The 144179-nt window shown below is 45.2% G+C and overlaps 1 protein-coding gene across 1 annotated transcript; it reads right to left on the bottom strand.

Moving 5' to 3' along the window:
* Positions 1–69691: 69691 nt before the first annotated feature.
* On the bottom strand, positions 69692–139561 carry WNT10A (Wnt family member 10A). Its single transcript, XM_072122328.1, has 4 exons — positions 139073–139561; positions 120784–121046; positions 91801–92174; positions 69692–76159 (listed from the first exon to the last, which is right to left on the bottom strand). The coding sequence occupies exons 1-4, from the start codon at positions 139135–139137 to the stop codon at positions 75683–75685; spliced, it is 1179 nt and encodes a 392-aa protein (XP_071978429.1). The 5' UTR covers positions 139138–139561; the 3' UTR covers positions 69692–75682.
* Positions 139562–144179: the final 4618 nt, after the last annotated feature.

Here is a 144179-nt window from a genome sequence, read left to right as displayed (position 1 = left end):
AGGAGGCAGTATTATAGTAGTTATATTCTTGTACATAGCGGGCAGTATTATAGTAGTTATATTCCTGTACATAGGGGGCAGTATTATAGTAGTTATATTCCTGTACATAGGGGCAGTATTATAGTAGTTATATTCTTGTACATAGGGGGCAGTATTATAGTAGTTATATTCTTGTACATAGGGGGCAGTATTATAGTAGTTATATTCTTGTACATAGGGGGCAGTATTATAGTAGTTATATTCTTGCACATAGGGGGCAGTATTATAGTAGTTATATTCCTGTACATAGGGGCAGTATTATAGTAGTTATATTCTTGTACATAGGGGGCAGTATTATAGTAGTTATATTCCTGTACATAGGGGGCAGTATTATAGTAGTTATATTCCTGTACATAGGGGCAGTATTATATGGTTATATTCTTGTACATAGGGGGCAGTATTATAATAGTTATATTCCTGTACATAGGGGGCAGTATTATAGTAGTTATATTCCTGTACATAGGGGGCAGTATTATAGCAGTTATATTCTTGTATATATGGGGGCAGTATTATAGTAGGTATATTCTTGTACATAGGGGGCAGTATTATAGTAGTTATATTCCTGTACATAGGGGGCAGTATTATAGTAGTTATATCCCTGTACATAGGGGGCAGTATTATAGTAGTTATATTCTTGTACATAGGGGGCAGTATTATAGTAGTTATATTCTTGTACATAGGGGGCAGTATTATAGTAGTTATATTCCTGTACATAGGGGGCAGTATTATAGTAGTTATATTCCTGTACATAGGGGGTAGTATTATAGTAGTTATATTCCTGTACATAGGGGCAGTATTATAGTAGTTATATTCTTGTACATAGGGGGCAGTATTATAGTAGTTATATTCCTGTACATACGGGGCAGTATTATAGTAGTTATATTCCTGTACATAGGGAGCAGTATTATAGTAGTTATATTCCTGTACATAGGGAGCAGTATTATAGTAGTTATATTCCTGTACATAGGGGGCAGTATTATAGTAGTTATATTACTGTACATAGGGGGCAGTATTATAGTAGTTATAGTCTTGTACATAGGGGGCAGTATTATAGTAGTTATATTCTTGTACATAGGGGGCAGTATTATAGTAGTTATATTCCTGTACATAGGGGGCAGTATTATAGCAGTTATATTCTTGTATATATGGGGGCAGTATTATAGTAGGTATATTCTTGTACATAGGGGGCAGTATTATAGTAGTTATATTCCTGTACATAGGGGGCAGTATTATAGTAGTTATATTCCTGTACATAGGGGCAGTATTATAGTAGTTATATTCTTGTACATAGGGGGCAGTATTATAGTAGTTATATTCTTGTACATAGGGGGCAGTATTATAGTAGTTATATTCTTGTACATAGGGGGCAGTATTATAGTAGTTATATTCCTGTACATAGGGGGCCGTATTATAGTAGTTATATTCTTGTACATAGGGGGCAGTATTATAGTAGTTATATTCCTGTACATAGGGGGCCGTATTATAGTAGTTATATTCTTGTACATAGGGGGCAGTATTATAGTAGTTATATTCCTGTACATAGGGGGCAGTATTATAGTAGTTATATTCTTGTACATAGGGGGCAGTATTATAGTAGTTATATTCCTGTACATAGGGGGCAGAATTATAGTAGTTATATTCCTGTACATAGGGGGCAGTATTATAGTAGTTATATTCCTGTACATAGGGAGCAGTAATATAGTAGTTATATTCCTGTACATAGGGGCAGTATTATAGTAGTTATATTCCTGTACATAGGGGGCAGTATTATAGTAGTTGTATTCTTGTACATAGGGGGCAGTATTATAGTAGTTATATTCCTGTACATAGGGGGCAGTATTATAGTAGTTATATTCCTGTACATAGGGGGGCAGTATTATAGTAGTTATATTCTTGTACATAGTGGGCAGTATTATAGTAGTTATATTCTTGTACATAGGGGCAGTATTATAGTAGTTATATTCTTGTACATAGGGGGCAGTATTATAGTAGTTATATTCTTGTACATAGGGGCAGTATTATAGTAGTTATATTCTTGTACATAGGGGCAGTATTATAGTAGTTATATTCTTGTACATAGGGGGCAGTATTATAGTAGTTATATTCTTGTACATAGGGGCAGTATTATAGTAGTTATATTCCTGTACATAGGGGGCAGTATTATAGTAGTTATATTCCTGTACATAGGGGGCAGTATTATAGTAGTTATATTCTTGTACATAGGGGGCAGTATTATAGTAGTTATATTCTTGTACATAGAGGGCAGTATTATAGTAGTTATATTCTTCTACATAGGGGCAGTATTATAGTAGTTATATTCTTGTACATAGGAGGCAGTATTATAGTAGTTATATTCTTGTACATAGAGGCAGTATTATAGTAGTTATATTCCTGTACATAGGGGGCAGTATTATAGTAGTTATATTCCTGTACATAGGGGGCAGTATTATAGTAGTTATATTCCTGTACATAGGGGGCAGTATTATTGTAGTTATATTCCTGTACATAGGGGGCAGTATTATAGTAATTATATTCCTGTACATAGGGGCAGTATTATAGTAGTTATATTCTTGTACATAGGTGGCGGTATTATAGTAGTAATATTCCTGTACATAGGGGGCAGTATTATAGTAGTTATATTCTTGTACATAGGGGGCGGTATTATAGTAGTAATATTCCTGTACATAGGGGGCAGTATTATAGTAGTTATATTCTTGTACATAGGGGCAGTATTATAGTAGTTATATTCTTGTACATAGGGGGCAGTATTATAGTAGTTATATTCCTGTACATAGGGGGCAGTATTATAGTAGTTATATTCTTGTTCATAGGGGGCAGTATTATAGTAGTTATATTCTTGTTCATAGGGGGCAGTATTATAGTAGTTATATTCCTGTACATAGGGGGCAGTATTATAGTAGTTATATTCTTGTACATAGGGGGCAGTATTATAGTAGTTATATTCTTGTACATAGGGGCAGTATTATAGTAGTTATATTCTTGTACATAGGGGGCAGTATTATAGTAGTAATATTCCTGTACATAGGGGGCAGTATTATAGTAGTTATATTCTTGTACATAGGGGGCAGTATTATAGTAGTTATATTCTTGTACATAGGGGGCAGTATTATAGTAGTTATATTCCTGTACATAGGGGGCAGTATTATAGTAGTTATATTCTTGTACATAGGGGGCAGTATTATAGTAGTTATATTCTTGTACATAGGAGGCAGTATTATAGTAGTTATATTCTTGTACATAGGGGGCGGTATTATAGAAGTTATATTCCTGTACATAGGGGGTAGTATTATAGTAGTTATATTCCTGTACACAGGGGGCAGTATTATAGTAGTTATATTCCTGTACATAGGGGGCAGTATTATAGTAGTTATATTCTTGTACATAGGGGGCAGTATTATAGTAATTATATTCTTGTACATAGGGGGCAGTATTATAGTAGTTATATTCCTGTACATAGGGGGCAGTATTATAGTAGTTATATTCTTGTACATAGGGGGCAGTATTATAGTAGTTATATTCTTGTACATAGGAGGCAGTATTATAGTAGTTATATTCTTGTACATAGGGGGCGGTATTATAGAAGTTATATTCCTGTACATAGGGGGTAGTATTATAGTAGTTATATTCCTGTACACAGGGGGCAGTATTATAGTAGTTATATTCCTGTACATAGGGGGCAGTATTATAGTAGTTATATTCTTGTACATAGGGGGCAGTATTATAGTAGTAATATTCCTGTACATAGGGGCAGTATTATAGTAGTTATATTCCTGTACATAGGGGGCAGTATTATAGTAGTTATATTCTTGTACATAGGGGGCAGTATTATAGTAGTTATATTCTTGTACATAGGAGGCAGTATTATAGTAGTTATATTCTTGTACATAGGGGGCGGTATTATAGAAGTTATATTCCTGTACATAGGGGGTAGTATTATAGTAGTTATATTCTTGTACATAGGTGGCGGTATTATAGTAGTAATATTCCTGTACATAGGGGGCAGTATTATAGTAGTTATATTCTTGTACATAGGGGGCGGTATTATAGTAGTAATATTCCTGTACATAGGGGCAGTATTATAGTAGTTATATTCTTGTACATAGGGGGCAGTATTATAGTAGTAATATTCCTGTACATAGGGGGCAGTATTATAGTAGTTATATTCTTGTACATAGGGGGCAGTATTATAGTAGTTATATTCTTGTACATAGGGGGCAGTATTATAGTAGTTATATTCCTGTACATAGGGGGCAGTATTATAGTAGTTATATTCTTGTACATAGGGGGCAGTATTATAGTAGTTATATTCTTGTACATAGGAGGCAGTATTATAGTAGTTATATTCTTGTACATAGGGGGCGGTATTATAGAAGTTATATTCCTGTACATAGGGGGTAGTATTATAGTAGTTATATTCCTGTACACAGGGGGCAGTATTATAGTAGTTATATTCCTGTACATAGGGGGCAGTATTATAGTAGTTATATTCTTGTACATAGGGGGCAGTATTATAGTAATTATATTCTTGTACATAGGGGGCAGTATTATAGTAGTTATATTCCTGTACATAGGGGGCAGTATTATAGTAGTTATATTCTTGTACATAGGGGGCAGTATTATAGTAGTTATATTCTTGTACATAGGGGCAGAGATTATCTCTTTCCTCAGATGATCACAGGGAACATTACATCACAGCTCTGCGCCGTCTCCTCACATCCTGATTTAATGACAAGGCGTTTGGCTGAACAGCTTGTTCTTTGCAGACGTTAGAGTGAATTGTGACTCTCAGCTTCTTCTTGCTCTTAGTTATTAGGGACGCGGCATGTAGTGTATTTTCTTGCACTGCTGCCTCTTTATACAGCAGCATGTGTAACAGAAATGTGAAGGGTTCCCAACAATCAGCAAATCTACATTGTATCATTTGTTTTTTTGGATAACGTATGCATCAAAAACATGACATGGGCTCCTTCATGGATTACTTCTCTGCTAGATTTTTCGGTGTATATTTATTCCAACCGGATTTTAAAAATCCATTTACTTGTTACCATATCAGCCCCACATTTACTGCATTTGAGGGCTGTTTCAGATGGCAGTGGCCAGAGTTTATGGACCAGCCACAGTTTCAGGTACAGGACTCTAAGCATCACATTAATATATGATGCAAGGATTCCCTGCTTCCCTATGGAACAGTGCTGTACTAAAACCATGATGACAGTGTCCTCGCTTCTGTTCTGGGGGAAGCCAGATCTGAGAGTCGGTAAAATCTCAGATTCCAACTCCTCAATTTCTCGAACTCCCACTCTAGCTCCACCAAAATCGTCACCGACTCAGTCTCCACAGTCCTGTTTTCTAGACACTCTAGCAGCGCCGAGAAAAGTGCAGCCATTCCTTCCCAGTACCTGATTCCTCTGATCTATAGCAGAGGAGCTTCACCACTGAGCATGTACATAAAGTGCAGCCACACTCATCTCAAGTAAAAGGGAGATCAGGGGTGCACAAGCTGTGCCAACAGGACACATGCAGCGTGCCAAGCCTCCGGAGCCAAGAAAGCTGAGGATTTATTTTTCTCTATACTCTGGTGGTCTCCAATATAATTAGTTTCTAAGGGGTCTCCAGTATTATTGTCTGCTCTGACGAACTTCAGTATCAGTATTTGTTTTCCTTCACGATCTCCAGTATTGTAGTCTGCTCTGGGGGTGTCCGGTGTAGGTCTGCTCTGGGGGTGTCCAGTATATGTCTGCTCTGGGGGTGTCCAGTATTAGTCCGCTCTGGGGGTGTCCGGTATTTGTCCGCTCTGGGGGTGTCCGGTATTTGTCTGCTCTGGGGGTGTCCGGTATTTGTCCGCTCTGGGGGTGTCCGGTATTTGTCCGCTCTGGGTGTGTCCGGTATTTGTCTGCTCTGGGGGTGTCCGGTATTTGTCCGCTCTGGGGGTGTCCGGTATTTGTCTGCTCTGGGGGTGTCCGGTATTTGTCTGCTCTGGGGGTGTCCGGTATTTGTCCGCTCTGGGGGTGTCCGGTATTTGTCTGCTCTGGGGGTGTCCGGTATTTGTCCGCTCTGGGGGTGTCCGGTATTGTTAGTCTGCTCTGGGGGTGTCCGGTATTTGTCTGCTCTGGGGGTGTCCGGTATTTGTCCGCTCTGGGGGTGTCCGGTATTGTTAGTCTGCTCTGGGGGTGTCCGGTATTTGTCTGCTCTGGGGGTGTCCATTATTTGTCTGCTCTGGGGGTGTCCGGTATTTGTCCGCTCTGGGGGTGTCCGGTATTTGTCTGCTCTGGGGGTGTCCGGTATTTGTCTGCTCTGGGGGTGTCCGGTATTTGTCTGCTCTGGGGGTGTCCAGTATTTGTCTGCTCTGGGGGTGTCCGGTATATGTCTGCTCTGGGGGAGTCTGGTATTAGTCTGCTCTGGGGGTGTCCGGTATTTGTCTGCTCTGGGGGTGTCCGGTATTTGTCTGCTCTGGGGTTGTCCAGTCTTTGTCTGCTCTGGGGGTGTCCGGTATTTGTCTGCTCTGGGGGTGTCCGGTATTTGTCTGCTCTCAGTATTGTTAGTCTGCTCTGGGGGTGTCCAGTATATGTCTGCTCTGGGGGTCTCCAGTATATGTCTGCTCTGGGGGTGTCCAGTATTTGTCTGCTCCGGGGGTGTCCAGTATTTGTCTGCTCTGGGGGTGTCCAGTATTAGTCTGCTCTGGGGGTGTCCGGTATTTGTCCGCTCTGGGGGTGTCCGGTATTTGTCTGCTCTGGGGGTGTCCGGTATTTGTCTGCTCTGGGGGTGTCCAGTATTTGTCTGCTCTGGGGGTGTCCGGTATTTGTCTGCTCTGGGGGTGTCCGGTATTTGTCTGCTCTGGGGGTGTCCGGTATTTGTCTGCTCTGGGGGTGTCCGGTATTTGTCCGCTCTGGGGGTGTCCGGTATTAGTCTGCTCTGGGGGTGTCCGGTATATGTCTGCTCTGGGGGTGTCCGGTATTAGTCTGCTCTGGGGGTGTCCGGTATATGTCTGCTCTGGGGGTGTCCGGTATTAGTCTGCTCTGGGGGTGTCCGGTATTTGTCTGCTCTGGGGGTGTCCGGTATTTGTCCGCTCTGGGGGTGTCCGGTATTTGTCTGCTCTGGGGGTGTCCGGTATTTGTCTGCTCTGGGGGTGTCCGGTATTTGTCTGCTCTGGGGGTGTCCGGTATATGTCTGCTCTGGGGGAGTCCGGTATTTGTCTGCTCTGGGGGTGTCCGGTATATGTCTGCTCTGGGGGTGTCCGGTATTTGTCTGCTCTGGGGGTGTCCGGTATTTGTCTGCTCTGGGGGTGTCCGGTATTTGTCTGCTCTGGGGGTGTCCGGTATTTGTCTGCTCTGGGGGTGTCCGGTATATGTCTGCTCTGGGGGTGTCCGGTATTTGTCTGCTCTGGGGGTGTCCGGTATTTGTCTGCTCTGGGGGTGTCCGGTATTTGTCTGCTCTGGGGGTGTCCGGTATTTGTCTGCTCTGGGGGTGTCCGGTCTTTGTCCGCTCTGGGGGTGTCCGGTATTGTTAGTCTGCTCTGGGGGTGTCCGGTTTTTGTCTGCTCTGGGGGTGTCCGGTTTTTGTCTGCTCTGGGGGTGTCCATTATTTGTCTGCTCTGGGGGTGTCCGGTATTTGTCTGCTCTGGGGGTGTCCGGTATTTGTCTGCTCTCAGTATTGTTAGTCTGCTCTGGGGGTGTCCGGTATTTGTCTGCTCTGGGGGTGTCCGGTATTGTTAGTCTGCTCTGGGGGTGTCCGGTATTTGTCTGCTCTGGGGGTGTCCGGTATTTGTCTGCTCTCAGTATTGTTAGTCTGCTCTGGGGGTGTCCGGTATTTGTCTGCTCTGGGGGTGTCCGGTATTGTTAGTCTGCTCTGGGGGTGTCCGGTATTTGTCCGCTCTGGGGGTGTCCAGTATTGTTAGTCTGCTCTGGGGGTGTCCGGTATTTGTCTGCTCTGGGGGTGTCCAGTATTGTTAGTCTGCTTTGGGGGTGTCCGGTATTTGTCCGCTCTGGGGGTGTCCGGTATTTGTCTGCTCTGGGGGTGTCCAGTATTGTTAGTCCGCTCTGGGGGTGTCCGGTATTTGTCTGCTCTGGGGGTGTCCGGTATTTGTCTGCTCTGGGGGTGTCCAGTATTGTTAGTCTGCTTTGGGGGGCTGCACTATTGTTATCTGCAGGTTTACAATATGTGTCTGCTCTGGGGGTGTCTAGTATCAGTAGTTTTATGCTCTGGGGTCTGTGCTATTATTGTCTGCTCTGAATTCAGTATTTGGTTTCTAGGGGGGTATTTATTGCTGTATTATGGTAATTTCTGGGGAAGTGCTGATGTGGCCCCTAAAGTCGAGCAGTCTGACAATATGGCCCTTGGACCAATAAATGTTCCTCGCCGTTGGCCTAAATCCTTAGATCAGGAATAGGACAGACATTTTGAAGTTTGTATATTTTATTAATGTATTAATTTAACCATTACTCTGACGCCACAGCCCTGGGGGAAGCAGCGACGCCTTGGATCCTACATCATGTGGTTGATCTGTGACTGGATGTGGCTACTGCAGGTCTGTGGTTCACTAATCAAAGACGGACGGTCTCCTGTAACAGCCCTTAAACAAGACTGTTACTATTTAGTAGTTTTTCTTTCTTTCTTTCATTTCTTCAGATGAGATGAGTAAATAGAGATATTTCCCAGCTGCAGGATAGGTAAGTGTTTTTAGCTCTGAGTTCTAGGTGCTGTATGATGTGCTATTATGTAGCGGCATCCTTGTGAATCAGCCTCACGGCTCCATTTACTACTCCATGAAATTGCAGAAGATAGCCGAATACAACCAAGGCCATCTCTGGCAGCCCTGTAGAGAATGAATGGAACCGCAATGTGCGCGCCTCATTCACCTGTTACCCTCAGTGATTGATCAGTAATTTAATTTGTAGTTTGCATCATGCAGTTATAAGCCTTGACCAGCAGGGGGCGCTCTCGCAGCACACATTGGGGCAGATTTACTTACCCGGTCCATTCGCGATCCAGCGGCGCGTTCTCTGTGGTGGATTCGGGTCCGGACGGGATTTATTAAGGCAGTTCCTCCGACGTCCACCAGGTGGCGCTGCTGCGCTAAAGTTCCCCGGAATGCACTGAAATACACCGGCCTATTCCTAGTGAAGGTGAGTGCAAGCTCCGCGACACTTTTTTTTTTTTTAAATGCGGCGGTTTTTCCGAATCCGTCGGGTTTTCGTTTTGCCACGCCCCCGATTTCCGTCTCGTGCATGCCAGCGCCGATGCGCCACAATCCGATCGCGTGCGCCAAAAACCCAGAGCAATACAGGGAAAACCGGCGCAAAATGGAAATATTCGGGTAACACGTCGGGAAAACGCGAATCGGGCCCTTAGTAAATGACCCCCATTATCTCAGCTGTCACCATATGCTGCAGGTCTGCTGTCACTTCCATGTGAACAGCTCCTGCTGACACTAAGACCTCACAGGGCAGATCACCGACTGAGAGGAGGTTTTGTGTTGGATGTTTTACTGTGATTGTCTTGTGCAATGGTCAGAGTCCATTCTTTTAATGTCTCTTTTGATCAAAAGTATGGCTGAAATGTAACAAAAAGTTAAAGTTGTAGCAGTGTTGGAGCCTTGGATCCTGTATCTGATGTGGTGTTAGCTGTTATTTAATGTAATGCACTTCACATTATGGGCACCAGGGGGCACCATTGCACTGGTTTTCTGCAGGTGAAGCCTGTGCTGTAAGTGAACAGATGTGTCAGGCTCACCCAGTGTAATGGGATTCATCTCCTGGGTGACAGCTCCTTCATGATTGGTCTTTTTTTTGGACCATGGTGCCATGTGTTACAATGACAAATTGCCAATCTGTCTCTGATGGTCTGGGCTGCTATTGATGGTCATTAGATACGTAGGAGATAGATATGAGATGGGGGGGTATATACTGATAGTTGGATATATAGAGAAATAAGAGATAAATTGATACAAGATCTAAATAGATAAAGATGGACAAATAGATATGATATAGATGGATGGAACGATAGGTATGAGATTGATAGGAAAGGTTGATTGATATGAGACAGAAGATGGACAGATGTATATGATAGATATGATGTAGATAGAAGATGGAAAGATGGAGAGATATAAATAAGATAAGATATGAGATGATAGGAGAGTTAGATACATTGGGGGTCATTTACTAAGGGCCCGATTCGCGTTTTTCCGACGTGTTACCCGAATATTTCCGATTTGCGCCGATTTCCCCTGTATTGCCCCGGGATTTTGGCGCACGCGATCGGATTGTGGCGCATCGGCGCCGGCATGCACGCGACGGAAATCGGGGGGGGGGGGGGCGTGGCCGAACAAATACCCGATGTATTCGGGAAAACCGTGCATTTAAAACAAAAAAAGGGTCGCAGAGCTTGCACTTACCTTCACCAGGAATAGGCCGGTGAACTTGAGCGCATTCCGATGCTTTTCAGCGCAGCAGCGCCACCTGGTGGACGTCGGAGGAACTACCTTAATGAATCCCGGCCGGACCCAAATCCACTGCAGAGAACGCGCCGCTGGATCGCGAATGGACCGGGTAAGTAAATCTGCCCCATTATATCCTTACATGTAAATCTGTTGTGTTGCCTTAAAGTTGTCCCATTGTATCCCACGGCCTGTGGATGGGTTGTGGCTGTTTCTGTAGACGTGGGACCATGTACTTATGACTTGTAAGGAGCAGTTCTCTCTCGTGATCCGGTTTTGCTCATTTCTAGTGACCTGTTACAATTTGCAATTTTAAGGGTAAAAATACTTTGAGTTGTGCTATTTCAGGTGCAGTGATAAACCGTCTCCTTCTATGGGTCCCACTAGTTGTTTTTAATTTTTAGGATGACCCTGTGTGAACAAAGGCTGGTTGTTCCCTGTGTGTTATCGGTGGTTCTGCCATCTCCTTCAGCAGGGGCTTTACCTCTGTGCGGTGCAGCTGCAGGTGGGAGGGGGACGCAGGGGCACAACGCCAGGGCAGCTGTGCAGTCACTGAGATAAGAGGTGCCTGGGAAAACCCATCCCCAATGTACAGACCACAAGGATTAACACATTCTAACCAAGGCAATGGAGGCCGACATGTTACATGTCACTGAATGGAGGGTTAGGGATTCTCTTCATTGCCTATAATTGTTACATAAATGTGGTGATTTTTTCCTATTCTGTACAACAGTTCTACTGCGACTATTGCACATTATTCTATAGAAAAGGTAATCAGGAGATACACACTATATTATCCGCTTCATAGTGATAATACACATTATTGTGCTAAATTGTGGCATCACTGTGTATTATCCCTGTACTGTGACATCACTGTGTGTATTATCCCTGTACTGTGACATCACTGTGTGTATTATCCCTGTACTGTGACATCACTGTGTGTATTATCCCTGTACTGTGACATCGCTGTGTGTATTACCCCTGTACTGTGACATCACTGTGTGTATTATCCCTGTACTGTGACATCACTGTGTGTATTATCCCTGTACTGTGACATCACTGTGTGTATTACCCCTGTACTGTGACATCGCTGTGTGTATTATCCCTGTACTGTGACATCACTGTGTGTATTATCCCTGTACTGTGACATCGCTGTGTGTATTATCTCTGTACTGTGACATCGCTGTGTGTATTATCCCTGTACTGTGACATCACTGTGTGTATTATCTCTATACTGTGACATCACTGTGTGTATTATCCCTGTACTGTGACATCGCTGTGTGTATTATCCCTGTACTGTGACATCGCTGTGTGTATTATCTCTGTACTGTGACATCACTGTGTGTATTATCCCTGTACTGTGACATCACTGTGTGTATTATCCCTGTACTGTGACATCGCTGTGTGTATTATCCCTGTACTGTGACATCGCTGTGTGTATTATCCCTGTACTGTGACATCACTGTGTGTATTATCCTGTACTGTGACATCACTGTGTGTATTATCCCTGTACTGTGACATCACTGTGTGTATTATCTCTGTACTGTGACATCACTGTGTGTATAATCTCCGTACTGTGACATCACTGTGTGTATTATCCCTGTACTGTGACATCGCTGTGTGTATTATCCCTGTACTGTGACATCGCTGTGTGTATTATCCCTGTACTGTGACATCGCTGTGTGTATTATCTCTGTACTGTGACATCACTGTGTGTATTATCCCTGTACTGTGACATCGCTGTGTGTATTATCCCTGTACTGTGACATCACTGTGTGTATTATCCCTGTACTGTGACATCGCTGTGTGTATTATCCCTGTACTGTGACATCACTGTGTGTATTATCTCTGTACTGTGACATCGCTGTGTGTATTATCCCTGTACTGTGACATCACTGTGTGTATTATCCTGTACTGTGACATCGCTGTGTGTATTATCCCTGTACTGTGACATCGCTGTGTGTATTATCCCTGTACTGTGACATCACTGTGTGTATTATCTCTGTACTGTGACATCGCTGTGTGTTTTATCCCTGTACTGTGACATCGCTGTGTGTATTATCCCTGTACTGTGACATCACTGTGTGTATTATCCCTGTACTGTGACATCACTGTGTGTATTATCCCTGTACTGTGACATCACTGTGTGTATTATCCCTGTACTGTGACATCACTGTGTGTATTATCTCTGTACTGTGACATCACTGTGTGTATTATCTCTGTACTGTGACATCACTGTGTGTATTATCCCTGTACTGTGATATCGCTGTGTGTGTTATCCCCTGTACTGTGACATCACTGTGTGTGTTATCCCCTGTACTGTGACATCGCTGTGTGTGTTATCCCCTGTACTGTGACATCGCTGTGTGTGTTATCCCTGTACTGTGACATCACTGTGTGTATTATCTGTACTGTGACATCGCTGTGTGTATTATCCCTGTACTGTGACATCGCTGTGTGTGTTATCCCTGTACTGTGACATCACTGTGTGTATTATCTCTGTACTGTGACATCACTGTGTGTATTATCTGTACTGTGACATCGCTGTGTGTATTATCCCTGTACTGTGACATCGCTGTGTGTGTTATCTCTGTACTGTGACATCACTGTGTGTATTATCTCTGTACTGTGACATCACTGTGTGTATTATCCCTGTACTGTGACATCACTGTGTGTATTATCTCTGTACTGTGACATCGCTGTGTGTGTTATCCCCTGTACTGTGACATCGCTGTGTGTATTATCTCTGTACTGTGACATCGCTGTGTGTATTATCCCTGTACTGTAACATCACTGTGTGTATTATCCCTGTACTGTGACATCGCTGTGTGTATTATCCCTGTACTGTGACATCACTGTGTGTATTATCCCCTGTACTGTGACATCGCTGTGTGTATTATCCCTGTACTGTGACATCGCTGTGTGTATTATCCCTGTACTGTGACATCGCTGTGTGTATTATCCCTGTACTGTGACATCGCTGTGTGTATTATCTCTGTACTGTGACATCACTGTGTGTATTATCCCCTGTACTGTGACATCGCTGTGTGTATTATCCCTGTACTGTGACAAAACTGTGTGTATTATCCCTGTCCTGTGACATCACTGTGTGTATTACCCCCTGTACTGTGACATCGCTGTGTGTAGTATCCCTGTACTGTGACAAAACTGTGTGTATTATCCCTGTCCTGTGACATCACTGTGTGTATGATCCCTGTACTGTGACATCAGTGTGTGTATTATCCCTGTACTGTGACATCACTGTGTGTATTATCCCTGTCCTGTGACATCACTGTGTGTATGATCCCTGTACTGTGACATCAGTGTGTGTATTATCTCTGTACTGTGACATCGCTGTGTGTATTATCCCCTGTACTGTGACATCGCTGTGTGTAGTATCCCTGTACTGTGACAAAACTGTGTGTATTATCCCTGTCCTGTGACATCACTGTGTGTATGATCCCTGTACTGTGACATCAGTGTGTGTATTATCCCTGTACTGTGACATCACTGTGTGTATTATCTCTGTACTGTGACATCACTGTGTGTATTATCCCTGTCCTGTGACATCGCTGTGTGTATTATCCCTGTACTGTGACATCACTGTGTGTATTATCCCTGTACTGTGACATCACTGTGTGTATTATCCCTGTACTGTGACATCACTGTGTGTATTATCCCTGTACTGTGACATCACTGTGTGTATGATCCCTGTACTGTGACATCACTGTGTGTATTATCTCTGTACTGTGACATCACTGTGTGTATTATCCCTGTCCTGTGACATCACTGTGTGTATTATCCCTGTACTGTGACATCGCTGTGTGTATTATCCCTGTACTGTGACATCGCTGTGTGTATTATCTCTGTGCTGTGACATCACTGTGTGTATTATCCCTGTACTGTGACATCACTGTGTGTATTATCCCTGTACTGTGACATCACTGTGTGTATTATCCCTGTACTGTGACATCGCTGTGTGTATTATCCCTGTACTGTGACATCACTGCGTGTATTATCCCTGTACTGTGACATCACTGTGTGTATTATCCCTGTACTGTGACAGCACTGTGTGTATTATCCCTGTACTGTGACAGCACTGTGTGTATTATCCCTGTACTGTGACATCACTGCGTGTATTATCCCTGTACTGTGACATCACTGTGTGTATTCTCTGTACTGTGACATCACTTTATCTATTGATACATAGTGTTATTGATAATGATGTTATATGATGGGTGATGTAGTAGCTGAGATCTTCCTATAGTCCTGTGTTTGTGTCCCCCTCTTATAACCCCGCAGCACTAGTGGTCCGTACACTATAAGAGCTATACATACAGAGGTTCCCCGGCACTTCGCCTCCTGTCTCTGTAATTAATGATATTTTGGGGGTTTGATTTATGGGTCCCCTCTGCACCCCTGCATTCTTGTCCAGGACCGGTCCCGGTAGAAGTAATATGTGCAGGTGATTGATAACGCAGAATTCCTGGCTCCCGCAGACAGGCGCGCCATTGTTATATTAAAAATCACCCTTATTATTTCCAGAGGCTGCGCTCGGCTGCTCCGCGCCCGGGCGAGATGAAATTGCCAACGTAATTGTTTAAGACAAATAGAAAATACACTTATCCTCCAAACCCCATGCAAGGAATTTTAATAAGATTTTGCTGTGGTAAGTCAGACATCTTTAACCCTTTCACCCCTAGGCTGTGACAGTCGTGATCATTTCAGGCTGTTGCGGAGCCTTTAGGCAAAGTCATCGAATCCCGGACGTCAATTTGTAACATTTATCTTAGGGATTTCCTTCAACAGTTAAACCTTTATTGGGTCTTGGAGGAATTTCTCTCTCCTGAGGTCATCTGCGGCTGAAAAAATACGGTGCCTTCAATGATGTGAGTGGCCACTGGGGGGCGCTAGTGCTCCAGGTACACGGGGAGGCTCACGCTATTCTTGGTATTGAAAAGGTGAATTCATTTTTTCTTTGTCTTTCCAATAACAAATGTATCCGTACACACACAGCTCTGCTACATCTACAGATTCCACCTGTGCACGAGTTGCTTAGATTGGATGCAAAGGTAGCAAACCTTCAGCTGTGAGAAAAATTAGGTTGATACAGCTTTTTGGCCTCCAGATACCGTATATACTCGAGTATAAGCCGACCCAAGTATAAGCCGAGGCCCCTAATTTTACCACAAAAACCTGGTAAAACCTACATTTTTTTTTACTCGAGTATAAGCCGAGTTTGGGGTTTCAGCACATCTTTTTGTGCTGAAAAACTAGGCTTATACTCGAGAATATATGGTAATTAAGTCTTTGGGTCTAATTATTTAGATATCTTGTCTCATATGTTAAGGGTTTGGTCTGATAAGATAGTGGGTCTGGGGTTTATTGATCTACAATTTCTTGTGTGTTTTTTCTGAGGCCTGATAAAAAAAAGGTCTGATTATAAAGGGACACAGTCTATGATCCAATAATATAAGGTTGCGTTCGCATTGCGTTTAGAAACTCAATGCAAATACAAGTGGGCGGGGCTCATGTAATCGGTTAACTTCACCCGTTAAACTGCAGTACGTTAAAAAACGCATCAGTTTTTTGAAAACGCATCCATTTTCGACAGGTTTTACCAATTATCTTAATTAAAAATGGTAAAAAAAACCCCATGCGTTTGTAACGGACTGCTTAAAAACGGACCAAAAACGGGTTCAAAACGCCACGTGTGGCATCACCCTTAGTCTTTAGTCTGATCACTTGGCGATCTGGTCTGAAAATTAAAGGATCCAGTCTACAACACAATAATGTAAGGGTCTGCCAGTATAGTTTATAGTCTGACAATTTAGAAATTTTGGGGTACGAAAATTTAGGAGTCCGGTATGGGGTCTGAAAATTAAGGGATCCAGTCTAGAATCAAGAAAGGGGAAGTAGTGTATTCTAATGTAGGTGGTTTGGGCAGTAGCATGGGGCCCAGGCCTTTTAGGGGGCCCATTACAACCTAAACCAACCTGCAAATTTTATACTGACAAGAGACTTCACCCTTGAACTTCTCGTAAATATGTTCCTGCTCTGTACACATGTACACAAGAGCCATTTCAGGACCTATGAAGGTCCTCCAAAGGTCATGAAACCGTAGATTGAAAGCCGACAGAAGAGGTATGTAGACAATGTACATTTTTGGGGTGAGATAATTTAGGAGTTCGGCCTGGAGCCTGAATATTAAGGGATCCAGTCTAGAATCCAGTAAGGTCATAGGGCATCATAGTTCAGGGGTATAGTTAGACAATGTAGAAGTTTGGGGTCAGATCATTTATCGGTCTAATAATTTAGACACGTAGCCTCGGGTTTTGGGCTATGGCTGGGCTTTCACATTACGCTTGAATTGCGGCCTGAGCTCTGATAATGAAGGAATCCAGTCTTGGATTGTAGATTTATGGGGTTTTATAGTTGAGGGCTCCGGGGCCTGATAATGGAGGAGTCTGGTCTGGGATCCGTCATGTATGTGCATTACATACACCCATCAGGAGGAGTTGGGTTAGGACTATGGGCGAGCCGGAGGGTAATACATCAGCGGCGTAGGCAGGTATGTAGTCACAGTGATGAGAGCGCTCGCTGGTGTGTGGGTGAGTGACGCAGCTTCACCTGTGAGTTATAGCCCCATTGTGTGTATGATGGTAAGGAGGAGGGGGCAGTACATGGCAGTGGCCGTCCTCAGACACAATGTCTGCACATCTCTGCGGGGGGTGCTGTGTAGCCGACCATGCTTCCCACATCTATCCTCCACTGTCAGGTGCATGGGGGAAGGGGCGACAGATACAGAATACACTGTATACAGGGGCGTAGCTTCAGGGGGCTGCAGACCTAGGCCTTGATGCCTAAAGGGTCCCAAAAGTGGCACAGCCTCGGCATACTATGCAGACCCCCCGCCTGATGCCTCGAGAAATGGGACAAAAACCACTGGGTGTTCAGAAGATTTAGGACACTGAAGGGGTTTTCCTACTAAATCCTCATCTAATAAAAAGCTCAGCAAATTTCTTATGCACATTCTAAGAGATTTATACAGCAAAATACCTAAAATTGAGACTCAATGAGCCCTAGAAAACGTCCCCCCAGGGCCCATGTCACATTAACTGTGTCCTCTGGATGCATTTTGCCCCTCTTTTTTTGTCCATTTTTGAGCCCATAACAAGGGCGTGGCTTAGAAAAGGGGTGTGGTTTGATTCCCATAAACGGGTGTGGCTAAAACAGGGGCTTGTGGAGCGTCCAAATTGTGACAAAATCTTGCTGCAAAATATTTTTGTCCAACGCATCCAGTAAGATTTGCCAAATTGTGTTGGTCCACGGCCATAAGTTTGGGGGCCTGTTCTGTGTTCTTAATCTAGTAATAAGCCCTCCCTAAAAACATACATTGATGTATGCTTGTTGTCAGTGAATAGAAAAATGTATTAATCTTTTTCTAGAGGTTTTTCTTAAAGGAAATGTAACATCAAAATCCAGCAGCATAAACCATTACTCATAGATCCAGGCACCGGGACTGTGGTAATCTTCTTATATCTGTTATCCATGGTCTCCTTCCTTCTAAAATCAACTTTTAAAACTATGCTAATGACCCTGAAGGTTTCCAGGGGGGGTTGTGTTACCAGAGCTCCTCTAAGCTGTAGCTTCACAGGCTCCTGCACAGTGTAACAGCCTTCCTGTCATTCTATGATAATAAAATGTAGGGGCAGAAGGAGGAGGCGGCATCAGACTACACATTGCTTGTTTGTAGTCTGTAACTATGGAGACACATAGGTTCTGCATAGGAGCGGTATACAGCAAGCTGTGGGACAATGAAAATCTAGTCTTGGAAACAAACTGTGCACCTGCTATATGGCCCTCAGAAGAAGTTTATTTCCGGTCTCCTTTGGTTCTGTGGGTGAAATCCTTTGCAGTGGTCCCCGCTGTATTATTGTGGGGCCCCATGTTTTATTTCGCTCTGTGTTGTGTATGGCAGATTTAAGGGGTTGCCCCTCCCCCCCCAGTTACTTTACTTATTGATAGTTGATCAATATGAGATCACCTGGAGGCTGAACACATCAGCTATAGCTGGAGGCTCTTGTATGGTGGACAGTTTTATGGGTCCAGGTGTCAGACCCCCCACCCCAAACATTACATGATCTGTAAGGAAAGTCTCTGGGGTCCGGGCAACCCCTCTACGCTGCGTCTCAGGGCTGTGGGTATGTAATATGTCGTGGCTTTGGTCTTGAATTTTTTTGGTGCATTTCACTGTTTTGTATGACAATGAAGCATGGGTGCGTGTGGGGGGGGGGGGGGGGGGTGAGTGGGGTCCCCAAATATAAAACCCTATTTTAGAGAGTGCACCAAGGTCATAGTGTGGATGGATGTGATGACCCGGCTTACTACATCACAGAGACTGATGGCTGTCTGACGCTTATTCCTATACTATGGATAGTTGTAGGAAATCCCCTTTAAGCATTTAACCCTTCGGGGGATGCCCGGCTTCTTCCTTGCCTTGTCAGGAGCTTCCCTTGTCCTTTATCACTTTGAGGCGATTACATCTCCCTTTTGTTCCTGATGTGTCTCTCCATGTAATGAAAGATTAATTTCCCCATTGATGGAGCCGGCTCCCGGAATCCAGGGGCTCGTCTCAATAAATCAAAGAGGTGATTAGGGCTTCATCAGAGGGTGCGCATCCTTTTTATGTCCTGCCTGACCTAGTGCAACCATTGCATCAAAGCCCAGGCATCTCTAATAGAGCAGCCTGAAGGGGACACATTGCCTTTAACCATTCGGCTGCCGTGGGGCGTCTCTATGGCTCCTGGTGCAGGTATTTTCTACCTTTCCAGCAAGTAGCAGGTTAAGTGGAGTGTCCTGAGCTGCCTGTGGCAAAGATCTGTCACCACTGAGTAAGATGTGACTCATGGGAATGGTGTTTAAATCTCCCTGATGTACTTATGGAGCCGCCCATCACACACAGGCCTGGGGGCACAAAAATGCTTAGCTGCCTCCCCATGTCACGAGCCGGGCATGTTACAGCAGGGATAGCACTCCAGGCTGGCTGCACTTCTTCACCCGTGACTGGATTTCTGTGCCTACATGACATTAGCTGCAGCCGGGCAAGGTCAGTAACAGGCACTGCAGGTACAAGCATCAAGGATGTCCAGCAGAAAGCAACGCACATGTCTGACATGGACAGGGATTGCTGCAGGCCCTTTACTAAGCATGATCTCATGATATCTTGTCAGCATTTCAATCATAAACCATTATTTAGTCTTTTATGGATAAACAAGACTACAATAATATGAGAATATAACATATAATATATTATAATAATACTGCCCCCTATGTACAGGAATATAACTACTATAATACTGCCCCCTATGTACAAGAATATAACTACTATAATACTGCCCCCTATGTACAGGAATATAACTACTATAATACTGCCCCCTATGTACAGGAATATAACTACTATAATACTGCACCCTATGTACAGGAATATAACTACTATAATACTGCCTCCTATGTACAGGAATATAACTACTATAATACTGCCCCTATGTACAAGAATATACCTACTATAATACTGCCCCCTATGTACAGGAATATAACTACTATAATACCGCCCCCTATGTACAAGAATATAACTACTATAATACTGCCCCCTATGTACAGGAATATAACTACTATAATACTGCCCTCTATGTACAAGAATATAACTACTATAATACTGCCCCCTATGTATAGGAATATAACTACTATAATACTGCCCCCTATGTACAGGAATATAACTACTATAATACTGCCCCCTATGTACAAGAATATAACTACTATAATACCGCCCCCTATGTACAAGAATATAACTACTATAATACCGCCCCCTATGTATAGGAATATAACTACTATAATACTGCCCCCTATGTACAGGAATATAACTACTATAATACTGCCCCCTATGTACAAGAATATAACTACTATAATACTGCCCCCTATGTACTGGAATATAACTACTATAATACTCCCCCTATGTACAAGAATATAGCTACTATAATACTGCCCCCTATGTACAAGAATATAACTACTATAATACTGCCCCCTATGTACAAGAATATAACTACTATAATACTGCCCCCTATGTACAGGAATATAACTACTATAATACTGCCCCCTATGTACAGGAATATAACTACTATAATACTGCCCCCTATGTACAGGAATATAACTACTATAATACTGCCCCCTATGTACAAGAATATAACTACTATAATACTGCCCCCTATGTACAAGAATATAACTACTATAATATGGCTCCCTATGTACAGGAATATAACTACTATAATACTGCCCCCTATGTACAGGAATATAACTACTATAATACTGCCCCCTATGTACAGGAATATAACTACTATAATACTGCCCCCTATGTACAAGGATATAACTACTATAATACTGCCCCCTATGTACAAGGATATAACTACTATAATACTGCCCCCTATGTACAAGAATATAACTACTATAATACTGCCTCCCATGTACAAGAATATAACTACTATAATACTGCCCCCTATGTACAGGAATATAACTACTATAATACTGCCCCCTATGTACAAGAATATAACTACTATAATACTGCCCCCTATGTACAGGAATATAACTACTATAATACTGTCCCCTATGTACAGGAATATAACTACTATAATACTGCCCCCTATGTACAAGAATATAACTACTATAATACTGCCTCCTATGTACAAGAATATAACTAGTATAATACTGCCCCCTATGTACAAGAATATAACTACTATAACACTGCTCCCTATGTACAAGAATATAACTACTATAACACTGCTCCCTATGTACAAGAATATAACTACTATAATACTGCCCCCTATGTACAAGAATATAACTACTATAATACTGCCTCCTATGTACAAGAATATAACTACTATAATACTGCCTCCTATGTACAGGAATATAACTACTATAACACTGCTCCCTATGTACAAGAATATAACTACTATAATACTGCCCCCTATGTACAGGAATATAACTACTATAACACTGCTCCCTATGTACAAGAATATAACTACTATAATACTGCCTCCTATGTACAGGAATATAACTACTATAACACTGCTCCCTATGTACAAGAATATAACTACTATAATACTGCCCCCTATGTACAAGAATATAACTACTATAATACTGCCTCCTATGTACAAGAATATAACTACTATAATACTGCCTCCTATGTACAAGAATATAACTACTATAATACTGCCCCCTATGTACAGGAATATAACTACTATAATACTGCCCCCTATGTACAAGAATATAACTACTATAATACTGCTCCCTATGTACAGGAATATAACTACTATAATACTGCCCCCTATGTACAGGAATATAACTACTATAATACTGCCTCCTATGTACAAGAATATAACTACTATAATACTGCCCCCTATGTACAAGAATATAACTACTATAATACTGCCCCCTATGTACAAGAATATAACTACTATAATACTGCCCCTATGTACAGGAATATAACTACTATAATACTGCCCCTATGTACAGGAATATAACTACTATAATACTGCCCCTATGTACAGGAATATAACTACTATAATACTGCCCCTATGTACAGGAATATAACTACTATAATACTGCCCCCTATGTACAAGAATATAACTACTATAATACTGCCTCCTATGTACAAGAATATAACTACTATAATACTGCCCCCTATGTACAGGCGTATAACTACTATAATACTGCCCCTATGTACAGGAATATAACTACTATAATACTGTCCCTATGTACAGGAATATATCTACTATAATACTGCCCTCTATGTACAAGAATATATCTACTATAATACTGCCCTCTATGTACAAGAATATATCTACTATAATACTGCCCTCTATGTACAAGAATATAACTACTATAATACTGCCCCCTATGTACAAGAATATATCTACTATAATACTGCCCTCTATGTACAAGAATATAACTACTATAATACTGCCTCCTATGTACAAGAATATAACTACTATAATACTGCCCCTATGTACAGGAATATAACTACTATAATACTGTCCCTATGTACAGGAATATAGCTACTATAATACTGCCTCCTATGTACAGGAATATAACTACTATAATACTGCCCCTTATGTACAAGAATATAACTACTATAATACTGCCCCCTATGTACAGGAATATAACTACTATAATACTGCCCCCTATGTACAAGAATATAACTACTATAATACTGCCCCCTATGTACAAGAATATATCTACTATAATACTGCCCTCTATGTACAAGAATATAACTACTATAATACTGCCTCCTATGTACAAGAATATAACTACTATAATACTGCCCCTATGTACAGGAATATAACTACTATAATACTGTCCCTATGTACAGGAATATAGCTACTATAATACTGCCTCCTATGTACAGGAATATAACTACTATAATACTGCCCCTTATGTACAAGAATATAACTACTATAATACTGCCCCCTATGTACAGGAATATAACTACTATAATACTGCCCCCTATGTACAGGAATATAACTACTATAATACTGCCCCCTATGTACAGGAATATAACTACTATAATACTGCCCCCTATGTACAAGAATATAACTACTATAATACTGCCCCCTATGTACAAGAATATAACTACTATAATACTGCCCCCTATGTACAGGGATATAACTACTATAATACTGCCCCCTATGTACAAGAATATAACTACTATAATACTGCCCCCTATGTACAGGAATATAACTACTATAATACTGCCCCCTATGTACAAGAATATAACTACTATAATACTGCCCCCTATGTACAGGAATATAACTACTATAATACTGCCCCCTATGTACAGGAATATAACTACTATAATACTGCCCCCTATGTACAAGAATATAACTACTATAATACTGCCCCCTATGTACAGGAACATTACTATAATAATCTTTATTTATTTAGCACCATCATATTCCATAGAGCTTTACAAATCATAGGGGACATATGCAAATAAAATACTACATTACAGAGTACAGACAGGTATATGCAACAATCGGAGTGAGGGTGCTGCTCGCGAGAGCTTACAGTCTATTAGGATTAGGGGTTGGTATAAGAGCTTGTATAATGGTCCAGCCATTAATGAATAATTTAATGAAGAAAAATGCTGCTGCTTGAACCAGCCATCAGCCGCCATCTTATATACAAAGTCAATGGGACTGCAGAGAAGGCAGGAGCTTGGTATCTATCTGGTATTTGCCAGATAGACGATGTGTATTCATGCAGTCAGCGAGTGTGATAGGCTGCCTACAGAGATGGGTTTTAAGAGCACGTTTGAAAGGTTTGGAGGTTTGGTATTAGTCTGAGGGAAGGGCATTCAAGAGAACTGGTGCAGCTCGGGAGAAGTCCTGAAGACGTGCATGAGAGGTTCGACTTAATCAAATATCACTGGCAGATTGAAGATCATGGATTGGGCGATAGACTGCGGGGGAGGTGCGGCATTATACAGAGCTTTGTGGATGAGGGTGATTATTTTAAACTGAATTCCTAAGGAGACGGGCAGCCAGTGCAGTGATTGACACTAACTGGAGGCATCCGTGTAGCATTTGGTCTAAAAGATAAGTCTGGCTGCTGCATTAAGAATAGATTGGAGAGGAAAGAATTTAGTGAGTGTAATACCGATTAGTAGGGAGTAACAGCAACATTTAGAATTTTAGGGTTTTCTTTTGATCAGATTCTGGAGATGTTTCTGAGATGCATCCGGCAAGAGCGAGCAAGAGATTGAATATGTGGTGCAAAAGAGACGTCTGAGATCAGCACAATCCCAAGACAGCGCCCTGTGCCTCGGTGCTATAGTGATCCCACAGACCGAGATGGAGAAGTCAGGGTTGGGTAAGTTAGTAGATGGTGGAAAGACAAGAAGTTCAGTCATCGAAAGATTAAGTTTCAAGAAGAGAGAGGACATGATGGTAGAGACAGCAGAGAGACAGTCACTAGTGTTCTGGAGTAAGGCCGGGGTGATGTTACGTGCAGAAGTATATAGCTGGGGGTCATCAGCAGAGAGATGACCAAAACTTGCATAGGCATTGTGGAAGATGGGAAAGTGAGAGAGGGTATTTCCATTCACTTTGCTCACCTTTAACCCTGACCCTTGTCTCCGTTATGGTACGACTGAGAATATGGATCAGAACTGGCACTATAATGTTACTATGTGTCTGCAGTTCCTCTCTCTATATCTACTATCTAAGTGTTTGCAGTGTCCAGTCCGGGCTGGATTGTGTGCATGGCCGATGGGTGCCCACGTTGCTGGTTGGTAATGTGTTATTATCTGCTGGTAGTGGATGCGCGATGTCTCGCCGCTGTAGACTGTGTGTGTGCGGCTAATGGCTATAATTATACCAAAATGATCACTCAGACCCTCCACCTTTTCTCCACGGTGTAAACACCATTGTTCTCTGGGTCTGGATACAATATGAGCTACGAGCAGCCTGGAATATGGATAACTGTCCTTCTATTCAATTCCGTCAATTCTTCACTGTAATATGGATACTACTCGGGCTAATGAGGGAAAACAATTTCTTCCCATTTCTAAGGACGGCAGAATATAGTCCCTAGAATCTAGTTCCTATAACATGATATTATACAGTAAAGTATGCATTCAGCCCCTCCTGAACCTGTAGAATGTATCATCATAAAGAAATACATAGGCCCTAGGGGCACGTGGGGTAGTTTTCCAGGTTTCGAAGGGGTCCCAATGGTCAGACATGTAGTGACATCTCATTTTAGTGATACACCATCACTGTACAAGGTGGGAGTAGCCTTTAAAGGAAACCTATCATGTGATGTGATGCATTATGAAGGAAACCCCTTGAGATTGCTGTAGCTACACTGCTTCAGGATCATATCTTGGTTAATCCCTGAGCTGAGTGGTTTTGCTGATAAAACAGATATAACATTATGATAATGAAGCTCCGTTGCTTCTATGGCTGGTTCAGTGCTTGATTCTGCGCTTCTCCTAGCCTGTGAGGTTTTCTCTGCAGGAGATGATGATGCAATCACTTTTTCCCTGCCAGACAGAATAATCAATTGCTGCACCATCCCCCAGCTGCTGTGTACGAGTGATCCAGCTCAGGTTGATTAGTCATGCTTGACTATCCACCATTTGTAATTCCAAGCTCCTGTGTGTAATGTGTTGATGGAGGCAGCCATGCTGACCCAGATTTCCCAAGGTCCTGAATGTTTTAATTGTTTTTTTCAGCAAAACCACTCAGCTCAGGGATCAATCAAGATGTAATCCTGGATCAGTGTAGTTACAGCATTCTCAGGGTATGTTTGCTTCATAATGCATCAAAACAAATGGTAGATTTCCTTTAATACATAGCTAAGTGCACTTCCCATGCACACAAGTAGATGGCGCTGTGCATTGTTGTGTACATACAATGTGATAGATCATATCTTACAGCTTCCCAGTATAGTTAGGGGATGACCGCAAGTAGAAATGTTATACAATGGATCTCCTGAGCAGGAAAACCCAGTAGCAGAATCTACATTGGACAAAAGTTACACCTTCGGATATGCAACAGATTCAGGATACACAAGTCAGGAAAAATGACTGCTCACAGCTTAGGGACCGCCGCAGTGTATCCTCATAATACAGCACTATACATTCCTAGACGGTTTTCTGCATTGTATTACTGAAAACTTTATCTCTTGAGTCTGAAACGGCACTCAACCAAAGTTAAATGATATCTACCACCAGGATGAAGGGTTGTAAACCAAGCATACAGACATACTGGTGTGTGCCCCCCTGCAGGATCCACCTTTCTTTAAGCTTCTTATGCCCTTCTTTTTAAGAAGCCCAGAGCCGCTCAGGCTCATTTTCGTAATTTTAAAGTTCTTTTTTTGTAAAAACCAGGGAATAAGAAACTAAAAGAAGAGTGGATCCTGGTAGAGTGGCATACACTAGCAAGTTACTGTGCTTGGTTTACAATAATAATAATAATTAAACATTTCTTTATTTATATAGTGCACACAGATTATGCAGCACTCGTCACATCAGTCCCTGTCCCCATTGGGGCTCACAATCTAATCAACCTACCAGTATGTTTTGGAGTGTGGGAGGAAACTGGAGGACCCAGAGGAAACCCACACAAACATGGAGAGAACATACAAACTCTTTGCAGATGTTGGCCCTGGGACTTGAACCCAGATCCCCAGCGCTGCAAGGCTGTAATGATAACAACTGAGTCACCGTGCTGCCCCTTCATCCTGGTGGTAGTTTAAAGAGAAATAGACACATGGTAATAAACCTTCATCGGTGACATATAGTAGGTATGTAACAGTGTCCATTGAGAATTCAGAGATCGTGAACATATGGAAGGATTGACACACAATTATACCTTCTGGACCAAGGCCCTTCTGCTACTCACTTGTTTAGCTCCTTGTGATTGTTTAAACCAAATACATTGTTGCAAATGGGTTCAAATCCTATAAATGTAAAAACAAGATCTTGAAAACAATAATTAATGAAAGGGGTTTCCCACAAAACAAGTTAGGCCCTATCCACAGGTTAGGGCCTATCTTGCTGATCAATGGGGGTCTCGGTGAGGGGACCACCACAGATTACGAGAACCGGGGTCTGATGTACCCCAGTCGGACCCCTCGACGCTCCCCGAGTTGACCGGAGCAACCGGTCGCGTATTGTTGGACTGCAACATCCATCTCTGTGAGGCTGACAGAGATTGCACAGCACGGCATCTGTGGTAACACCCCCAGAATTAGCATAATTTTGAAAGTAGATTTAAGAAGGGAGGAGGCCAAAGATAACAAATATGAGAAGCTACCACAGTCACGGTGCCCGGACCAGTAAGTGTCCCTGGTTTATCATGATGGATTTTTGATGTTAGATTTCCTTTGAATTAAACTTTATTTACATTACTGTATTATATCTATAGCAATAAAAGATGCCACCTATGGAGTATCATCTATAGAGAGATTTTGTCACAGTGGGGCAGATGTACGTACCCGGCCCATTCGCGATCCAGCGGCACGTTCTCTGTGGTGGATCTGGCCGGGATTCACTAAGGCAGTTCCTCCGACGTCCACCAGGTGTCGCTGCTGCGCTGAAGTTCCCCAAGGTCCGCCGGAGTGCACGATCCTATACTTGGTGAAGGTAAGCGCGTGTCCCACGACACTTTTTTTTAAAAAATGCGGCGGCGAATCCATCGGTTATCGTTCGGCCACACCCCCCCATTTCCGTCGCGTGCATGCCGGTGCCGATGCGCCACAATCCGATCGCGCAAATTGGAAATATTCGGGTAACACGTCGAGAAAACGGGAAACGGGCCCTTAGTAAATGACCCCCATTGTGTTGGAGAATTTTTGAACTTTACTTTTCTGCCAGCAGTTACTCTATCCACCAGCAGATGGAGCCAAAGTGTGCTCAGCCAGCGTGTAGGTGGTGGGGATTGCAGTATTTGCAGGGGTGGGGGGCTCTTATTGCTTGGGTCCTGTACCCTGTTATTAGCTTCCTGGAAAATTGTTGGTGTAACATTTACTTTCTGGTTAGCAGGTTTGGCAGGTACAACCACTGCTACAGCCATCCTGAAAATAGAATTTCAGCTCTGGTCTGCGCCAGCTGAGAAATCTGCTAAACTTTATCTGTAAACAGTGCATGCAGGGCTTTCTTATAATAAAGGACCTAGAGGAAGAACCGTCACTAAGGAGTCCTATAGCAAACAGCTCTGCTTGCTTTCAGTGACTGGTACCTATTGAAAACCCATCCTAAGGCTGCATTCACACTGCCGTATGGGGGACGTATAAACAGCAAACATATATACGGCCCATATATGTCCCCCCATAGACAGCAATGGGCGCACAGCACCCTACAGGAGCGATACGGTGCATGACAAGTGCGGCACTGTACCGTTCTGTACCCCGAGAAAAGATGGGACATTTCCTTTCTTTTTTCGGAATTCTGTGCCGTGCACCATGTTCCTATATGGAGAGCGCTGCTCACTCCCTCCCCCTCTCCCGGGCGCCGCCGTGTGCCCACCATGCTGCGGTACGGACACAGGTCACAGCTGAGGGTTTGCTGCAATTGTATTCAATCCAAAGAAAAACTATTTGTTGTCCTGATGGTTGTTACAATGTATCAATGCAAGTAAAACATTTCAGCTTAATGTCCAGGCTGTTCTAAAGATTCTATAGGCTGGTACTATGTAGGAAGTATTAGGTCTATGCTGTTCAAAAAATCCAAAATACTGCATAGTACCAATGTATGTTGTTAGTAGCAGCAGGACTGTGAAATATGGATTTATAATTCAGGATTGTAGCTTCTCCAAGTGCACTGGGGGAAACACCTGCTACCTGTAAAGGACAATCCTTGGTCTGCTCTATTAAAAATGTATTGGCAGTGCATTGGTTAATCATGTTGGTAACGGCGCAGGTTGGCATTAGTGCAGTGAGCTCACAGAACAAGCAAATTGTGCCCATTACTGTTTGTAGACAGAGCACTGATTACAGTTAGGGCATTGTCAGCGATAACAGGTCTGATTTATTCCCGAGCACTTAAGTGTAAGATTGACTTCATCATCTGCCAACATGTGTGCCAGGAGGTCAGAGGCGTCTCCCTGAACCAGTACACAAATACTATTACCCGATGACATTTTAATACTCTCTGACATTAACCCAGGAAGCTTAAGCTTAAACTTGTATCATCTCCTAATCGGAAGCTGCACTCACTATTCTGCTGCTGGTGCAGTCACTGTGTACATACATGACATTACTTATCCTGTACTGATCCTGAGTTACATCCTATATTATACCCCAGACCTGCACTCACTATCTGCTGCTGGTGCAGTCACTGTGTACATACATGACATTACTTATCCTGTACTGATCCTGAGTTACATCCTGTATTATACTCCAGAGCTGCACTCACTATTCTGCTGCTGGTGCAGTCACTGTACATACATGACATTACTTATCCTGTACTGATCCTGAGTTACATCCTGTATTATACTCCAGAGCTGCACTCACTATTCTGCTGCTGGTGCAGTCACTGTGTACATACATGACATTACTTATCCTGTACTGATCCTGAGTTACATCCTGTATTATACCCCAGAGCTGCACTCACTATTCTGCTGCTGGTGCAGTCACTGTGTACATACATGACATTACTTATCCTGTACTGATCCTGAGTTACATCCTGTAAATCTTTTATTTTATATAAAAGTAAAAAACATAACAATAATAAACATAAATAAAGCCATAACTTCTGGCAAAAGAATTACAAAAGAACAAATATAAACGAAAATAAACTTACAAAACCTCCTGGCCCAGCCACACACACACCACACACTCAGCATGAAAACAAACAAAACCCTCACCCATTCCCACCACCTAATAATTTTTTTTTTTTTTTTTTTTTTTTTTTTTTTATATCGAAATACACAGCAAACTACACATAAATAAATAAATAAACAAGAAATAACAATGAATATAACGGAAATAACATTAATAACATTAAATAACATAAAATATAACTAACTAAATCCCACGCCCATCACCCTCCCCCCAGACACTGGTCTAACGTCCAAAGTTTGCGCTATATAGTCCAGACCAGTGCCCGGGATCATATTGTCCAAATCCCGTCCACCCCCCTCCCAACCTAACACCCTAACACCAACACCCCAAAACCAACCAAGCTATATACACACAAGAACTATAACTACATATAACTATATACACAATGTACACAAAATACAAACACATTAAACATATCAACATATAACAAACCAACCACATAAAGCCCAGGTTCGGCGCCTGCAAGCCCCTACATCTCTATAACCTCAGATACAAAACAAAAATCTACAGTGTCAGCTTCAGCCCAACACCAGGAGTGGAGACGACAGACTAAGGGACACTAAAGGAGAACCCCCTCCAAAGGAGAGAGGCCCTCCCCGTGCCCAGCCTCTCATACTCCAGAGAGCGCACCTTCACCAGGTCACCCAGAATGTTCCTAACCACCTCATCCACCGGGAGGATTTTACGCTGCGTCGATACTAAGCACCGTGCGTTCCACGTGTGGTACCTGACCACTACACTAACTAGGAATAACGTGCAGCGGTCCCGGCCACCCAGGCCTCTGAATGCTCCATAGGCCCACTCCGCATAGGAGAGACCGGCCAACCCGGGCCAATGGATGGAAGCGCCCACCCGGTTGTACACCTCTGTGTTAAAGGGGCACTGAAGCAGGAAGTGGTCCATGCTCTCCAGCAGGCCACCGCACTCCTCCCGGGGACAACCCCTTTCCTCAGAGCTCCTACACTTCAGATTGTCCCTCACACACAGCTTTCCATGGAAGCAGCGCCAAGTCAAGTCCCAAAACTTCAAGGGGATCCTGATGGAATTCAAAAGACCTAAACCCACCCCCAGATCCCGACTTGGGCAATCCCTGAGGGCCAGAGGCTTCTGGAAATGGGTCAACAGAACCCTTTTGTCAAGGAGTTTCCTCGACATGGTCCTGATCTCCCACATTCCCAGACCCCACCGGCGAATCACCTTCAGAACCGGGGTAGCGTAAGCCGGAAGATGCCCATGCGGTGTACGGAGATCCTTCACTTGTCCTCCTGTCTCCCATTCCTGGAAGAAAGGCCGAAACCATCCCCTGCAGGAGTATACCCACGGAGGAGCCCTCTCTTTCCAGAGGTTTGCTACATTGATCTTAAGAAAGGTATTCACTAGGAACACCACAGGGTTGACCATACACAACCCTCCTTGTCTCCTCGTGCGGTAAGTAACCTCCCTCTTGATAAGGTTCAGCCTATTCCCCCATAACAGCTGGAAGAACAGACTGTAGACCCGAGTCCAGAGGGGTTCTGGCAACATGCACACACTGCCCAGATATATCAGCAATGGGAGCAGGTAAGTTTTAATCAAGTTCACCCTTTCCCTGAGGGTCAAAGACCAACCCTTCCACTGGTCCACCCTCTGAGCGGCGATCTTAAGCCTGCCGTCCCAGTTTTGCATGGGGTAATCCCCCTGGCCAAATTCGATGCCGAGAACTTTGGCAGAGTCTTGGGGCCCTGGAAGAGTGTCCGGGAGATCAAAGCCTGGATCCCCCTCTCCCAGCCAGAGACTCTCACACTTATCCCGGTTGATCTTGGACCCAGAAGCCTCTGAGTAGCGGTCAACCTCTGACATCACCCATTGCGCCTCCCCTCTCGAGGACACAAAAACAGTGACATCATCAGCGTACGCTACCACCCTTAGAGTGGCTTCCGGTGCCGCCTGGTCCATCCCGACTCCCACCAACGGCCCACGATCAACCCTCCTAAGGAATGGGTCAATCGCGAACACGTATAAAAGTGGGCTCAGAGGACAACCCTGGCGAACACCAGACCCGACCTCAAAAGAGCGGCCAATCCAACCGTTCACAAGCGGGAAACTCTCTGCCCCTGCGTACAAAACCTTTAGCCAATTGACAAACTCCCCCGGCAGGCCATACCTCAGAAGGACAGACCAGAGGTACTCGTGGTTAACCCGATCAAACGCTTTTGCCTGATCCAAGGACAGCAAGTACCCCTTCCAGTTACCAGCCCTGCCCTGCTCCACTGCCTCCCGGACACAAAGCACAGCACTAAATGTACTGCGGCCTGGAACAGAGCAGTGCTGGGTCCCCGAAAGGAGCCGGGGTGCAAACTGCACCAGCCGATTAAACAGCACCTTTGCCAAAACCTTTCTGTCCGTATTGAGAAGCGCTATGGGACGCCAGTTCTCAATACGAGATCGGTCCTTACCCTTTGACAGAATGATCAGGGCAGACCTCCTCATTGACTTCGGCAGAGCGCCCGAGGAAAGACACTCATTGAATACCTCAGTCAAGAGGGGAACCAAGGCGTCCTTAAAGGTCTTATAAAACTCAGATGTTAAGCCATCCGGACCCGGCGATTTCTTGAGGGCGAGCCCTTCAATCGCCCGGCTGACTTCCTCTTCCCTGATCATCTCTGTCAAAACATCAAGAGAGGGGTCTACTCCTGGCTCAGGGACAGTTTCAGCCAGAAAAGCCGATATCACATCCCGATCTAGATCCTTCCTGCCCAAGAGGTGCGAGTAGAAGGATCTGACGACCTCCAGAATCCCTGATCTGGACCTTTTCAGGGATCCCGTACTGTCAACCAGTCCTGTGACAACTTTACCATTCACTGACATCTTGCAGTTTCTGTAAGGGTCGGGCGAGCGGTATTTCCCGTAATCCCTCTCAAAAACCAAAGATGCGTGTCTATCGTACTGACACCTCTTCAGCAAGGATTTCACTCTGGAGATGTCCTCACGACTACCCCCAGTCGAGACGAGATGCTCGAGTTTCCTCCTCAGGCCCTGATACAGGCGGTACCTGTCCAGGCTCCTGAGGCTCGAGAGCTGGCGGAAGAATCTCGCCACCCTTTTCTTGAGCATCTCCCACCACTCTGACTTACTGCTACAAAGGCCCAGCAATGGTACCTGGCTCTGAAGAAAGTCCTCAAAGGATTGTCTTATCTCTGCTTCTTCCAGGAGAGACGAATTGAGCTTCCAGTAGCCTCTTCCCATCCGGGGGGTCTCTGTAACATTCAGAGAAAACAAAATTAGACAGTGGTCGGAGAACTCCACCTCAACAACGGACACTGCTGAAGAAATGGCTTCCTCCTTTAAATAAAACCTGTCTATTCTAGACCTGCAGCTACCCCTATAATAGGTGAACCCCGCGTGGCCTGGGGTGTGCCGGATGCGGACATCCACCAGACGAGCCTCACTAGCTATGCTATTAAGAGCGAAGCTATCATAAGTCAGCTTGTCTCTGGAACCTCCCCTATCCTGGGACCTCGTGACAGCATTGAAGTCCCCTCCAAAGACCACCTGCCGACTTGTAAAAAGATAGGGCTTGATCCTCATAAAGAGACACTTCCTGTCCCACTTGGACTGGGGACCATAGATGTTAATTAGGCGAAGTTCTTGTCCCTTCATGAGGACATCCAGGATCAGGCACCTCCCCATTTCTAACTCAATAACTCGTCGGCATTCTACCGGTGCGGTAAAAAGGACCGCCACTCCGCTATACGGCTCGGCCGCAAGAGACCAATAGGAAGGCCCGTGTCTCCATTCCCTCTTAGCTTTAAACACGGCCGCCAAATCTGGCAGCCTGGTCTCCTGCAAAAATAAAATGTCGGCTTCAACACGGCCGAGAAAATCAAAGGCCGCAAATCTAGCCGCATCAGACTTAATGCTGGCGACATTAATGGACGCCAGCGTCAACGGAGTGGGTGCCGCCATCATGAGTGATTGAGTTAGACGGCTTTCTTTTTACCCATCTTACCACCACCCTCGGGAAATGAACACCCCCTTTTTAGACATATTGTGGTGTCCATCTCCCTCACCTCTGATGCTTCAGGGGCAGATCCAGGACCTGCCCCCTCATCCTCGTCTCCAGACTCTGGGCCAGTCTCCCCTTCTGAGGACCCTGACTCCCCAGGGGGAGACTCGGCACCTCCTGCAGGCTCCGCCACCTCTGGCCCTTCACCCTCAGCCCCTCCATCGGCAGGAGAGGCTCCGTCCAGGGCCAGGAAACGATTTGAAAGTTCGACCAGCGGGGGGTCGGTTGCACCTTCCTTGGGTACCTTAGTCAGGGAGGGAGAAGATCTTACACCTCCCTTCTTTTTACCCTTTTTCTTCTTTTTGGCGCCACGCTTACGCTTTTCCTCTAGCCACGCCCTATTATCCTCGTCCATACTCTCATAATGGGAGGAGTCTGAGGACGTGGCACCTTCCTCTCTCTCGATCCTCCTGACCTCCTCATCCAGTACATCATCCCCTGGGGCCTGAGCGACAGGTGTGGTCTCCAGGAGAGCGCCAGAGGTTGTCCCAGCAGCCCGAGACTCCCCCCGCTCTCTCTCCTGTTGACGCTTCTCTAGACGCCTTAGTTGGGCAGGCGTCTTTTTCCTGTCTTTCTTCCCTGGCCCCTCCATTCCTCCGCCTCTGCTAGTCCCCTCCCCAGCAGATTCAGCCTCATGGCTTTCATCCGCTGAGGCTGAGCCTGCATTAGCGAAGGAAAGAGGACAACGACTGTACGGGTGACTGAGATCGCCACACAGGTTACACCTAATCTGCCCTGTACAGGATGCAGCGAGATGGCCGCACACTTCTGCACGGTGCAGTTTGCGCTGAAATGTGTGGGGTCACCGCACCTGTGACACAGCTTAGGCTGCCCCCGGTAGAAGATCAGGATCCGATCCCTCCCCAGGAAGGCTGATGAAGGGATGTGGGCGACTGAGTTACCTGAACGCCTCAACTTCACCATGAAGGTCCAGGCCCCTGACCAGATACCATACGCGTCTCGATTTTTCTCTGGTAATCCTAGCACCTCTCCATAACGATTCATCCAGGTCATGATGTCAAAGCAAGATCGTGATTCGTTACAGGTAAGAACGGTCACTTTCTTGAGTTCGCTCTGGCGGGACACTGCTTGCACAGCAAAGTCCCGCCACTCGGGCTCGTTGTATCTCAGCTCATAGTTGGACCAGAAGAGCTCAAGCCCCTCCGGCCGAACAAAGCTGATATCAAACTCAGATGTACCATAGGGATGGATCAAGGCAAAGATGTCAGCCGCCTTGAAGTCCATCTTCAGCAGCAGCTCAACTACCCGTGCCCGAGGGGGACACCCGGCCCGGTTGTCGGGAGCGACCATGATGTCTCCCTGCCTCTTTGCTCTCGGAAGGCAGACAGGCCGTGCCTCTCTATCCAAAACGACAAATCAACCTCCTGCCCCGCTACATTGATCGTCCTTTCTCCCTTCTGTAAGGCCTGCAGGAGGCACCGTTGCAAAAAGCTGTCCCCAGAGCCCAGAGCCGAGGATGATGGAACCCTACTTCCCCCAGCAGCGACACTGGCATAGCTCTTAATAGGGGCCGCCACTGGGGGAGCAACCGGACCAACTCCTGCACCCACCACATTAACACTACCCACCTGCATGTTACACTCAGCCGCGCCACTCACACCACCAGTCACTCCATCACCAACCCCCAAAGCTGGAAAAGATTCAGCACCACTCACATTATCCACCACAACATTACTGACACCACTCACACTGGCTGGACCAGCAACAACAATAGGGGACATGACCACCTCCGCATCTTCAGGCACAAGGGACGGGGGTCCCCCCGCAGAGCATTGCCCAGAGGGGACCACAACTCTTGTCACACCTGTGCCCTCCGCATCATCGGTAGCAGATGTTATTTTACTTCTCCTGGGGCTTGGTAACATTCGCCGCTGTTCTTTAGCCGGTGTGAGGCGCCGCTGATCTTCAATTTCCACAGAATTCAAATTATCCCCAACACCAACACAGAATAACACTTTTTGTCTGGGAGGTCCGGAGCCCTCAGCCTCAGCGACCCCTCCACACTGCCGCCGCCCCATAACCAAGTGATCAGCGGCAACAGCATGAAGAGGCACCGAGGCACAAAGAGGCACCGAGGCACTGGAAGCTGCCACCAGTGCCGGGCTATCCCCCCTCCCACTGGGGGACGCACCACAGCACTGGATTTGGATGGTATCACCACAGCCGTGCCGCCCTGACTGTCCGGCCTTGCGGCCGATGCCTCCCCTGCTCCCCCACTGTTACCACAAACAGAGACGGAGTCCTTCGCCACATCAGATGTCACACCTGTAATCTCCCTGCACCTTTGCACCGGGTCCACAGCAGAACTCGGGGGGGTTTGGGTAGCAGGGCTTGCACAGTGAGCTGACCCTGCGCTTTGCCCGGAGGGGTGTACAGGGAGGGGGGTAAAGATGAATCTTACCTCTTCTTGCTGCTTTGGCCTGGTCTTCTTCGCCTTCCTCCGGCTGCTCTCCCCAGCGGCTTCCTCTGAGAGTTCGTCACCAAAAGAAAAGTTCTCCATGTGCACTGGGGACTCGAGCAGCCGGATCTCTGCCATGAGCGCCCCTCCCTGGCTGCCGGTGTCACTGTCCTCCCCCGAGCGAGGTGTTACTGCTGGCTGTCCTGCAGGGGGCCCACTGCACGAGGCCTGCTGATCTTCCTGCAGGCCGCCAGGTGGGAACTGCTGCTCGTTATCATCATCATCATCCTCCTCCTCCACCTGGCTCGCAGGCTGCAACCCCATCAGCCTTTGCTCTCTGTTATCAGCCATCTGAGCAAATCTATCATCATTAACCCCTTAAGGACGCAGCCATTTTGTAGCTTAAGGGTGAAGACACACATGGCGTTTTTGGGCCGTTTTTGGGCCGTTTTTACTAATTGCGTTTTCAGATCGTTAAAAACGCATGCGTTAAAAAACGCATCCGTTTTTTAAAAACGCATGCGTTTTTTGAAAACGCATCCGTTTTTGTCAGTTTTCCCGAAATTGCGCAATGAAAAACGGACAAAAACGCATGCGTTTTTAAAAAACGGATGCGTTTTTTAACGCATGCGTTTTTAACGATCTGAAAACGCACTTAGTAAAAACGGCCCAAAAACGGCCCAAAAACGCCATGTGTGTCTTCACCCTAAGGCTCAGCCCGATTTTTTGGATTCTGACTTGCGTCTCTTTATACGGTTATAACTTTTGAACACTGTTACTTATCAAAGCGATTCTGAGATTGTTTTTTCCCCACATGTTGTACTTCATTTTAGTGGTAAATTTTGGCAGATAAGTTTTGCGTTTGTTTACAAAAAAAAAGAAAATATGATAAATTTTTGGAAAAATTTGCCATTTTCGAAATTCAAAATCATTGCGTTTTCAGGCAGATAGATTTACCACCTAAATAAGTTGCTGAATAACATTTCCCATTTGTCTACTTTACATTTTCATAATTTCTGAAATGTTTGGATAATTTATTTTGATGTCACGCGGCTTACAAATAGAATATCGCTTTTCCGGATTTTCAGAATTGACTCTTTTGGGGATAAATACAGTTTTGAATGAAATTTTACATATTTAGCATCAAAACCCCCTATATAACCAACCCATTTTCAAATCTGCACCCCACAAACTATCAGAAACAGCATTTACAAAGATTGTTAACCCCTTGAGATCTTCATAGTAATTGAATCAAAATGGCGGTGAAATTTAGAATGGTCATATTGTTCCCTTATACGTTCATTTAGCCCTAAAATTTACACATTTCCAAAATATAAAAAGAGAAAACCCACCATACAATTTGTTCTGCAATTTCTCCTGAGTACAAAGACCCCCCACATGTGGCTGTGACTTGTGTTATGGGGGCTCAGCGAGGCGCAGAAGGGAAGGAGGGCCCTGCAGCTGCCAGGATTTTAGTTTCCTCATTGGCCCCTTTTGAAGGCTATAAAATTTTCGCTTTTTCGTTATTTGGGCCATGTGACGGCATTTTTTTTGCGGGACGAGATGCTTTTTCCAGTGTTACCATTTTGGGGTTTGTATCACCTATTGTTGAAAATTTAGGAACTTTTTTTGAGGACAGGAGTAGAAAAGCATCAATTCTGTACTGGATTTTTTACTTTTTTTTTTTTTGGTGTTCACCGTATAGACTAATAATCCTGTTATCTTTATTCTATGGGTCGATACGATTACGGGGATACTAGACATGAATATATTTTCTTATGTTTTACTAAATTTGTCAAACAAAACCCTAATGTGGGGAAAAATCTATCATTTATGTATTGCCGTCTTCCAAGTGGCATAAAATTGTTACTTTTTTGGCTACAGAGCTGGTTGATGGCTTGTTTTTTGCGGGACATGTTGTACTTTGCACCAGTATCATGTCGCAATACATATGGTTTTTTGATCACATTTTATAGCATTTTTTGTGGGATTGAAAAGGTAAAAATCATAATTTTTGGAGGGTTTATAAAAAAAAATTTTTCGGCGTTTATCGTGCGGGTTCAATAATTATTTACTTTTATTCTACGGGTTGTTACGGACGCGGTGATACTATATATGTGGGGTTTGTCTTATGATTTAGACTTTTTTTTGAGTTATATGTCTCTTTATATGTTTTGGGGGTTTGGGGCATTTTTAGTGATTTATGACTTTATTTTTTTATTGAATAACTTTTTTTTTTACTTTTTCACTTTTATACCATGGGACATGAAGAAGCAATCATCTGATTGCTTGTTCATGATAATATTCTGCAATACTCATGTATTGCAGAGTATTATCAGTGTCAGCCTATACACTTGCATAGGCTGGCACTTTGCCAGTAAGATGACGTCACAGACGCCATCTTACTGGCAGTTCTTGCAGGTAACTCTGGGGTCCAGATCGGACCCCAGAGTTGCTATAGCAACGATCGGTGCCCCCCCGAAAACAGTTCGGGGGGGCCGATCGTGGGGGAAAGACACCCCAGATGCATGTTAGATGCCGCGGTCGCGCTGACCGCGGCATTTAACGGGTTAAGCACCCGCGATCGGAGACAACTCCGATCGCGGGTGTTACAATGGGGTGCCGGCTATCAGTCACAGCCGGCACCCCGTCTTTCTCGATGCCGGTTCGGCTCAGATCTTGAGCTGAACCGGCATCAGCTCAGCGTCCGATATATTGGACGCTGAGCGCTAAGTCATTGATCTCAGCGTCCGATATATCGGACGCTGAGCGTGAAGAGGTTAATAAGTTTTTCCTGAAACGGCCCACTATTATCGCAAATAAAGGTCTTTCTTTTTATCAGCTTATCAATCTCAGCTTTTAGGTGATTAATTTCTCCTTTAACCTCCATTTTGCGCTTCTTTGGCGCCGTGTTCGCCCTGGCGCGGGCACAACGCAGCTCCTCCCGGAGCCTCCGGATGGTCTTGGTCGCCTCTTCGTACTCACAGAGGTGGCTCTAGACCCGGGAGGCATAGGTGGACAAAGACTCCCGGGGTCCCTGCACCGCCCAGCCTCCCCCCGCATGGTCAGCCTTACCTCTGTGAGCACTCCGCTTCATGGCTCCAGCCCCGGAAGGACCGCTCTCACCCGCACCATCATGGACATCCAGCTTCTGGGTTTGCCTCTTTACACTGGACCCAGGGGGGGCAGGAGCAGTATTACTACGACTCCTGGTGGAACGCCTCACCCCTGAGTCCTCCATAGCGCTGGCCGGTAGCTGGCTACCCCTGCCCCCCGCCGGCCTGGCCCGGGAAGCAGGAGCCTGGGGCTTGCCGCTCTGGCTCATGCCTGGAAACCCACCCCCTCCCTGGGAAGGGAGAGAGCAGGCCCCAGGTGGAGGTGGAACCTGCCTGGAGCTCAGAGCAGCAGCAGCACACAGCCTCTCACAGCAACAGACAGAGATAACGAGGTAACGAGCTTCAGAGCTGCACTCACTATCTGCTGCTGGTGCAGTCACTGTGTACATACATGACATTACTTATCCTGTACTGATCCTGAGTTACATCCTGTATTATACCCCAGAGCTGCACTCACTATTCTGCTGCTGGTGCAGTCACTGTGTACATACATGACATTACTTATCCTGTACTGATCCTGAGTTACATCCTGTATTATACCCCAGAGCTGCACTCACTATTCTGCTGGTGCAGTCACTGTGTACATACATGACATTACTTATCCTGTACTGATCCTGAGTTACATCCTGTATTATACCCCAGAGCTGCACTCACTATTCTGCTGCTGGTGCAGTCACTGTGTACATACATGACATTACTTATCCTGTACTGATCCTGAGTTACATCCTGTATTATACTCCAGAGCTGCACTCACTATTCTGCTGCTGGTGCAGTCACTGTGTACATACATGACATTACTTATCCTGTACTGATCCTGAGTTACATCCTGTATTATACTCCAGAGCTGCACTCACTATTCTGCTGCTGCTGCAGTCACTGTGTACATACATGACATTACTTATCCTGTACTGATCCTGAGTTACATCCTGTATTATACCCCAGAGCGGCACTCACTATTCTGCTGCTGGTGCAGTCACTGTGTACATACATGACATTACTTATCCTGTACTGATCCTGAGTTACATCCTGTATTATTCTCCAGAGCTGCACTCACTATTCTGCTGCAGTCACTGTGTACATACATGACATTACTTATCCTGTACTGATCCTGAGTTACATCCTGTATTATACCCCAGAGCTGCACTCACTATTCTGCTGCTGGTGCAGTCACTGTGTACATACATGACATTACTTATCCTGTACTGATCCTGAGTTACATCCTGTATTATACCCCAGAGCTGCACTCACTATTCTGCTGGTGGTACAGTCACTGTGTACATACATGACATTACTTATCCTGTACTGATCCTGAGTTACATCCTGTATTATACCCCAGAGCTGCACTCACTATTCTGCTGGTGGTGCAGTCACTGTGTACATACATGACATTACTTATCCTGTACTGATCCTGAGTTACATCCTGTATTATACCCCAGAGCTGCACTCACTATTCTGCTGCTGGTGCAGTCACTGTGTACATACATGACATTACTTATCCTGTACTGATCCTGAGTTACATCCTGTATTATACCCCAGAGCTGCACTCACTATTCTGCTGGTGCAGTCACTGTGTACATACATGACATTACTTATCCTGTACTGATCCTGAGTTACATCCTGTATTATACCCCAGAGCTGCACTCACTATTCTGCTGCTGGTGCAGTCACTGTGTACATACATGACATTACTTATCCTGTACTGATCCTGAGTTACATCCTGTATTATACTCCAGAGCTGCACTCACTATTCTGCTGCTGGTGCAGTCACTGTGTACATACATGACATTACTTATCCTGTACTGATCCTGAGTTACATCCTGTATTATACTCCAGAGCTGCACTCACTATTCTGCTGCTGCTGCAGTCACTGTGTACATACATGACATTACTTATCCTGTACTGATCCTGAGTTACATCCTGTATTATACCCCAGAGCGGCACTCACTATTCTGCTGCTGGTGCAGTCACTGTGTACATACATGACATTACTTATCCTGTACTGATCCTGAGTTACATCCTGTATTATACTCCAGAGCTGCACTCACTATTCTGCTGCAGTCACTGTGTACATACATGACATTACTTATCCTGTACTGACCCTGAGTTACATCCTGTATTATACCCCAGAGCTGCACTCACTATTCTGCTGGTGCAGTCACTGTGTACATACATGACATTACTTATCCTGTACTGATCCTGAGTTACATCCTGTATTATACCCCAGAGCTGCACTCACTATTCTGCTGCTGCTGCAGTCACTGTGTACATACATGACATTACTTATCCTGTACTGATCCTGAGTTACATCCAGTATTATACCCCAGAGCTGCACTCACTATTCTGCTGCTGGTGCAGTCACTGTGTACATACATAACATTACTTATCCTGTACTGATCCTGAGTTACATCCTGTATTATACCCCAGAGCGGCACTCACTATTCTGCTGCTGGTGCAGTCACTGTGTACATACATGACATTACTTATCCTGTACTGATCCTGAGTTACATCCTGTATTATACTCCAGAGCTGCACTCACTATTCTGCTGCCGGTGCAGTCACTGTGTACATACATGACATTACTTATCCTGTACTGATCCTGAGTTACATCCTGTATTATACTCCAGAGCTGCACTCACTATTCTGCTACCGGTGCGGTCACTGTGCACATACATGACATTACTTATCCTGTACTGATCCTGAGTTACATCCTGTATTATACTCCAGAGCTGCACTCACTATTCTGCTGCTGGTGCAGTCACTGTGTACATACATGACATTACTTATCCTGTACTGATCCTGAGTTACATCCTGTATTATACCCCAGAGCTGCACTCACTATTCTGCTGCTGGTGCAGTCACTGTGTACATACCTGACATTACTTATCCTGTACTGATCCTGAGTTACATCCTGTATTATACTCCAGAGCTGCACTCACTATTCTGCTGCAGTCACTGTGTACATACATGACATTACTTATCCTGTACTGATCCTGAGTTACATCCTGTATTATACTCCAGAGCTGCACTCACTATTCTGCTGCTGGTGCAGTCACTGTGTACATACATGACATTACTTATCCTGTACTGATCCTGAGTTACATCCTGTATTATACTGCAGAGCTGCACTCACTATTCTGCTGCTGGTGCAGTCACTGTGTACATACCTGACATTACTTATCCTGTACTGATCCTGAGTTACATCCTGTATTATACTCCAGAGCTGCACTCACTATTCTGCTACTGGTGCAGTCACTGTGTACATACATGACATTACTTATCCTGTACTGATCCTGAGTTACATCCTGTATTATACTCCAGAGCTGCACTCACTATTCTGCTGCTGGTGCAGTCACTGTGTACATACATGACATTACTTATCCTGTACTGATCTTGAGTTACATCCTGTATTATACCCCAGAGCTGCACTCACTATTCTGCTGCTGGTGCAGTCACTGTGTACATACATGACATTACTTATCCTGTACTGATCCTGAGTTACATCCTGTATTATACCCCAGAGCTGCACTCACTATTCTGCTGCTGGTGCAGTCACTGTGTACATACATGACATTATTATCCTGTACTGATCCTGAGTTACATCCTGTATTATACTCCAGAGCTGCACTCACTATTCTGCTGCTGGTGCAGTCGCTGTGTACATACATGACATTACTTATCCTGTACTGATACTGAGTTACATCCTGTATTATACTCCAGAGCTGCACTCACTATTCTGCTGCTGGTGCAGTCACTGTGTACATACATGACATTACTTATCCTGTACGGATCCTGAGTTACATCCTGTATTATACCCCAGAGCTGCACTCACTATTCTGCTGCTGGTGCAGTTCCTGTGTACATACATGACATTACTTATCCTGTACTGATCCTGAGTTACATCCTGTATTATACTCCAGAGCTGCACTATTCTGCTGCTGGTGCAGTCACTGTGCACATACATGACATTACTTATCCTGTACTGATCCTGAGTTACATCCTGTATTATACTCCAGAGCTGCACTCACTATTCTGCTGCTGGTGCAGTCACTGTGCACATACATGACATTACTTATCCTGTACTGATCCTGAGTTACATCCTGTATTATACCCCAGAGCTGCACTCACTATTCTGCTGCTGGTGCAGTCACTGTGCACATACATGACATTACTTATCCTGTACTGATCCTGAGTTACATCCTGTATTATACTCCACTCTTACACCCTTCAGAGATGAAATCTTCCCCCATGCCCTGTATAATATTGAGATGTATTGCAGTAAGCTTCAGGAGGTGAGCCCCATTTTGATCTCTGTATTGTACCCTATATCACCTTTTTACGCCTTTGGGCATCTTTGTAGCAGTAGAATAATCTTCAGACAAGTTTCTGATCCTTTGAGCCTTTGATCCACCTTTAATTTCCAGGATCCAGTATTGCTCGGTTATTGTCTTCAGTCATTAGTGTAGCTCAGTAGATGACACCCTGCGAGTGCCATTACTCGGCTGCTGCTCGGGATGTTGTTCTTAGAGATATTGTAAGGTTACTGTGTCTGTGAGCGATGCTCTGACTGTCATGTAGGTGAATGTGCAATAAAAGACACTGGACCACATTGGCTACGCCGTCTACCCCAGTGCAAACTGTGTGCACATATATTTATGAAGTGTTTGCTCCAGTATTGCAGCTGCTCTGTGCACGCTGCGACACACAATACTGTGCACCTAAAGGGCTGTTATGCTGTGTATTCACACCTTAAGTCGGACATAACTATGGCGCACGCCCGATCAATTGAGTGCATCAGAAAACAACTGGTGCATTCAGTCCGTGTAGCTTCGGGGCCCGCAAGGTGCGCCAGATCCATGAAGACCGTGCGCCGGGTGCACTGTGCACACTAGTGAGGTAATCTACACATAGCGTCTTGCTGCTTCACTAATTGTGTGGTTCTGTATCACCGGAGTCAACAGCTGGATCCAGGGCCCTAAGAGGACATGTTCTTCTACTAAACTTGCATTGTATGTACAGCTCTTCCAGTGAGGCTTCAGTCACTGGTAGGCTACACAGACCCTGCATCAGGAAGAACATGGCTGCTACATCTGTATCTGACCCGATGTTGGTTTGGGAAGCAACAATTCTTTGAGATCTGCAGATTATTAATTCCAGATCCTGGATCTCCTTGTGGGAATTTATACTCGGTGACGCGCTACTTCCTTACTACTTACCTGGCATCATGTCTCTGTTATTTAACCAGCTGCACCTCGCCATGGTCACCTCGACTTGGGGGCGTATATTGGAAGGTTTAGCGTTGTTGACAGCCGGGTTCCCTTCACCTCTTATGAGAGGAGTGTCCACTCTTATGTCTTTGTTACCCGAATACACCTGGTCCTCCCTTGTGGATGCGTTCACACGTGGCACTAACGCATGCGCTTTATAAAGCATCACAATGGCGCCATCAACATTGCATTTCCAAACCGGTGATGTCACACATGGCGTTTTTGTCCGTTTTTGCCAATGATCTTAATAGATAAACAGGTTGTAAGCAGCCAAATGCATGGTAAGCAGTCAAAAACGGATGTGTTTTTTAAACCGACTGAAAACGCATGCTTAAAAATGGACCAAAAGTGCCACGTGTGGCATCACCCGAATACATGCATTAACGCAATGTTGACAGCAATGTAATCAGACAATTCTCCTCTCAGCTGCAGCGATGCATTTCAAAACGCATGAGTTAACGCCACATGTGATTGCACCCTCTGAGATACAGCAAGTTATCTGGTACCTGGTGCTAATTTCCTTAATTGTCTGAAAAAAAAACCCTATTTAACTGGCAACCTGGCCTGTAATGTAGTGCCGTTCCAAAGTGGCTGAAACCCTTCTGGCAGAAGGTTGTGCAGCTATAGCAAGAAAAGTTGGCCGTTCCAAGTTTGTGATTTCTAGAATATTGAATCTTTATAGCATCACAAACTCAAGTCCTCCAAGAAGGATAGACGTCCTCGAAAGACTAATGCAAGAGAGGACAGGATAATGCTGAGAATCTCCATGAGTAATTGTAATGAGTAATCAAGACTGCAGCTGGTCCAGCTCACCAGTTCAGCACTGAAAAGGGTAAGGATTAGAGATGAGCGAACATGCTCGTCCGAGCTTGATGCTCGGTCGAGCATTAGGGTACTCGAGACGGCTCGTTGCTCGGACGAGTATTTCCCCTGCTCGAGATCGAGCATTTAATTAAAAAAAACACAGTGAAGAACAATGAAGAATAGAATAAAAACAGTGAACACAGGATCATTTAAGATAAAAACACAGTGCAGAACACAGTGCAGAATAGATTACAGATGTTCGGCACATCTGCTTACTTGTCGGAAGATACGCGCGGAACGGTGCGAACAAAATAGCATGTGAAGAACAATATATATGTGTGTAGAACACATTGCAGATGTATTTAAACATCTGCAATGTGTTCTTCACACACATATATATTGTTCTTCACATGCTATTTTGTTCGCGCCGTTCCGCGCGTATCTCCCGACAAGTAAGCAGATGTGCCGAACATCTGTAATCTATTCTGCACTGTGTTCTGCACTGTGTTTTTATCTTAAATGATCCTGTGTTCACTGTGTTCACTGTGTTCACTGTTTTTATTCTATTCTTCACTGTTCTTCACATCTGATAACTTGTCGGGAGATAATATACGCGCGGAACAGTGAAGAATAGATCGCAGATGTTTGCAAATTATCAGAAGACATTATTTTTCAATTAAATAACACATTTTATTCCCGAACCTTGGTCCCTTTGAAAAATGCTCGGGTCTCCCATTGACTTCAATGGGGCTCGTTACTCGAAACGAGCACTCGAGCATCTGGAAATGTTCGGCTCGAGTAACGAGCACCCGAGCATTTTAGTGCTCGCTCATCTCTAGTAAGGATACACTCTGGTATACACACTTGGTATACTCTGTCGGAGCAGTGTATGGGGCACCAGATTCATTGTATTCTTCACTAAATCAGCAATGTCATTAAAGGGGTTGTCCGACATTATTAAAAACTGCACAGGTGGACTGAGGGGAGCTGCTAAAAAAAAAAACCTGTACTCGCCTTCTCCAGTGCCACCGTTCATTCAAACCATGCCGTGTTTGTTTACAGGGGCACGGCACCTCCTCTCTGGCTACTTACACCCACCAGGTTCCAGCCTTCATTAAGCCCTTTGGAGCACAGAGCCCCTAAGGCTCATTTGCATAATTTTCAGAAATTCTTTAGAACACCGTTAGGCCACTTTCAAATGTTGCGTTTCAATGAAATATTTAGACACATTATTATCCCTTGTGGAAAGTCCCTGTGCCAGTCGCTCTGATCCCCAGGAGAAAATCATCTGTCACTCCCGGCTTGTAATAAGATGCCAGACCCCAGCACGCGATATAATTATATGCTGCGCCACGCGCCTCCATGCCCAATCCCCTACCCCTATGGCCACCACATATGCTTCTTTCTCCTGCTGACTGTTGGTGACCATAGGTAAGTTACATTCACACCCAATGCACCTATGGTGACAGAATCATCTTTTCCAGCCAATGAAATGTGTTCCTTTAAGCTGCCTTCTCCTGCAGAGCTGTGCCTACGTGTCTCCTCATCTGTGGCACAGACAGGTTATGTGCTGCTCTGAAGTGGGCAGCCCAAATTATATCCTCACATCAGTAAAGCAGTGGCAGGGTCACACTGGTAGAGCGGGGATCCTAGGGCTTCCTACATCACCATTGCAGTCATCTGTCTCAGACAGACCTGAAAATTTGGGAATATTGATAGGTGGGAAGTAAGTCAGTGGAGGCCAACATACAGAACGCACATCCTCAGCTTTTCTGTACCAGTGCAAGGAACTGGAAGTATGTGTCTCCTTCCCCCATGTAGTGGCTGCTGCGAGGTACTGCAGGCTGAACTTCCATTTAAAGGACATCTACCATCAGGATGAAGGGTTGTAAACCAAGCACACTGACATACTGGTGTGCGCCCCCTCTGTCAGGATCTACTCGTCTTTTAGCTTCATGTACCCTGGTTTATAATAAAAAAAGGCTTTGGAAATTATGCAAATGAGCCTAAGGGCTCTGGGCTCCATAGATGTTAATGGAGCCTGGATCCCCTTAGACTTATTTGCATAATTTTAAAGGTTTTATTACATACAAAAAAAAATGCACACATATTTATTAAGAGTTTGCGGCACATCTGTGTCCCGGCTGCACTTTGTTCGAGGCTTTAGAAGGGGCGTGTTGGTGTTAGTTTTAGGCTATATTCACACTGCCGTTGCCCGCCCGTACCGTAGCGGGCAACGGCAGTGTACGGGGAGAGGAGGAGGAGGTGAGCGCAGCTCACCCCCGCCCCTCTCCATAAGAAGTAATGGCGCACGGCGCCGTATTACGGCAAAAGATAGGACAGGTCCTATCTTTTTCCGGGTACAGAGCGGTACGGTGCGCCTGTGCGCCCGTGCGCCCATTGACGTCTATGGAGGACGTATAACGGCCGTATATACATCGCCGTATATACATCGGCCGTTTATACGTCCTCCATACGTTAGTGTGAATGTAGCCTTAGTTTGTGCCACATTGTTGCCACAATTGTGTTGCAACAGCAAGAAGCGAAGTGCACCAAGAAAAAATTGGTGCAGCTGTGTCACCTCCTGGGCAGAGTACACAGCACCCACAGCATCGGTCCTATTTTTCACTTGAGAAAGGCGTAGTACACTCCGAAACGCGCTGTAACGTTAAAACTATTCATATCAAGAAAAACCTTTCCATCTGTGTGCGCCATTTGGTTGGATCACTTCATTTAACATCCTTAAAACAGACCGGATCAACTAAGAGCCTGCAACACAATTGGGCACAATCTGCACATTAGTGAGTAGAACTGTACTGATGCAGGTTGCACCAGTTTTCATATATTTGGGGAAATGACTATATGCAACTTTTATTTCTTACAATGAACCAGTACAAGCAAAAATTGGAAGCATCATCAGATCTGCACAGTGTGAACACGGCTCTTATGGGGTATTGTGGCTGCAGTGTGATGTAGGAGCACACGCGCACGGCACACCGCAGCTATGTGCACAGGCACCCTAAGGACTAATGTGTTTATTTAAGGAGGAAATGCTCATGGGGTGAGGGTGACCTCATCTGCAAGTTAAAACAAATGTATCAGGACCCGGCGGCGCATACATCTGACATGAGCAGGATCTGCACTGGGAGGTGTCCAAAACATACAATTAAACACTTTACATTACACTTAATAACCTTGTATGACATAATACTTCCGTAATTATCCCTTCTCTATACTCGCTATATACATAAGCTCCTGTAACCTGCTGATTGTAACCCCCTCCATGACATGTCCTTTCTCCTGATGAACTGCTGCTCTTCCCCTTCCCATGCTTTACACTGCAGGTGTGCTCCAGTATGTCCCAGTTATGACTCTAGGTTGTAACTTAGAGGCAATCTACCATTTGTTTTTATCCATAGTGAACCAAACATACCTTGAGAATGCTGTAGCGACACCTGATGCAGAAACATATCTTGTTTAATCCCTGAACTGAGTAGTTTTGCTCAAAAAACTATTATAAAATTTAGGACCTTGGGAAAGCTGGGTTGCATGCAGACTGCCTACATAAACACTTTACATGGAGCTTTCTGAACTGTCGAGAAAGGACTAATCAACTTGAGCTGGATACAAAGGAGCTGAGGGATGGTGCAGCGATTGATTATCATATATACTTGTGTAAAAGCCAGGTTTATCAGCACAAAACCTCGGCTTATACACAAGTCAATAAAAAAAATAAACATATGTACTCACCCTCCGGCGGCCCCAATACTAAGCGCGGCTCCTCTTTTGTCTTCCCCGCGGAAGAAAGAAGAGGAGCTGCGCTGAACATCTGGGCCACCAGAGGGTGAGTATATATGTTTATTTTTTTAAGTGCTTGGTGGGCTGGCTGTATACTACATGGAGGCTGGCTGGCTGTATACTACATGGAGGCTGGCTGGCTGTATACTACATAGAGCAGGCTTGCTGTATACAACAGGGGCCAGGCTGGCTATATACTACAGGAGCCTGGCTGGCTGTGTACTACAGGGGGCAGGCTGGCTATATACTACAGGAGCCTGGCTGGCTGTATACTACAGGGGGCAGGCTGGCTATATACTACAGGAGCCTGGCTGGCTGTGTACTACAGGGGGCAGGCTGGCTGTGTACTACATGGGGCTGGCTGGCTGTATACTACATGGGGGATGGCTGGCTATATACTAGGGGGGAGGCTGTAACCAATGCATTTCCCACCCTTGGCTTATACTCCAGTCAATAGGTTTTCCCAGTTTTGGTGGTAAAATTAGGGGCCTCGGCTTATACTCAAGTATATATGGTACTTCTGCCTGTCAGGGACAACACAGTGATGACATAGTCTCAGGCTGGAGCAGTAAATAATTAGGTTGAGGAGAAGAGCAGCCACAGGAGCGACAGAGCCTCATTATCATAATTTTATTATAGTTTTTTGAGCAAAACTACTCAATTCAGGGATTAAACAAAATATCTGTCTGCATCAGTGTAGCTACAGTGTTCTCAAGGTGTGTTTGATTTTGTCGATTTTGCCCGAGTTCGCTTCCCCCGCTCACGTCCGCCGGAGTTCACCTTCTTCTTCCCGGTGCATGTGTTGTGTCTTGTGACACAATTTGATATGTTAAATTCCGCGCCTAGTCCCAATCCGCCAGTTTGTCCGACGGCCTGCCCTCCAAACATAGTGCGTTAACATCAGGTCACACTAAACGATAATGCCCGGGTGACAGGACTCAGAGTGAAAAGAAAAGAGGAACAGCTTCTATCAATAATATGTTTTCACTCCGTATGATCCACACCTGCTTTTGTCTTCAAAAACTTCATCTGAAAAACTGTATGTGTGTCTTCACCCTTATAGGCGCAGTAGTGTAATACTTCACCTCTGTTCCTCTTCAGGTGTGTGAGACTAGAGCTCCTCCCCCAACACTCCCCCTACACAAGTAAATCCAACAGCGAGGAAGCAGCACTCCAAGTTTCAGTAGTGATATTTATTTCACCAGTGGAAAAAGATACAACGTTTCAGCTATCTCTATGTAGCCATTTTCAAGTATACCAAACAATGATACAGGGCGGGTTTATATCCCCCGCAGGATGTGACATCATCAGTGAAAGACAATACGATCAAACAAATGCATTTTAACCCTATGCGGGTGTATTCAAACATCCAATGTGTTGCATGTGTGTATAAATCCATGTGCACAATTTACATAATATAATTCAACAAGCTACCCGGCGTACCACTAGTGGTTCACAATAAACCACACAGCGCATGTCCGAAGACGTTGCTAGGTAACCCGACATATACGTAGGGCAGATCGCATATTGTCAAACTAACCTGTACAGTGCCCAGTAGTCGCGACTGATAAACCCACACTCATAGGTACTGTCAGGCCTTGTGCCGATGTAAGAGGGGATCCTGAGGTGAGCAGCTGGGATCATGTGACCGCGTTGCGGGATCTCGTACCGCCACGATCAACTCGTCTCACAGCACTGTCTACTACTCATGAGTCCACCATACTCTCGCGAGAAAACATCTGACGGGTCCGAGCTAGACCTGGAGGTGGGTAAGCGCTTTCCTCTGGCTGATGTGCAGGTCAGTAGTATGCATTGTCCATATCTATATAATACGCTGTGTTCAGAGTTTAATGAAAAATGTTTATTTGCAATAATTTTTGCTCTTTATAGAGTATAATAAACTGAACACAACTGTAAAATGTCGGTACCAAAAAGTCAGGACTATGTGGGTGGCCACATCAGAATTTTTATCTCATCAGATTCCTAGTGATGTGGACATCAAATAATCAATCTTGTAAGAAGTGTCGATAGTGGCTGGTGGTAAACACTCGGGTGCGATTGTTTAGACAACTCCATGTGAATGGTGATCTAAGTAAAAAAGAAGAAAAAGAGAGAGGTCAAACATATTAATCAAAGTAAACACTTCCTTACATCATCCTATGTGTCATCAATAGGCTTAGTAGGCATTTAGGGCACACTCAGATCAAGGTGTTAGTATTGAAGTCCAGGTTCAGACCTACTGGTTGCAACAAATTCAGTCTATAAATCCATTCTGTTTCACGTTTAAGTAAAATCTTACGTCTGTCCCCTCCTCTTCTAGGTTGGGGTACATGATCAATAATACAAAATCTCAGTTGGTGGATAGTGTGGCCACAATCACTAAAATGTTTGGGTACTGGTAAGTCGAGCTTCAAAGTATTAATGGTCGACCTATGATTGTGTAACCTCTATCTACATTCTGTAGTCGTTTCTCCCACATACACTTTTGGGCAGGGGCACAGCAGAACATAGATAACATGGTCAGACCTGCAAGTAAGATGATGTTTAATGTTGTATCTCCTACCATTCACTGGGTTAGTGAAGACCTCACCTTTAATCATGTAGCTGCAGTTCTCGCAACTCATACATGGGAAGCATCCAGGCTTTAGAGCGGATGCCAAATTGCTCTTGTTATCAATCGAACCAAGGTCCCCCTTCACCAATTGATCTTTCAAATTTTTTGAACGTTTGTATGAAAAAAGAGGGGGTGCTTGGAATTCTCCAATGTCTCTATAAACATGGGATAAAATAGGACCAAACATGGGCTATGTGGACCAAAAGTCGTCACAAACGGTATTCTGTCACGTGTACTACCGTCCCTCACTTTCGGTGTCAGAAGGGATAATTTGTCAAGTTTTTCTGCTCTATCTCTATGTCGTCTGACTGTTTGTGTGGGGTATCCCCGAGTAATAAATTTCTCAGACATTTCAGTAAGTCTGTCATTCAGTCGACTCGGATCATCCACAATTCTGCGTACCCGTACCATCTGGCTGTACGGAAGGGAATCAAGTGTTCGCCTGGGATGTGCACTTTCAAATCTAAGAAGATTGTTGCGGTCAGTGCTTTTAACGAATAGGTCCGTTTTTAATCTATTACCTTCAATGTAGACATTCGTATCCAGGAACTGAATATTGGACTGGGAGAAAGATTTGGTGAACTTGATGTCTGGGTCCACTTGGTTCAGATACTCAAAAAAGGTCAGGAAGGTTTCAGTATCCCCTACCCAGATTAGGAAAATATCGTCGATAAACCTAACCCACTTCAGTACGTGTACATAAAGTGGGGAGGTATATATCAACCTTTCCTCCAGGTCTGCCATAAAGATATTGGCCCCCATCGCCGTGCCTCTTAACTGTAAAAAATAGTCATTACCAAATAAAAAGTATAATTTCAAGCAAATCCACAATAAACCTCTGGCAACAGTTAGAGGAGTCAGTTAAGGCTAAAGCCTTTTCTATTCCCTCGTTCATGACTAATACTATTGTACAAGCTGGACACATCAAATGATGCTAAAATAGCGTCTGGGGGGATCTCAATGTCCTGTATTTTGGTCAAAAAATCGGAGGTATCCCGAATAAAGGACCTAGATGATGTGGCCAGGTTGTGTAATGATTTCTCCACAAGAATGGCTGCAGGGGATAAGATTGAGTTCCTCCCCGATACGATGGGCCTGCCAGGGGGGTCCTCGAGCCTTTTGTGGATTTTGGGTAGGCAGTATAGTATCGGAGTGACTGGTTTTTCTGGTAATAGGAACTTATGTGTAGCCTTATCAATTATATCATTGACATATGCATTATCAACCAATATCCTCAGTCTCTTAGATATCCATGGTAATGGATTTTCAGATAACCTTTTTTACCACCAGCCACTATCGACACTTCTTACAAGATTGATTATTTGATGCTCACATCACTAGGAATCTGATGAGATAAAAATTCTGATGTGGCCACCCACATAGTCCTGACTTTTTGGTACCGACATTTTACAGTTGTGTTCAGTTTATTATACTCTATAAGAGCAAAAATTATTGCAAATAAACATTTTTCATTAAACTCTGAACACAGCGTATTATATAGATATGGACAATGCATACTACTGACCTGCACATCAGCCAGAGGAAAGCGCTTACCCACCTCCAGGTCTAGCTCGGACCCGTCAGATGTTTTCTCGCGAGAGTATGGTGGACTCATGAGTAGTAGACAGTGCTGTGAGACGAGTTGATCGTGGCGGTACGAGATCCCGCAACGCGGTCACATGATCCCAGCTGGTCACCTCAGGATCCCCTCTTACATCGGCACAAGGTCTGACAGTACCTATGAGTGTGGGTTTATCAGTCGCGACTACTGGGCACTGTACAGGTTAGTTTGACAATATGCGATCTGCCCTACGTATATGTCGGGTTACCTAGCAACGTCTTCGGACATGCGCTGTGTGGTTTATTGTGAACAACTGGTGGTACGCCGGGTAGCTTGTTGAATTATATTATGTAAATTGTGCACATGGATTTATACACACATGCAACACATTGGATGTTTGAATACACCCGCATAGGGTTAAAATGCATTTGTTTGATCGTATTGTCTTTCACTGATGATGTCACATCCTGCGGGGGATATAAACCCGCCCTCTATCATTGTTTGGTATACTTGAAAATGGCTACATAGAGATAGCTGAAACGTTGTATCTTTTTCCACTGGTGAAATAAATATCACTACTGAAACTTGGAGTGCTGCTTCCTCGCTGTTGGATTTACTTGTGTAAGGGTCTCTTTGAGCCAGAGTCCCTGAAGCGTGCACCGACACGGATCTTAATCCAGTATACCATTGTGCTACTCCTTCAACTTTTCCCCCTATACATGTGGTGGAGCCCTTTCTTCTTTCCTCCTGTTTTTGATCCAGAACTTTGAGCATAAACACATGAATGTTGTGGGGTCCAAGAGCCGGAAGATCACTGATCAGGAGGATTGAAAAAGAACCAGGCTTTTTAGTCTGGTGATATGCACATTGTATAGCTGTATGAGGAGAGGGAAAAATGTTACTGTCATTGCCCCTGCAGCATCTTAAAGGGAACCTGTCACCAGGGACCTCATTTTCACCAAAGAAGCGCACCTGCAGTGCAAAATGCCTCTCTGCTTTCTCTAAGCATTTGCATTACAATATAATGTGTTATTACTTCATTGGCTTCTTGACAAAATCCTCTGCTAAGTCCCAGGGGTTGGGCTTTGGTTTGGCTGCATTTCAAATAACAACATGTGACTTGTCTGTGCTGCAGACTCCTCAGCTCTCAGCCCCCACCTTTGTGCTCGTGTACAGCTCCTCCCTCCCCCCACTGATGTTACCTCACCAGGCTGTGAGCTCTGTTCCTGTGAAGGCACACAATGCTGCTTCCTTCTAAAGACAGCGCCATACCTGACTATGGTTTGTTCTGGTATTTCAGCTCAGCCTTATGAATGGATCTTAGTTGCAATACCACACTCTACCCATGAGGAGAGGAGCTGTTTTGGAAGAAAGCAGCCATGTTTTCCAACCTGTGGACAACCCTTTAAACACTTTAGGTAGAGGTGGGGATTGTAGTGAGTGAGCACATATCACTGAGAGAAGTTGCTCCTCCTCTTTTCACTCCCCTCCTGGTTTGGACATCAAAAAACTGGGCAGCACGATTACTCAGTGGTTAGCACTACAGCCTTGCAGCGCTGGGGTCCTGGGTTCAAGTCCCATCCAGGACAACATCTTCAAAGAGTTTGTATGTTCTCTCTGTGGTTGCGTGGGTTTCCTCCGGGTCCTCTGGTTTCCTCCCACACTCCAAAACATACTGGTAGGTTGCACTATATAAATAAAGAATTATTATCATAACTGCTTCTGAAAAACTGAACATATGAGCGAATCCTCATTTGTGAATGTAGAAAGCCGCCTTCCTTATGTTCATGCCAGAGGCACAATCACCCTGTTCTTCATATTAGATTGGGTCTCAGAGACAAGTAGACACCTCTCTTACATTAGAGGGGGGACTCAAGAAACTCATTATTCCGGTTCCCTTACTCCTCTCCTGGAGGCCCTGCCATTCATGGTCTCTGGTTCTCGGATCTGATGCTGACATGATGTTTATGGCGTGTGTAAAGGCTGAGCCATTCACTGGTCTCACGGTCATATCACATGACTGCTCAGTGGTCACATGTGCCGTGTATGTGACATCATCATTTCGGGTCCATTTGGACAAAAGACAGAGAGCTGCGCCTGTACCCAGGGATTTTTATTGAAAATCTTCCCCCTGTAGGGTTTTGGCACTTCTTGAAATACCCCTTTAATGGCAAAGGTAATGGAGATGGGAAAACCCCTTTAAAAATACTAGTGAACCTGCACTTCAAATCCCTCATTAGGTATTAAGCCTTGTCAATGAGTGACACTCCTTTGGATTTTGGGATGAAAGCTTCGCCTACATGTTGCCCGTAACACCTGAGGGAAAAGGCACAAAGTCTCCCTTTGTATTTGTGATCATAGATGCTTGAGTCAGAGAGCTCTGCAAACACTGACACACATGGACTCTCAGCCGCTGCTTGTCCAGAGCCGTGTTCAGACAGGTGGCATGAGACGGGAACAGGTTTCGCTCACATCCCTGGGATGGGTCCGACCTACGCAGCGCAACCCTGCCAAGACTCTAACAATAGAATGGGAAATGTGATACAAAGTCTGATAGCCGGCGCTGGCTCCCGAGGACGGCCCTGGATCTGTACATTGTACAATGTAACATAACAGCTTGTACTTTGTTCCTCATCACTTTGACATGTCCTTGTTTGCCAGATGGTTTTGTGTAAAGGCATCTGCCTGTGAAACCTGCCGAATCCCCGCTCCCTATTATATCGCTATTTATCATGCAACCAAAGCTGACACATTGAACTGGATACGTTGTGTGGAGGATAAAACATATAATCCTCCAGTTTTACTACACCTTTATGTACTCAGAACCTGTCAGCCCGATATTATTAATGTTCAAAAGCCCAGTTCATTAACAAACATGTTCACCGCTGAAATCCATGCTAGAGTCTATATAAAGAAGACATATCCTGTACTGACCCTGAGTTACACCTTTTATCGGACTGCACTCACTATTCTGCTGCTGGTGCAGTCACTGTGTACATACATGACATTACTTATCCTGTACTGATCCTGAGTTACATCCTGTATTATACCCCAGAGCTGCACTCACTATTCTCCTGGTGCAGTCACTGTGTACATACATGACATTACTTATCCTGTACTGATCCTGAGTTACATCCTGTATTATACTCCAGAGCTGCACTCACTATTCTGCTGCTGGTGCAGTCACTGTGTACATACATGACATTACTTATCCTGTACTGATCCTGAGTTACATCCTGTATTATACTCCAGAGCTGCACTCACTATTCTGCTGCTAGTGCAGTCACTGTGTACATACATGACATTACTTATCCTGTACTGATCCTGAGTTACATCCTGTGTTATACCCCAGAGCTGCACTCACTATTCTGCTGGTGCAGTCACTGTGTACATACATGACATTACTTATCCTGTACTGATCCTGAGTTACATCCTGTATTATACTCCAGAGCTGCACTCACTATTCTGCTGCTGGTGCAGTCACTGTGTACATACATGACATTACTTATCCTGTACTGATCCTGAGTTACATCCTGTATTATACTCCAGAGCTGCACTCACTATTCTGCTGCTGGTGCAGTCACTGTGTACATACATGACATTACTTATCCTGTACTGATCCTGAGTTACATCCTGTATTATACCCCAGAGCTGCACTCACTATTCTGCTGCTGGTGCAGTCACTGTGTACATACATGACATTACTTATCCTGTACTGATCCTGAGTTACATCCTGTATTATACTCCAGAGCTGCACTCACTATTCTGCTGCTGGTGCAGTCACTGTGTACATGCATGACATTACTTATCCTGTACTGATCCTGAGTTACATCCTGTATTATACTCCAGAGCTGTACTCACTATTCTGCTGCTGGTGCAGTCACTGTGTACATACATGACATTACTTATCCTGTACTGATCCTGAGTTACATCCTGTATTATACTCCAGAGCTGCACTCACTATTCTGCTGCTGGTGCAGTCACTGTGTACATACATGACATTACTTATCCTGTACTGATCCTGAGTTACATCCTGTATTATACTCCAGAGCTGCACTCACTATTCTGCTGCTGGTGCAGTCACTGTGTACATACATGACATTACTTATCCTGTACTGATCCTGAGTTACATCCTGTATTATACTCCAGAGCTGCACTCACTATTCTGCTGCTAGTGCAGTCACTGTGTACATACATGACATTACTTATCCTGTACTGATCCTGAGTTACATCCTGTGTTATACCCCAGAGCTGCACTCACTATTCTGCTGGTGCAGTCACTGTGTACATACATGACATTACTTATCCTGTACTGATCCTGAGTTACATCCTGTATTATACTCCAGAGCTGCACTCACTATTCTGCTGCTGGTGCAGTCACTGTGTACATACATGACATTACTTATCCTGTACTGATCCTGAGTTACATCCTGTATTATACTCCAGAGCTGCACTCACTATTCTGCTGCTGGTGCAGTCACTGTGTACATACATGACATTACTTATCCTGTACTGATCCTGAGTTACATCCTGTATTATACCCCAGAGCTGCACTCACTATTCTGCTGCTGGTGCAGTCACTGTGTACATACATGACATTACTTATCCTGTACTGATCCTGAGTTACATCCTGTATTATACTCCAGAGCTGCACTCACTATTCTGCTGCTGGTGCAGTCACTGTGTACATGCATGACATTACTTATCCTGTACTGATCCTGAGTTACATCCTGTATTATACTCCAGAGCTGTACTCACTATTCTGCTGCTGGTGCAGTCACTGTGTACATACATGACATTACTTATCCTGTACTGATCCTGAGTTACATCCTGTATTATACTCCAGAGCTGCACTCACTATTCTGCTGCTGGTGCAGTCACTGTGTACATACATGACATTACTTATCCTGTACTGATCCTGAGTTACATCCTGTATTATACTCCAGAGCTGCACTCACTATTCTGCTGGTGCAGTCACTGTGTACATACATGACATTACTTATCCTGTACTGATCCTGAGTTACATCCTGTATTATACTCCAGAGCTGCACTCACTATTCTGCTGCTGGTGCAGTCACTGTACATACATGACATTACTTATCCTGTACTGATCCTGAGTTACATCCTGTGTTATACTCCAGAGCTGCTCTCACTATTCTGCTGCTGGTGCAGTCACTGTGTACATACATGACATTACTTATCCTGTACTGATCCTGAGTTACATCCTGTATTATACTCCAGAGCTGCACTCACTATTCTCCTGCTGGTGCAGTCACTATGTACATACATGACATTACTTATCCTGTACTGATCCTGAGTTACATCCTGTATTATACTCCAGAGCTGCACTCACTATTCTGCTGCTGGTGCAGTCACTGTGTACATACATGACATTACTTATCCTGTACTGATCCTGATTTAGATCTTGTATTATACTCCAGAGCTGCACTCACTATTCTGCTGGTGCAGTCACTGTGTACATACATGACATTACTTATCCTGTACTGATCCTGAGTTACATCCTGTATTATTCCCCAGAGCTGCACTCACTATTCTGCTGCTGGTGGTGCAGTCACTGTGTACATACATGACATTACTTATCCTGTACTGATCCTGAGTTACATCCTGTATTATACTCCAGAGCTGCACTCACTATTCTCCTGCTGGTGCAGTCACTGTGTACATACATGACATTACTTATCCTGTACTGATCCTGAGTTACATCCTGTATTATACTCCAGAGCTGTACTCACTATTCTGCTGCTGGTGCAGTCACTGTGTACATACATGACATTACTTATCCTGTACTGATCCTGAGTTACATCCTGTATTATACTCCAGAGCTGCACTCACTATTCTGCTGCTGGTGCAGTCACTGTGTACATACATGACATTACTTATCCTGTACTGATCCTGAGTTACATCCTGTATTATACTCCAGAGCTGCACTCACTATTCTCCTGCTGGTGCAGTCACTGTGTACATACATGACATTACTTATCCTGTACTGATCCTGAGTTACATCCTGTATTATACTCCAGAGCTGCACTCACTATTCTGCTGCTGGTGCAGTCACTGTACATACATGACATTACTTATCCTGTACTGATCCTGAGTTACATCCTGTGTTATACTCCAGAGCTGCTCTCACTATTCTGCTGCTGGTGCAGTCACTGTGTACATACATGACATTACTTATCCTGTACTGATCCTGAGTTACATCCTGTATTATACCCCAGAGCTGCACTCACTATTCTGCTGCTGGTGCAGTCACTGTGTACATACATGATATTACTTATCCTGTACTGATCCTGAGTTACATCCTGTATTATACTCCAGAGCTGCACTCACTATTCTGCCGGTGGTGCAGTCACTGTGTACATACATGACATTACTTATCCTGTACTGATCCCGAGTTACATCCTGTATTATACCCCAGAGCTGCACTCACTATCCTGCTGCTGGTGCAGTCACTGTGTACATACATGACATTACTTATCCTGTACTGATCCTGAGTTACATGCTGTATTATACTCCAGAGCTGCACTCACTATTCTGCTGCTGGTGCAGTCACTGTGTACATACATGACATTACTTATCCTGTACTGATCCTGAGTTACATCCTGTATTATACTCCAGAGCTGCACTCACTATTCTGCTGCTGGTGCAGTCACTGTGTACATACATGACATTACTTATCCTGTACTGATCCTGAGTTACATCCTGTATTATTCCCCTGAGCTGCACTCACTATTCTGCTGCTGGTGGTGCAGTCACTGTGTACATACATGACATTACTTATCCTGTACTGATCCTGAGTTACATCCTGTATTATACTCCAGAGCTGCATTCACTATTCTGCTGCTGGTGCAGTCACTGTGTACATACATGATATTACTTATCCTGTATTGATCCTGAGTTACATCCTGTATTATACTCCAGAGCTGCACTCACTCTTCTGCTGCTGGTGCAGTCACTGTGTACATACATGACATTACTTATCCTGTACTGATCCTGAGTTACATCCTGTATTACACCCCGGAGCTGCACTCACTATTCTGCTGCTGGTGCAGTCACTGTGTACATACATGACATTACTTATCCTGTACTGATCCTGAGTTACATCCTGTATTATACCCCAGAGCTGCACTCACTATTCTGCCGGTGGTGCAGTCACTGTGTACATACATGACATTACTTATCCTGTACTGATCCCGAGTTACATCCTGTATTATACCCCAGAGCTGCACTCACTATTCTGCTGCTGGTGCAGTCACTGTGTACATACATGACATTACTTATCCTGTACTGATCCTGAGTTACATCCTGTATTATACTCCAGAGCTGCACTCACTATTCTGCTGCTGGTGCAGTCACTGTGTACATACATGACATTACTTATCCTGTACTGAACCTGAGTTACATCCTGTATTATTCCCCAGAGCTGCACTCACTATTCTGCTGCTGGTGGTGCAGTCACTGTGTACATACATGACATTACTTATCCTGTACTGATCCTGAGTTACATCCTGTATTATACTCCAGAGCTGCACTCACTATTCTGCTGCTGGTGCAGTCACTGTGTACATACATGACATTACTTATCCTGTACTGATCCTGAGTTACATCCTGTATTATTCCCCAGAGCTGCACTCACTATTCTGCTGCTGGTGGCGCAGTCACTGTGTACATACATGACATTACTTATCCTGTACTGATCCTGAGTTACATCCTGTATTATACTCCAGAGCTGCACTCACTATTCTCCTGCTGGTGCAGTCACTGTGTACATACATGACATTACTTATCCTGTACTGATCCTGAGTTACATCCTGTATTATACTCTAGAGCTGCACTCACTATTCTGCTGCTGGTGCAGTCACTGTGTACATACATGACATTACTTATCCTGTACTGATCCTGAGTTACATCCTGTATTATACCCCAGAGCTGCACTCACTATTCTGCTGCTGGTGCAGTCACTGTACATACATGACATTTCTTATCCTGTACTGATCCTGAGTTACATCCTGTATTATACACCAGAGCTGCACTCACTATTCTGCTGCTGGTGCAGTCACTGTACATACATGACATTACTTACCCTGTACTGATCCTGAGTTACATCCTGTATTATACTCCTGAGCTGCACTCACTATTCTGCTGCTGGTGCAGTCACTGTGTACATACATGACATTACTTATCCTGTACTGATCCTGAGTTACATCCTGTATTATACCCCAGAGCTGCACTCACTATTCTGCTGCTAGTACAGTCACTGTGTACATACATGACATTACTTATCCTGTACTGATCCTGAGTTACATCCTGTATTATACTCCAGAGCTGCACTCACTATTCTGCTGCTGGTGCAGTCACTGTGTACATACATGACATTACTTATCCTGTACTGATCCTGAGTTACATCCTGTATTATACCCCAGGGCTGCACTCACTATTCTGCTGCTAGTGCAGTCACTGTGTACACACATGACATTACTTATCCTGTACTGATCCTGAGTTACATCCTGTATTATACTCCAGAGCTGCACTCACTATTCTGCTGCTGGTGCAGTCACTGTGTGCATACATGACATTACTTATCCTGTACTGATCCTGAGTTACATCCTGTATTATACCCCAGAGCTGCACTCACTATTCTGCTGCTGGTGCAGTCACTGTACATACATGACATTACTTATCCTGTACTGATCCTGAGTTACATCCTGTACTACACTCCAGAGCTGCACTCACTATTCTGCTGCTGGTGCAGTCACTGTGTACATACATGACATTACTTATCCTGTAGTGATCCTGAGTTACATCCTGTATTATACCCCAGAGCTGCACTCACTATTCTGCTGCTAGTACAGTCACTGTGTACATACATGACATTACTTATCCTGTACTGATCCTATAATGTCAGTAGCTGTTATTTCTACACTCAATAACTTTGCAGGAGCTTCTGGAAGTTTTCTGCTCTGTATACCTTGTATTGATAATGGCCCAAATTTATCAAAAACAGTGCAGTTTGCCTGTATGTTGTGCAGAGGGAACCAGATTCATGAATTGAGGCGCCTTTTCTTCATGAATCTGGCGGACTTTACATGATAAATGTGGCTCACAGTCCGACTGAGCACCAGGGCGCCCCTTTCAGGGCAGAATTTGGTGTTGCGTTGGGTATAATGCTGCAACACTGGACACTTTATAAATACATGAACCAGCAGTCTAACATAAAAATGTTGCAAGGGTTTTAATAAATGTGGCCCGAAGTGTTGGAGGGTCTCTGATGGTAAAGGAGCAGAGTACATATCTAACTTACGTCTCCTATGACCCAGTGAAGGTCCTGTGTGCAGCGTGGGATGCTGGAGCGCTGATGCTCTGCTCATGGTGGAGATCTCTGGGATGTTGCTTTGTTAAGTTACCATAAACTGAGTAACTGAATTTTCATGACTAATAATGAAACTCATTGAAGCCTGAGATAAATGAGCACTCGTCCTCGCTGCACACAGTGTCCAATCTGCGCCGAGTCCAGTGACTTCTGTTATCCGACAGACGTTAATCTAATTGCAAAATTAAATTTGGAGTCAGCACAGTTTGTGGTTGGAATTCCGAAGTTCATACTAAATGGAACACACGTCTCTTTAGTAGCAGCTTTGCTCTAGTTTACTTGGCTTTAAAGGTTTTCAAGTTTTATTATCCCTTATATACAGGCGGTCCGATCAGTGGGCCATACCACTCCCGAGGACAGAGGTCATTGTTCCCCTAATTTATTATGGATCAGGCCAAACATGGGTCCATTCAGTGGCTATATGGGTGCAGGACACTTGGCTATTTTTAACACTCCGACGGGCACGGTGTTTTTTTTTTTTTCACTGCGCTAAAATAAGAAGCTTCTCTCACATGCAGAAATCTAAAAACAACTGTGTTAAAGGAAATCAACCAGTCCCAAAAAAACTAGAAATACTCAAAATATTCAACCTCGAAATACCCACCCTATTCTTCATCTGAAATTCATAATTAGCAGCACCGAGTACTGGGACAAGATGTCCGGCGCTCCGGGCTTCTAATTTTGCACGCCTTTGCAACTTCGCTCTCCAATGCTGGGAGAGGGAGGTGACAAGAGCGTGCATAATTAACAGTGCGGAGCACCGGACATCTCGTCTCCGTAATCCATGCTGCTAATTATACGGTACTCTTTCAAGACTTGCTGACGACAGTGTCAGGATCAACGTGAAGAGGAGGTGAGTATTTCTAGGTTTTTTATGTGTTTTTGCAACTGGTTGATTTCCTTTAAGGTACATTTATCTAAATGTAGCAACCTGTATTGGATTTGGAAATAGACAGTAAAGCTACAGATGTGTTCACATGTCGATATATTGTGACAAAACCAAGTCTCAGATTTCACTCTCTCACGCAAGTGCAGAAAGAAGTGTAGGGTGTCACAGAAAATGGATGCATGTTATGGCAAGGTCATCCATAACCTTCCAAGTCTGATGTCTCTTTAATAGTCTTGGCTCAAATCTTTCCTATTGTTGATGCCACCTAGACATTAGGTCCTGTGTCAGCCAAGGAACCATCTAGTGGACTGACCTCCAAAGAGAAGGGCTATGGGCAGTCGGGTTATGTAGAGCCTGATGGCCACACACACATTATATAGAGTTTTAAGGAAGTCTATCCTGGAGGTCCAGCAGGAATCTGAAGAGTTCCTTGCCACCAACAAATAGTGAGGCCACAATGTTAAAAATATACATATGTACCATGATAGTGGAACTGGAAAAACTCATCATAAATGGCAGGAGGAGGACTGGCAAATGGATGTGCGAAAGAGATAAACCACACCATGTGAACACGGCTTTGGAAATTTTTGTGCTTATTTTAAGCTTTTGGATAGCATCAGTTATTGGTTTATTACACTGGATTGTTCATTTTGACTCATTGGAACCACATTATAAAAACTATTACTTGATCATCGCTATCACTGGACCCAGGACCCAGGGGCATCTCCTGCCTCCACACCCCCTGTATCCCCACCATTGCCTCTCACAATCCCTTTACACATGGATTCTGGCCCGTTTGTTCCAGCTTTCTCTATACAAAGGGTGACGCGGGAGGAGTGCATGCATTTCCTTTCTTCTTCCTGAAGACAAGTAAAGTTTAGTGTTTGATAATAGATGTCGCTGGCGTCCCTCCCAGCCAGCGGTGCCCTGTTCTCACGCCGAGAGGATGGGTGTCACAGCAGCCTGATAGAAGACAATGACCCAACAACGCAACAGTTACTCGTATGGGAAAAAACTTCTAGAACTGGTTACTGGACAATGGTGAAACTGGCATCAGAGGCCAACGAGGGGAAGAGAAGGTCCAGCTGGGTCCAGCCAAGAAAATCGGACTCCACTCAATGTATCTACTAATTCTACAGTAAACTGTTTTATAGTCAACTTTTTTTTAGGGAGGAGAGGCAACAATTTTACTTAGTTGCAGTCTTTGCTTATCGCTTACCTATTGCCTGAAAGAGGTTTTGTGGCAGCAAAAGAGGTTTGCAAATCATAGCTTACTGCCAAATGCACACACCTGAGATTCCCTTCCTTTCTTCCCTCAGCACTCGCACTGCTCCTGATATGCCCATAAACATTACATGTGTCTCACACAGGATTTGTATCCAGGACCCTTGGTAGCAAAGGCAGCAACATATGTACCTATTATTATTATAGTATTTTCTCAGCCTAAAAGCCTAAATAGCAATATTCTTCATTACTACATACAGTACATACATACAATACTGGTATGTGGAGGCATTACTACATGCCTCCATATCATTAATAACTCTACATAGCTGCCTCCATATCATTAATAACTCTACATAGCTGCCTCCATATCATTAATAACTCTACATAGCTGCCTCCATATCATTAATAACTCTACATACAGGTAGCTACATGCCTCCATATCATTAATAACTCTACATAGCTGCCTCCATATCATTAATAACTCTACATAGCTGCCTCCATATCATTAATAACTCTACATAGCTGCCTCCATATCATTAATAACTCTACATACAGGTAGCTACATGCCTCCATATCATTAATAACTCTACATAGCTGCCTCCATATCATTAATAACTCTACATAGCTGCCTCCATATCATTAATAACTCTACATACAGGTAGCTACATGCCTCCATATCATTAATAACTCTACATAGCTGCCTCCATATCATTAATAACTCTACATAGCTGCCTCCATATCATTAATAACTCTACATAGCTGCCTCCATATCATTAATAACTCTACATACAGGTAGCTACATGCCTCCATATCATTAATAACTCTACATAGCTGCCTCCATATCATTAATAACTCTACATAGCTGCCTCCATATCATTAATAACTCTACATAGCTGCCTCCATATCATTAATAACTCTACATAGCTGCCTCCGTATCTTAATTAATTTCTCTATATATACATGAGATTAATTGCTATTGAGGATTTTAGGCTAAAAAGTGTCACTGGTGCTCCTGCGATCCACATCTCGGATCGCAGGCACACCTGTGCCCCTCTCTGTGACGGCACCCCAGTCTGGACTCACCTCTACGTGTTTCTGCTCTCGTCCCGGCTGGCCAGCGCGCGCGACTCCGCTCCCTGGGGCGCGCGCGCCAACACTCGCAAGTTTAAAGGACCAGCTGCCGCTGATTGGGACTGGCCACTTCCCGGGTTACTATAAAGACTGGCTGCTGCCAGCATTCCCCGCCGGATCTTTGAGCTTCATGCCGCTGAAAAAGCTTCCCTCTGCCTTCGTTACCTACATCCCACACTAAAAATTGCTGGCACAAGGGTCACTCTTTAAGATGTGACACTTTTTTTTTTCTATTTATAGTGTTTTTTCCAATGTAAACCCCCATAAGGAGGAAATGATACTACGGATACATCATTCACACCAGATCAAGGCATCTGAAGAGGTCAACATCAGAGATGTATCAGCGTGCAAGACAGGAGAGAAGACAGATGGATAAATTAGCGGTGCGCGCAGATCAATGGACAGGTGCATGGAACGTGGAGGATCTGAGGGACCTGCTCAACCAGTGAGAGCACCTTGTGAGGGGAACGCCAGGTGCCTGGCCGTAAATACCAGCCCATTATCATCCAGGAGAAAAAAGGCGCAAGGGTGGGAGGGGGTAATCACCGGGTTCTTTGAAGGAGTTAATTGCTGTTTGATGTAGCAGAGTCCTGTGAAATCGCACCCTCCCCTTATACAAGGGACACAAGGTCCCAGCCATTCACAGCCACTTTGTATAAAGGTAGAAACAGTTTTTGCGCCACCCATGTCCTATTGAACCAGTTTTCCCTGCAGCTCTGGTCGAATTGTAAAGAAGATCTGAACCTTCTTAATTTATGTTTTGATTCTTCCACAAAGTTGTGCTTGTTGTCAGTGAATGGAGAATTGATGGATAATTCTTAGAGCTAAGCTATAATTAGATTTACATGAAGGGGACTGAATGTTGCAGGACATAGTGATTATTCCATGGAGAATATTCATGCCCTAATCTCTACTTCATGCCCTCAGCCTAACCCCATACTACACAGTATTATATCGCTAGGCGGACACAGATAGTGTTGAAATCTGGGACGTACAGAAACTCCCCCTTCACCCAGGATAGACCCCAAAATCCAGGACTATTCCACTTCAGCTTGGGTGGGAGGTATTGTATACATTATAGACAATCCGCTGTGCAGCGGTGAACCTAAACTCTCCGCAGCCTGAGACGAACAGCGCCCTCCTCCGGCCCATCTAGTAGTGATATATCTGGGGGTTTTTTTAATAATTGGTGTGTCCTCCATGCAGCTTCTCACACCTATGCCAATATTGGTTTTCAAGTCCTGCTTTATGGCAGGTGACTACACCCCTGATACTGCCCCCTACCTTTCTGCCTGCGGCCAGAGGCTCAACTTGCCTCGTGGCTAGTGCACCCCGGCTGCCGTGAGCTAAGTATCCAAGACGTTATACCTGTGCTGATACATTGTAGCAGAGATCTGCATTGTAACAGAGAGCACAGATCTTCCCACATTGCACTTAATAGGAAAGATTCAAGAGAACCGGGAGCTATGGGAAGATTGTTATTATTATATTACATGTGATATTAGGAATGGGGATAAATAGGAGAGCAGAGGATTATGGGGTAGAAGGTCCTGCAGCACGGGTAGCTATGGGATCATTCATGAGATGGTAAGAAAGAAAGGCCTGGAACCCCCGAATGGAGGGGATGGGGTCGAGGCCGGCATGAATGTGGGGCGGAGTGATGGGATAGGCCCATTTGAGATGGATGGGGTACACTAGTGGGCGGGGACATTATTTATAGCAGGGGCAAACTGGAAATGGGCACTTGGTGGCTTTCCTCAGAGAAGTCCCACCCTCCCGCCCTTTGTGTTGGACATAGATATCGATAATCATTAGGAGGGAATGTTTGTGAATCTGCAGAAATGTTTAAAAATGTTATTTTGGATTTTCAGATGAAACGGTGGCCATGGCGGGTAGAAGGTTCTATAGCTTTGGAAGGTGGAGATGGGATGAGCCACTTAATGTGGCTGGCGGTGCCGTTGAGCCGGTGGTGGCACTTTTTTTTGTAGCCTGGAGGACCATTCTTTATGTTATTTTGTTAATAAATTTTGGCTGCTGTGGGCAAAAAACTTCCAACGAAGAAGTGTTTGTGTCATTCTTGGAGGAAACGGGTGATGCAGCTTGTTGGGTAAGAGAAGGGCAGAATGAATGGGGTCTTGGGGATAAATGGGGGAGGTGGTTCTCGCAGCACTGCTAGCCATGGGAGGTTTCATCATTTTATTATCCATGTGACACTTGTTACATCCCAGACGTTGTAATCTGGAGACATTTGTGTTATCTTCAACTTGAACTTTGGTCTTGATAAAATAGCGGAGCAGAAAATAGAGAAAGATAATGCAAAGGAGACAGAACAACACGGAGAGCAGCATAATTACAGTCATCTGATGGCAGCTAATCCTCTCCGCAGTATTATGTCACGGCAGCAGTGTAATGCCTGCTAATAGATAGCAAAGCCTTCTATCGTATGTACTGGCAGGGCTGGAGGTACCAGGGGCACTGATGGAGGGACAAGATCAGGGATGGACTGGAGACCCAGCAGAAAGACACAGATGTTGGGACTTGCAGAATCTAGTTCCTTACAGATTGAAGGACTCCCTGAACTATCTTATCTGGTCAACACCAATCCAACACTGGAGGAGGCAGATACAAGTGTTTTTGTAGGATTGTTACAAAGTCGACACCTGGGTTGTGCATTCCAGGAGGTGTTGGGGTTGTGCATGAAGATGTAAACAGACTTAGGGGTCCCAAGGCGTGCTTTGCAATTTCTGTTAGTGGGTTGAGTAATTGACCTGCTGCTGTATAAGGGACCCAATTTCCTATGATTGTTGGGGGTCCCAAGGAATACTCTGTGGTTTCTGTTAGTGGGTTGAATAATTGACCCAATTTCCTGTGATCGTTGGGGGTCTCTATGGTCTGACCCACCCTATGTATGGGGGATAACGATTATACTTGGCCAACAACCCCTTCAAAGGAAATTTACTATTTGTTGTCATGGATTGTGAACCAAACATACCTTGAGAATGCTGTAGCTAGACTGATGCAGAAACATATCTTGTTTCATCCCTGAATTGAGTGCTTTTGCTGAAAAAACAATTATAAAATTATGCCAATGCCTGCTCAGCGCTTCTCCTCCTTACACTAATTATACACTGCTTCAGAGAATGATATCATCACTGTGTGGTCCCTGACAGGCAGAAGTAATCAATCGCTGCACCATCCCCCAGCTGCTGTGTATGAGTCATCCAGCTCAGGTTGATTACTTCTGTCTGGACAGTTCAGGTAGCTCCATGTAATGTGTTTATGAACAGCAGCCAGCATGCAACCCAGCTTTCCGAAGGTCCTGAATTTTATAATAATTTTTTTTAGTAAAATCACTCGGACCAGGGATTAAACAAGATATGTTTCTGCATCCGTGTAGCTACAGCATTCTCAAGGTATGTTTACAATGTATAAAAACAAATGGTAGGTTTTCTTTTAAGACTTTTCTACAACAGAACTTTTCTTCTTCACCATGCATAATAACTGGAGACCGGAATGACCAAAAATGATGACACGTCCAAAGCAATGTTTTATTTTTTCCATAAGAAAATAACTTACAATATAATAACAGCATAATATATCTACAAGTACAAACAAGACATGGATCCTATATACAATGTATCACCTCTCATTCCTGCTGTAGTGTATGACCAGGAGGGGCGCCAGAGAGGATCTGGGTCCGTCACAGGGTGGGATCCTAACACCCCTGATGGTAGATGTATTCACTATTAATCATTCATTGTGATTTCCTCGGGTTAAGTAGGACATGAATTATTGTGCAGCGTTGCGCTCCCTGCACTAATATCTCCTGGGACTTCACTGACACTAACTGTCCATTACTTCCAGGTCGTCAGCATGGGCACAATCCACCATAACTATCCGAGCTTCTTTTTAATGTGCAGTTAAATGCACTCTATTGTTTTCTATTGTCAGCCAAGCGATGCTTAACCAAATAATTGACATATAACTCCTCTGCCCCCTTTGATGAGTGCTGTCCCGCACATTTCTCCAGCCCTGAGAGCCCCTGGATACAGTTATATACACATATATGGTCGCAACAGCCTCTTCATTCTGTAAATCTGTCAGCAGATGTGACCATACAAACTGCAGCCAGTGTTATGTATTGTCCCTGGAGAGATGTGTAATCAGACCTCACACTGCTGTGCTCTGTGCTCTCTGCAGCCAGTGTTATGTATTTTCCCTGGAGAGATGTGTAATCAGACCTCACACTGCTGTGCTCTGTGCAGCCAGTGTTATGTATTGTCCCTGGAGAGATGTGTAATCAGACCTCACACTGCTGTGCTCTGTGCTCTCTGCAGCCAGTGTTATGTATTGTCCCTGGAGAGATGTGTAATCAGACCTCACACTGCTGTGCTCTCTGCAGCCAGTGTTATGCATTGTCCCTGGAGAGATGTGTAATCAGACCTCACACTGCTGTGCTCTGTGCTCTCTGCAGCCAGTGTTATGTATTGTCCCTGGAGAGATGTGTAATCAGACCTCACACTGCTGTGCTCTGTGCTCTCTGCAGCCAGTGTTATGTATTTTCCCTGGAGAGATGTGTAATCAGACCTCACACTGCTGTGCTCTGTGCTCTCTGCAGCCAGTGTTATGCATTGTCCCTGGAGAGATGTGTAATCAGACCTCACACTGCTGTGCTCTGTGCTCTCTGTAGCCAGTGTTATGTATTGTCCCTGGAGAGATGTGTAATCAGACCTCACACTGCTGTGCTCTGTGCTCTCTGCAGCCAGTGTTATGTATTTTCCCTGGAGAGATGTGTAATCAGACCTCACACTGCTGTGCTCTGTGCTCTCTGCAGCCAGTGTTATGTATTGTCCCTGGAGAGATGTGTAATCAGACCTCACACTGCTGTGCTCTCTGCAGCCAGTGTTATGTATTGTCCCTGGAGAGATGTGTAATCACACCTCACACTGCTGTGCTCTGTGCTGTCTGCAGCCAGTGTTATGTATTGTCCCTGGAGAGATGTGTAATCAGACCTCACACTGCTGTGCTCTGTGCTCTCTGCAGCCAGTGTTATGTACTGTCCCTGGAGAGATGTGTAATCAGACCTCATACTGCTGTGCTCTGTGCTCTCTGCAGCCAGTGTTATGTACTGTCCCTGGAGAGATGTGTAATCACACCTCACACTGCTGTGCTCTGTGCTCTCTGCAGCCAGTGTTATGTATTGCCCCTGGAGAGATGTGTAATCAGACCTCACACTGCTGTGCTCTGTGCTCTCTGCAGCCAGTGTTATGTATTGTCCCTGGAGAGATGTGTAATCAGACCTCACACTGCTGTGCTCTCTGCAGCCAGTGTTATGTATTGTCCCTGGAGAAATGTGTAATCAGACCTCACACTGCTGTGCTCTGTGCTCTCTGCAGCCAGTGTTATGTATTGCCCCTGGAGAGATGTGTAATCAGACCTCACACTGCTGTGCTCTGTGCTCTCTGCAGCCAGTGTTATGTATTGTCCCTGGAGAGATGTGTAATCAGACCTCACACTGCTGTGCTCTCTGCAGCCAGTGTTATGTATTGTCCCTGGAGAGATGTGTAATCAGACCTCACACTGCTGTGCTCTGTGCTGTCTGCAGCCAGTGTTATGTATTGTCCCTGGAGAGATGTGTAATCAGACCTCACACTGCTGTGCTCTGTGCTCTCTGCAGCCAGTGTTATGTACTGTCCCTGGAGAGATGTGTAATCAGACCTCATACTGCTGTGCTCTGTGCTCTCTGCAGCCAGTGTTATGTACTGTCCCTGGAGAGATGTGTAATCACACCTCACACTGCTGTGCTCTGTGCTCTCTGCAGCCAGTGTTATGTATTGTCCCTGGAGAGATGTGTAATCAGACCTCACACTGCTGTGCTCTGTGCTCTCTGCAGCCAGTGTTATGTATTGTCCCTGGAGAGATGTGTAATCAGACCTCACACTACTGTGCTCTGTGCTCTCTGCAGCCAGTGTTATGTATTGTCCCTGGAGAGATGTGTAATCAGACCTCACACTGCTGTGCTCTGTGCTCTCTGCAGCCAGTGTTATGTATTTTCCCTGGAGAGATGTGTAATCAGACCTCACACTGCTGTGCTCTGTGCTGTCTGCAGCCAGTGTTATGTATTGTCCCTGGAGAGATGTGTAATCAGACCTCACACTGCTGTGCTCTGTGCTCTCTGCAGCCAGTGTTATGTACTGTCCCTGGAGAGATGTGTAATCAGACCTCACACTGCTGTGCTCTGTGCTCTCTGCAGCCAGTGTTATGTATTGTCCCTGGAGAGCTGTGTAATCAGACCTCACACTGCTGTGCTCTGTGTTCTCTGCAGCCAGTGTTATGTATTGTCCCTGGAGAGATGTGTAATCAGACCTCACACTGCTGTGCTCTGTGCTCTCTGCAGCCAGTGTTATGTATTGTCCCTGGAGAGATGTGTAATCATAGTTTTGTGTGTGTATGTTGTAGCAGCAGGACTGTGAAAAGTGGATTTATATTCCAGGATTGTAGCCCCTTCCGAGTGCACTTGGGGCGTGTTTCCACACGGCTGTGGTCTGTGCTCTCTGCAGCCAATATTGTCCCCAGAGAAATGTGTAGCCTCTCTAAGTGGTGTCCTCACACTGCTGTGCTCTTAGATTTCTGCACTGAACTGTTCCCTGCTTTGAGTAAAAGCTGTTGCAGCCTTCTGGATCAATACATATAGGGGGAAGGGAGGAGCTTTGCTGTTGTTCAGTGCAGGGAGCACAGAGCACAGCAGTGTGAGGACCTTCCTCCTACGCTCTTAGATAAGCTACAGTCCTGCAATATAACAATTATTTGTGTTGGATATTTAGTATTTCTGCCACAGATTTGATGTGATGCCGGTCTACACTGATGAAGACATATTCATTGTAGCGGATTCATGTGGCAACGCACAACGGGTTTCTTGCAATCAGCTTAAATCAACGGTTGAGACCTCTCTAAATCTTAAATATTGCTCTGCTTTCTAAAATTCCTTTCGTTTGTCAGTCTCCGGGCAAAACTGCTGCTTGCTTTCAGTGAATAAAAGCTACCAGTACATACCCAACACTTCTCATAGCAGCTGTAATTACATTCACTCCTAGACCAGTGAATTATCCTGGATTGATCCTGAAGATTTTCCTCTCACTGATACTTTCTGATACTCAGTTCTAACAAGCTCTAGGGGGGGTATTTATCAGGACCCTGAAATAATCACAAATGCTAGCTTATTGCGATTACCTTATATACTCGAGTATAAGCCTAGTTTTTCAGCACAAAATTTGTGCTCAAAAACCCTAACTCGGCTTATACTCGAGTCAACTAAAAACATAAAGACAAAACTCACCTTTCTGACGTCACCCATAGGTCCTCTTCTGTCTGAGACAGTCTGAGACAGAAGAGGACCTATGGGGGACGTTGGAAAGATGAGTACAGTGTTATTTTTTTTCCTTCTACAGGGGTTGGGCAGGCTGTATGCTACAGGGGTTGGGCAGGCTGTATGCTACAGGGGCTGGCAGACTATATACTGGGAGGCTGTAACCAATGCATTTCCCACCCTCGGCTTATACTCGAGTCAATAGATTTTCCCAGTTTTTTGTGTTGAAATTAGGGGTCTCGGCTTATACTCGGGTCGGCTTATACTCGAGTATATACAGTATTTGCCCCAATGTGCCACTTTCACGCCAGTCGGCGTAAAGGGGGCGGGGTGCGGCCAGCCGTGGGGTGGGGGGGGGCGTGGGGCGTTACTGTCCCTGCGCCAGTGCTCTCGCTGCCGCCAGCAACTTTTCATATGTGAAAAGTCGCCGGCTGTATCTTTTTGCACACCGGGAATAAATTCCCGAAAGGTGCTGTCACATGTAACACTTTGGTGGCTTGCATGTAAACAATACAAGACACTGGGTGCTGGATAGCGATAGAGCTGAGCCCCGCCCCTGCGCGTTACCTAACGCAACGTTAGCGGAAAGTGTGACTGCAGCCTTAATAAGTAAACCGAGATCTTGAAATGTCGAAAAAACTTAAACACAAGGTATACAGGCAGTCCCCGGGTTACCTACAAGATAGGGTCTGTAGGTTTGTTCTTAAGTTGAATTTGTATGTAAGTCGGAATTGTATATTTTATCATTGTAATCCAAGCTAAATTTTTTTTGGTGACAATTGGATTTTAAAAATGTTGGATTCTCATAAGAATCAAGATTAACAATAAAGCTTCATTACAGACGCCTGTGATAATAACTGTTATAGCTGATTATTGTAGCCTAAAATTAAATTACCAACATCCAGAGGTCTGTTTGTAACTAGGGGTCGTCTGTAAGTTGGTTGTTCCTAAGTAGGGGACTTCCTGTATTAGAAAGTTGCAGAACTTTTCATTTATACAATGACGTTTCCTTAAATGTACTCGATTTAAAGTCATTTTGTGTCGTAATTTACAAACGATTACAGCAAAAAAATAATTTTTTTTTTAAATCGAGCAGGAAAACTGCCACAAAAAGTCGTCTAACCGAATTCCGCCGTTCTCATATCTGCACAGTACAGACCAGCGCCCCGGGCCAAGGCATGTTGTGACTTTGCAGCCCTGCACTACAAGTCCCAGCATGCCTCCAGCTCCACAACAGCTGGGAAGTCACATGCTATCCGGTAAAATAAATAAAACCGTCACCTATAGACAAACATTATCCTGTGGAAGTATTCCTGGTATGCGGAGCAGACGATGTGTCACTATGTATACAGGAGTCCTCAGGGGATTCCAGCAGGTGTGAAGTTTTTTATTTAATCTCAGGTTTACATGTAATGAGCTCCGAGGATCCGCAGAACGTTCTAGCTGTCAGCCAGGAATAATTGTTTATTAGACTGTACGTGCCAGGTGATAGCGCCGCTCTACCGCTCTTAACCCTTTACTATACCGCCATAGGACCAGGCTCACATCTTTGTTGCTGTAGAACCATGGAGGGGACATGCATAGCATTTAACAAAAGTTGTCTTTTCCCCCCAGAAGCAGCGCCACCCTTGTCCTAAGCCTCTTTATAGTATTGCAGCATGAAGAGGTTTTTTATTATCTGGGAGATTTCTGGTATAGTCACATTTGGGATCTGCTGCTGGAGAGGTAGCAGGGTGTGCGCGGCGCCCTCTCTCCACTTCATTAGTGGTATCTCATGATTGGGGTTACCCCAACCCTCCATGTTATGACTGCAGTAGGTGGTCTGGTGGCAAACTCTCAATTCACTTCTTTGGGAATATTTTAAGAGTGGTCCCTGACCCTCATTTTCTGGCTACCATGAGTGGTGCACAGCTTGTATGGCCACTGTACATCTGTGGTGTCAGAGGGGGAGGTACTGAGCGATATTGGGGTGCACACTATGAACATGTGCTGCCATACAGCTCTGTAGTAGTATGGATTAACCCTTACATTGTCTAGAGAACGTGATAGATCTTATATACACATGTTCATTACATGGAACCTATGCTCCCAGTCTGTCCCATCCAGATCCGTGTCTGTGTGATCAGTGGCCTTGCACGCTGTGGCGGTGTGTGCCGCCACCCCGTTACTTGCACACGCTCACCCACTCTGTGATCTGGCACTCCTCGCACACCACGTAGCAGCACCAGTGGAATTTGCAGTTGCACCTCTCGCTGCGGGTCTGTCGCAGTATGTTGTGTCCGCGGCCGCAGCACAGGCTCTCACAGTTGTCCATCCCTGGGCTGGTTTTGTTACATATCCGCCCCTGCGTCCCAGCCGAGTCCAGATGGAGCTCCTGCTCGCAGAAATCCGGTGACTTCTCAAAGTAGACCAGGTCCGTGATCCCAGCTCGTCTCCTATACGGAGCGTGATTGTGGTCCAGCTGACCCAGCTGTCCGTTATTACGGTTATGGGGCCGGATTATGGTGGCTACTGCAAAGCGCTCCTTCAAAAGGGAACCTATCATCCGGAAGTCAGGAGTCACCTGCCAGCAGGTCTTCAGCTGGCAGCTCCCGGACGTGCCGTGACATTTGCACTTCCTCTTCATGTTCTCCATCACAACCTGAAAAATGAGCAAAAAATCTGTTATTTCCTACTGCTCAGGGTTCTGTGCTTGTTGTCAGTGAATGAACACAAGCGAAACTTAATTTTCCCACAGTGAAGGGTTTGTCACAGTTATGTATCAAATCTCTCTGCGCTGGAGTCTCATTTTGTTACACTATTTAGCTTATAATTGTAGCTCTCAGCTGAATCTACACTACAACATAAATATATACTTTATACAATTGATGCTGTTGGAAACACATTGGTGCAAATGTATCAAAAGTGGTGCTGTCTACTCAGTGCAGTTTCCTCACTCATTTGCAGTTGCACCAGATAATCTAATAGTGGCGCGCGATGTTCACTTACTTTGCGCAATCTGCACTGCGATGGGACCCCAACTAAACACTAACACCCCCTTTAGATGCAACCCTTCATAAATACTTGTGCAAGCTCCAAAGACATTGGGGTACATTTACTAAGGGTCCACGGACTTGCACACAACAGCTTGCCGGCTTGCACGCAACAGAAATCCGGGGCGTGGCTGTCGGACAGCCCGACGGATTCGGAAAAACTGCGGAATTTAAAAACTAATGGGTCGCAAGATCATGCACTCACATGCAGCGGGAAGAAGCAGGTGAACTCTGGCGGACCTCGGCGCAGCAGCAACACCTGCAGGAAATTGGACGCACGATCTTAGTGAATCGTGCCAAACCCGAATCCACGTCGGACAATGCACCGCGGGATCGCGACAGGACCGGGTAAGTAAATGTGCCCCATTCTTTTATAGTGCAAATTTAGACAAAAATATTGGCGCAGACACAATGATATATCTGGGCCATTCAATTTTGGATCTATAAAACTGGAAATGCATATTTTCTATTTTAAAGGGACACTCCAGGCAAATATGTTTCACCCCACCCCAGATCCTAGTAGACATAATATTCTGCATCTGGTAGGACTGAAGACTTTGCGGCATCACGTGAATGTACTCTTAGTATATGTTGCTCAATGTCTGTATACACCACCTTTGCTCAACAGTGGAACAGCAAATTTGCAACACAAGTGAAACTGTCAGCAAGCTGCTGTTGACAGATCTGTTCTTATTTGAGATTAATTATGCAAATTATTAATATGATCAGTCAACAGCACCAACTGTCCTTTTTTCAACATTCACAGCCTGCAATTTCTTCACCCTGTTCATTTTACGATAAAGCAACATATGGGTCAGGTCTCAACCTTGGAGAACTAACATTATGTAAAGAGAACCTGTCAGCAGCTGTGGCCATGTAGAATGCAGCCAGAGAGATGTGTAATCAGACCTTTATATATGTTGCTATTAGTCGCAGGACTGTGACATATGGATTTATATTCCAGGATTGTAACTTCTCCAAGTGCACTGGAGGCCTTGAACTCACACTGCAATGATCTGTGCTCTTAGCAATTTTTGCATATGAACTCATATTTCACAGTCCTGCTGCTACTAACTACATACACAAAGGTACAATTACACATCTTTACATGTACAATACTCTGGCTGCAGAGTACGCAAAGCACAGCAGTGTGAGGATATGTCCCTTGTACCCTTTGAGACGTTACAACCCTAGAATAGAAATGCATATTTCACAGTTCTGCTGCTACTAACAACAGACACAAAGGTATAACAACACATCTCTCCAGAGACAACACCTAACGTTGGCTGTAGTTCATACGGCCACTACTGCTGATGAGTTCCCTCCAGCGCTCTGTTCTCATAATATCTCCTACAGGTAAGGGTACATTCACACGCGGTATGCCCACCGTGCGGACATACCGCCGTGTGCTGGAGGTGAGGAGGAGGTGATCCCTCCATAGGAAAAAGCGGCACACGGCCGCACACACGCCGAAAGATAGAGCAAGCTCTATCTTTTTTGCGGTGTGCGGCCTGGGCACCGGATCCCCGCCGCGCCGCTATTGCCGTCTATGGGGCTACGCAGACGGCAGTGTGAATGAGCCCTAACAGACATATCCACCCTCTTGTGGCTGCGATGCCTGTGTAACATACTGACCCCTTAGTATAACTGATTTGTATCAATATTGTCCCAGTAACCATTAGTTACAAAGTGCAACACATTCTCTAATTGGCTGCTCCAGATAGTTATATATTGTGGCTTCCGTACTGGAAATCTGAATGAAGCTTGGCAGGTCTCACAATACAGAACATTGGTGACCAATGGATCCCATGAACCCATAATGGTTCTGTCAGGAACGGAGCGCTACTAGACTTGTACTTGGCCTGCCACATATCCAAAGATAAGATGATGCAGGTTTCCATTCCCTGACAGCAAGCATGGCATGTTAGCTAGTTATACCCTTCCCTTTTCCCAGCCATGGCATTTGGGTAATGTAGGGTTAATAATTTATTTTTTTTTTTGCTTTGACTGTCAATATGAGACTTTTGTGAATAAAATGAAGGCTTAAAGATTTATGGAAACAAGCCTGGAGCAAATTGGTAGAAAAGCTTAAAGCTCTCCTGACAAGTTGTTTTCTGAAACGCCGTACGCGCCCCGCAGGTGAAGGTGGAGGTCACAGGTAGGTCAAGTAGGAGAGGGGTTAAGGGTCACACTTCAGCTATGCTCGGGGTCGGTAGCTCTGGGGTATGACAAGTGACTTGTGTCACTGACTGGTATCAAACAGACGTGTAATGTGACGGTAACATGTAACAGTATCCATCACGCTGGGCCTGTTCTTAAAGGGAATGTGTCGTCCACGTCAATTGTTTAGATACTGATGCACAAGCTTATTTTGTAATCTGTTTTAATTCTCTTTTCCAAGATATCTATTTTCTGTCCGCCAGATACTCAGCTACTGTTAGCAGCATTTGGAGATGCTTCATTGAAAGAGGACTATGTGGGCATGCTCTGTGACTCGGAGGGAGAGTGCGGAAGCTTAGACCATGACCTATAAACCTCTATGGAAAACGGTTGTGGGCGTGCTCTGTGACTTGCACCATGGTCTTTCTGCAGCAAGGGAGAATAGGGAAGGTGACCAATAACAATTGCCCTCTATGAAAGAGTGTTGTGGGCATGCTCTGTGACTTGCACCATGGTCTTTGCGCGGAGAGGGACAGTAGGGGAGGTGTGACTATAACTTGTAGACTCTATGGAAGAGTGTTGTGGGCATGCTCTATTATTTACACCATGGTCAATGTGTGTGTGTGTGTGGGGGGGGGGGCCATTACCTTCAGACCTCTATGGAAGTGTTGTGGGCATGCTCTATTATTTACACCATGGTCAATGTGTGTGTGTGGGGGGGGGGCCATTACCTTCAGACCTCTATGGAAGTGTTGTGGGCATGCTCTATTATTTACACCATGGTCAATGTGTGTGTGTGTGGGGGGGGGGGGCCATTACCTTCAGACCTCTATGGAAGTGTTGTGGGCATGCTCTATTATTTACACCATGGAATATGTGTGTGTGTGTGTGGGGGGGGAGGGGGAACATTACCTTCAGACCTCTATGGAAGTGTTGTGGGCATGCTCTATTATTTACACCATGGTCAATGTGTGTGTGTGGGGGGGGGGGGGGAGGGGGAACATTACCTTCAGACCTCTATGGAAGTGTTGTGGGCATGCTCTATTATTTACACCATGGTCAATGTGTGTGTGTGGGGGGGGGGGGGGGACCATTACCTTCAGACCTCTATGGAAGTGTTGTGGGCATGCTCTATTATTTACACCATGGTCATTGTGTGTGTGTGTGGGGGGGGGGACCATTACCTTCAGACCTCTATGGAAGTGTTGTGGGCATGCTCTATTATTTACACCATGGTCAATGTGTGTGTGTGGGGGGGGGGGGGGGGGACAAACCATTACCTTCAGACCTCTATGGAAGTGTTGTGGGCATGCTCTATTATTTACACCATGGTCAATGTGTGTGTGTGTGTGGGGGGGGGGGACCATTACCTTCAGACCTCTATGGAAGTGTTGTGGGCATGCTCTATTATTTACACCATGGAATATGTGTGTGTGTGTGGGGGGGGGGGAGGGGGAACATTACCTTCAGACCTCTATGGAAGTGTTGTGGGCATGCTCTATTATTTACACCATGGTCAATGTGTGTGTGTGTGGGGGGGGGGGGGGGGACAAACCATTACCTTCAGACCTCTATGGAAGTGTTGTGGGCATGCTCTATTATTTACACCATGGTCAATGTGTGTGTGTGGGGGGGGGGACCATTACCTTCAGACCTCTATGGAAGTGTTGTGGGCATGCTCTATTATTTACACCATGGTCAATGTGTGTGTGTGTGTGGGGGGGGGGGGGGGGGACAAACCATTACCTTCAGACCTCTATGGAAGTGTTGTGGGCATGCTCTATTATTTACACCATGGTCAATGTGTGTGTGTGTGTGGGGGGGGGGGGACCATTACCTTCAGACCTCTATGGAAGTGTTGTGGGCATGCTCTATTATTTACACCATGGTCAATGTGTGTGTGTGTGTGTGGGGGGGGAGGGGGAACATTACCTTCAGACCTCTATGGAAGTGTTGTGGGCATGCTCTATTATTTACACCATGGTCAATGTGTGTGTGTGGGGGGGGGGGGGGAGGGGGAACATTACCTTCAGACCTCTATGGAAGTGTTGTGGGCATGCTCTATTATTTACACCATGGTCAATGTGTGTGTGTGTGTGGGGGGGGGGGGGGGGACAAACCATTACCTTCAGACCTCTATGGAAGTGTTGTGGGCATGCTCTATTATTTACACCATGGTCAATGTGTGTGTGTGGGGGGGGGGGGGGGGACCATTACCTTCAGACCTCTATGGAAGTGTTGTGGGCATGCTCTATTATTTACACCATGGAATATGTGTGTGTGTGTGGGGGGGGGGGAGGGGGAACATTACCTTCAGACCTCTATGGAAGTGTTGTGGGCATGCTCTATTATTTACACCATGGTCAATGTGTGTGTGTGTGTGGGGGGGGGGGGGGGGACAAACCATTACCTTCAGACCTCTATGGAAGTGTTGTGGGCATGCTCTATTATTTACACCATGGTCAATGTGTGTGTGTGGGGGGGGGGGACCATTACCTTCAGACCTCTATGGAAGTGTTGTGGGCATGCTCTATTATTTACACCATGGTCAATGTGTGTGTGTGTGTGGGGGGGGGGGGGGGGGGGACAAACCATTACCTTCAGACCTCTATGGAAGTGTTGTGGGCATGCTCTATTATTTACACCATGGTCAATGTGTGTGTGTGTGGGGGGGGGGGGGGGGACAAACCATTACCTTCAGACCTCTATGGAAGTGTTGTGGGCATGCTCTATTATTTACACCATGGTCAATGTGTGTGTGTGTGGGGGGGGGGGGGGGGGGACCATTACCTTCAGACCTCTATGGAAGTGTTGTGGGCATGCTCTATTATTTACACCATGGTCAATGTGTGTGTGTGGGGGGGGGGGGGGGGGGACCATTACCTTCAGACCTCTATGGAAGTGTTGTGGGCATGCTCTATTATTTACACCATGGTCAATGTGTGTGTGTGTGTGGGGGGGGGGGGGGGGACCATTACCTTCAGACCTCTATGGAAGTGTTGTGGGCATGCTCTATTATTTACACCATGGTCAATGTGTGTGTGTGTGTGGGGGGGGGACCATTACCTTCAGACCTCTATGGAAGTGTTGTGGGCATGCTCTATTATTTACACCATGGTCAATGTGTGTGTGTGTGTGGGGGGGGGACCATTACCTTCAGACCTCTATGGAAGTGTTGTGGGCATGCTCTATTATTTACACCATGGTCAATGTGTGTGTGTGGGGGGGGGGGGGGGACCATTACCTTCAGACCTCTATGGAAGAGTGTTGTGGGCATGCTCTATTATTTACACCATGGTCAATGTGTGTGTGTGTGGGGGGGGGGGGGACCATTACCTTCAGACCTCTATGGAAGAGTGTTGTGGGCATGCTCTATTATTTACACCATGGTCAATGTGTGTGTGTGGGGGGGACCATTACCTTCAGACCTCTATGGAAGAGTGTTGTGGGCATGCTCTATTATTTACACCATGGTCAATGTGTGTGTGTGGGGGGGGGGGGGGGGGGGACCATTACCTTCAGACCTCTATGGAAGAGTGTTGTGGGCATGCTCTATTATTTACACCATGGTCAATGTGTGTGTGTGTGTGGGTGGGGGGGACCATTACCTTCAGACCTCTATGGAAGTGTTGTGGGCATGCTCTATTATTTACACCATGGTCAATGTGTGTGTGTGTGGGGGGGGGGGGGGACAAACCATTACCTTCAGACCTCTATGGAAGTGTTGTGGGCATGCTCTATTATTTACACCATGGTCAATGTGTGTGTGTGTGTGGGGGGGGGGGACCATTACCTTCAGACCTCTATGGAAGTGTTGTGGGCATGCTCTATTATTTACACCATGGAATATGTGTGTGTGTGTGGGGGGGGGGGAGGGGGAACATTACCTTCAGACCTCTATGGAAGTGTTGTGGGCATGCTCTATTATTTACACCATGGTCAATGTGTGTGTGTGTGGGGGGGGGGGGGGGGGGACAAACCATTACCTTCAGACCTCTATGGAAGTGTTGTGGGCATGCTCTATTATTTACACCATGGTCAATGTGTGTGTGTGGGGGGGGGGACCATTACCTTCAGACCTCTATGGAAGTGTTGTGGGCATGCTCTATTATTTACACCATGGTCAATGTGTGTGTGTGTGTGGGGGGGGGGGGGGGGGGACAAACCATTACCTTCAGACCTCTATGGAAGTGTTGTGGGCATGCTCTATTATTTACACCATGGTCAATGTGTGTGTGTGTGTGGGGGGGGGGGGACCATTACCTTCAGACCTCTATGGAAGTGTTGTGGGCATGCTCTATTATTTACACCATGGTCAATGTGTGTGTGTGTGTGTGGGGGGGGAGGGGGAACATTACCTTCAGACCTCTATGGAAGTGTTGTGGGCATGCTCTATTATTTACACCATGGTCAATGTGTGTGTGTGGGGGGGGGGGGGAGGGGGAACATTACCTTCAGACCTCTATGGAAGTGTTGTGGGCATGCTCTATTATTTACACCATGGTCAATGTGTGTGTGTGTGTGGGGGGGGGGGGGGGGGACAAACCATTACCTTCAGACCTCTATGGAAGTGTTGTGGGCATGCTCTATTATTTACACCATGGTCAATGTGTGTGTGTGGGGGGGGGGGGGGGACCATTACCTTCAGACCTCTATGGAAGTGTTGTGGGCATGCTCTATTATTTACACCATGGAATATGTGTGTGTGTGTGGGGGGGGGGGAGGGGGAACATTACCTTCAGACCTCTATGGAAGTGTTGTGGGCATGCTCTATTATTTACACCATGGTCAATGTGTGTGTGTGTGTGGGGGGGGGGGGGGGGACAAACCATTACCTTCAGACCTCTATGGAAGTGTTGTGGGCATGCTCTATTATTTACACCATGGTCAATGTGTGTGTGTGGGGGGGGGGGACCATTACCTTCAGACCTCTATGGAAGTGTTGTGGGCATGCTCTATTATTTACACCATGGTCAATGTGTGTGTGTGTGTGGGGGGGGGGGGGGGGACCATTACCTTCAGACCTCTATGGAAGTGTTGTGGGCATGCTCTATTATTTACACCATGGTCAATGTGTGTGTGTGTGTGGGGGGGGGACCATTACCTTCAGACCTCTATGGAAGTGTTGTGGGCATGCTCTATTATTTACACCATGGTCAATGTGTGTGTGTGTGTGGGGGGGGGACCATTACCTTCAGACCTCTATGGAAGTGTTGTGGGCATGCTCTATTATTTACACCATGGTCAATGTGTGTGTGTGGGGGGGGGGGGGGGACCATTACCTTCAGACCTCTATGGAAGAGTGTTGTGGGCATGCTCTATTATTTACACCATGGTCAATGTGTGTGTGTGTGGGGGGGGGGGGGACCATTACCTTCAGACCTCTATGGAAGAGTGTTGTGGGCATGCTCTATTATTTACACCATGGTCAATGTGTGTGTGTGGGGGGGACCATTACCTTCAGACCTCTATGGAAGAGTGTTGTGGGCATGCTCTATTATTTACACCATGGTCAATGTGTGTGTGTGGGGGGGGGGGGGGGGGGGACCATTACCTTCAGACCTCTATGGAAGAGTGTTGTGGGCATGCTCTATTATTTACACCATGGTCAATGTGTGTGTGTGTGTGGGTGGGGGGGACCATTACCTTCAGACCTCTATGGAAGTGTTGTGGGCATGCTCTATTATTTACACCATGGTCAATGTGTGTGTGTGTGGGGGGGGGGGGGGACAAACCATTACCTTCAGACCTCTATGGAAGTGTTGTGGGCATGCTCTATTATTTACACCATGGTCAATGTGTGTGTGTGTGTGGGTGGGGGGGACCATTACCTTCAGACCTCTATGGAAGTGTTGTGGGCATGCTCTATTATTTACACCATGGTCAATGTGTGTGCGTGGGGGGATGGGGGGGACCATTACCTTCAGACCTCTATAGAAGTGTTGTGGGCATGCTCTATTATTTACACCATGGTCAATGTGTGTGTGTGTGTGTGGGGGGGGGGGGGGACCATTACCTTCAGACCTCTATGGAAGTGTTGTGGGCATGCTCTATTATTTACACCATGGTCAATGTGTGTGTGTGTGTGTGGGGGGGGGGGGGGACCATTACCTTCAGACCTCTATGGAAGTGTTGTGGGCATGCTCTATTATTTACACCATGGTCAATGTGTGTGTGTGGGGGGATGGGGGGGACCATTACCTTCAGACCTCTATGGAAGTGTTGTGGGCATGCTCTATTATTTACACCATGGAATATGTGTGTGTGTGTGGGGGGGGGGGAGGGGGAACATTACCTTCAGACCTCTATGGAAGTGTTGTGGGCATGCTCTATTATTTACACCATGGTCAATGTGTGTGTGGGGGGGGGGAACATTACCTTCAGACCTCTATGGAAGTGTTGTGGGCATGCTCTATTATTTACACCATGGTCAATGTGTGTGTGTGTGGGGGGGACCATTACCTTCAGACCTCTATGGAAGTGTTGTGGGCATGCTCTTTGACTTGTACCAAGGTCATTGTGCGGGGAGGAGGACAATGAGACTTGTGATCATAACCTATATTCACAGTATAACAAGACTGCTGAAAAGTGATCTCTACAGAAGAGGAAGTATTTTTTCTTTAAGAATTTACACACCAAACCATATAAGGATCCGGTGCACAGTTCATGGTCCAAACCCTGAATTATGAAGAATCACAAAGACTAATGTCAGAGTGCCAGATTTCTTTGTTGTAACGTTAGAGCATTGTGAGGCGAAGAAACCAATCAGTATCCACGGATGTCATTGTCATAAATGCCTGGCTATATCACGGGTGTTATGTGTCTCCATAGTATTCATAGTATTCATAGTATTACTAATACTTGCCTTCAGAAACATTGTACCGGGTTAGAGGGCACAGTAATATCACTAGGGCATTATGGAAAGAAGGTATAACCAGGGGCGGGTGAAGACCTCCATGGGCCCTGGGGTGTATGACTATTATGGCCCCTACAAGTCTGGAATCACTTCCTACATCTGGTTATAGAATCAGCTACTTGGAGAATGGAGGACGTTTTCTTTTTCCGGCTTTCAATCTGGGGTTTCAGGACCATGGAAGGACCTTCAAAGGTCCTGAAATGGCTCTTGCGTACATTGAGAGCAGGAACAGATGTACGAGGATTTCATGGGTCAAGGTCCTTCTCAGCATACATTTTGGTGAGTGGTTTGGGTGGCCATGAGCCCCTAGAAGTCTCTGGACCCGGGCTACCGCCCAAACCGCATATATTGTACTCCACTACTGGCAGGGTCGGCTCCAGGTTACAGTAGGCCCCTGGGCGACAGAGCCTCATTGGACTCCTTTGTAGTGGACTCATGTGGCGGCATTAAAAAATCAGAAGCTAAAACAGTCTCTTGTTCCCTAAAATATTCCCTAATTTATCAACCCAAACAGCCCCATCATGGTTATATTATATAAAGCCCCCCTCACCCATGGATTCCTTATGTACAGCTTTATGTGGGCCCCCCCAGCAGCTCAGGTCCCCGGCACTATGCCCAGTGCTGGTGCCGGCCCTGACTACTGGGTATGACGTTGTATGGTTGACCCTTTCCTAACCTGGAATGTCTTAATTACTATTAAATGGCACCAGTATCAGAACCATGGCAGCTGGTACCAGACACAGGCTATGTATCTCTACAGTCAGTACTATGGTTGTGTGGTCCAAATCTCCCATCAGAATCCACCCTGATAAACCAGGGACATTACACATAGATCCTGGCACCGGGACTGCGGTATCTTCTTATATCTGTTATCCATGGCCTCTTCCTTCTAAAATCTACTTTACTGGGGATGTCAACAGAGCCCCTCTATGCTGTGGCTTCACAGGCTGTTACACTGTACAGGAGCACTCTCCTCCTCCCACTGTGCTACATTACAACAGACATAGGAAGGGGGAAGTGCTCCTGCACAGTGTAACAGTCTGTGAATTTGCAGTACATAGAGCCTCTGGTAACACCCCCAGGAGCCCTTCAGGCTTATTAGCATAAGGTGATTTTAGAAGGCAGGAGGCCATGGATAAGGAATGTAAGAAGATACCACAGTCCCGGTGGCTGGATCTATGAGTAATGTCCCTGGTTTATCAGGATGGATTTTCATGGTAGATTTCCTATAAGTTGATCTCCTGATCTGCTAAAGCATAGATGATTACTGTACACTGCTCATCATAAATATCACCGCCAACCGCCTCTGGTGTAGCTGCCCCAAGACCTCCAGAGCAGGGATCTCCTGTGTGCCCAGACTGCACTTCATGCCTGATCTCTCCTCTATGCACAAACTTCCCGTTCCTGCGGCTCCATCCTGAACACAGCGCCCACTTATTGTCCCCCCCCCCAGTGTTTACACAATGGTGGCCGCACTTGTCATATCGTGGAGCCGGTGACAAGATCAAAGCGCATTGCACAATGTTATTCAGCTGTTTTGTAACATGATGGGACGCTACCATTTTGGAATATCAGGAAATGTTTTTGGCAGACACTTTGTATCTGTGTGTGACGGAGAATAAATCAGATACATGGGGGGGGGGGTTGTTTTCTTACTGTGTTTATAGGATGAGGCGGCTATCCTACCCCAAAAATAACCCCCTAGCATAATTTTGCAGGCTTTTCAGAGTAGGGCTGAAATGTAAGGACACATATAGCTATATCTTCTGAACCATGGCCACTAAGACACAGTTCTGGTGTCATTGCTGCTGATTGTGCTACAGTCAGCAGTGTGATTTTCACATATAGCTTTCACTCCTAAATGTGACTTAAACCTTGGATATCTATGATTTTGTGGCACCTAGAGTAACAGTCCTTATGTAATATTAAAGGGGAGAGTCTGCTCTTTAAAATGACACCATAAGTTATAGTTGTTTAAAGGCTGATACCCTCCAGCCTGTCAGATAAAGGCAGCATGGAGGAGGAAGAGGAAGCTGCAGGGAGATGACAGATGCTGCAAGAGGGGCTCATTTAAGGAAAGTGCCACTGCTGGACTTGAGAATTTGGGGCCAATGATTGTATTGGAAATATAGTCATGAGAAATCCACAAGAAATCAGGGTTTATAGATATTATGGTGATTACATCCACCAAAAAATTAGAACTAACCCATTTTTCAGAGCAAAAAATACTATAAGACCATAGAAAAAGAGTTCATTTCAGACTACTGTACATTTAGGATCAGACTACACAGGGTCTCTTCGTAGGCTGTTACCACAGAAACGCATAGCACGGCACTGGAGCTGTATTCACTTTAATGTGAATGAACTGCAATGTCAGAGACAGTTCATGGACAGAATCTTTTTATTTCAAGAGGATAATTCCTTGAAGTGATTGTCCGGTCAGATTCCGTCCTTACAGACTCAACTCCTTGTGGCATGTGTTGGCATATAGGCCCACGTATATCAAAAACCGCAGTGATGGGTAGCACAAAGAGCCGGCTCCTTCGCGTGAACAACGTGTTTCGTCTCCCTGCAGTGAGCCGATGGCTCAATTAACCTTGCCCCTAATCGGCTCACCACACCCCCTTTTACCCGATAATATTGGGTTAAAAGTGGAGTGGTGCGGGGAGCCTGACTGGCCTGCAGCTCCCTATTATATATTTAATGGGGAGCAGTTCAGGAGCCAGAAGAAGTGAGTGGAGCCTAATGATCCAGCTCACTAAGAAGAGCCGGAATTCCCATCACTAAAAAACAGTGCAAACCGCAGTTACCTGTGTAGTGTGCAGGGGGCGCCAGATACATGATTTGTGTCACACGTTCTTCATGAATCTGGAGCCCCCTGCACTGCTCCAACAGAGTGCACCAACCTTTTTTTGGGTGCACCTTCAGCGTGCAACACAATTCTGTCGGACTCTGCATGATAAATGTGGCGCAGGATCCGACGGAACTCCGAAACGCCCCAAAATGTGGAGAATTTTGTGTTCTGTGCAGCCGCAACAAGAAAGGGTGTATATAAATACATGTGCAGGCAGTTTGCATGTTCTGCTACTGCAAAGTCAGGCAGGAGAATTGCCTCATTTCATTGCTGTCAACATTGCATTTACAAAAGGCATGCTTTTTTTTTTTTTTTAAGGGACTGCTTAAAACGGGCCAAAAACATGTTCAAAACGCTACGTGTGTCCGTTTTTAAGCATGCGTTTTCAGTCCATTCAGTCCATCCGTCTTTTACAGTTTTCCATGCGTTTGGCTGCTTTGAACCTGTTTATGTATTAAGCTGAACTTATGGTAAACAGTAAAAAACTGATGCGTTTTAAATGGACCGAAAACGCCTGCTTAAAAACGGACGTGTGACACCACCCTCAGTGTCTAGATCTCCTGAGCAGACCTATGTGTCCCCATTGTTACAGACTACAAATAAACTTTGTGTAGTCTGATCCTGACATTCCTTTTTCTGTCTTCTTCTTCCTAAGCTACCAGAATACACTATTACAAAGTGATACATAAGTCACATAATCTGCACACAACCTGTATCCACACAACACTGGTTGATTTGTAATCAACTACACTATGAAGGATGCAACTTGTATCAGGAAGCCCCGGCATCCGACCGAAAAACGCATGTGCATCACGTTCTTGTGGGCTCCGTTTTTACAACTTTCACTTTGCGCTCCAAATAACACGTCTGCTTGAGTCTTTGGTTCGGTACAATCACAGTGATACCAAATTTATACAGGTGTTATTGTGTTTTAAAAAATGAAACGAATGTGTATGAAAATTTTTTTTTTGCCATTTTCTGACGCTAATAACTTTTTCATACTGCAGTGAACGTGTGAGGGGTCATTTTTTGCAAAATGAGCTCACGTTTTCATTGCTACTATTTTGAGGAATTTTGATCACATTTTATTACATTTTTTATGTAATGTAAAATGGTGTAAAAGTAGCGTTTCGGACATTTGGACGCTATTTTCCATTATGGGGTTCACCAAGACTATACCTAACATGTTTGTGATTTTTACATTTTTTAAAATTACGTTTTATATCAGTTCTAGGGAAAGGGGGTGATTTGAATCTTTTGGGGTTTTAATTTTTTTAAACTATTTTTACAACTTTTTGGACTCTGTAGGGTTCCTACTAAATACTGCAATACTATTGTATTGCAGTATATGGGGTTTTTACACAGTATTCATTACAATGAGCCATTGGCAAAGATCCAAGGCTGTCAGGGCAACCTGTTGCCGCTCCCTGGGGAGCGACGATTGGAACGAAGATGGCATCAGAAGGGTTAATACCCACGAACAGTGCTACCACCGATAGCAGGTATTAGTGGTGGGTGTTTGCTGCAATATGCAGCAAACCCCACCTCTGTATGAAGAGGGCTGACTCTGTGAGCCCTCTTCATACAGCCCCTGCACTTTTGTGTTCCCCATCACACACCGCGCTCCTAATACTGAGCTGCTCACAGCTGGGACTTGTACCTGGAGCTGCTGCAGGTGATTTGGATAATTAACATCAAACATGGCAGAGAGAACAACAGACGACACCAAGATCAGAGGCAAAAGCTTCTTCCTCCCCCCAGTGCCAGACCCCCGGACCGCTAGAAAGATGACAGGTGGGAACAATCCAAGAGGCTCAGGGGTCCGGATCAGATAGATGCACAGACACAACAAACTGCACACACAGATGCAGGCTCAGCCCTGGGCTCAACAATAGTCAGGACAAGGCCGGGCATCAGGAACCACCCTGCAAGGAACAGCGCGCCTATAGACCCCAATTTACCCACAGTGCACCAGTGCTAATAACTCCCAGCATCACCTGCTACTTGACATGACCATAATACAGTTCTGTTATACTCTGTATATAGATCACTGGATATGATCATAATACAGTTCTGTTATACTTTAAACATAGAGCACTACAACCCCCAACATGACAGACCACTACACAGAACGATAATACTATCTATTATTCTCAATACATAGAGCACTACAACCCCCAACATGACAGACCACTACACAGAACGATAATACTATCTATTATTCTCAATACATAGAGCACTACAACCCCCAACATGACAGACCACTACACAGAACGATAATACTATCTATTACACTCAATACATAAAGCACTACAACCCCCAACATGACAGACCACTACACAGAACGATAATACTATCTATTACACACTATACATAGGGCACTACAACCCCCAACATGACAGACCACTACACAGAACGATAATACTATCTATTACACTCTATACATAGAGCACTACAACCCCCAACATGACTGACCACTACACAGAACGATAATACTATCTATTATACTCAATACATAGAGCACTACAACCCCCAACATGACTGACCACTACACAGAACGATAATACTATCTATTACACTCTATACATAGAGCACTACAACCCCCAACATGACAGACCACTACACAGAACGATAATACTATCTATTACACTCTATACATAGAGCACTACAACCCCCAACATGACTGACCACTACACAGAACGATAATACTATCTATTATACTCAATACATAGAGCACTACAACCCCCAACATGACTGACCACTACACAGAACGATAATACTATCTATTACACTCTATACATAGAGCACTACAACCCCCAACATGACTGACCACTACACAGAATGATAATACTATCTATTATACTCAATACATAGAGCACTACAACCCCCAACATGACTGACCACTGGACCTGACTGTAGTACAGTGTTATTAGTCTCTATGCATAGAGTATAACCCCAAATATGACCAACCCCTGGACATGACTGTAATACAGTTTTATTCTACACTATACATAGAGCACTACAACCCCTATCCTGCCCGCTAACTGAACTTGATGTCCAAAAATTCCTCTAATCATGGAGTATGTATATGCATCCTGCCGGCTCCATAAGGGGGACCCCAGGTGCTTACTGCAGATTATTTATATGAAGAACACGTGTACAGTCAGCTCTTGAGCTCCCCCTAGTGCTGACACCTGAATGCTGACTTTTCTAAAGAATTCTGTAATATCCCCACTTGAAGGCTGTTCCCTGCTGGATTGTGTAGGCTGCCGATGCCCCTCTTGTACCATGGTAAGAAGTGAAGATGGTAGATCACTCACCTGCCTGCCCACCCGGTTGTTGTGCAGCCTCATCCGGGCGTGAATGTCCCTGTACAATTCCCGTGAATCCAGGAAATCCCTGGAAAATCGCTCTCCATAATCCACATCCGGACTGCAGCCCCCCCACTCCCATGAGTCCTGTGGCCCTGGGGCCTCCGCTGGCATGTTCTCCATGACCCCATGGACCATGCCCTTCCCCCGGTTCATGGCTTCCATCTGCAGTCTGTGGAGTTTAGCTCTGAAGGCTTCCTCGTCTCCTCTTCTCTTCTCATCACATCCACAAGATTTTAATTTACCCATGGAACAAGCGTTGGAGACGGCATGAACCACTCCGGCAGCAGCAATGGCGTAAGCGTAGGCGCTCTCTCTGAACCCTGAGACAAGAGGGGAAAATAGCAGTAAATATGATATCACAGTACAGGGGTAATACACACAGTGATGTCACAGTACAGGGGTAATACACACAGTGATGTCACAGTACAGGGGTAATACACACAGTGATGTCACAGTACAGGGGTAATACACACAGTGATGTCACAGTACAGGGATAATACACACAGTGATGTCACAGTACAGGGATAATACACACAGTGATGTCACAGTACAGAGATAATACACACAGTGACGTCACAGTACAGGGATAATACACACAGTGATGTCACAGTACAGGGATAATACACACAGTGATGACACAGTACAGGGATAATACACACAGTGATGTCACAGTACAGGTATAATACACACAGTGATGTCACAGTACAGGGATACTACACACAGTGATGTCACAGTACAGGGATAATACACAGTGATGTCACAGTACAGGGATAATACACACAGTGATGTCACAGTACAGGAATAATACACACACAGTGATGTCACAGTACAGGATAATACACACAGTGATGTCACAGTACAGGAATAATACACACACAGTGATGTCACAGTACAGGATAATACACACAGCGATGTCACAGTACAGGGATAATACACACAGTGATGTCACAGTACAGGTATAATACACACAGTGATGTCACAGTACAGGGATAATACACACAGTGATGTCACAGTACAGGGATAATACACACAGTGATGTCACAGTACAGGGATAATACACACAGTGATGTCACAGTACAGGGGATAATACACACAGTGATGTCACAGTACAGGGGATAATACACACAGTGATGTCACAGTACAGGGGATAATACACACAGTGATGTCACAGTACAGGGGATAATACACACAGTGATGTCACAGTACAGGGGATAATACACACAGTGATGTCACAGTACAGGGATAATACACACAGTGATGTCACAGTACAGGGGATAATACACACAGTGATGTCACAGTACAGGGGATAATACACACAGTGATGTCACAGTACAGGGGTAATACACACAGTGATGTCACAGTACAGGAATAATACACAGCGATGTCACAGTACAGGGATAATACACACAGTAATGTCACAGTACAGGATAATACACACAGTGATGTCACAGTGCAGGGGTAATACACACAGTAATGTCACAGTACAGGTATAATACACACAGTGATGTCACAGTACAGGGGATAATACACACAGTGATGTCACAGTACAGGGATAATACACACAGTGATGTCACAGTACAGGGATAATACACACAGCGATGTCACAGCACAGGGATAATACACACAGTGATGTCACAGTACAGGGATAATACACACAGTGATGTCACAGTACAGAGATAATACACACAGTGATGTCACAGTACAGGGATAATACACACAGTGATTTCACAGTACAGGGATAATACACACAGTGATGTCACAGTACAGGGATAATACACACAGTGATGTCACAGTACAGGGATAATACACACAGTGATGTCACAGTACAGAGATAATACACACAGTGATGTCACAGTACAGGGATAATACACACAGTGATGTCACAGTACAGGGATAATACACACAGTGATGTCACAGTACAGGGATAATACACACAGTGATGGTACAGTACAGAGATAATACACACAGTGATGTCACAGTACAGAGATAATACACACAGTGATGTCACAGTACAGGGATAATACACACAGTGATGTCACAGTACAGAGATAATACACACAGTGATGTCACAGTACAGGGATAATACACACAGTGATGTCACAGTACAGGGATAATACACGCAGTGATGTCACAGTACAGGGATAATACACGCAGTGATGTCACAGTACAGAGATAATACACGCAGTGATGTCACAGTACAGAGATAATACACGCAGTGATGTCACAGTACAGGGATAATACACGCAGTGATGTCACAGTACAGAGATAATACACGCAGTGATGTCACAGTACAGGGATAATACACACAGCGATGTCACAGTACAGGGATAATATACACAGCGATGTCACAGTACAGAGATAATACACACAGTGATGGCACAGTACAGGGATAATACACACAGTGATGGCACAGTACAGGGATAATACACACAGCGATGTCACAGTACAGAGATAATACACACAGCGATGTCACAGTACAGGGATAATACACTCAGCGATGTCACAGTACAGGGATAATACACACAGCGATGTCACAGTACAGGGATAATACACACAGTGATGTCACAGTACAGGGATAATACACACAGTGATGTCACAGTACAGGGATAATACACACAGAGATGTCACAGTACAGGATAATACACACAGTGATGTCACAGTACAGGGATAATACACACAGCGATGTCACAGTACAGGGATAATACACACAGAGATGTCACAGTACAGAGATAATACACACAGCGATGTCACAGTACAGGATAATACACACAGTGATGTCACAGTACAGGGATAATACACACAGCGATGTCACAGTACAGGGATAATACACACAGAGATGTCACAGTACAGAGATAATACACACAGTGATGTCACAGTACAGGGATAATACACACAGAGATGTCACAGTACAGAGATAATACACACAGTGATGTCACAGTACTGGGATAATACACACAGTGATGTCACAGTACAGGGGTAATACAGTGATGTCACAGTACAGGGATAATACACACAGTGATGTCACAGTACAGGGATAATACACAGTGATGTCACAGTACAGGATAATACACACAGTGATGTCACAGTACAGAGATAATACACACAGTGATGTCAAAGTACAGGGATAATACACACAGTGATGTCACAGTACAGGGATAATACACAGTGATGTCACAGTACAGGGGTAATACACACAGTGATGTCACAGTACTGGGATAATACACACAGTGATGTCACAGTACAGGGATAATACACAGTGATGTCACAGTACAGAGATAATACACACAGTGATGTCACAGTACAGGGATAATACACACAGTGATGTCACAGTACAGGGGTAATACAGTGATGTCACAGTACAGGGATAATACACACAGTGATGTCACAGTACAGGGATAATACACAGTGATGTCACAGTACAGGATAATACACACAGTGATGTCACAGTACAGAGATAATACACACAGTGATGTCACAGTACAGGGATAATACACACAGTGATGTCACAGTACAGGGATAATACACACAGTGATGTCACAGTACAGGGATAATACACAGTGATGTCACAGTACAGGGGTAATACACACAGTGATGTCACAGTACGGAGATTATACACACAGTGATGTCACAGTACAGGGATAATACACACAGTGATGTCACAGTACAGGGGTAATACACACAGTGATGTCACAGTACAGGGATAATACACACAGTGATGTCACAGTACAGGGGATAATACACACAGTGATGTCACAGTACGGAGATTATACACACAGTGATGTCACGTGCATGCCTACTGTGCTAGATCACCTGTATTATACCATGTGTGTTATTATGGTGTAGTTTTGACCCTTTCATGCCCGTGTTGCACTGTGTTGGGGCCCTGAGGTTCTGGCTGTGTCAGGTCGGAGGCTAATAACACAATTTTACATTTTTTGGTTTACATATGCTCTTAATGAATGTGCCTGGGGTGTTAATAACCTTCCATGCGGATTCCTCCCTGTGACATTACACTAACAGCTGTCAGCCGCTCGCCCTCAGATCTGCAGCTGCCGCTGGAGATTGTATCTGCAGGTGTTCATGTTGGAACAGATAGTCTCCCATGTGTTGCCATCTTGTATTTGGGAGATGTCTCTGCTCCCTATACCAGGGCGTCGTAGACCCCGGTGGTCGCCCCTCGCCTCATCCTAGCGTGGCGGCAGGACATGTTGTTTTTTCCTTCAGGTTTTGGCAGCTCCTTCCATCACATTCTTTACATTAATCCTCTTTATCGACTCTTCTGTTTACCAACCTTCCTGTGCAAAGTGATTGGAGAGGGAGCCAAGGCCGTCCTTCCCGAGTCTACCGGCCCGGACATGTCTCCCCTATCCAACCATCACATACCCCCCTTCCTGCAGCCAAACTCCACCTAAACTGAGGGTGAACCTGCCTCGGCTGAAAACCAACCACGTATCCCAACTTGTCACAATTCATCCAAACACCTTCTACATAAAAATAACCCGGCGCGTAAGAGAAAAAAGGAGATTGTGGAATCCGTGCTCAGCCATGCCGGAGATGATGTATGGGAGTCGTGTAGTGTGCGCCATGTTATAATATACACATTACCCAGATCACTTACATCAATTTGAACCCGTTTTTTGGGCTGTTTTTAAGCAGTCCGTTAAAAAAATGCATCAGTTTTTGACGGGTTTTACCAATTATCTTAATAAAAACAGCCCAAAAAGGGTTCAAAAGGCCACGTGTGCCGCCAGCCTGAGGGCGCGTTCACACGTTGCGCTTTCGTTGCGTTTATAACGCGACGCTAGCGCACAGGGGGCGGAGTTTGGGGCGATCGCATATGCGTTTCCAGAGAAACGCATGCGATCGGGTTATCAATCGCATGCGTTTCCCGGGAAACGCATATGCGATCGGCCCGAGCCCCGCCCACTGTGCACTAGCGTCGCGTTATGAACGCGACGAAAGCGCAACGTGTGAACGCTCCCTGAGGGTGATGCCACACATGGCGTTTTGAACCCGTTTTAGTCTGTTTTTTTAGCAGTCCGTCCAAAAACGTTGAAAAACGCATGCGGTTTTGTCAGTTTTTCCGAATTTGCGCAATCAAAAACAGACAAAAACTAAAAACGGTCCAAAAACGGCCTAAAAACGCCACGTATGTCTTCACCCTAAGGTCGCGTTCACACGTTGCGTTTTGACCTGCGTTTTCATTGCGTTTGAAACGCATATACAACAGCTGAGGAGGGGTGATTTGCTTAATTACATCACTGTTAACGTTTCCATTTACAAAACGCATCGTAAACGCGATGTTAACGCGCACGTTAACAAAGTGTTAACGCATGCGGTAACATTGCGTTTACAAACGTACACGGTAATGTAATTAGGCAAATTACCTCACATCAGCTGTTTTATATGCGTTTCAAACGCAATGAAAACGCAACCAAAACGCAACGTGTGAACGCGCCCTCAGTGTTAGTTCCTCACCATCTATCAAGACCTCTGCTTGCTGTCAGTGATCATAACCAGAGGATGAAGCCTGTACAGACATAACAATTCCTCTCAGTGTAGGGCTGTGCTGTATCTCTTCTGTCCCGCTTGTAGCAATGTATCATTGCAGGTGAAATGTATCAGACTGATTGATACACTGGAGAGGTACAATCCCTCATCTGTGACCAGTACTAGATCTGCGATCACGAGGCGATCCGAAAGACGGAACGTGAAGGAATTGCGTTTTCCTGTGTGTATAAATATCCGGGGCACAAATTATTCAGCAGCGAGCGACACGCACCAATGGGCTGATGGTGAGGAAGTGGGAAAAAGGGATGAAATATTCACGAGACCCTGTCACTTCACATTTAGGCTGATGACCTCACTGGCACATTTTGTACAGAACCCGTCCTCCCCAGAGGAGTGACAAGCCATTACCGAGGACTAAGTGTGAGCGGGCGCCTATGGCTAAACGCTGGCGGTCATCACACCTCTGCGCCTCTCCTCCGCTGACCCGCAGCAGGTATCTCGTATATCTGCCCTTAAAGGGGTTGCAGTCTGGATAGGGGATAACATGCTGATCGGTGGAGGTCCAAACACACATACAGTGCCATATACAGAGGTACAGCACATATACATACTACAGTGCCATATACAGAGGTACAGCATATATACATACTACAGTGCCATATACAGAGGTACAGCATATATACATACTACAGTGCCATATACAGACGTACAGCATATATACATACTACAGTGCCATATACAGAGGTACAGCATATATACATACTACAGTGCCATATACAGAGGTACAGCACATATACATACTACAGTGCCATATACAGAGGTACAGCATATATACATACTACAGTGCCATATACAGACGTACAGCATATATACATACTACAGTGCCATATACAGACGTACAGCATATATACATACTACAGTGCCATATACAGACGTACAGCATATATACATACTACAGTGCCATATACAGAGGTACAGCATATATACATACTACAGTGCCATATACAGAGGTACAGCATATATACATACTACAGTGCCATATACAGACGTACAGCATATATACATACTACAGTGCCATATACAGAGGTACAGCATATATACATACTACAGTGCCATATACAGAGGTACAGCATATATACATACTACAGTGCCATATACAGACATACAGCATATATACATACTACAGTGCCATATACAGAGGTACAGCATATATACATACTACAGTGCCATATACAGAGGTACAGCATATATACATACTACAGTGCCATATACAGACGTACAGCATATATACATACTACAGTGCCATATACAGAGGTACAGCATATATACATACTACAGTGCCATATACAGACGTACAGCATATATACATACTACAGTGCCATATACAGACGTACAGCATATATACATACTACAGTGCCATATACAGACGTACAGCATATATACATACTACAGTGCCATATACAGAGGTACAGCATATATACATACTACACTGCCATATACAGACGTACAGCATATATACATACTACAGTGCCATATACAGACGTACAGCATATATACATACTACAGTGCCATATACAGAGGTACAGCATATATACATACTACAGTGCCATATACAGAGGTACAGCATATATACATACTACAGTGCCATATACAGAGGTACAGCATATATACATACTACAGTGCCATATACAGACGTACAGCATATATACATACTACAGTGCCATATACAGAGGTACAGCATATATACATACTACAGTGCCATATACAGAGGTACAGCATATATACATACTACAGTGCCATATACAGACGTACAGCATATATACATACTACAGTGCCATATACAGACGTACAGCATATATACATACTACAGTGCCATATACAGAGGTACAGCATATATACATACTACAGTGCCATATACAGAGGTACAGCATATATACATACTACAGTGCCATATACAGACGTACAGCATATATACATACTACAGTGCCATATACAGAGGTACAGCATATATACATACTACAGTGCCATATACAGAGGTACAGCATATATACATACTACAGTGCCATATACAGACGTACAGCATATATACATACTACAGTGCCATATACAGAGGTACAGCATATATACATACTACAGTGCCATATACAGACGTACAGCATATATACATACTACAGTGCCATATACAGAGGTACAGCACATATACATACTACAGTGCCATATACAGAGGTACAGCACATATACATACTACAGTGCCATATACAGACGTACAGCATATATACATACTACAGTGCCATATACAGACGTACAGCATATATACATACTACAGTGCCATATACAGAGGTACAGCATATATACATACTACAGTGCCATATACAGAGGTACAGCATATATACATACTACACTGCCATATACAGACGTACAGCATATATACATACTACAGTGCCATATACAGACGTACAGCATATATACATACTACAGTGCCATATACAGACGTACAGCATATATACATACTACAGTGCCATATACAGAGGTACAGCATATATACATACTACAGTGCCATATACAGACGTACAGCATATATACATACTACAGTGCCATATACAGACATACAGCATATATACATACTACAGTGCCATATACAGAGGTACAGCATATACACACACATACAGTGCCATATACAGAGGTACAGCATATATACATACTACAGTGCCATATACAGAGGTACAGCATATACACACACATACAGTGCCATATACAGAGGTACAGCATATATACATACTACAGTGCCATATACAGAGGTACAGCATATACACACACATACAGTGCCATATACAGAGGTACAGCATATATACATACTACAGTGTCATATACAGACCTACAGCATATACACACAAATACAGTGCCATATACAGACGTACAGCATATATACATACTACAGTGCCATATACAGAGGTACAGCATATATACATACTACAGTGCCATATACAGATGTACAACATATACACACACATACAGTGCCATATACAGAGGTACAGCATATATACATACTACAGTGCCATATACAGACGTACAGCATATATACATACTACAGTGCCATATACAGAGGTACAGCATATACACACACATACAGTGCCATATACAGAGGTACAGCATATATACATACTACAGTGCCATATACAGAGGTACAGCATATACACACACATACAGTGCCATATACAGAGGTACAGCATATATACATACTACAGTGCCATATACAGAGGTACAGCATATACACACACATACAGTGCCATATACAGAGGTACAGCATATATACATACTACAGTGTCATATACAGACCTACAGCATATACACACAAATACAGTGCCATATACAGACGTACAGCATATATACATACTACAGTGCCATATACAGATGTACAACATATACACACACATACAGTGCCATATACAGAGGTACAGCATATATACATACTACAGTGCCATATACAGAGGTACAGCATATACACACACATACAGTGCCATATACAGAGGTACAGCATATATACATACTACAGTGCCATATACAGAGGTACAGCATATATACATACTACAGTGCCATAGACAGAGGTACAGCATATATACATACTACAGTGCCATATACAGAGGTACAGCATATATACATACTACAGTGCCATATACAGACGTACAGAATATATACATACTACAGTGCCATATACAGACGTACAGCATATATACATACTACAGTGCCATATACAGACGTACAGCATATATACATACTACAGTGCCATATACAGAGGTACAGCATATATACATACTACAGTGCCATATACAGAGGTACAGCATATATACATTCTACAGTGCCATATACAGAGGTACAGCATATATACATACTACAGTGCCATATACAGAGGTACAGCATATATACATACTACAGTGCCATATACAGACGTACAGCATATATACATACTACAGTGCCATATACAGAGGTACAGCATATATACATACTACAGTGCCATATACAGAGGTACAGCATATATACATACTACAGTGCCATATACAGACGTACAGTATATATACATACTACAGTGCCATATACAGAGGTACAGCATATATACATACTACACTGCCATATACAGACGTACAGCATATATATATATATTCATACAGTATATACACATCACAGTTACACACACAGATACGGCATATGTACATACATACAGTATATACACATCATATACACATCACAGATACGGCATATATACATACATGCAGTATATACACACCATATACACATCACAGATACGGCATATATACATACCATATATGTAATCTACATACAATGTGCAGCATAATATCTATATAATGTCGCACATCCTCCATTCTTTAGTGTCAGGGCGGATGACGGAGCCCCCTAACATTACAGGCCCCATAGAGGCTGCTACTGTAGATATGTCCCTGCTGGGGGCGTGTCCACACATTACTGCCCTCTCTGCAGCCAGTATTAGGTATTGTCCCTGGAAAAAGGTGTAATTATATCTTTGTGTATGTTGTTGGTAGTAGCGGGAGTTTGAAATATGGATTTATATTCTAGGGTTGTAACTTCTTCAAGTGCACTGGGGCCTTGTCCTCACACTGCTGTGCTCTGTGTGCTCTGCAGCCAGTATTTCATATTGTTCCGGGAAAGATGTGTAATCATACCCTTATTTATGTTATTAGTAGCATCAGGACTGTAAAAAATGGTTTTATATCGAAGGATTGTAATTTCTCCAAGTGCCCAGGAAGGGTGTCCTCACACTGCTGTGCTCTGGGCTCATGCAGCCGCTTCCCATTTCCTTTCTTGCTGTAGTGTTCAACCAGAAACTGCAACAGCTTTTATTCAGAGCCGAGGGTTGAGTTTCTGGAACAGTTCTCTCCAGAGAGCTAAGAGCACAGCAGTGTGAGGACATAGTATCATAGTATATAAGGCTGGAAGGAGACGCAAGTCCAACCCTTCAGTGCACTCGGAGAAGCTACAATCCTGGAATATAATCCACTGCTATTTATATAGCTGCGTATATGATCACTATCACTCAGTAATCGGTGGCTCACAAGCCGCTGCTCTGCAGGCTGGGAACCTCCAGAGAATTTGGGCTAAGACACATGATGACCAGAATATAAATAAGTGATGTGAGGTCACTGCAGCCGTAGCCTTATGCTCCTGCCATCTTCACATGGCGCTCCCCATTAAATGAGCGCCCTCATCTGTTTGTGTAACTTTTCTTGCGGTGGCTAAAGGGTAAAACTTTCCACGTCTGAACCGCATTGTGCTGCACCTTGTGAACTGGAGAGCGGCTGATTTACAGGAGCTTCTAAATAGATTTGGTAGAAAATCAACAATTTGGGTTTAAAGTTGTGACGAACAGTCAGGAAATACACCATTACTCACAAAAAGTGACACCTCAAGAGCAGCCAAGGGAACCCACAAATCCCTCCTTATTATGTGATTAAGTAGAAGGAAAAAATACACAACGTCGTGGAGCGGGAGTGTGGTGATCGGGATTAAAATCCGAAATGGGTGAAGGCTTCAGGGGATCCGACTCCAAGTCCCAATATTCAAGAATCCAAGACCGGGAAGCAGCACTCCGTAGTAACCAGGGATATTTATGTCACCAGTGGAACAAATACAACGTGTCAGAAATCTCTCTGTAGCCATTTTCAAGTATACATACATAGAGATAGCTGACACGTTGTATTTGTTCCACTGGTGACATAAATATCACTGGTTACTACGGAGTGCTGCTTCCCGGTCTTGGATTGGTGCTTAAGTAGAAGGTGTAAACTGAGCTGAATAGGGGACAGGACAGTGACACGGCGACACTTGGGGTACAGGACAGTGACATGGTGATACTTGGGGTACAGGACAGTGATATGGTGACACTTGGGGTACAGGACAGTGACATGGTGACACTTGGGGTACAGGACAGTGACACGGTGACACTTGGGGTACAGGACAGTGATATGGTGACACTTGGGGTACAGGACAGTGACATGGTGACACTTGGGGTACAGGACAGTGACATGGTGACACTTGGGGTACAGGACAGTGATATGGTGACACTTGGGGTACAAGACAGTGACATGGTGACACTTGGGGTACAGGACAGTGAAATGGTGACACTTGGGGTACAGGACAGTGATATGGTGACACTTGGGGTACAGGACAGTGAAATGGTGACACTTGGGGTACAGGACAGTGATATGGTGACACTTGGGGTACAGGACAGTGATATGGTGACACTTGGGGTACAGGACAGTGATATGGTGACACTTGGGGTACAGGACAGTGACATGGTGACACTTGGGGTACAGGACAGTGATATGGTGACACTTGGGGTACAGGACAGTGACATGGTGACACTTGGGGTACAGGACAGTGATATGGTGACACTTGGGGTACAGGACAGTGATATGGTGACACTTGGGGTACAGGACAGTGATATGGTGACACTTGGGGTACAGGACAGTGACATGGTGATACTTGGGGTACAGGACAGTGATATGGTGACACTTGGGGTACAGGACAGTGATATGGTGACACTTGGGGTACAGGACAGTGACATGGTGACACTTGGGGTACAGGACAGTGATATGGTGACACTTGGGGTACAGGACAGTGACATGGTGACACTTGGGGTACAGGACAGTGATATGGTGACACTTGGGGTACAGGACAGTGACATGGTGACACTTGGGGTACAGGACAGTGATATGGTGATACTTGGGGTACAGGACAGTGACATGGTGACACTTGGGGTACAGGACAGTGACATGGTGACACTTGGGGTACAGGACAGTGATATGGTGATACTTGGGGTACAGGACAGTGACATGGTGATACTTGGGGGTCAGGACAGTGATATGGTGACACTTGGGGGTCAGGACAGTGATATGGTGACACTTGGGGGTCAGGACAGTGATATGGTGACACTTGGGGTATGGGACAGTGATATGGTGATACTTGGGGTACAGGACAGTGACATGGTGACACTTGGGGTACAGGACAGTGACACGGTGACACTTGGGGTACAGGACAGTGATATGGTGACACTTGGGGTACAGGACAGTGATATGGTGATACTTGGGGTACAGGACAGTGATATGGTGACACTTGGGGTACAGGACAGTGAAATGGTGACACTTGGGGGTCAGGACAGTGACATGGTGATACTTGGGGTACAGGACAGTGATATGGTGACACTTGGGGTACAGGACAGTGACATGGTGACACTTGGGGTACAGGACAGTGATATGGTGATACTTGGGGTACAGGACAGTGACATGGTGACACTTGGGGTACAGGACAGTGACATGGTGACACTTGGGGTACGGGACAGTGATATGGTGATACTTGGGGTACAGGACAGTGACATGGTGACACTTGGGGTACAGGACAGTGATATGGTGACACTTGGGGGTCAGGACAGTGATATGGTGACACTTGGGGGTCAGGACAGTGATATGGTGACACTTGGGGGTCAGGACAGTGATATGGTGACACTTGGGGTACAGGACAGTGACATGGTGATACTTGGGGTACAGGACAGTGATATGGTGACACTTGGGGTACAGGACAGTGATATGGTGACACTTGGGGGTCAGGACAGTGATATGGTGACACTTGGGGTATGGGACAGTGATATGGTGATACTTGGGGTACAGGACAGTGACATGGTGACACTTGGGGTACAGGACAGTGACACGGTGACACTTGGGGTACAGGACAGTGATATGGTGACACTTGGGGTACAGGACAGTGATATGGTGATACTTGGGGTACAGGACAGTGATATGGTGACACTTGGGGTACAGGACAGTGACATGGTGACACTTGGGGTACGGGACAGTGAAATGGTGACACTTGGGGGTCAGGACAGTGACATGGTGATACTTGGGGTACAGGACAGTGATATGGTGACACTTGGGGTACAGGACAGTGACATGGTGACACTTGGGGTACAGGACAGTGATATGGTGATACTTGGGGTACAGGACAGTGACATGGTGACACTTGGGGTACAGGACAGTGACATGGTGACACTTGGGGTACGGGACAGTGATATGGTGATACTTGGGGTACAGGACAGTGACATGGTGACACTTGGGGTACAGGACAGTGACATGGTGACACTTGGGGTACGGGACAGTGATATGGTGATACTTGGGGTACAGGACAGTGACATGGTGACACTTGGGGTACAGGACAGTGATATGGTGACACTTGGGGTACAGGACAGTGACATGGTGACACTTGGGGTACGGGACAGTGAAATGGTGACACTTGGGGGTCAGGACAGTGACATGGTGATACTTGGGGTACAGGACAGTGATATGGTGACACTTGGGGTACAGGACAGTGACATGGTGACACTTGGGGTACAGGACAGTGATATGGTGATACTTGGGGTACAGGACAGTGACATGGTGACACTTGGGGTACAGGACAGTGACATGGTGACACTTGGGGTACGGGACAGTGATATGGTGATACTTGGGGTACAGGACAGTGACATGGTGACACTTGGGGTACAGGACAGTGACATGGTGACACTTGGGGTACGGGACAGTGATATGGTGATACTTGGGGTACAGGACAGTGACATGGTGACACTTGGGGCACAGGACAGTGACATGGTGATACTTGGGGTACAGGACAGTGATATGGTGACACTTGGGGTACAGGACAGTGATATGGTGACACTTGGGGGTTACGACAGTGATATGGTGACACTTGGGGTACAGGACAGTGATATGGTGACACTTGGGGTACAGGACAGTGACATGGTGACACTTGGGGTACAGGACAGTGATATGGTGATACTTGGGGTACAGGACAGTGACATGGTGACACTTGGGGTACAGGACAGTGACATGGTGACACTTGGGGTACAGGACAGTGATATGGTGATACTTGGGGTACAGGACAGTGACATGGTGACACTTGGGGTACAGGACAGTGATATGGTGACACTTGGGGTACAGGACAGTGACATGGTGACACTTGGGGTACGGGACAGTGACATGGTGACACTTGGGGGTCAGGACAGTGACATGGTGATACTTGGGGTACAGGACAGTGATATGGTGACACTTGGGGTACAGGACAGTGATATGGTGACACTTGGGGGTTACGACAGTGATATGGTGACACTTGGGGTACAGGACAGTGATATGGTGACACTTGGGGTACAGGACAGTGACATGGTGACACTTGGGGTACAGGACAGTGAAATGGTGACACTTGGGGTACAGGACAGTGATATGGTGATACTTGGGGTACAGGACAGTGAAATGGTGATACTTGGGGTACAGGACAGTGATATGGTGACACTTGGGGTACAGGACAGTGATATGGTGACACTTGGGGTACAGGACAGTGACATGGTGACACTTGGGGTACGGGACAGTGACATGGTGACACTTGGGGGTCAGGACAGTGACATGGTGATACTTGGGGTACAGGACAGTGATATGGTGACACTTGGGGTACAGGACAGTGATATGGTGACACTTGGGGGTTACGACAGTGATATGGTGACACTTGGGGTACAGGACAGTGATATGGTGACACTTGGGGTACAGGACAGTGACATGGTGACACTTGGGGTACAGGACAGTGAAATGGTGACACTTGGGGTACAGGACAGTGATATGGTGATACTTGGGGTACAGGACAGTGAAATGGTGATACTTGGGGTACAGGACAGTGACATGGTGACACTTGGGGTACAGGACAGTGATATGGTGACACTTGGGGTACAGGACAGTGACATGGTGACACTTGGGGTACGGGACAGTGACATGGTGACACTTGGGGGTCAGGACAGTGACACGGTGATACTTGGGGTACAGGACAGTGATATGGTGACACTTGGGGTACAGGACAGTGATATGATGACACTTGGGGGTTACGACAGTGATATGGTGACACTTGGGGTACAGGACAGTGATATGGTGACACTTTGGGTACAGGACAGTGACATGGTGACACTTGGGGTACAGGACAGTGAAATGGTGACACTTGGGGTACAGGACAGTGATATGGTGATACTTGGGGTACAGGACAGTGAAATGGTGATACTTGGGGTACAGGACAGTGATATGGTGACACTTGGGGTACAGGACAGTGACACGGTGACACTTGGGGTACAGGACAGTGACATGGTGATACTTGGGGTACAGGACAGTGACATGGTGATACTTGGGGTACAGGACAGTGATATGGTGACACTTGGGGTACAGGACAGTGACATGTTGACACTTGGGGTACAGGACAGTGACACGGCGACACTTGGGGGTCAGGACAGTGATATGGTGACACTTGGGGTACAGGACAGTGACATGGTGACACTTGGGGTACAGGACAGTGACATGGTGACACTTGGGGTACAGGACAGTGATATGGTGACACTTGGGGTACAGGACAGTGACATGGTGACACTTGGGGTACAGGACAGTGAAATGGTGACACTTGGGGTACAGGACAGTGACATGGTGACACTTGGGGTACAGGACAGTGACATGGTGACACTTGGGGTACAGGACAGTGATATGGTGATACTTGGGGTACAGGACAGTGACATGGTGACACTTGGGGTACAGGACAGTGACACGGTGACACTTGGGGTATAGGACAGTGATATGGTGATACTTGGGGTACAGGACAGTGACATGGTGACACTTGGGGTACAGGACAGTGACATGGTGACACTTGGGGTACAGGACAGTGACATGGTGATACTTTGGGTCAGGACAATGACAAGGTGACACTTGGGGTACAGGACAGTGACACGGTGACACTTGGGGTACAGGACAGTGATATGGTGATACTTGGGGTACAGGACAGTGATATGGTGACACTTGGGGTACAGGACAGTGACATGGTGATACTTGGGGTACAGGACAGTGATATGGTGACACTTGGGGTACAGGACAGTGATATGGTGACACTTGGGGTACAGGACAGTGACATGGTGACACTTGGGGGTCAGGACAGTGATATGGTGACACTTGGGGGTCAGGACAGTGACATGGTGACACTTGGGGGTCAGGACAGTGATATGGTGACACTTGGGGTACAGGACAGTGACATGGTGACACTTGGGGTACAGGACAGTGACATGGTGACACTTGGGGTACAGGACAGTGACATGGTGATACTTGGGGTACAGGACAGTGATATGGTGACACTTGGGGTACAGGACAGTGATATGGTGACACTTGGGGTACAGGACAGTGATATGGTGACACTTGGGGGTACAGGACAGTGATATGGTGACACTTGGGGTACAGGACAGTGATATGGTGATACTTGGGGTACAGGACAGTGATATGGTGACACTTGGGGTACAGGACAGTGATATGGTGACACTTGGGGGTACAGGACAGTGATATGGTGACACTTGGGGTACAGGACAGTGATATGGTGATACTTGGGGTACAGGACAGTGATATGGTGACACTTGGGGTACAGGACAGTGATATGGTGATACTTGGGGTACAGGACAGTGATATGGTGATACTTGGGGTACAGGACAGTGATATGGTGACACTTGGGGTACGGGACAGTGAAATGGTGACACTTGGGGTACAGGACAGTGATATGGTGATACTTGGGGTACAGGACAGTGACATGGTGATACTTGGGGTACAGGACAGTGATATGGTGACACTTGGGATACGGGACAGTGAAATGGTGACACTTGGGGGTTACGACAGTGATATGGTGACACTTGGGGTACAGGACAGTGACACGGTGACACTTGGGGTACAGGACAGTGACATGGTGATACTTGGGGTACAGGACAGTGACATGTTGACACTTGGGGTACAGGACAGTGACACGGCGACACTTGGGGGTCAGGACAGTGATATGGTGACACTTGGGGTACAGGACAGTGACATGGTGACACTTGGGGTACAGGACAGTGACATGGTGACACTTGGGGTACAGGACAGTGATATGGTGATACTTGGGGTACAGGACAGTGACATGGTGACACTTGGGGTACAGGACAGTGACACGGTGACACTTGGGGTACAGGACAGTGATATGGTGATACTTGGGGTACAGGACAGTGACATGGTGATACTTTGGGTCAGGACAATGACAAGGTGACACTTGGGGTACAGGACAGTGACATGGTGACACTTGGGGTACAGGAGAGTGACACGGTGACACTTGGGGTACAGGACAGTGACATGGTGACACTTGGGGTACAGGAGAGTGACACGGTGATACTTGGGGTACAGGACAGTGATATGGTGACACTTGGGGTACAGGACAGTGACATGGTGATACTTGGGGTACAGGACAGTGATATGGTGATACTTGGGGTACAGGACAGTGATATGGTGACACTTGGGGTACAGGACAGTGACATGGTGACACTTGGGGTACAGGACAGTGATGCACAGTGATATGGGTTACAGAACAGTGACACACTGACACTTGGGGGACAGGGTCAATATTGCTGCTTGTCTCTCCTGTGGGTCTGTATTGTTCTCTGTAGATTTCTGGTTGTCTGTATCGCTCTCTGTCCTGGTGGTCTGTATCACGCTCTGTCCTGGTGGTCTGTATCACTCTCTGTGCTGGTGGTCTGTATCACGCTCTGTCCTGGTGGTCTGTATCACGCTCTTTCCTGGTGGTCTGTATCACGCTCTGTCCCGGTGGTCTGTATCACTCTCAGTCCTGGTGGTCTGTATCACTCTCAGTCCTGGTGGTCTGTATCGCTCTCTGTCCTGGTGGTCTGTATCACGCTCTGTCCTGGTGGTCTGTATCACGCTCTTTCCTGGTGGTCTGTATCACGCTCTGTCCCGGTGGTCTGTATCACTCTCAGTCCTGGTGGTCTGTATCACTCTCAGTCCCGGTGGTCTGTATCACTCTCAGTCCTGGTGGTCTGTATCGCTCTCTGTCCTGGTGGTCTGTATCACTCTCTGTCCTGGTGGTCTGTATCACTCTCAGTCCTGGTGGTCTGTATCACGCTCTGTCCCGGTGGTCTGTATCACTCTCAGTCCTGGTGGTCTGTATCACTCTCAGTCCTGGTGTTCTGTATCACGCTCTGTCCTGGTGGTCTGTATCACTCTCTGTCCTGGTGGTCTGTATCACTCTCTGTCCCGGTGGTCTGTATCACTCTCTGTCCTGGTGGTCTGTATCACGCTCTGTCCTGATGGTCTATATCACTCTCAGTCCTGGTGGTCTGTATCACGCTCTGTCCTGGTGGTCTGTATCACTCTCTGTCCTGGTGGTCTGTATCACTCTCTGTCCTGGTGGTCTGTAACACTCTCAGTCCTGGTGGTCTGTATCACTCTCTGTCCCGGTGGTCTGTATCACGCTCTGTCCTGGTGGTCTGTATCACTCTCTGTCCTGGTGGTCTGTATCACTCTCTGTCCTGGTGGTCTGTATCACGCTGTGTCCTGGTGGTCTGTATCACGCTCTGTCCCGGTGATCTGTATCAGTCTCTGTCCTGGTGGTCTGTATCACTCTCTGTCCCGGTGGTCTGTATCACTCTCTGTCCTGGTGGTCTGTATCACTCTCTGTCCTGGTGGTCTGTATCACTCTCTGTCCTGGTGTTCTGTATCACTCTCTGTCCTGGTGTTCTGTATCACTCTCTGTCCTGGTGGTCTGTATCACGCTCTGTCCTGGTGGTCTGTATCACGCTCTGTCCTGGTGGTCTGTATCGCTCTCTGTCCTGGTGGTCTGTATCACTCTCTGTCCTGGTGGTCTGTATCACTCTCTGTCCTGGTGGTCTGTATCGCTCTCTGTCCTGGTGGTCTGTATCACTCTCTGTCCTGGTGGTCTGTATCACTCTCTGTCCTGGTGGTCTGTATCACTCTCTGTCCTGGTGGTCTGTATCGCTCTCTGTCCTGGTGGTCTGTATCGCTCTCTGTCCTGGTGGTCTGTATCGCTCTCTGTCCCGGTGGTCTGTATCACGCTCTGTCCTGGTGGTCTGTATCACTCTCTGTCCTGGTGGTCTGTATCGCTCTCTATCCCGGTGGTCTGTATCGCTCTCTGTCCTGGTGGTCTGTATCGCTCTCTGTCCTGGTGGTCTGTATCGCTCTCTGTCCTGGTGGTCTGTATCGCTCTCTGTCCTGGTGGTCTGTATCGCTCTCTGTCCTGGTGGTCTGTATCACTCTCTGTCCTGGTGGTCTGTATCACTCTCTGTCCTGGTGGTCTGTATCGCTCTCTATCCCGGTGGTCTGTATCACTCTCTGTCCCGGTGGTCTGTATCACGCTCTGTCCTGGTGGTCTGTATCACTCTCTGTCCTGGTGGTCTGTATCACTCTCTGTCCCGGTGGTCTGTATCGCTCTCTGTGCTGGTGGTCTGTATCATGCTCTGTGCTGGTGGTCTGTATCACTCTCTGTCCTGGTGGTCTGTATCATGCTCTGTCCTGGTGGTCTGTATCACGCTCTGTCCTGGTGGTCTGTATCACTCTCTGTGCTGGTGGTCTGTATCATGCTCTGTGCTGGTGGTCTGTATCACTCTCTGTCCTGGTGGTCTGTATCATGCTCTGTCCTGGTGGTCTGTATCACGCTCTGTCCTGGTGGTCTGTATCGCTCTCTGTCCTGGTGGTCTGTATCACGCTCTGTCCTGGTGGTCTGTATCACTCTCAGTCCTGGTGGTCTGTATCATGCTCTGTCCTGGTGGTCTGTATCACGCTCTGTCCTGGTGGTCTGTATCACTCTCTGTCCTGGTGGTCTGTATCACTCTCTGTCCTGGTGGTCTGTATCACTCTCTGTCCTGGTGGTCTGTATCGCTCTCTGTCCTGGTGGTCTGTATCGCTCTCTGTCCTGGTGGTCTGTATCACTCTCTGTCCTGGTGGTCTGTATCACGCTCTGTCCTGGTGGTCTGTATCACTTTCTGTCCTGGTGGTCTGTATCGCTCTCTGTCCTGGTGGTCTGTATCACTCTCTGTCCTGGTGGTCTGTATCACTCTCAGTCCTGGTGGTCTGTATCACTCTCTGTCCTGGTGGTCTGTATCACGCTCTGTGCTGGTGGTCTGTATCACTCTCTGTCCTGGTGGTCTGTATCACTCTCTGTCCTGGTGGTCTGTATCACTCTCAGTCCCGGTGGTCTGTATCACTCTCAGTCCTGGTGGTCTGTATCACTCTCTGTCCTGGTGGTCTGTATCACTCTCAGTCCTGGTGGTCTGTATCACGCTCTGTCCTGGTGGTCTGTATCACGCTCTGTCCTGGTGGTCTGTATCACGCTCTGTCCTGGTGGTCTGTATCACTCTCAGTCCCGGTGGTCTGTATCACTCTCAGTCCTGGTGGTCTGTATCACTCTCAGTCCTGGTGGTCTGTATCACGCTCTGTCCTGGTGGTCTGTATCACTCTCAGTCCTGGTGGTCTGTATCACGCTCTGTCCTGGTGGTCTGTATCACTCTCTGTCCTGGTGGTCTGTATCACGCTCTGTCCTGGTGGTCTGTATCACGCTCTGTCCTGGTGGTCTGTATCACGCTCTGTCCTGGTGGTCTGTATCACGCTCTGTCCTGGTGGTCTGTATCACTCTCTGTCCTGGTGGTCTGTATCACGCTCTGTCCTGGTGGTCTGTATCACTCTCAGTCCTGGTGGTCTGTATCACTCTCTGTCCTGGTGGTCTGTATCACGCTCTGTCCTGGTGGTCTGTATCACTCTCTGTCCCGGTGGTCTGTATCACGCTCTGTCCTGGTGGTCTGTATCACTCTCTGTCCTGGTGGTCTGTATCACTCTCAGTCCTGGTGGTCTGTATCACTCTCAGTCCCGGTGGTCTGTATCACTCTCAGTCCTGGTGGTCTGTATCACTCTCTGTCCTGGTGGTCTGTATCCCTCTCTGTCCTGGTGGTCTGTATCCCTCTCTGTCCTGGTGGTCTGTATCCCTCTCTGTCCTGGTGGTCTGTATCCCTCTCTGTCCTGGTGGTCTGTATCACTCTCTGTCCCGGTGGTCTGTATCACTCTCAGTCCTGGTGGTCTGTATCGCTCTCTGTCCTGGTGGTCTGTATCCCGCTCTGTCCTGGTGGTCTGTATCACGCTCTGTCCTGGTGGTCTGTATCACGCTCTGTCCTGGTGGTCTGTATCACGCTCTGTCCTGGTGGTCTGTATCACTCTCAGTCCTGGTGGTCTGTATCACTCTCAGTCCCGGTGGTCTGTATCACACTCAGTCCTGGTGGTCTGTATCACTCTCAGTCCTGGTGGTATGTATCACTCTCAGTCCTGGTGGTCTGTATCACGCTTTGTCCTGGTGGTCTGTATCACTCTCAGTCCTGGTGGTCTGTATCACGCTCTGTCCTGGTGGTCTGTATCACGCTCTGTCCTGGTGTTCTGTATCACGCTCTGTCCTGGTGGTCTGTATCACGCTGTGCCCCGGTGGTCTGTATCCCTCTCTGTCCTGGTGGTCTGTATCACTCTCAGTCCTGGTGGTCTGTATCACGCTCTGTCCTGGTGGTCTGTATCACTCTCTGTCCTGGTGGTCTGTATCACGCTCTGTCCTGGTGTTCTGTATCACTCTCAGTCCTGGTGGTCTGAATCACGCTCTGTCCTGGTGTTCTGTATCGCTCTCTGTCCCGGTGGTCTGTATCACGCTGTGCCCCGGTGGTCTGTATCACGCTCTGTCCTGGTGTTCTGTATCACTCTCTGTCCTGGTGGTCTGTATCGCTCTCTGTCCTGGTGGTCTGTATCACGCTCTGTCCTGGTGGTCTGTATCACGCTGTGCCCCGGTGGTCTGTATCCCTCTCTGTCCTGGTGGTCTGTATCACTCTCTGTCCTGGTGGTCTGTATCACTCTCTGTCCTGGTGGTCTGTATCACGCTCTGTCCTGGTGGTCTGTATCACGCTCTGTCCTGGTGGTCTGTATCACGCTGTGCCCCGGTGGTCTGTATCCCTCTCTGTCCTGGTGGTCTCTATCACTCTCAGTCCTGGTGGTCTGTATCACGCTCTGTCCTGGTGGTCTGTGATGTTACATGCCTCTCCTGTGTGGCTGTACTGCTGCTTGTCTGTTCCTGCCGGTCTCCATCACCTCCGGCTCTGACCTGTCTATCTTGGTCTGTAGACTAATCATGTCTCTTCTAATTAACAGAAACTATGCTGCACAATAGCGCGGGGTCAAGGTCATCCCTGGGGTCACACAGGACATGAGGGAGGGATGCGCGGCCCTGTCTTGTTTCTCCATATTGTGCAGAGATCAGACTTGAAGATAAGACTTAGGCCGCCCCTTACATTACCGAAGACAGGGACATTACCCAGGAATGGGGAGCCGCAGGTCACATAGGCGTCTGCTCCTCCGCAAGAATGCGCCCAACCTGCCACCCCATGTAATGGCCATCCACGTGCAGGGGCCGGGGCGCAGTGCGGAGAACCTGGGACAAAATGCCGAGTCCTGGGTGTATTCTGAACTTTGTTCTCTACATCGCTGCTACTATAGATCCTATGGAGGATGTAATCCAGCTTTTCCAGATTCCTGAATGGCAATGCAGTCATTTTATGGAGCAGCATTGTCATTCAGGATTCTAGAGAAGCTGAATACATATAATATAGAGTATATATAATATGCACAGCTCCTGGCTATTCTTGGCAGTGCCTCATAGAATCACTGGAGAGGTAGTGCATATCTATGCTCCCCGGTCGTTCCATACTTTACAGGGGACACCTGTGTCATAGATAGTGGGGGTCTCAGCCGTCATATCTCCATGGGTTATCATGCTACCCTCTATTTTGTGCATAGGGGATAACATTAAAACTGGAGAAGAGAACTTAAGCAACGTTGTACGTGTTGAATTCCCCCACAGCACCCCCGCAGGGCGAATGAAGCATTGCAGGGTAACTATAACGGGGTGTCCCAACTCAGGTTTGTGGTGTTTGTTTCTCTGTGGATAGACAGTTCTACTGTCCTAGTGTTGTCCGAGTACTGTCCTGGTATTGTCATAGTATTGTCCTAGTACTGTCCTGGTATTGTCCTAGTATCGTCCTAGTATTGTCCAAGTACTGTCCTAGTATTGTCCTAGTATTGTCCTATTACTGTCCTAGTACTGTCCTAATATTGTCCTAGTACTGTCCTAGTATTGTCCTATTACTGTCCTAGTACTGTCCTAATATTGTCCTAATACTGTCCTAGTATTGTCCTAGTAATGTCCTAGCATTGTCCTAGTATTTTCCTAGTATTGTCCTAGTATTGTCCTAATACTGTCCTAGTATTGTCCTAGTACTGTCCTAGTATTGTCCTAGTACTGTCCTAGCATTGTCCTAGTACAGTCCTAGCATTGTCCTAGCATTGTCCTAGTACTGTCCTAGTATTGTCCTGGTATTGTCCTAGCTACTGTCCTAGTATTGTCCTAGTATTGTCCTAGCTACTGTCCTAGTATTGTCCTAGTACAGTCCTAGCATTGTCCTAGCATTTTCCTAGTACTGTCCTAGTAATGTCCTAATATTGTCCTAGCTACTGTCCTAGTACTGTCCTAGTATTGTCCTAGTATTGTCCTAGTACTGTCCTAGTATTGTCCTACTACTGTCCTAGCATTGCCCTAGCATTGTCCTAGCATTGTCCTAGTATTGTCCTGGTATTGTCCTAGCTACTGTCCTAGTATTGTCCTAGTATTGTCCTAGCATTGTCCTAGCATTGTCCTAGTACTGTCCTAGTATTGTCCTGGTATTGTCCTAGCTACTGTCCTAGTATTGTCCTAGTATTGTCCTAGCTACTGTCCTAGTATTGTCCTAGTACAGTCCTAGCATTGTCCTAGCATTTTCCTAGTACTGTCCTAGTAATGTCCTAGTATTGTCTTAGTATTGTCCTAGTACTGTCCTAGTATTGTTCTAGTATTGTCCTAGTACTGTCCTAGTATTGTTCTAGTATTGTCCTAGTACTGTCCTAGTACTGTCTTAGTATTGTCCTAGTACTATCCTACTATTGTCCTAGTATTGTCCTAGTACTGTCCTAGCATTGTCCTAGCATTGTCCTAGTATTGTCCTAGCATTGTCTTAGTACTGTCCTAGCTACTGTCCTAGCATTGTCCTAGTATGTCCTAGCTACTGTCCTAGTATTGTCCTAGTATCGTCCTAGCTACTGTCCTAGTATTGTCCTAGTTTTGTCCTAGTACAGTCCTAGTATTGTCCTAGTATTGTCCTGGTACTGTCCTAGTTTTTGTCCTAGTATTGTCCTAGTATTGTCCTAGCTACTGTCCTAGTTTTGTCCTAGTACTGTCCTACTATTGTCCTGTACTGTCCTACTATTGTCCTAGTACTGTCCTAGTATTGTCCTAGTATTGTCCTACTATTGTCCTAGTATTGTCCTAGTACTGTCCTAATATTGTCCTAGCATTGTCCTACTATTGTCCTACTATTGTCCTAGTATTGTCCTAGTACTGTCCTACTATTGTCCTAGTACTGTCCTAGTATTGTCCTAGTATTGTCCTAGTATTGTCCTATTATTGTCCTGGTATTGTCCTAGTTACTGTTCTAGTATTGTCCTGGTATTGTCCTAGTATTGTCCTAGCGTTGTCCTGGTATTGTCCTAGTATTGTCCTAGTACAGTCCTAGCATTGTCCTAGCATTTTCCTAGTACTGTCCTAGTAATGTCCTAATATTGTCCTAGCTACTGTCCTAGTACTGTCCTAGTATTGTCCTAGTACTGTCCTAGTATTGTCCTACTACTGTCCTAGCATTGTCCTAGTAGAGTCCTAGCATTGTCCTAGCATTGTCCTAGTACTGTCCTAGTATTGTCCTGGTATTGTCCTAGCTACTGTCCTAGTATTGTCCTAGTATTGTCCTAGCTACTGTCCTAGTATTGTCCTAGCTACTGTCCTAGTATTGTCCTAGTACAGTCCTAGCATTGTCCTAGCATTTTCCTAGTACTGTCCTAGTAATGTCCTAGTATTGTCTTAGTATTGTCCTAGTACTGTCCTAGTATTGTTCTAGTATTGTCCTAGTACTGTCCTAGTATTGTTCTAGTATTGTCCTAGTATTGTCCTAGTATTGTCCTAGCATTGTCCTAGCATTGTCCTAGTATTGTCCTAGCATTGTCCTAGTATGTCCTAGCTACTGTCCTAGTATTGTCCTAGTTTTGTCCTAGTACAGTCCTAGTATTGTCCTAGTATTGTCCTGGTACTGTCCTAGTTTTTGTCCTAGTATTGTCCTAGTATTGTCCTAGTACTGTCCTAGTAATGTCCTAATATTGTCCTAGCTACTGTCCTAGTACTGTCCTAGTATTGTCCTAGTACTGTCCTAGTATTGTCCTACTACTGTCCTAGCATTGTCCTAGTACAGTCCTAGCATTGTCCTAGCATTGTCCTAGTACTGTCCTAGTATTGTCCTGGTATTGTCCTAGCTACTGTCCTAGTATTGTCCTAGTATTGTCCTAGCTACTGTCCTAGTATTGTCCTAGTACAGTCCTAGCATTGTCCTAGCATTTTCCTAGTACTGTCCTAGTAATGTCCTAGTATTGTCTTAGTATTGTCCTAGTTCTATCCTACTATTGTCCTACTATTGTCCTAGTATTGTCCTAGTACTGTCCTAGTATTGTCCTAGCATTGTCCTAGCATTGTCCTAGTATTGTCCTAGCATTGTCTTAGTACTGTCCTAGCTACTGTCCTAGCATTGTCCTAGTATGTCCTAGCTACTGTCCTAGCATTGTCCTAGTATCGTCCTAGCTACTGTCCTAGTATTGTCCTAGTACAGTCCTAGTATTGTCCTAGTATTGTCCTGGTACTGTCCTAGTTTTTGTCCTAGTATTGTCCTAGTATTGTCCTAGCTACTGTCCTAGTATTGTCCTAGTATTGTCCTAGCTACTGTCCTACTATTGTCCTGGTACTGTCCTGGTATTGTCCTGGTACTGTCCTACTATTGTCCTAGTACTGTCCTACTATTGTCCTAGTATTGTCCTACTATTGTCCTAGTATTGTCCTAGTACTGTCCTAATATTGTCCTAGCATTGTCCTAGCATTGTCCTACTATTGTCCTACTATTGTCCTACTATTGTCCTAGTACTGTCCTACTATTGTCCTAGTATTGTCCTGGTATTGTCCTAGTATTGTCCTAGTATTGTCCTAGTATTGTCCTGGTATTGTCCTAGTTACTGTTCTAGTATTGTCCTGGTATTGTCCTAGTATTGTCCTAGCGTTGTCCTGGTATTGTCCTAGTATTGTCCTAGTATTGTCCTGGTACTGTCCTGGTACTGTCCTGGTATTGTCCTGGTATTGTCCTAGTACTGTCCTAGTATTGTCCTAGTACTATCCTAGTATTGTCCTAGCTTCTGTCCTAGTGTTGTCCTGGTATTGTCCTAGTATTGTCCTGGTATTGTCCTAGTATTGTCCTAGCGTTGCCCTGGTATTGTCCTAGTATTGTCCTGGTATTGTCCTGGTATTGTCCTAGCGTTGTCCTGGTATTGTCCTAGCGTTGTCCTGGTATTGTCCTGGTATTGTCCTAGCGTTGTCCTGGTATTGTCCTAGTATTGTCCTGGTATTGTCCTAGTATTGTCCTAGCGTTGTCCTGGTATTGTCCTGGTATTGTCCTGGTATTGTCCTGGTATTGTCCTGGTATTGTCCTAGTATTGTCCTGGTATTGTCCTAGTATTGTCCTAGCGTTGTCCTGGTATTGTCCTGGTATTGTCCTAGTATTGTCTTAGTATTGTCCTAGTATTGTCCTAGCGTTGTCCTGGTATTGTCTTGGTATTGTCCTAGTATTGTCCTAGCGTTGTCCTGGTATTGTCCTAGTATTGTCCTAGCGTTGTCCTGGTATTGTCCTGGTATTGTCCTGGTATTGTCCTAGCGTTGTCCTGGTATTGTCCTGGTATTGTCCTGGTATTGTCCTAGTATTGTCCTAGCGTTGTCCTTGTATTGTCCTGGTATTGTCCTAGTATTGTCCTAGTACTGTCCTAGCGTTGTCCTAGTATTGTCCTAGTATTGTCCAAGTATTGTCCTAGCTACTGTCCTGGTATTGTCCTAGTATTGTCCTAGTACTGTCCTAGCGTTGTCCTAGCATTGTCCTAGTATTGTCCAAGTATTGTCCTAGCTACTGTCCTGGTATTGTCCTAGTATTGTCCTAGTATTGTCCTAGCGTTGTCCTAGTATTGTCCTAGCGTTGTCCTGGTATTGTCCTAGTATTGTCCTAGTATTGTCCTAGCGTTGTCCTGGTATTGTCCTGGTATTGTCCTGGTATTGTCCTAGTATTGTCCTAGTACTGTCCTAGCGTTGTCCTAGCATTGTCCTAGTATTGTCCTAGTATTGTCCTAGCTACTGTCCTGGTATTGTCCTAGTATTGTCCTAGTATTGTCCTAGTATTGTCCTAGTACTGTCCTAGTATTGTCCTAGTATTGTCCTAGTATTGTCCTAGTATTGTCCTAGTATTGTCCTAGCTACTGTCCTGGTATTGTCCTAGTATTGTCCTAGTATTGTCCTAGCATTGTCCTGGTATTGTCCTAGTATTGTCCTGGTATTGTCCTGGTATTGTCCTAGCGTTGTCCTGGTATTGTCCTGGTATTGTCCTGGTATTGTCCTAGTATTGTCCTAGCGTTGTCCTGGTATTGTCCTGGTATTGTCCTAGTATTGTCCTAGCGTTGTCCTGGTATTGTCCTAGTATTGTCCTAGCGTTGTCCTAGTATTGTCCAAGTATTGTCCTAGCTACTGTCCTGGTATTGTCCTAGTATTGTCCTAGTACTGTCCTAGCGTTGTCCTAGTATTGTCCTAGTATTGTCCTAGTATTGTCCAAGTATTGTCCTAGCTACTGTCCTGGTATTGTCCTAGTATTGTCCTAGTATTGTCCTAGTATTGTCCTAGCGTTGTCCTAGTATTGTCCTAGCGTTGTCCTGGTATTGTCCTAGTATTGTCCTAGTATTGTCCTAGCGTTGTCCTGGTATTGTCCTAGTATTGTCCTAGTACTGTCCTAGCGTTGTCCTAGTATTGTCCTAGTATTGTCCTAGCGTTGTCCTAGTATTGTCCTAGCTTCTGTCCTAGTATTGTCCTAGTATTGTCCTAGTATTGTCCTGGTATTGTCCTAGTATTGTCCTAGCGTTGTCCTAGTATTGTCCTAGTATTGTCCTAGCGTTGTCCTAGTATTGTCCTAGCTTCTGTCCTAGTATTGTCCTGGTATTGTCCTAGTATTGTCCTAGCTTCTGTCCTAGTATTGTCCTGGTATTGTCCTAGTATTGTCCTAGTATTGTCCTAGTATTGTCCTGGTATTGTCCTGGTATTGTCCTAGTATTGTCCTAGCGTTGTCCTAGTATTGTCCTAGTATTGTCCTAGCGTTGTCCTGGTATTGTCCTAGCGTTGTCCTGGTATTGTGCTTTTCTTCCCTTGTCCTTACTATATAGTCCATGTAATGACTGCGTCATCCTGCAACTTTGTCCTGGAAATACCGCAGGAACCTTACAGGTGAACAGTGTAACCCTGACGTTGCTCTGTACCTGGACGCGTTTCGCTCACCTCTATTGAACACAACGCTCTCGTACGGAATCTTATTCTTGGTCTCCAGACTGGAGCAATTCCACCGGTGATCCCGGAACTGGTGCTGGCATTCATGGATAGCGATCTGTATCCCCTGCACGGCCGAGGCCGCCACATCCGGGTGCCTCATACACACGTCCATCTGGCGGCGGGTCAGGCCCGGTAACGTCAGGCACACCGTATTGGCGTTCAGCACCGGCTCTGGCGGTATCTTCAGACCCAGAATCTCATTGGTCAATGATCTGAAAAATACAGGGGGGGGGGAGGGTGAGGAATGCAGATTATGAGTTTATATAGCTGCGTGTGATTGACAGGCCACGGCGGTAAGCACGCCCGCCTCACCTGACAGCGCTAAACACAAACACCTGGCGGTAAGAATCGCGTCTTTGTGTACAAGTCACCATTGATGGCTGAACAAATGAGGAGATCCAGGGCTCTGAATGAGGTCACATGAAGCGCGTCGTGTCTTTATCTCCCCCGTCCCTCGGCTTAGCTCCTACTTACCTGGAATGTTTAGTCAATTGCATATCAATCTGGCTGCTTTGCCTGTCCCTGCCTGACACTGTGCAGACATCCCTGGCTTTTATCTATCACAAGCCCCAAGGTGTGTTCTTCGCGAGTGCGGCCTCCGCGCCATTAAAGCAATTATGTCTCTTTCAGACTCGATTCTCGGCTTGACGGATCTTCAACACATTACGGTGAGAAGGCGCAGGTGCCGGGGTAAGACGGCGGAGACGTGCCCCCCTCCGGACAGTCACTAATAACCCTAATATTTCACATACTTTCAGGTTGTCTTTGTGACAGATCTGTAGATCCCAAAAAATATTTCCCTCAAAACTGCCGAAATAACCGATCATTCGGAGGCTGTCACCGCAGCACCTGCAGCGTTACCCCGCAATCGTCCTCCTTATTGGGTAGTAGGTGGCAGCTATCCTGGCTTCCACCTCTGTTGATACCCAGCTTTCCCAAGATCCTGAATATGTCTCGGTTTTGAAAGACACAGAATTTTGGAAATGATCAGCCTATTGTGTGATACGGCCTGAAGAACTACTGTATCTAAACCACTAGTGACACTGTCTGGCCAGCTGTCTATTGAGTGTGTGTATCTAAGCCTCTCATTGTGTCTCAGTGTATCTAAGGATATCAAATGTGATGCCAAAATCAACGTTAATCATATTTAGGCTATGTATATAGCCATCCCGTCCCCTGTATATAGCCAGCCCCCTGTCCCTGGTATATAGCCAGCCCCCTGCCCCAGTATATAGGCAGCCAATCCCCTGTATATAGCCATCCCGTCCCCTGTATATAGCCAGCCCCCTGTCCCTGGTATATAGCCAGCCTCCTGCCCCAGTATATAGGCAGCCAATCCCCTGTATATAGCCATCCCGTCCCCTGTATATAGCCAGCCCCCTGTCCCTGGTATATAGCCAGCCTCCTGCCCCAGTATATAGACAGCCAATCCCCTGTATATAGCCATCCCGTCCCCTGTATATAGCCAGCCCCCTGTCCCTGGTATATAGCCAGCCTCCTGCCCCAGTATATAGGCAGCCAATCCCCTGCATATAGTCATCCTCCTACCCCCAGTACATAGCCAGATCCCTGTCCTCATTATATAGCCAGCCCCCTGCCCCAGTATATAGGCAGCCAATCCCCTGTATATAGTCATCTCCCTACCCCCAGTACATAGCCAGCTCCCTGCCCTCATTATATAGCCAGCCCCCTGCCCCAGTATATAGCCATCCCGTCCCCTGTATATAGCCAGCCCCCTGTCCCTGGTATATAGCCAGCCCCCTGTCCCTGGTATATAGCCAGCCTCCTGCCCCAGTATATAGGCAGCCAATCCCCTGTATATAGCCATCCTGTCCCCTGTATATAGCCAGATCCCTGTCCTCATTATATAGCCAGCCCCCTGCCCCAGTATATAGGCAGCCAATCCCCTGTATATAGTCATCTCCCTACCCCCAGTACATAGCCAGCTCCCTGCCCTCATTATATAGCCAGCCCCCTGCCCCAGTATATAGCCATCCCGTCCCCTGTATATAGCCAGCCCCCTGTCCCTGGTATATAGCCAGCCCCCTGTCCCTGGTATATAGCCAGCCTCCTGCCCCAGTATATAGGCAGCCAATCCCCTGTATATAGCCAGCCTCCTGCCCCAGTATATAGCCAGCCAGTCCTCTGTATATAGCCAGCGACCTGCCAGCCTCCTGTATATAGCCAGCCTCTGCCTCAGTGTATAGCCAGCCAGCCAAGGACCCTTATTTTACCACAAAAAACTGAGAAAACCTATTGACTTGAATATAAGCCTAGGATGAAAAATGCATTGGTCACAGCCCTCCCCCCCTGTGTATAGCTATTCAGCCCCCTGCCCCCAGTATATAGCAGCCAGCCAAAGACCCTAATTTTACCACATAAAAACTGGGAAAACCTATTTACTTGAGTATAAGCCGAGGGTGGGAAATGCATTGGTCACAGCCTCCCACCAGTATATAGCTATTCAGCCCCCCTTCCTCCAGTATATAGCCAGTCCCCTGTATATAGCCAGCCAGTCCCCAGTATATAGCAAGCCCCCTGCCCACAGTATATAGCCAACCAATCCCCAGTATATAGCCAGCTGCCCCCTGCCCCCAGTATATAGCCAGCCAATCCCCAGTATATAGCCAGCCGCCCCCTGCCTCCAGTATATAGCCAGCCAATCCCCAGTATATAGCCAGCCCCGCCCCCTGCCCCGAGTATATAAACAGCCATTCCCTAGTATATAGCCAGCCGCCCCCTGCCCCCAGTATATAGACAGCCAATCCCCAGTATATAGCCAGCTGCCACCTGCCCCCAGTATATAGCCAGCCAGTCCCCAGTATATAGCCAGCTGCCCCAGTAAATAGCCAGCCAATCCCCTGTATATAGCCAGCTAGTCCCCAGTATATAGCCAGCCGCCCACTGCCCCAGTATATAGCCAGCCGCCCCCTGCCCCCAGTATATAGCCAGCCAATCCCCAGTATATAGACAGCCAATCCCCTGTATATAGTCAGCCAGTCCCCAGTATATAGACAGCCAATCCCCAGTATATTGCCAGCCGCCTCCTGCCCCCAGTATATAGCCAGCCAATCCCCAGTAGATAGCGAGCCGCCCCCTGCCCCCACTATATAGACAGCCAATCCCCTGTATATAGCCAGCCAGTCCCCAGTATATAGCCAGACGCCCTCTGCCCCAGTATATAGCCAACCATCGTACTTCAAGCATAAACAGCCAGTGTGTTAAAAGAGAACCTGTTACCAGTGTTTACCTCCTAAAACTAGTAGCCTCCTCAGGTAGTGGATGAAATATCCTTTTTTAGAATTCCCTCTTTTAGTGAATTCCCACCCGTTTACCTATAAAAAATCTCTTCCAAAGTCATGTGAAAATGAGCAGAGAATAGATGATTTGCCTGAGATGAGTAAAGTTTAGAGTCTGCAGGAGTAGTTTCCCTATAGCACCTAGAAACATGCTGCTGGGTAAAGATAAGAATCTCATCTTTTAGATTGCATCAGCCGTGTGGTTCCATGAGCTACAGGTGGTTAAAAAAAAAAAAGCGAGACCGGACCTTTATCTGCAGCTTGCATTCTTAACTATGTGCTTAACTGCCTGGACTTCCAGTTCTGTGTATCACTGAACCACAAGCCTGAGATTTTCTCTTTAATATGACACCAACAGCATGTTTCTAGGTGCTACAGAACCGGAGATAGGGGGTGTCTCGCTTTGCAGTCTTTAAACTTGACTCATCTCTGGTAAAATCTGACCCTTTGCTTCTCATTGTCACATGACTTTAGGGGAGATTGCAGATAAGAGGGACTTCTAGGAAGGACATTATCTCCAACCCATTGGGGCTGGTAGTTTACTAGAGTAAAAATTAGCTTTCAACCTATCATGTGCAATGCTGCCTGATCAGCCGACGTATCTAAGCTTGACTCGTTTCAAACCTATCATTGCAGGCTGAACAGCTGCAGTATCTAAACGTATCATCTTTAGTCCTGTATGATCAGGCAGTGTGTATCTCAGTCCACCATGTGTGATACTGCCTATTTCTAAACAGTCAATGTATCTATGTATATTTGATACTGTTGAAAGATGTATCCAAGCCTATCAAATCAACTGATGTATCTAAGTGTATCGTATATCATATTGTAACTTCTGTGTCTAATCTATTGTGTGTCAGCCGATGTATCTAAGCTTATTATGTCTATTGATTTAGTGTATCTAAGCCTCCTATGCATACTATAAGAACAGTTATTGAGTAATCCTTTCATTTATGTTAACGTAACAGATGTATCTAAGCCTATCACTCATGATACTATCTGATCAACGGATGCATCTCGCAGGTTGTATCTAAGCTTAGCAGGTGTATCTAACCATGTGTGCTGTGATGTATCTAAGCATATAATTACAATGCAGGATTCGCACTTGACCTGCTCACCCCTGGCTGCAGCGCTCTCGTTTTACGGGGGTACATGGGGTAAGTTAGTGCCCCCTAGGCTCGTCCTGATGTTTTATTGTATTCATGGCCCTCAGATCAAAGTGAGGGAAGAATCCAGCCAAAAATAGCCCCCGATCCTCCACGTCCTGTGTTCCCCTGATCAAAGCCGAGCCTCAGATACACTTCCTGTCCGCAATTTACTGGTGACATATTTTATTTAGGCTTCGCCGTGCCCTCGCCCCTCACAACGGGCCACAAGTTACATTTCCAGAGTCAATTTCCATTGTGAGCCCCCCAGCACGTGGAGAGGGGGGTCCGGCCGGCCGCCCCCCGCCTGATGAAAGAAGGGGGCAGCTTTGTGGTTCACAAACTTCACTTTGATGTGTGCAAGTCCTACACGTTCCCTGCGACCTTCTCCAAAACCAGCTTTGATTGCTTGACCCCCCCCTGTTTAACCCTTTTACAGCTGGAGGGGCCTACAGGGTTAATTAAAAGTACATTCTTCTTTTTAGTAATTACACCAGAAGCCATAATACTCCCAGCTATAAATGTAACAGCCTACAGACCGCAACCTGTGTAGAGATGAGTTATTATACCTTTGTGTATGTTGTTAGTAGCAGCTGGACTGTGAAATATGGATTTATATTCCAGGATTGGAGATTTTCCAAGTGCACATGGGTTCTCCCACTGCTGTTCTCTGTGCTCTCTGCAGCTGGTGTTAGATATTGGTCCTGGAGAGTTGTTACATTTGTTTATGTTATTAGTAGCAGCAAGACTGTGAAATGTTGATTTATATTCCAGGATTGTAGCTTCTCCAAATGCACTGGAGCTGTATCCTCACACTGCTGTGCTCTGTTCATTGAACTGTTCCACAGCTCCTTCCCTTTGTTCTTATTGACTGCTACAGTTTACAACCAAAAGTCAGTTACTGGTATTGCTTTTGGCAGGTACTGTGGATTGACAAGTACAGAGATCCAAGAGCACCGCAGTGTGAGGACACACCTCCAGTGCACTTGGAGAAGCTACAATCCTGGAATATAAATCCAGATTTCACAGTCCTGCTGCTAATATACTTCCATTAATGTGACCTCATTTACCCTTTGCCCTTCTGATAACCTCAGGATCAAGGCGCTAGCAAAAGCGTAACATGAAGAGGGCGCTATAACGCCATGTGCAGAGCCCCGAGCTTTACAGCGTACGTTATAGTGTCCCTGTGCACCCGCTATCCCTGTCTATTCAGTGATAAAGCCCTGATCCTGAGTGACCCAGAATAATCCACTGCAGTCCTGGGGTGTAACCTCTCCTGATGAGGCACAGCACCCACCACCCTGTGCCCTCGTGCTGCACCTGGTCTGAGGTCAGAGATGAGAAGGGGGGAAGACCCCATCATGAACACGTGGCAGTGAAAGGGGAACCATTTTCCGGTGACATTTTTGGATGGTTGGGGCTCCCTGTTGTGGCTCCAGATTTCTAGAGTGCAGGACCATAGGGGCTTGGGGCAGTCCTAGAAACACAGAATGTATGGTGCCATATGGGGCTATTATGTGGACACTATAGGGCAGTGATGGCGAACCTTTTAGCGGCCGAGTGCCCAAACTCCAACCCAAAACCCCCCTTATTTATGGTGAGGTGCCAACCAAAAATGAAAGCAGTAACTTCTTGCTCCCTGTTCTTCAGCAAGTTTCGATCATATTGGCCTCCTGAGGACAAGATGGAAAATTTGCATCATTTTAGCTGCTTTCCAGTGTCCCTCTGTACACAGAGACTTGTGGGACCAGCAGAAGGTCCTCCAAAGATAATTCGGCCCTGTCTACTCATTCTCCCTCTTCTAACATACCCAAGTAGCAAACTAATTATCAGTTTAATATATGACTGAAAGCCGCATCTTTTAGGTTGCTTGAAACTGCAGGAAGATTCTTTGACTCCTGTCTGGTGCGCTGGGGGCGATGGCCCGGGTGCCCACAGAAAGTGCTCTGAGTGCCGCCTCTGGCACCCGTGCCATAGGTTCGCCACCACTGCTATATGGGGCTATTATGTGGACACTATATGGGGCTATTATGTGGACTCTATATGGGGCTATTATGCAGTCACTATATGGGGCTATTATGTGGACACTATATGGGGCTATTATGTGTTCTCTATATGGGGCTATTATGTGGACACTATATGGGGCTATTATGTGGACTCTATATGGGCCTATTATGTGGACACTATATGGGGCTATTATGTGTTCTCTATATGGGGCTATTATGTGGACTCTATATGGGGCTATTATGTGGACTCTATATGGGCCTATTATGTGGACACTATATGGGGCTATTATGTGGACACTATATGGGGCTATTATGTGGACACTATATGGGGCTATTATGTGTTCTCTATATGGGGCTATTATGTGGACACTATATGGGGCTATTATGTGGACTCTATATGGGCCTATTATGTGGACACTCTATGGGGCTATTATGCAGTCACTATATGGGGCTATTATGTGGACACTATATGGGGCTATTATGTGGACACTATATGGGGCTATTATGTGGACTCTATATGGGGCTATTATGTGGACACTTTATGGGGCTATTATGTGTTCTCTATATGGGGCTATTATGTGGACACTATATGGGGCTATTATGTGGACACTTTATGGGGCTATTATGTGGACTCTATATGGGGCTATTATGTGGACTCTATATGTAGCTATTATGTGGACACTATATGGGGCTATTATGTGGACACTTTATGGGGCTATTATGTGGACACTATATGGTGCTATTATGGGGACACTATATGGTGCTATTATGTGTACTCTATATGGGGCTATTATGTGGACACTTTATGGGGCTATTATGTGGACACTATATGGTGCTATTATGTGGACACTATATGGTGCTATTATGTGGACACTATATGGTGCTATTATGTGGACTCTATATGGGGCTATTATGTGGACACTATATGGTGCTATTATGTGGACTCTATATGGGGCTATTATGTGGACACTATATGAGCCTATTATGTGGACTCTATATGGGGCTATTATGTGGACTCTATATGGGGCTATTATGTGGACTCTATATGGTGCTATTATGTGGACTCTATATGGGGCTATTATGTGGACACTATATGGTGCTATTATGTGGACTCTATATGGGGCTATTATGTGGACACTATATGAGCCTATTATGTGGACACTATATGAGCCTATTATGTGGACTCTATATGGGGCTATTATGTGGACTCTATATTGGGCTATTATGTGGACTCTATATGGGGCTATTATGTGGATGATAGGATCTTATTATTTGGTGCACTATATAGCAGTATTATGTGTCCTTTTTACAGACATTATTCGTTTCTTGTTTAGTTTATGGTTCCATCCTGTAGCATTGTAAGAGCACGGGGCTACAGCACTATATGGCAGTACTCTGTATCCACTTGGCGGTATAATTATATGGGTTCTTTCTAGCCCTATAAAGTTTTCATTGCGCGGTGCTATTAGTGGAGGCAATATATAACATCGCTATATGTTTCCTTTATGGTGCTATTACGTAGGTGCTGTTATGTGAGCACTATGTGGCCATTCTCTGTAGCCACTTTATGGTGTATTGTGTGGTGTAATTGTATGGTATACGGCTTATAACGTTAGATGGCGCTCTTAGTGGTCACTATATGACGCTTTTATGTGTTCGCTGTATGGTAGAATGCGGCAGGGACTATATGTATAATAGCGCTGTTATATTGTCACTATATTGCATTATTATGTATTCATTATATAGTGCTATTATGTGGTTACTGTATACTATTATGTTTATACTGTAAGTTACCATCCTATATACATGATATGGGGCCATTATGTGGGAACTCTGTGGCACTATTTTCTGTCTAATTCATGGTGATGTACGGTAAATACATTATAGCGCTATATAGTTTGCATTGCATGATTATATTCATGATCACCACATATGTGTTATGTGTAGGCACGATGGTAGTGCATGATGGAATTATTATGTAGGTACAAGGACAGTGTATGGTGGTATTATTTTGTGGTAACAATACTATATGGCACTATTATGATAGTATTATTTGGTGGGTAATATACTATATGCCACTTTTACAGGGGCAGTGTATGGGGGTATTATTTTGTGGGTAATATACTATGTAGCACTATTACCGGGCAGTATATGGGGGTATTATTTTGTGGGTAATATACTATGTAGCACTATTACCGGGCAGTGTATGGTGGTATTATTCTGTGGGTAATATACAATGTAGCACTATTACCGGGCAGTATATGGTGGTATTATTCTGTGGGTAATATACTATGTAGCACTATTACCGGGCAGTGTATGGTGGTATTATTCTGTGGGTAATATACAATGTAGCACTATTACCGGGCAGTATATGGGGGTATTATTTTGTGGGTAATATACTATGTAGCACTATTACCAGGCAGTATATAGGGGTATTATTTTGTGGGTAATATACTATGTAGCACTATTACCGGGCAGTGTATGGTGGTATTATTCTGTGGGTAATATACAATGTAGCACTATTACCGGGCAGTATATGGGGGTATTATTTTGTGGGTAATATACTATGTAGCACTATTACCGGGCAGTGTATGGTGGTATTATTCTGTGGGTAATATACTATGTAGCACTATTACCGGGCAGTGTATGGTGGTATTATTCTGTGGGTAATATACTATGTAGCACTATTACCAGGCAGTGTATGGGGGTATTATTTTGTGGGTAATATACTATGTAGCACTATTACCGGGCAGTGTATGGGGGTATTATTTTGTGGGTAATATACTATGTAGCACTATTACCGGGCAGTGTATGGTGGTATTATTCTGTGGGTAATATACTATGTAGCACTATTACCGGGCAGTATATGGGGGTATTATTTTGTGGGTAATATACTATGTAGCACTATTACCGGGCAGTATATGGGGGTATTATTTTGTGGGTAATATACTATGTAGCACTATTACCGGGCAGTATTTGGTGGTATTATTTTGTGGGTAATATACTATGTAGCACTATTACCGGGCAGTATATGGGGGTATTATTTTGTGGGTAATATACTATGTAGCACTATTACCGGGCAGTGTATGGGGGTATTATTTTGTGGGTAATATACTATGTAGCACTATTACCGGGTAGTATTTGGTGGTATTATTATGTGGGTAATATACTATGTAGCACTATTACCGGGCAGTATATGGGGGTATTATTTTGTGGGTAATATACTATGTAGCACTATTACCGGGCAGTATATGGGGGTATTATTTTGTGGGTAATATACTATGTAGCACTATTACCGGGCAGTGTATGGTGGTATTATTCTGTGGGTAATATACTATGTAGCACTATTACCAGGCAGTATATGGGGGTATTATTTTGTGGGTAATATACTATGTAGCACTATTACCAGGCAGTATATGGGGGTATTATTCTGTGCGTAATATACTATGTAGCACTATTACCAGGCAGTATATGGGGGTATTATTTTGTGGGTAATATACTATGTAGCACTATTACCGGGCAGTATATGGGGGTATTATTTTGTGGGTAATATACTATGTAGCACTATTACCGGGCAGTGTATGGGGGTATTATTTTGTGGGTAATATACTATGTAGCACTATTACTGGACAGTGTATGGGGGTATTATTTTGTGGGTAATATACTATGTAGCACTATTACCGGGCAGTGTATGGGGGTATTATTTTGTGGGTAATATACTATGTAGCACTATTACCAGGCAGTATATAGGGGTATTATTATGTGGGTAATATACTATGTAGCACTATTACCGGGCAGTGTATGGTGGTATTATTCTGTGGGTAATATACTATGTAGCACTATTACCAGGCAGTATATAGGGGTATTATTTTGTGGGTAATATACTATGTAGCACTATTACCGGGTAGTATTTGGTGGTATTATTTTGTGGGTAATATACTATGTAGCACTATTACCGGGCAGTATATGGGGGTATTATTCTGTGCGTAATATACTATGTAGCACTATTACCAGGCAGTATATGGGGGTATTATTATGTGGGTAATATACTATGTAGCACTATTACCGGGCAGTGTATGGTGGTATTATTTTGAAGGTGGCTCTATTAGGGGGGCCATATATGACGGTATTATGTTGTGGGTACTATACCATATACTGTAGCACGATTACAGGGGCAGCATATGATGATGTTATATTGCAGTAATATGAGGGAGGTGTATGACAGTATTATGTGGCACAATCCACACACCAAGGGGAGAATCAGATGGGACTCAAGAAACTGGGGGCGGTAGTATAATACTCCCCTGTGCTGACTCACGTAGTAAACACATGATAGTAATAATAATAATAAATGTGATACATAACGTGACAACCTTCTCTAGGTGATTCAAGACCGGATAAAGGGCGTCTGCCCCTCCCCCCTCCGTAGACTCCAGTCATCGGCGGGTCCCGGCGGCTTTTGTCTGCTATTCATGTGTGAGACAAAATATTTTGTTTAGCAAAAATCCTTCATTTATTGAGAAGGAATTTCCGTAGTGCAGCTGCTTCCATGTGTCTTAAAGAGCCGGCAGCCGCTGCCAGAGTTTCACTTTCATTACCAAGAGAATCTGAGGAGAGACCACCAGGTCCATGAAGGTCAGCGCACACCCCTGGGGTCTCCCCACCAAACACATAATACTGCCATAGCGTGCCTACAAAATATGCCATATGCCTTGCATATAATACTGCTATACAGTGCTGCGTCGTCATACACACTGCACACATAGCAACTAATAGGGGATCATATTGTGTATTGATATTGGTTTTACTATACAATATATTGCAATATGGTTTCCATATAATAATGCTACATAGGATTGCTCCGTGGTACACAATGAGCCCATAACACTGCCATACAACAACCATATTATACAGCTTACCGTGTCCAAATAATGGTATAATGTATCATAGTATAATGTATCAATAATACTACTACAGTGTTATTATACAGTGTAACAATAATACTGCTATACAGTGATTAAAAAAACTACTACAGATATATTCCTTCCAAATGTGGTTTCCATATACTACTGCAATACAGTGTTGTATTATAGTATAACAATATTACTGCTATACAGCGACATAGTATAGTATATAATAATGCTACTACAGTGTTATTATATAGTGTAATACTGTAATAATACTTCCATACAGTGATAAAAAAAACTATATATATCTTCCTGCTAAATATGGTTTCCATATACAACTGCAATATAGTGTTGTAATATAGTGTATCAATAATACTGCTGTACAATGTCATAGTATAGTATATAACTAATACTCCTAAACAGTGTCATAGTATAACGTATCAATAATACTACTACAGTGTTATTATATAGTGTATTGATAATACTTCTATACAGTGATTAAAAAACTACTACAGATATATTCCTGCCAAATATGGTTTCCATATACTACTGCAATACAGTGTTATATAGTAATATAGCGTAACACTAATATTGCTATACAGTGTCATAATATAGTGTATCAATAGTACTGCTATACAGTGTAATAGTATCATGTATCAATAATACTACTGCTATATGGTGTTATAGTGTAGTAATGATACTGCTATACAGTGTCATAGTATAGTATATCAATAATACTACTGCTATATGGTGTTATAGTGTAGTAATGATACTGCTATACAGTGTAATAGTATCGTGTATCAATAATACTACTGCTATATGGTGTTATAGTGTAGTAATGATACTGCTATACAGTGTAATAGTATGATGTATCAATAATACTACTGCTATATGGTGTTATAGTGTAGTAATGATACTGCTATACAGTGTAATAGTATCATGTATCAATAATACTACTGCTATATGGTGTTATAGTGTAGTCATTATACTGCTATACAGTGTAATAGTATGATGTATCAATAATACTACTGCTATATGGTGTTATAGTGTAGTAATTATACTGCTATACAGTGTAATAGTATGATGTATCAATAATACTACTGCTATATGGTGTTATAGTGTAGTAATGATACTGCTATACAGTGTAATAGTATGATGTATCAATAATACTACTGCTATATGGTGTTATAATGTAGTAATGATACTGCTATACAGTGTAATAGTATGATGTATCAATAATACTACTGCTATATGGTGTTATAATGTAGTAATGATACTGCTATACAGTGTCATAGTATCATGTATCAATAATACTACTGCTATATGTTGTTATAGTGTATCAATAGTACTGCTATACAGTGTCATAGTATCATGTATCAATAATACTACTGCTATATGTTGTTATAGTGTATCAATAGTACTGCTATACAGTGTCATAGTATAGTATATCAATAATACTACTGCTATATGGTGTTATAGTGTAGTAATGATACTGCTATACAGTGTCATAGTATAGTATATCAATAATACTACTGCTATATGGTGTTATAGTGTAGTAATGATACTGCTATACAGTGTCATAGTATCATGTATCAATAATACTACTGCTATATGGTGTTATAGTGTAGTAATGATACTGCTATACAGTGTCATAGTATCATGTATCAATAATACTACTGCTATATGGTGTTATAATGTAGTAATGATACTGCTATACAGTGTCATAGTATCATGTATCAATAATACTACTGCTATATGTTGTTATAGTGTATCAATAGTACTGCTATACAGTGTCATAGTATAGTATATCAATAATACTCCCATGTGCAAACATAATATCACCCTTTATTGCCTGCTAAATAGTACAATGTGGCTTCCATATAATACAGCTACACAGTGACAGTGCCATACAACCACCTCATACTATACCATGTGATATCATATTGTGCAGACATGACATTGCCTGGTGGTACCTGGTAAATAGTGCATCATGGTTCCTCTATAATACTACACTATAGTGTGCATAATGGTGCACAGGAAACCTTAGTACATAATACCAGGGGATTATAAAATAAAATCCAGTGGCCCCAGATTTATGTATATTGAGGCGGTGAGACACTAAGTGCAGATTGCCTCGTGCACACCATTTTTTTTGGTGCGCCTTTAGTGTACAGTGTGCGACTCAATTCTGTTGGGTCGCTGTATTAAATATGTCGCAAAATCCGTTCCAGCAGTAAGAGCCGCTTCGGCTGCACATTTTTCCGTCTTGTCGGACGCAGCGCAGCCGCAACACAAAACTGGCGCAGACACTTCATAAATACATCTATAGTCCCCAAGTGATGCTACTATACAGTGTTACATAGTGGATCACCCTGAACATATAATAGCATCAGACAATGACCATATAGAGTCTATACAGTGCAAATATAGCACAACCATACAGCAACATGATTCCTATATGATACAACTACTGCAGGGAATGCATGTGAGTGAGCACATACTGCAACTATACACATCCAAATGCTACCATATACTGCCGAGCTCCCTATAGAATGATACAACACTGCGAACACATCCTAAAACCACACAGATCCAAATAATGTTATAAAAGTATAACATACAGCTGAATACTCACAGAACAAGCATATGTATATAATACTGCCATACTGTGCTAATGTATATGTATATAATACTGCAATACTGTTCTTACGTATATGTATATGATACTGCCATACTGTGCTAATGTATATGTATATAAAACTGCCATAGTGTGCTTAAATATATGTATATAATACTGCCATACTCTGCTTAATAAAATATATATGTATATAATGCTGTCATACTGTGCCTATATATGTATATAATACTGCCATACAGTGCTTAAATATATATGTATATAATATTGCCATACTGTGCTTATATATATATGTATATAATACTGCCATATTGTGCTTATATATATATATAATTAAATAATGTTGTCATACTGTGCTTATATATGTATTTAATACTGCCATACTCTGCTTATATATATGTATATAATATTGCCATACTGTGCTTATATATATGTATATAATATTGCCATACTGTGCTTATATATATGTATATAATACTGCCATACTGTGCTTATATATATGTATATAATATTGCCATACTGTGCTTATATATATGTATATAATACTGCCATACTGTGCTTATATATGTATATAATACTACCATTAAAAGTGGTAGTATTATATACATATACAAGCACAGTATGGAAGTATTGAGTACATATATAAGCACAGCATGGCAGTATTATATACATATATAAGCACAGTATGGAAGTATTGAGTACATATATAAGTTCAGCAGGGCAGTATTATATACATATATAAGCACATTATGGCAGTATTATATACATATATATGTACTCAATACTGCCATACTGTGAGAGAGGTTATATGGCTACTATCCGTGCTCTTGGTGGGGTTCTCCTTTAAAATCCATTTTAAATCCCCTCTTCAAGATCTCTGCTTGCTGTCGTTGAATTACACCACTGTATGTCACATTCAATGGATGATCACCTGTACAAACCTTGCGCCTCTCACAGCTGAGAGCTTGTTACAGTTGGATCCAGTTTAGACAATCCTCATGTTATTTTCACAATTACATTGTGACAAACTATCAGCACAGGAGAGCGATTTGTGCTTCTGCTGATGTGTTTTATTATCTGGACCGGATACAACTGTAACAAACCCTCAGCTGTGATTAATATTAGGTTATGTTATACCATGCTGCACGTCCTAGAAACCAGAGACTGAAGAAACTGGTTGTGGCTGGCAGTCCTGGGTTGTATATCACAAGGTGACACTTTTACAACCTGTAGTAACTGTGGTACCCGGTGAGACCAGATCTTCCACATTACCCACAATACATTACCTAGAACCCTCGTGGGTTAATATTATGGGTTAGGGTAACTGGCAGGAACCTGCGACTAATGGACAGGGCGACCCTATAAATATCTGCATATTCGGGGCTCTATACCTAAGCAGATTTCTTATGCAGGATCCTTGCAGAGCTGGGTAATAATCAGTATATGTATCATTGTAACACCAGTAAGGGTCGTCATACAGCTTTCCCAGTCACCTGCATGGTGAGTCTACCTAGTATGTCAGTCACGTGAGAGTGGAAAGGCCATGGCTGCATAACTAGAGAGATTTTCCAAGCAGAATCCTGGGAAAGCTGAGTCATTTACAATAAAATTACAGCTTTCTCAATCTAGTAAGGACGTCATCTGGAAGTTGAAGTGGGAAGAGTATCATTGCCTAACTAGACTGATTCTAATGCAGGATCCTAGAAAAGCTGGAAAATAAGCAAGACTGTTATCATTGCAGGATAAGACTTGTCATCCACCTTTCCAGGTCTCCTGATTGTCAAGTTATCCTATTTCAGCAGTTATATTGAAGCAGGAAAGGTATTGCATTGTAACTAGAAATAGATGTGTGTGCAGGATCCCAAGAAAGCTGTGTAATAGGGAATCTAGTTAGCATTCCAAATTTCTCAGTCTCCTGAATGGAGAGTCAGTGCAGTTAGGCTTTCACATCCTGGAATGTATCACTGACTGGGTTTTCATGCAGGATGCTGTAAAAGTTGGGTGGTAAGCAATATGTTCAGCATCCATTAGAGTTTAACTCCACTTTCCCTGTTTCCTGATTGGAATCATATAGGAGCGAGAAGTGTATCACTGCATAATTACATTTCCTAAATGGGTAAAATATATATATGACCCCCAGGGGTTTTAACCCAACTTTCCTGAAAGGCAAGCCTCCCTAGTTATACAGTCATATGAGAACGGAGAATGACTCGCTGCATATTTAGACGGATTTCTCATAAGAAGATGAAGAAATTTAGGTGACAAGTAAATGAGCCATCTTTCATATCTGATGGGAAATGTATCAGTATATGACTAGACAGATATTTCAGGAATCTAGGAAAGCTGGGTGATTTCCTGCTATAGGCTTTGTTATACAGTTATATCAGAATATGTGGATGTATCTCACTAGTTATGCAGAATCTTGGCAAGCTGGGTGGAAGACAATATTTTAGGTATTATTGCTTTTTCATCCAGCTTTCCCAGGTGTGTGAATGGATATTTTGCAATGTGACACCCAGGGATGCTTCGCTTTGATGAGATAATCAGAGGTCATGTTGGATGTCACACAGCTTTCCCAGGAACAGATACAACTATGGATTATAATAGTTAATAGACGTAACGAATTAATTCGGAATTAGTTACAGCCTGAAGCGCAACAGGAAAGGAAATGGTTAATGTCGGAAAATGCCACCAAAAAGGCGTCTAATTCTTCCCTTTAATGTGATTGAATCACTTGACTTTCCTGTACTCGTCCTAATGCAATTTACTGAAATGTGGTGGAGGGTCACATCGCCTCATCCTGCCCCCACCCCTCCATGCAGGGAACACTCGGGGGTCTTGTATCCGCTGACATGGGGGGGGGCACATTGTAACTCATTAGAGAGGAAGAGAGTTGATACATTTATAATTCATCAATATATTTTATCAAAACAATGCGCAAAAGTTTACTAGTTCCCAGATCCCACCGATTTGGGGTAGAATGTTGAATCGACCATCACATTGATGAAAATGTAAGATTTGGGACCAGGGATCACCTGACTCGCAATGTAGAGTTGCGTTCGTTACAGCGACGCGTACAATATACAGACCAGGAGCGCAAATCGTGTATCAATCTACCTGCATCCAAAAGCTGCTGCAGAGAAGTCAGGAAGGGGAACCAAAAACCCCCAAATACTAATAATTTCCTTTCATTCTTGTTTTAGTTTTCAAAAAAGGGGCGTAACCAGGAAATCGCCAGAATTGTCACAAAATAACAACACTTGTTATTACAACACAGTTGTTACTTTTCCTAAAGATATTGTTCTTTATGTATTCTGTGTAGCAGAACCTCAGGTTTACTACATTACCATTTATCACTGGCAGATTTACAATGTTGAGTGATGCATTATAAGTAAGATATATGCAGTTTTACATGGGACTGCAGTAAAACCTACCCAGTATCTTTACTTAGTAATTCTATGCTTAATAAAGTAAGCACAAGACTGCTACATGTGTGTCTTAAGAAGCTTGATGTAGCAGGGTTGAGTGATTTGTTTTAATTTCACACTTTGTGCAGGTTTACATAGGACTGCTGATAAAACCAAATGGTTATCTTTGCTTGGCTGTGAAAGCCCAGCATTGCTTCATGTGTATCTTAGCAGAGCTTTATGTAGCAGGGCTGAGTGACTCAAGATAATTTCACCAGGTTTACATGGGGCTGCTGGTAAACCCACTCCATTATCTTTACCTACTAATTTTGGTGTTTCATAAAATAAGCCCAATGCTGCTATGTGTTGGCATTAATAGAGCCAGATGAAGCAGGCTGAAGTTTTACATGGGGCTGCAGGTAATTTTGTGTTATCTTAACTCAGTATGAATCACAAGTAATGCAGCCAACAAGAGTTAAGTAACAAACTTGTGCCCTCCTGCAGCTACGTCACTGAGCAGAAACACATGAAGCAGAGCTGGGTGACCGAGATTTCCATACTATACTGCCTTAAGTTTTACCCAGGACTGCATGTAACTCATGACGCAGTCCCACATAACCGAATGACAAACCCACGTTCTGATACGTCAGTGCAGGAGCTGAGTGACTCGTGATGATGTTACGGTGCGTTATCATTGGTTTTGCATGGGACTGCAGGTAAACTAATGACCATTATCTTAACTTTAACTAAAGTTGTTGATGATACTTAGAGAGAGTAAATGACAAACTCAGCTCTGCTACGTCTCTGTCCTATATACCAGGTTACATAGCGGGCGTTACCTCTGCACGGAGAGCAGCAGTCCCAGCAGGATAGTGATGATGCCAGGAAGGTGCCAGGGTGCCATGGTGCCGCTCTCTCTCCAGTATCTGGGATGTCACCCTTTACCCCTCTCTTCCCTGTTTCCTAATTTCATGGGGGTGTAACGCAGTGTCTCCCAGGTTCATCTTTCTTCTTCCTAGATGGAGGAGACCTCTCGAGGATCCGTCGTGTCTTCCTTCCAGTAGGGATCAGTCCATCCCTCGGGTTGCCCCAGGTGCAGGTTCCTCTTAAGTCAAGTCCTTGGCTCTTGCCTTATAGTTCCTATGGAATTCCTCCGGTGTCCCCTATCTGCTGCTTCGCCTCCCAGTCTTGTGGTTCCAGATCCCTGGTTCCTGAATGATGTGACCCCCGCTGTCCGGACTTTTCGCCCCTTTAAGTTTTAGTCTGCGGGGGAGCTGTCACACACACGTCTCTGCGCTCTCCTGCTGCGGGCTGCTCTGATGCTGCCTCATTGCACTTCCCCTGTGACTCTCCACCTCTTTAAATTACCCTCTCTGCGCTGTCACACACCCCCCCCCCTCCCTGTCCTGCCCTCCCCTACTATCATCTGATGACAGGAGCAAGTACTCCACTCGCCACACAAGTTATCCCGCTTCATGATACCCACCACTTACATCCATTAAAGGGCAATTCCCTCGAAAATCAGACAGTCTCCTGTAATTCGGGGTCATAGAGTCTGCAGATTTTCTTGAAAAAGCCGTCCGACAACCAATATTCCCTACATGGTAACTGGCGAGTTGTCAACCAGCTTTCCTAGACCCAGTGCCGATATAGAAGAGAAAGTTTCCAACCTTATGGCCGCAAAGGGGTTGCCAACCTGCTTTCCTACTCTCTGTCGGTAGCAGAGGGTATATTAAGGTAGTACGGAGTCTGCTACTTTATAAGGAAGTCTGTCTGCCATTCAGGAACCTTGGAAAGCTGGCTGACAACCAGTATTTGTAGCACGATAACTGGCACAATGGTTGTCAATCAGCGGAAACCGTGATTTGGTATACGCTAAAATGATAGAGTAGGTCTATTACTCCCTATATACGTGTGTTTGCCATTCAGGAGTCTGGGAAAGCTCTCTCACCACCCTGTGAATACATAATTACAGCTCTGAGAAAGATTGTCACAGAGGATTTCTATCATACTGGTAAAATAGTGAAAAGCTAGCTGACAACCATTAGCGCTCTCACTGGGGTTGTCAGGGAGGCTTCCTAATATCTGTTACTGCATACATAGACATTGTTACCATTCAGAAGTCTGGGAAAGCTGGGTGACGACCTCATCTGAAGCTGAAAAGGTGTAAATGTTTGTTCACATTTCGGATGTGACTCAAAACTTTCCAAAAATGTCAGAAAGTTGTCAGGAACTGATATCTCACGGTCTTGGGGTGTGAAATGACATTTTTCAACCTAGAAATGACCTTTTTTCACCGCTGCCTAAGGCTGAGCTGTCGGGAACGCTGCATAGTTGTGGGAGCTGTGCCTTTAAGGAGGGAGCGGTATGCAAGAGGTGTGAAGAAGCAGCAGATCCTGTGGTTGTGGCGGAGCGTGCCGTTGCTGGGGGGTACATGCTCTTCCAGCTTAATTATTTATCAGATCCCCTTAATGGATCACGTTGTTACCGCACAGAGGTCACAGGTCAGGGGACTGGGGCTCCACAATGGTCTCCGGCTCATGGATTCATTGCTGTATGTTTTTGGGGATGCTGGACTTCCCCTTTAAGTACATATCAAGCAGGCAAGCCTTTATTTAATCACCCGCTCCAACATAATGGCCGTGACGGAAATATTCAATGTCGCCAGCTCCATTACCCTGTGAATCACCTGAAAGATGACTTGGCGAACCAATGTGAGCGGCCCATGGGCGGAAGTACCTAAAACGGCTTCAAATGTGGGGAACATATCAGCAGAACTGAATGTGCATATTCAGGGGGAAAGTGGCATCATCCTCGCCCTCCTGCTGCATGCACCCCATCCCATGCCAAAACCCAAAGGATATAGAGGAAAGAGAAGAAAAGGAGAAGGGGCTGCAGCAGAGACAAGGAGGTGGAGAGGAAGGGGCTGCAGCAGAGACAAGGAGGAGGAGAGGAAGGGGCTGCAGCAGAGACAAGGAGGTGGAGAGTAGGGGCTGCAGCAGAGACAAGGAGGTGGAGAGGAAGGGGCTGCAGCAGAGACAAGGAGGAGGAGAGGAAGGGGCTGCAGCAGAGACAAGGAGGAGGAGAGGAAGGGGCTGCGGCAGAGACAAGGAGGTGGAGAGGAAGGGGCTGCGGCAGAGACAAGGAGGTGGAGAGGAAGGGGCTGCGGCAGAGACAAGGAGGTGGAGAGGAAGGGGCTGCGGCAGAGACAAGGAGGTGGAGAGGAAGGGGCTGCGGCAGAGACAAGGAGGTGGAGAGGAAGGGGCTGCGGCAGAGACAAGGAGGTGGAGAGGAAGGGGCTGCGGCAGAGACAAGGAGGTGGAGAGGAAGGGGCTGCGGCAGAGACAAGGAGGTGGAGAGGAAGGGGCTGCAGCAGAGACTGAAAAATAGCAGGGACCAGAAGACAGTGCAGCAGCAGAGATAGGAAGAGAAAGTGGCTGAAGCAGGGATGGGGGGAGAGAAAGGAGCTGAGACTGTGTAGAAGGGTGGATGGAGCTGCTGCAGAGACAACGGAATACAAAGAGGAAGAGGCTACAGCCACAGAGACGTAAAGAAGTGGAGAGGAGGGTTTGAGCTGTAGGAGAGGAAGGAGCTGCAGAAGATGTAGACAGGGATGACCTCCTCAAATTATGCCCTTGTTTTCAGGCAGAGGTGGTCAAAGAGGCTGCAGCAGAGACTCAGAGGAAAGAAGAGGAGGGGACTGCAGCTGCAATAGTAATGAGGGAGAGGAGGGGACTGCAGCTGCAATAGTAATGAGGGAGAGGAGGGGACTGCAGCTGTAATAGTAATGAGGGAGAGGAGGGGACTGCAGCTGTAATAGTAATGAGGGAGAGGAGGGGACTGCAGCTGTAATAGTAATGAGGGAGAGGAGGGGACTGCAGCTGCAATAGTAATGAGGGAGAGGAGGGGACTGCAGCTGCAATATTGAGAAGGAGAGGAAGGGGGTCCAACAGAGACTGGAAGGAGAAGGATGCGGTAGTGACAAGAAGGATGTGAGGGAGATGCAGCAGAGTCTGGAAGGGGGTAGAAGAGTCGGATGCAACTGCAACAGTGACAAGGAGCAGGGACGTGACTAGAGGGGTAGCCTAAGCAGCCATAGCAGCTGCTACAGGGTCCGCAGTGTCAAGGGACCCAGCCACCTGATCTGCTACACTACAGAATGAAGAATGTGCACAATTACATACATATTATACTGCACACTCTACAGAATAATATGTACACTCAGCGGCCACTTTATTAGGTCCACCATGCTAGTAACGGGTTGGACCCCCTTTTGCCTTTAGAACTGCCTCAATTCTTCGTGGCATAGATACAACAAGGTGCTGGAAGCTCCTCAGAGATTTTGCTCCATAGTGACATGATGGCATCACACAGTTGCCGCAGATTTGTCGGCTGCACATCCATGATGCGAATCTCCCGTTCCACCACATCCCAAAGATGCTCTATTGGATTGAGATCTGGTGACTGTGGAGCCATTTGTGTCCAGTGACCTCATTGTCATGTTCAAGAAACCAGTCTGAGATGATTCCAGCTTTATGACATGGTGCATTATCCTGCTGAAAGTAGCCATCAGATGTTACAGGGTACATTGTGCTCATAAAGGGATGGACATGGGCAGCAACAATACTCAGGTAGGCTGTGGCGTTGTACCAAGGGGCCCAAAGAGTGCCAAGAAAATATTCCCCACACCATGACACCACCACCACCAGCCTGAGCCGCTGATACAAGGCAGGATGGATCCATGACACCACCACCACCAGCCTGAGCCGCTGATACAAGGCAGGATGGATCCATGACACCACCACCACCAGCCTGAGCCACTGATACAAGGCAGGATGGATCCATGACACCACCACCACCAGCCTGAGCCGCTGATACAAGGCAGGATGGATCCATGACACCACCACCACCAGCCTGAGCCGCTGATACAAGGCAGGATGGATCCATGACACCACCACCACCAGCCTGAGCCGCTGATACAAGGCAGGAGGGATCCATGACACCACCACCACCAGCCTGAGCCGCTGATACAAGGCAGGATGGATCCATGACACCACCACCACCAGCCTGAGCCGCTGATACAAGGCAGGATGGATCCATGACACCACCACCACCAGCCTGAGCCGCTGATACAAGGCAGGATGGATCCATGACACCACCACCACCAGCCTGAGCCGCTGATACAAGGCAGGATGGATCCATGACACCACCACCACCAGCCTGACCCGCTGATACAAGGCAGGATGGATCCATGACACCACCACCACCAGCCTGACCCGCTGATACAAGGCAGGATGGATCCATGACACCACCACCACCAGCCTGACCCGCTGATACAAGGCAGGATGGATCCATGACACCACCACCACCAGCCTGAGCCGCTGATACAAGGCAGGATGGATCCATGACACCACCACCACCAGCCTGAGCCGCTGATACAAGGCAGGAGGGATCCATGACACCACCACCACCAGCCTGAGCCGCTGATACAAGGCAGGATGGATCCATGACACCACCACCACCAGCCTGACCCGCTGATACAAGGCAGGATGGATCCATGACACCACCACCACCAGCCTGAGCCGCTGATACAAGGCAGGATGGATCCATGACACCAGCACCACCAGCCTGAGCCGCTGATACAAGGCAGGATGGATCCATGACACCACCACCACCAGCCTGACCCGCTGATACAAGGCAGGATGGATCCATGACACCAGCACCACCAGCCTGAGCCGCTGATACAAGGCAGGATGGATCCATGACACCCCCACCACCAGCCTGAGCCGCTGATACAAGGCAGGATGGATCCATGACACCCCCACCACCAGCCTGAGCCGCTGATACAAGGCAGGATGGATCCATGACACCACCACCACCACCAGCCTGAGCCGCTGATACAAGGCAGGATGGATCCATGACACCACCACCACCAGCCTGACCGCT

The sequence above is a fragment of the Engystomops pustulosus genome, chromosome 8 (assembly GCF_040894005.1).
Source record: "Engystomops pustulosus chromosome 8, aEngPut4.maternal, whole genome shotgun sequence".
NCBI classification, from domain to species: Eukaryota; Metazoa; Chordata; class Amphibia; order Anura; family Leptodactylidae; genus Engystomops; species Engystomops pustulosus.
Note: the sequence above shows the minus strand (reverse complement) of the source record. Positions and strands in the feature narration are given on the sequence as shown.

What these genes read in the sequence shown, in the direction of transcription:
- WNT10A (XM_072122328.1), bottom strand. Translation starts at nt 139,137, where the DNA reads ATGGCACCCTGGCACCTTCCTGGCATCATCACTATCCTGCTGGGACTG. An exon ending in GAGCGTTGTGTTCAATAGAG is followed by an intron (nt 92,175 to 120,783) that starts GTGAGCGAAACG and finishes CTCTTGTCTCAG; the next exon opens with GGTTCAGAGAGAGCGCCTAC. An exon ending in ACAACCGGGTGGGCAGGCAG is followed by an intron (nt 76,160 to 91,800) that starts GTGAGTGATCTA and finishes CTCATTTTTCAG; the next exon opens with GTTGTGATGGAGAACATGAA.